Source organism: Hippopotamus amphibius, chromosome 2 (assembly GCF_030028045.1).
Source record: "Hippopotamus amphibius kiboko isolate mHipAmp2 chromosome 2, mHipAmp2.hap2, whole genome shotgun sequence".
NCBI lineage: Eukaryota > Metazoa > Chordata > Mammalia > Artiodactyla > Hippopotamidae > Hippopotamus > Hippopotamus amphibius.
This window is the reverse complement of record NC_080187.1, coordinates 82097186-82241364: the sequence shown is the minus strand read 5'-3', so window position 1 is coordinate 82241364 and position 144179 is coordinate 82097186. Positions and strand designations below refer to the sequence as shown.

General features: G+C 38.1%; 1 protein-coding gene and 1 long non-coding RNA gene across 2 annotated transcripts; one reads left to right on the top strand and one right to left on the bottom strand.

The window, feature by feature from the left end:
• Positions 1–25865: 25865 nt before the first annotated feature.
• IFNE (interferon epsilon) lies at positions 25866–85124 on the bottom strand. The gene is made up of 2 exons (XM_057720216.1): positions 84703–85124; positions 25866–27027 (listed from the first exon to the last, which is right to left on the bottom strand). Exon 2 carries the CDS (start codon positions 26803–26805, stop codon positions 26224–26226), a length of 582 nt encoding a protein of 193 aa, XP_057576199.1. The 5' UTR covers positions 26806–27027; positions 84703–85124; the 3' UTR covers positions 25866–26223.
• Positions 85125–85238: 114 nt separating this feature from the next.
• On the top strand, positions 85239–127807 carry LOC130844118 (uncharacterized). The gene is made up of 5 exons (XR_009051183.1): positions 85239–85744; positions 89458–89589; positions 90509–90681; positions 91457–91569; positions 126471–127807. It is a non-coding gene; the product is annotated as an uncharacterized LOC130844118 (long non-coding RNA).
• Positions 127808–144179: the final 16372 nt, after the last annotated feature.

Here is a 144179-nt window from a genome sequence, read left to right as displayed (position 1 = left end):
CAATAAAACTCCTAGAAGAAAACATAAGCAGCATGCTTTTTGACATAGCAATATTTTGGGGGGATCTGTGGTCTCCTCAGGGAAGGGAAACAAAAGCAAAAATAAACAAATGGGACTACATCAACCTAAAGGCTTTTGTACAGTGAAGGAAACTATCAACAAAATGAAAAGGCAGTCTACTGAATGGGTTGCAAACAATACTTGCAAACAATATATTCAACAGGGGTAAATATCCAAAATATACAAAGGACATATACAACTCAACATCAATAAAATAAACAACCTGATTAAAAATGGGCAAAGGACCTGAACAGAAATTTTTCCAAAGAAGATATACAGATGGCCAACAGGCACATGAAAAGATGTTCATCACCACTAATCATTAGGGAAATGCAGATCAAAGACACAATTAGATACCACCTCACACCTGTCAGAATGGCTATTATTAAAAAGACAACACATAACAAGTGTTGGCGAGGATACAGAGAAAAGGGAACCCTTGTGTACTGTTGATGGGATTGTAAATTGGTGCAGCCACTATGGAACACAGTATGGAGGTTTTTCAAAAAATTAAAAATATAACTGCCATATGATGCAGCAATTTCACTCCTGCGTATTTACCAGAAGTTTTCTTTTGAAAAACCCTAATTTGGAAAGATATATGCACTTCAATGTTCACTGCAGTATTATTTACAATAGTCAAGATATGGAAGCAACCTAAGTGTCCACTCATATTTGAAAAAAAGAAAATGTGGCATACATACATGATGGAATATTAAAAAGTCATAAAAAGAAAAACAAATCTTGCCATTTGCAATAACATGGATGGTTCCAGAGCAGGGGTCCCCAACCCCAGGCTGTGAACTGGTTCCTAACAGGTCAATCCATGGTCTGTTAGGAATGGGGCTGTGCAGCAGGAGGTGAGTGGCGGGTGAGGGAGTGAAGCTTCATCTGCTGCTCCCCATTGCTCCCCACTGTTGGCATTACCACCTGAACCATTCCCCACTCCATCTGTGGAAAAATTGTCTTCCACGAAACCAGTGCCAAAAAGGTTGGGGAATGCTGATCTAGAGGGTATTATGCTCAGTGAAATAAGTCACAGAGAAAGACAAATGTTGCATGATCTCACTTACATGTGGAATAGGAAAAACAAAATAAAACAAAACAAATGAATGAAACAACCAAAACAAGACTCAGAGATGCAGAGAACAAATGAATGGTTGCAAGAAGGTGGGGGGTGGGGAGGTGGGGAAAATAGGTGAAGAGGATTAAGAGATATAAACTTTGTTATATAATAAGTAAGTGATGGGGACGTAAACTTTCAGCACCAGGAGCGTGGTCAACAATACCGTAACCACTTTATACGGGGACAGGTGCTTATTAAAGTCATGATTATCATTTCATTATGCTGCAAATGTCAAATCATGTAGTACATCTGAAACGATCACAGTGTTTTACACAGACTACATTTCAATAAACATTTTAAAAGTAAAATAAGAAAAAAAGAATTTGAAATGTTAGAAGCTTGGCAAATTAAATAGGTGTCACGTTTGTTACACTTACGTTACAAATGTGTTGGCTGGCCAAATTGGAGATCTTCTGGCACCTCCTGCGGAAAAGCATGGTGTGCTGCCACATTTCTGGTTTTCCGTCTCCAGCTGTGTTTTGGGACAAGTGCAGAACCACTGGCTGTGGAGGAGGCAATCAGAGCCCGGAAATCAGAGCCTGACTGGAGATTCAATAAAGGCAGAAAATAAACACTTCATATAATGTAACGTACACATCACCCCAATTCAGTTTTTAGATAACACTGCTGGTCAAACATAGAAATATTCTCAGGATGACAAGGTTGATTTGTAACAGATAAAGAAAGTGATGACCAAGTTAATGGTGCCATAAAAAGTCTGTCAGAAGGGAATGGTGCCTATTATGACTGGGACAAATGGGAACTGAGGAGAAGGAACTTATCATTATTTACTTATTTAAGATCGTCCTGGAGAAAGAATGCTCAGATTCCTGGCAGTCTCTCTCATCCCTGTGGACTTTGATATTCCCAAAATTGGTAAAGAGCTCAGGCTGTGCATTCAAAGGACACGGGTTTCAAAATGAGGCCAGGACCTTGGGAAAGTTATTTAATCTCTCCGTGGCTCTGTTTTCTCCTCTATAAAAATGAGAATAATGAAAGAAACTACATCAGCTTGTTTTGTTAACAGATGCAAAGGTCTGAGAAACTTGAGATACAATGGCGATAAAGGAATAGAGCAACACATTTTAACACATTAATTTTTAAAAACTCTGTTTAGCAAAGCATCATAAAATTTTTAAATACGTGATATTGAAGAACCTTATAATAGAGTATTAACATTTTTAATAATAGAAAGAGCTCAAGAAAGTCTAAGAATCCAATAAAAATCTGGGCAAAAGAATATTAAAAGGTGATTTACAGAAGCAGAAATAACTGAGTGGGTAACATACATATGCCAAATAATCAGCCTCCTAGTGATCACAGATTTTGCAAACAAATGAAATTTCAAGCGAAAAATTTGATGAACAGCAATAACAAAGATTACTTGGTGATAGTTGGGGTAAAAGTGCACAGTTACACAGAGTTGGTAGAAACATAAAAATTTCAAAGATTATTGGTGATTAGTTTAGTAACAGCTATCAAAAATTCTAAACCATCAGACCCAGCAAATATAGCAGTAGGTGTCTATCTTACAGAAATACTAAGTGAATACTCAAATTTGCTCATTGTCTAGCATTATTTATAAGAACAGAAATTGAAATCAGCTTCATGTGTGACAGTACAGGAATGGTTAGGTAAACCATGATTCCTTCACAGAATATTGTGCAGTCACATTAACTTAAATAATGTGAACCAATACTCACCAGTATCCAAGGATGTTCATATTATGAGTGTTTTCTCGAGAGAAAAAGCAAGTTAAGGGATAAGAGTACACATTGGTGAAAACTGATATCTAGCTATTCCTAACGATTAGGATTTTAGGAAATAGAAGGTAGAGATAAGATCATTTGACTTCCTTTTGTTTTCTGAAACCTACAGATTGTTTTTTGTTTACTTAAAAAAAATAAGCTATATACTTAGAATTGATTTTTTAAATACTGTTTCCAACATTTCTATTAGATTGAAGCAAGGGATGTCCATCTTAGCTCAGTATCCCACATGTTAGATACTGAAAAAAGAGCACCGTCTTTGCATCATCCGGAGAAAACATGGGGGAAAATGGCTGACTGGACTCTTTAAAAGGCAGAGGGAGAGCTGACAGCACTGACCACTTAAAACTTTAGATAGCAGTCAGAGCTGTCTACCAATTCAGAAAGAAGAGAATGCTAGTCATATTTCTCATTTCATAAATAAAATCTTTAAGATAACTTTATTTTTTTATTTTTTATTTCTTTCTTTTTGGGGGGGTACACCAAGTTCAATCATCTGTTTTTCTATACACATATCCCCGTATTCCCTCCCTCCCTCAACTCCCCCCCTACCCTCCCTTGAGTACCCCCCACCCTCCCCATCCCAGTCTTCTAAGGCATCATCCATTCTCGAGTTGAACTCTCTTTGTTATACAACAACTTCCAACAGGCTATCTATTTTACAGTTGGTAGTATATATATGTCTGTGCTACTCTCTTGCTTCGTCTCAGCTTCCCCTTCACCCCCCGCCCCCCCCAAACCTCGAGTTCTCCAGTCCATTCTTTGCATCTGCATCCTTGTTCTTATCACTGAGTTCATCAGTACCATTTTTAGATTCCGTATATGTGAGTTAGCATACAATATTTGTCTTTCTCTTTCTGACTTACTTCACTCTGTATGACAGTCTCTAGGTCTATCCATCTCATTACATATAGCTCCATTTCATCCCTTTTTATAGCTGAGTAATATTCCATTGTAGATATATGCCACATCTTCTGTATCCATTCCTCTGTTGATGGGCATTTAGGTTGCTTCCATGTCCTGGCTATTGTAAATAGTGCTGCAATAAACATTATGGTACATGTTTCTTTTGGGATTATGGTTTTCTTTGGGTATATGCCCGGCAGTGGGATTACTGGGTCATATGGTAGTTCTATGTGTAGTTTTTTAAGGAACCTCCAAATTGTTTTCCATAGTGGCTGTACCAACTTACATTCCCACCAACAGTGCAGGAGAGTTCCCTTTTCTCCACACCCTCTCCAACATTTGTTGTTTCCAGATTTTGTGATGATGGCCATTCTGATCGGTGTGAGATGATACCTCATTGTGGCTTTGACTTGCATTTCTCTGATGATGAGTGATGTTGAGCATCTTTTCATGTGTGTGTTGGCCATCTGTATGTCTTCTTTGGAGAAATGTCTATTTAGGTGTTCTGCCCATTTGTGGATTGGGTTATTTGCTTTTTTGGTATTAAGCTGCATGAGCTGCTTGTGTATTTTGGAGGTTAATCCTTTGTCTGTTGTTTCATAGGCAACTATTTTTTCCCATTCTGAGGGTTGCCTTCTAGTCTTGTTTATGGTTTCTTTCGCTGTGCAAAAGCTTTTAAGTTTCATTAGGTCCCATTTGTTTATTCTTGATTTTATTTCCATGATTCTAGGAGGTGGGTCAAAAAGGATCTTGCTTTGATGGATGTCCTAGAGTGTTCTGCCTATGTTTTCCTCTAGGAGTTTGATAGTGTCTGGCCTTACATGTAGGTCTTTAATCCATTTGGAGTTTATTTTTGTGTATGGTGTTAGGAAGTGTTCTAATTTCATTCTTTTACATGTTGCTGTCCAATTTTCCCAGCACCACTTATTGAAGGGGCTGTCTTTTTTCCATTGTATACTCGTGCCTCCTTTGTCAAAGATAAGGTGCCCATATGTGTTTGGGCTTACTTCTGAGTTCTCTATTCTATTCCATTGATCTTCCTATTTTTGTGCCAGTACCATACTGTCTTGATCACTATGGCCTTGTAGTATAGTTTGAAGTCAGGAAGCCTGATTCTACCAACTCCATTTTCCCTTCTCAAGATTGCTTTGGCTATTCGGGGTCTTTTGCGTTTCCATACAAATCGTAAGATGTCTTGCTCTAGTTCTGTGAAAAATGCCATTGGTAATTTGATCGGGATTGCATTGAATCTGTAAATTGCTTTGGGTAGTACAGTCATTTTCACTATGTTGATTCTTCCAATCCAGGAACATGGTATGTCCCTCCATCTGTTTGTGTCGTCTTTGATTTCTTTCATCAATGTCTTAAAGTTTTCTGCATACAGATCTTTTGCCTCCTTAGGCAGGTTTATTCCTAGGTATTTTATTCTTTTGGTTGCAATGGTGAATGGGAGAGTTTCCTTAACTTCTCTTTCTGCTCTTCCATTGTTAGTATATAGGAATGCAAGAGATTTATGTGCATTAATTTTGTATCCTGCTACTTTACTAAACTCATCAATTAGTGCTAGCAGTTTTCTGGTAGAGTCTTTAGGGTTTTCTATATATAATATCATGTCATCTGCAAAGAGTGACAATTTTACTTCTTCTTTTCCAATTTGGATTCCTTTTATTTCATTTTCCTCTCTGATTGCTGTGGCTAAAACTTCCAAAATTATGTTGAATAATAATGGTGAGAGTGGACACCCTTGTCTTGTTCCTGTTCTTAGAGGGAATTCTTTCAGTTTTTCCCCACTGAGAACGATGTTGGCTTTTGGTTTCTCATATATAGCTTTGATTATGTTGAGGTAATTTCCTTCTATGCCCATTTTCTGGAGAGCTTTTATCATAAATGAATGTTGAACTTTGTCAAAAGCTTTTTCTGCATCTATTGAGATGATCATATGTGTTTTATCCTTCAATTTGTTGATATGATGTATCACGTTGATTGATTTGAGTATATTGAAGAATCCTTGCATCCCAGGGATAAATCCCACTTGATCATGGTGTATGATTTTTTTAATGTGCTGTTGGAGTCTGTTAGCTAGTATTTTGTTGAGGATTTTTGCATCTATATTCATCAGTGATATTGGTCTGTAATTTTCTTTTTTTGTGACATCTTTGCCTGGTTTTGGTATCAGGGTGATGGTGGCCTCGTAGAATGAGTTTGGGAGTGTTCCGCCTTCTGCAATATTTTGGAAGAGTTTGAGAAGGATAGGTGTTAGGTCTTCTCTAAATGTTTGATAGAATTCGCCCGTGAATCCATCTGGTCCTGGGCTTTTGTGTGTTGGGAGATTTTTAATCACTGCCTCAATTTCCGTACTTGTGATTGGTCTGTTCATAGTTTCTATTTCTTCCTGGTTCAGTCTTGGAAGATTGTATTTCTCTAAGAATTTATCCATTTCTTCCAGGTTATCCAATTTATTGGCATATAATTGCTTGTAGTAGTCTCTCATGATGTTTTGTATTTCTGTGGTGTCCGTTGTTACTTCTCCTTTTTCATTTCTAATTCTGTTGATTTGCATCTTCTCCCTTTTTTTCTTGATGAGTCTGGCTAATGGTTTATCAATTTTGTTAATCTTCTCAAAGAACCAGCTTTTAGTTTTATTAATTTTTGCTATTGCTTCCTTCCTTTCTTTTCATTTATTTCCACTCTGATCTTTATGATTTCTTTCCTTCTGCTCACTTTGGGGTTTCTTTGTTCTTCTTTTTCTAATTGTTTTAGGTGTAAGGTTAGGTTGTTTATTCGATAATTTTCTTGTCTCTTAAGGTAGGACTGTATTGCTATAAATGTCCCTCTTAGAACTGCTTTTGCTGCGTCCCATTGGTTTTGGGTTGTTGTGTTTTCATTGTCGTTTGTTTCTAGATATTTTTTGATTTCCTCCTTGATTTCTTTAGTGATTTCTTGGTTGTTTAATAGTGAATTGTTTAGCCTCCATGTGTTTGTATTTTTTGCAGTTTTTTTCCTGTAATTGATACCTAGTCTCATGGCGTTGTGGTCTGAGAAGATGCTTGATATGATTTCCATTTTCTTGAATTTGCCGAGGTTTGATTTGTGACCCAAGATGTGATCTATTGAGATAACTTTATATAAAAGTAATGGTTTTAGCCTTGGATGTTTATTTCTTCCATATGAGTTTTCTTAGTATGAATGAATAAAAAGCACCTCTTGGCTTTTTCTTTCCAGATTCTTCTAAGTCTTGGAACTATATTTCTCCTCCTCTTGTTAGTGATCTGTTTCCTTTATAGAGCTGGAGCTTGCACCAAAAGGATTCTTGATTCAATATTCAGCTCCAAATTTACCTTTAGCTATTCCAACAGCTTGAGAAAACCTTCATGAGTCTCTATTCCAATCCTTAGGTACACTTTTGGCAGAAAATAGCATGGAGGGTCTGCTGGGATGTGGCTTATGGAAGAAAAAACATTGAACAAGATTGTCTGGTACAGACATAGCAAGATCTCCTAACTGCAGAGAATATAAATCTAAATGATAAGTTTTGATATTTATATATATATATATTCATAAACCATCACAACAATTAAGATAATGAAGATGCTTGTCACCCTCCAAAGGTTTCTTCATGCACCTTTGTAATCCCTTCCTCTTTCCCTTTCCAACCTCACCTCTCACCCCGCCAGACCTTTCTGTTCCTAAAGACAAGTTTGCATTTCCTACAATTTTATGTAATTGGAATAATACAATATGTGCTCTTTCTTTTCATTCAGCTTCAGCATTTTAAGATTTACCCATATGTTACCATGTTTCAATAGGTGATTGTTTTTATTGCTGAAAAATATTCCATTTTGTGGATCTATGATAATTCATTATTTGACTTGTTGATGGACATTTTTTACCCCAGAGTTTTTAAATAGGAATAAAGCTGCTCAGAACATTCATGTATAAGTCTTTATGAGGACATGTACTTTCATTTCTCTCAAGTAAATATCTAAGAGTAGAACATATCTATATCATATGGAAGGTATATGTTTTACATTTTAGGAAACTGCCAAACCATTTTCCAAAGTGGCTGTATGTACCATTTGACATTTCTATCAGCAATGGAGGAGAATTCCAGTGATGTCACATCCTCTCTAGTACTACTTATGGACAATCTTTTTAACTTTAGCCACTTCCATAAACAGGAAGTGGTATTTAATTGTGCTTTTTTATTTTTTAATATTGGTAACTAAATGACAGTCTTTATTTGGATCTCAACAGTTTTTCCACAAATGCCCTTCTTTTCCCATTCAAGGATCCAATTCAGGATATCATGTTGCATTTAGTAGGGTTTACCAGTGTTGATACCTCCAGTATTTAACAGTTTCTCAGTATTTCCTTGTTTTTTGTGAACTCGCCATACTTTTGAAGAGTATTACTTCCCCATAGTTTTTTTTTTAATTGTGCTTTTAATTTGTATCTCCTTGGTGACTAATAATGTTGAGCAACTTTTCACATCTCTATTTCACATTTATACATGCACATCTTCCTTGAGAAACTGCTTGTAAAAATCTATGAAATCAGTGCAAAATACTTTACAGAAAAAAATTTAAAGAATTTAAAGAACTTCCATTCTTCTGTCCCAAATTTTGCCTGAGTTGTGAGGTGACTTGGGTCTGGACAAGAGACACATCTTAATGTTTCTCCAACAAAAAACAAGTGCTTCCCGAGGCGAGAGAATCAAGATGGCAGAGTAGGAGGACGTGTGCTCACTCCCTCTTGCAAGAGCACTGGAATTACAACTAACTGCTGAACAACCATCAACAGAAAGACACTGGAACTCACCAAAAAGATACCCACATCCAGAGACAAAGGAGAAGCCGCAATGAGATGGTAGGAGGGGCTCACTCGCGTTAAATCAAATCCCATAAATGCTGGGTGGGTGACTCACAAGCTGGAGAACAGTTATACTGCAGAAGTCCTGAGGGTTCTGAGCCCCACATCAGGCTTCCCAACCTGGGGGTCCAGCAACGGGAGGAGGAATCCCCAGAGAATCAGACTTTGAAGGCCAGTGGGATATGATTGCAGGACCTCCCCAGGACTGGGGAAAACAGAGACTCCACTCTTGGAGGGCACACAAAAAAAGTGTGCTCACCAGGACCCAGGGAGAAGGAGCAGTGACCCCATAGGAGACTGAACCAGACCTACCTGCTGGTGTTGGAGGGTTGCCTGCAGAGGTGGCGGGCAGCTGTGGCTCACCGAGGAGACAGGGACACTGGCGGCAGGGGTTTTGGGAAGTGCTCATTGGCGTGAGCCCTTCCAGAGTCCACCATTAGCTCCACCAAAGAGCCTGTAAGCTCCAGTGCTGGGTCTCCTCAGGCCAAATGACCACCAGGGTGGGAACACAGCACCATGCATTGGCAGAGAAGCAGAGTAAAGTGTCACTGAGCTCCACACACCAAATCAGATTAAAGTTTTACTGAGCTCCATCCACCCAGCCCAACCCACCATCAGTCCTCCCATCAGGAAGCACACATGAGCCTCCTAGACAGCTTCCTCCACAAGAGAGCAGACAGCAGAATCAAGCAGTATCAGCAGTATTTCATCTTGTGGAACTGAAAATCACAGCCACAGAAAGAAAGAGAAAATGAAAAGGCAAAAGACTTTGTACCAGATGAAGGGACAAGATAAAACACCAGAAAAACAACTAAATGAAGAGGAGATAGGCACTCTTTCAGAAAAAGAATTCAGAATAATGATGGTGAAGATGATCCAGGACTCTGAAAAAAGATTGGATGCAAAGATCGAAAAGTTGCAAGAAAAGTTTACTAAAGACCTAGAAGAATTAAAGAACAAACAGAGATATGCAACACAAGAACTGAAATGAAAAATGCACTAGAAGGAACCAACAGCAGATTAACTGAGGCAGAAGGGCGAATAAGTGACCTGGAAGACAGAATGGTGATCATCACTGATGCAGAAAAGAATAAGGAAAAAAGAATGAAAAGAACTGAAGACAGCCTAAGAGACCTCTGGGACAATGTTAAACGCATCAACATTCGCATTCTAGGGGTCCCAGAAGGAGAAGAGAGAGAGAAAGGACCTGAGAAAATATTGGAAGAGATTCTAGTTGAAAACTTCCCTAACATGGGAAAGGAAATAGCGACCCAAGTTCAGGAAGTGCAGAGAGTCCCAGGCAGGATAAACCCAAGGAGAAACAAGCCAAGACATATAGTAGTCAAACTGACAAAAATGAAAGACAGAGAAATGTTATTAAAAGCAACAAGGGAAAAACAGCAAATAACATACAAGGGAACTCCCATAAGCTTAACAGCTGATTTCTCAGCAGAAACTCTGCAAGCCAGAAGGGAGTGGCATGATATATTTCAAGTGATGAAAGGGAAGAAACTACAACCAAGAATACTCTACCCAGCAAGGATCTCATTCAGATTCAATGGAGAAATCAAAAGCTTTACAGACAAGCAGCAGCTAAGAGAATTCAGCACCACCAAATCAGCCTTACAACAAATGTTAAAGGAACTTCTCTAAGCGGGAAACAGAAGAGAAGAAAAGGACCTACAGAAACAAAAACAAAACAGTTAAGAAAATGGTAATAGGAACATACATATCGATAATTACCTTGAATGTAAATGGACTAAATGCACCAACCAAAAGACACAGACTGGCTGAATGGATACAAAAACAGGACCCATGTATATGCTGTCTACAAGAGACCCACTTCAGACCTAGGGACACATACAGACAGAAAGTGAGGGGATGGAAAAAGATAGTCCATGCAAATGGAAATCAAAAGAAAGCTGGAGTAGCAATACTCATGTCAGATAAAATAGACTTTAAAATAAAAAATGTTACAAGAGACAAGAAAGGACACCACATAAAGATCAAGCGATCAATCCAAGAAGAGATAACAATTATAAATATATATGCACCCAACGTAGGAGCACCTCAATACATAAGGCAAATGCTAACAACTAAGCAAGAGGAAATTGACAGTAACACAATAAGAGTGAGGGATTTTAACACCCCACTTACACCAATGGACAGATCATCCAGACAGAAAATTAATAAGGAAACACACGCTTTAAATGACACAACAAATCAGCTTGATTTAATAGAAATCTACAGGACATTACATCCAAAAAGAGAAGATTACATGTTCTTCTCAAGTGCACATGAACATTCTCCAGGATAGATCACATTTTGGGTCATAAATCAAGCCTTGGTAAATTCAAGAAAATTGAAATCGTATCAAGCATCTTTTCTGACCACAACGCTATGAGATTAGAAATCAATTACAGGAAAAAAACTGTAAAAAACACAAACACATGGAGGCTAGACAATACGCTACTAAATAACCAAGAGATCACTGAAGAAATCAAAGAGGAAATCAAAAAATACCTAGAGACAAATGACAATGAAAACACAACGATCCAAACCCTATGGGATGCAGCAAAGGCAGTTCTAAGAGGGAAGTTTATAGCGATACAATCCTACCTCAAGAAACAAGAAAAATCCCAAATAAACAATCTAACCTTACACCTAAAGAAACTAGAAAAAGAGGAGCAAACAAAACCCAAAGTGAGTAGACGGAGAGAAATGATAAAGATCAGAGCAGAAATAAATGAAATAGAGACAAAGAAAACAATAGCAAAAAGCAATAAAACTAAAAGCTGGTTCTTTGAGAAGATAAATAAAATTGATAAACCTCTAGCAAGACTCACCAAGAAAAAGAGGGAGAGGACTCAAATCAATAAAATTAGAAATGAAACAGGAGAAGTTACAATGGACACCGCAGAAATAAAAAACAAGTGCTTCCCATCTGTTATTTCTGGGAAACAGATCTGACTGGTCCAGGGGTTGCTGGGCAGTTTCAAGGAGCCCACATCATGCTGTCTTCCCTGAGGTGTGTCTGTAGCACCTTCAGTACAAAGGGCCCAGGATGTTTGGGATGAGACCCTCTTGGAGAAATTCTGCATTGGACATCATCAGTAGCTGAAACAGCTGGAGATGTGTTTCGGACAAAAGAGAGATTTAGAAGAGAACTTGCTAGAAGTGAGAATTCAAGACTGGTTGTGAAGAGTTACTTTCAAGAAATGAAACTTTCCCTAAAGGGGGAAGGATACAGACCCCGTGTTTAAGAAATTGTTGCAGTGGAAATCAACAGGTGCTTTCTCTTCATTAACAAACTTGTAAAAGAAATTAAAGAAAAAAAAGGAAGAGAACTTAGCTTTCACTGAACAGTAACAAAATGATTCTTACAAAGTTCAGTTTTTTGTGCATTTTAGAAGTTGCTTTACCAACTGAAAACTGAAGCCTAGAATCAACCAACAATGGTGACCTTAAAAGCAGAGAAATATGAATTGTATTCAGTAATCATAAGCCTGACAGGTTTAAGTTTGTTATCACATAATTATTTTGTATATGGTATGTATATCTTATAGGTCAAAATGTTCTCATTACAATGTATAAAAATAAAATTTTATTTTGTAAACACATATACAATTTCTCAAAAGTTATGTGCTCATGTGTTCAATTTTTGTAGCTAAATCAATGCACATACAAACTGCAATGGAGCTGATGTTTTTCCATGTGAGACCTACACTGGAAACAAGGAATACCTATATTTCCCCAGGCTGATTTTTGGGCTGAATCTCAGTGAAGCATCTTTGTTCAGGACCAATGGACACATTAAGTTCTTGGGAAGAGGGAGAATCTCCAGGCACCTGACAAAAGTCAAAGAATGATAGGCCCACACTTTTATGGTAACATATTTGAGGATATGGACCAATAAAGAGCTGGACATGCTTTTATAGACAAGAACTTTCCTAGGAGACTGCAACAATAAACCAGCAGTGCTTGAGTCACAGACTTGGGGCGCTCTCATCCACTGTATATTGATTCTATTCTGATATTGCCTCTTATCTAAACTTATGCCTTTGGTTATATCTATAAAAGAAAGATGGAAATACATGCAGACAAGCTGCAGTTTAGAAAGCACTATTAAAAAGCACATGTGTTTATAGCCACATCCATCCCAAGTGGAAAATGCTTAGTATAGGACAAAATCCTGCAGAGATAATGGCTGGAGAGTGGGAATGCAGTCAGTGCCACCTGACTATTCATATGGGCAACAAACATCCTGGGCAAAAACAGGTGTGAGTATGGGTCGAATTTGAGTTAGCTGGTCTATAATGCAATCTGTATCATTCATACATGGGTACCTTGTATATGTGTGTGGGAGGGGGGAGTTCATGTGTGTGCCTTTGTTCTTGCGTGTGTGTTGAAAGCTACTGGGATACAGCAGCAAAAAGAACCAGTGTCTACAAGGAAATAGTGTATAAAAAGCACTTAGAATATTAAGATTTTGTCAGCTTTTTTTAAATGTCTGAAAGTGTTGTATGTTTCTTTTTTTTTTTTTTTTCTGGCTTTGAGGAATGTTACTCTCTTAAGGCCTGAAGATAAGTTACTCTGCCCAGAAAATGGGATGGGGAAGCTATTGTTGAACTCTACTGCTGAAGCAACTGCTGAGTTGCGAAAGCTTACAACAGTTGAAATGTTGCAGTTTTGAAAGCTTCTGAATGACATAATGTGCTAAACAACGTAAATCTGAAATCTTACATGGATCAAAATATTTCTGCTCTGATTATCTGATGATGTATATACGTCAAGTTTTCCATACTGTATTATTTTTTTGCTTGTTTTCTTTTTAAGGGAAAAATTTCATAAAAACTCTACTTTAAATTTGAATTTAAGAGGATTTCAATTTGAAGCAGTAGAGGGCAGAGTAACATTAGTCATAGAAGGCACTTGCTCACTTTGTCAACAGTAAGCAAATAAATTAACTCCAGGTATTCATGTGTCTTAGTGCATTTGGTTAGTTAACATAACACCATGTTATGTTCATCCTTAATGAACACAATTAAGATTTTTTTTTTTTAACCAGCACTCAGCCATTCAAAAATGCTTCTTAGCAAAGAGACACTAGAGGACAAAGATAAGTTATTAAAATCAAAATGGAAAAAATTCCAGAACTTCCCTTAAAAAACAATTATATTGGATATCTGATACGGTCAGATTAGGTAGTAAATAATGACACAGGCTGACACTGCCACTTTAAAGCTCACCTTTTCCTCTTCATTTTACATTATTTACTTATTCTAGATTTTTGTAAATCTATTTTATTTTTTAAATAGAATGGCACTTGGAAGATTTTTGTACATTTTTTTTCTAAGTTAGCATAATTGATAAGGCAATCAGTAACATGGAATTTTTTATTTTATTTTATTTATTTATTTATTATTTTTTGGGGGGTACACCAAGTTCAATCATCTGTTTTTATACACATATCCCCATATTCCCTCCCTCCCTTGACTCCCCCCCACCCTCCAACTACTGCAAACAATTCAAAGCAATCTATTCATCAGTACTTAACATGATAAAAACTTTCATCTTAAATATTTTGATGTGATATTTATAAAAAAAGAAATCATATGCATCATCTTTTAAAATTCCAAATTAATGGGAAATAAACAGAAACACGAGAACAATATCAAGCAGGTTTCTTAATAAACAGGAGAAATGATATACTGGAATCCAGGCATACCTCAGAGATCTTGCAGGTTCAGTTTCAGACCACTGCAATAAAACCAATATTGCAATAAAGTGAGTCACAGGAATTTTTTGGTTTCCCAGTGCATCTAAGTTATGTTTACATTATACTGTAATCTATTAAGTGTGCAATAATATTATGTCTAAAAAATAATGCAAATACCTGAATTAAAAAATACTTTATTGCTAAAAAATGCTAATCATCATCAAGAGCCTTCAGTGAGCCATAATCTTTTTGCAACAGTAACACTGCAGATCACTGATCATGGATCACCATAAAAAATATAACAATAATGGAAAAGTCTGAAATATTGTGAGAATTACCAAAATGTGACATAGAGACACAAAGTTTGAAAAATGGTGCTTATAGACTTGCTCAATGCAGGGCTGTCACAAACCTTTTGTAAAAAATGTAGTATCTGCGAAGCACAATAAAAGAAGATACGCCTGTATTCTCCCTAAAAATTAGGTCAAAGACAACAATGCCTATTTTCCCTTCTGCTATTTAATATTGTGGTGGAATAATAACAAATTAAGACTATATGGAGCAAACAAAAGCAAAATTATTATAATAAATAGAAAATACAGTTCCTTCGGGTAAAAGTAAGACTACCTTTGAGCCCTGTTAATGAACACTCCAGCATAATCTAACCACTCTTGAGTCCTCTATCACCATGGATTGGTTTTGCCCGTTTCTGAACTTCTTATAAATGAAAATACACTTCAGATACTTTATTTATATCTAGTTTTTTCACTCAATGCTATGTCTGTGAAATCATCCATATTGTTTTGTGTGTTAATAATTTATTATTTTCATCATTATGTTTTTTGAATAGCTCCAAATATATGTGTCAATTCTAGTATTAATGTACTTTTGCTTTCTTTCTTTGGCATGTGTGGCGGCTACTATGATTAATGCTTCTGTGAGCATACTTGGATGTCTCTTGTGGTGGATCTAAGCAATACTTTCCGTTGGATATATGCCCAGAGGTGGAGTGGCTTTGTCACAGGGTACGTGTATACATGTTTATCTTTATAGAAACTACTAAGCACTTTCCAAAAGTCTTTAATAGTTTATATTCCCATCATCAACTATGGTTGTCAGTATTTTGAATTTTTTAATTTAATATGTTTAGCTTTAGCTATTCTGGAGTGTGTTGTGGTATGACCTTTTGGCTTTAATTTGCATCCCATGAGCAGTCACGATGTTGATCGTTTTTTTCAAGTTTACTGATCGTTTGGATATCCTCTTTTGTGAAGGGTGGTTTCACAAAGTGTGAAGATACTTTCTCATTTTTTTGTTGATACTGAAACACATATTTTTAAAATATGCAAGAAAGCTACAGATGTAAGTAAGCTAGAGATGCAAGTAAGTTCATAATCTTCTGAGTTTCTAAACTGGTTGGTCTGACAACATCACAATGGTCTTCGGGACTGCCGTGGGATCCTTCTGATGTTCTTTGTAGAGTCTGTTGTAGGTTCATACTCCCTGCAGGTAAGAGATCTTGGGTAATTCTGTACCAGAAGTCCTTTGCTCAATGTCTTTCTTTCCTAAGTTGCATCCCAGAAGTTCTTCCTTCATGTTAATTTCATCCAAGAGCATCCCTTCTGATTGGAATACACATGTAGAGAAATTTCTGCTGTAACTTGTTCAGCAATTGCTGGAAGTGCTAAAGGTAAGTTTGAAGCAAGATGTTGAGTTAAAGGAGTCCTTTTTATTGAAAATATTTGCTCTAAAGAGAAAATAAGTTAATACCAAGAGGTGCAGAAACATAGATCAAAGATCTAGAATAGTGCTGGAGAAAACAGCACTATGAAAAACCATGAAGAAGACATCAGCATCCGGGCAACAATTACTTACTCTTATTTAAAGTTGTATCAGTGTTTTTATTCATTAAATGAGAAACATATATTAAAATTTTCTTATTTATATATTATGAGGAAAATATGATTTCCATCCAAAATTCTGTCAGTCCCACCTTCGCCTTTTAACAGATTCCAGTGAAGTGGTTCCTCCACACTGTCCCTGGTGATACAAAGGCAGGAGTCATCTTCTAGTACCAACTTTGGGAGACTGAAGATAAGCTTCCTTTTCTTCAGAAAAACAGAAATACTGGACACAATGTAGAAGAGTCTATTTTAAACACATTGCTAAGAAGAAAAGAAAAAAAAAAGGGAAAGGTACCTAGGTTCCAAAAATTAAAATGGAGTTTAAACATCTCATTTCTACCCTCCATTCCCTCAAATCCTAATCTCTAGGAATAATGAAACGTCAGTTTTCCCCAGTGTGATCATTCTTATTCCTTAATTTGCTTTTTCATTCAACGTCATTCAACATGTTATGAACAAGCTTGGAATTAGGTGAATATTCTTTACCTAAATGAATTTAACTGTTGTGTAGTGTGTAGTATTCCGTAATATGAACGGATCAGTGTTTACTTAACCAATCCTCTATAATAGCACATTAATTTGACCACAATTATCCTTTATATAAACAGGGCTGCAGTAAGTAAGTTTGTATTCACATTTGGGCATGGGTATGGACAGAATATTTCTATAATATAAGTACCTAGAACTGCATTTGGTGAGTCTGGTGGTTCAAAAATTTTGGTAATTTTTACCAAATTAATTACTGATATTTGAAAAATTTTGTTTTCTACTGTGTATAGGTGTGGGTTCTCACCCCAACCATCACTAAGCTGTCTTGTTCTTTATCAGATTTTTTATTTTTATGAAAAATCCATGATCACGAGGAAGGCTGATTACTTGGTCCATGTATATTATCTACTTGTAGCTATTTCTGCTTTTGAAAATTACCTCACTATTTCTTACTCATGTTGATAATGGGTTAAACTTTTTTGAGCTCTTTTTATATTAAGAATATTATTCTATTGCATGTTTTAAGATTTTTTTTCATGTCTTTAAATTTTCTTGATAGTTCTTTACTGGAGAGACTTTTGTTTTTAATTCATGTATTAAAATGTGTTGCTCATTTCCTTTTAGCTTTGGGTTTCACATCACTCAGGAAGGGCTTTCTCATCTGAAAACTTAAAAATACACATTTTTTCTAGTATTTAATAGGTTTGTTTTTGTTTCATATATTAATAACCATAACCATTCAGTGATTTTACACTCACTTAACAGCTGGATGACCTGAGACACAGAGAGGCAAAGTAACATTCTCATGGCCATAAAGCAGCGTATGGCAGAGCTGGTATTGAAACCCAGGTGGTCTGCCTTCATACAGCAAATTTCATTTTGTGTATTATGGGAAATTTGGAATCTAATTTTTTCCTAGATATCCTATTTTCCCAACAACATTTAATGCATCAGTCAAGCTTTCCCCATTTAGTTTAAAAACAACCATTATTCAATTATCAGTTCTCATATATACATCAGCATATGCCAAGAATCTTAAAGCAGTTTTGTTTATTTTTTGTGCCAGGACCAACTTTTAAAATTCCAATTAAAAACATTTTCTTTCTCTTTAATGAAAAGTTATATATATGTCTCAACAAAAGATATGTTTTTGCAAAGGCATGTGAAAATGCAATTCAGATCGTGTGGGAATCAAACCCCAGAACAAAACTTAAAATCCATCTTTCCCAGGCTCTTCCATCTGGTTTCTGCTCACCCTGTCCTGCATCCTATTCCTCCAGCCCCTGAATTGCAGAACCCCTCAAGATATTTTCCCTTTACCTCTCTTTCTAAATCCCTGGAGACCCTCTCTTCAAATCTTCTCTGACTACATGAAGAGTTTGCCCATTTTTTGATTCCTGCCCCTGCTTTGCTGTTTTCTTCCTTTGTGTTATGAAAACTGCTCTATATTTTTTTCTGGGGCAATTTCTGCATCCCTTTCTATGCTTTATAAACATGCATAATGCAGCACAGCAAAAGACCAAAAACTAAGCAGGGAGATGTACAATCTTTCTTAGGGGGTACCTGAGAGGGAGAGGCTGTTAATACTCATTCATTTGACTTTTACTTTGGTCTTGTTAATATTTCAATGTATATGAATTTGTATATTGCTTGTATCATATATTTAAATAAATAAATAAAATGAAGACTTGGAGCTGATGAGGGAGAAAGGCGAGGAGGTCTACAGATGATTCTGACTTACAGCTACCATTGAATGGCACTGCTCAGGGTGCCTAAGGTAATTCTGGCAGTCATTGTGGAAGGTGGGATCCTGGTCCCCTTCACTTCAGAGGACACGGCATGGAGTTTCTATGGCCTGATCTCTACTCTTGAGAACAGATTTCTGAGTGTTATTCTCAATAGCACTGCAATAGTAAGTTCCCCTTCTTAACCCTGGGATATCAAATCATATTGCTTGTGTGGGTACCAGAGAGAGTCAACATTCACTCCCACATGTAGAGACCCAGGGTCTCCTTCTTTATTCTTTCATTTTCCTTATTTCCTTAAATTTTTAGCAAGTTTTTTTAATGGATAGGAAGCCCCTCCTGATTTCCTCCCTGATATCCTCCTTCCAAGGCTTATTCCTTGGAAGGTCCTCTAAACTTCCAATTTTGGTTCCTCACTGCTTAGGAGGGGGTCCTCTCCTTTCTTCCTCTCCTACCCCTAACACATCTTCAGCTGTCCACCTGCTGATGAGGTCCAATGAGGAATTTTTCCATCCAGGTCTTATCCCAAATGGCATGATGATCCTCTGTGCTGCAAGGCTGAAAATCTGCTGGTGCTACTCACAAAGGATACAGTGGCCTGGTCTTTTGTCCATGGCTGACTATCTTCCATCAGCCTCTGAGGGAATCTTAAGTCTTTGCTATTCTCCAGGCATAAGAGAAGCAAAATTCGCATTTGGTACAGAAGCTGTAAGGTCTCCTTCTTGTGTAGATTATACCCCTGAGTCTGAGCCCAGCTCAGGGATAACTGAGGCTTGAGTAGAGATAGTACCCTGGTAGGGGTATATCTACTTCTTCAAAAATATGTTATTCGGTATGGGTTTTGTGGTAAATTCAGGATAGTATATCATCATCTGAATTGCCTAAGTATATTTATATAATAAATGTATTATAATTTATATTCTTCCCTTGTGTACAAAAGATGCCTAGCTTGTGCCTAAATAGGGTTGCCCTTGGATGCATACCAGTGTGACCTGTGTTAGGGGTCTTAGAGTGGGCTCACAGGGATCCATTTGCATGAGACAACAAGGGGCCTCCTAAGAAGAACCCATGCTGAGGAGCACAACCTGATCTAATCAAAATAATTCCACTTGGGAGTAGCGGGTCAAATCTGACAAAAAGCCATGGGGTTCGACATTAGTATCTCCTGTGGCCCAACCCTTACATCATGTCCCTGAATGCTGTGAAAGAGCAGGACAGTTAGTGTTTTTTGTTTTCATTTGATTTTTTGTTTACTTTCAATATGTCAGGGATTAATTAGTTGCAAAAGACAGCACATGACAATCTGAAAGAAACACTTTGAGGAAGAAATCTCTCCTCTGGAATCTTACACTCTACCCCTCGTGTATATAACACCGCATGTGATTTTTGATGTTCAAGGCCTCAGATATGAACCCAAGTGCTCCAGGAAACTTTGTGATGGAACCTACTGATGGAAATTCTAACATCCTCTTTCCACGGGACCTTTGATCTTGTATCTTCTGAGACATTTCCCTGTAGAATGCTACAACTGAATCCTGAAATGTCCAAATTCATTTCTTTGCCCTTCTAATTTCAATCCATAGCAGAAATCCACTTAGCTAGAGGCATTTGGGGGACATTTCTGTTATTTTATTCATTTTAGCCCCTGAATGCTATCCCACCCGCAGAGAGTGTGTCCTCTTTCCCCTCCCCCTCTAATAGACAAAAAATGGGTCCTTCAAGGTATTTTTCCTATAATAGAACAATTTGCTCTGGAAATACACTTATTTCCTTCCCAGTTCCTTTTTCTCCTCCACTTGTCCCTCCCTCCCAAGGAGTGAGAGTAGATTAGGAGATGTTACTTTAAAAATGTCTGCAATAGTGAGTAATACACCAACTGAGAATTCAGTTCTTAACGCTCTCAAACTAATTCTGTTTTGATCAGATTGACAACCACATTGTTCATCTGACATGAACCCAAATGAATCTCTGTTATTTAGAATAATTAAATTTCTCCAAGGGATCTATGCCTTATTTAGTAAAAGGCTTATACTGAAATTTAACTTGGAATAAATTTCACTTAAGCAATGTGCACTTAGCTGTCTAACATAGAAAAAGTTACATGATTTATGGGTCAGGGGAACCCTCCTTTTGTTCTACTGAAACCTCGCTCCACCCTTGCGAAGAGGTACATGTCTCCACCTTCAGTGACGAAAACTTAGCTGAATGGGTTTCCACACTTCTAAGAAGCTGGATTCCTCTTGCATTTAAGGTAAACCCATGGGACTGTTTTTGTGCTATGATCCCTTCCCTGCATACTTGTAATGTGACTCTGGCTATTTATCTCTAAATACTCATTACATGCTGGCTATGTCCTGCCTTTCCATAATATTTCAGAAATACAATCCAAAGAAATGAGTAAAATTGTCATCAAGTCTTTACTAATAGTTGGTAGAAAAACTGATCCAGTGGCCACTGGTTTTGGACAATAACAAGTTGCCTTTTGAATAGAACAATGGCAAGAGAGTTACACCTGATACAACTATAAAATTAAGCCATTTATACCATTTGCATGTATTGTTTTCATAATTCTCCAACATACTAAGCTTTCTATAAACTAAAAAAAATTTCAAGTTGGTACCAGTGGTTTCTATCAATATGTTACTTAGCAGTTGAAAGCACGACTAACCATCACCAAGCTGACAGGGATCAAAGGACTACGAACGGTGAAATCAGAAAAGGATTGTCTAAGAAACCAGAACAATGAGAAAAGAGGCTCCTGCCTGGACTTCTGCCCTACATATCATGCCATTATTTTATTGTGCCTTTAATATACAAGGATAAAAACTACCCTTTCATCAGAGAAAGACAGATACTTTACTTTTTACTCCAAGAAGTAGCTTATCCAAAAATCCCATCCAGGAAATGTAGAGAAACTAAAAAACCAAAATAAAAACTTTACCCCTTAGCAGACACATGTAAACAAGACTTTCTCACCTCCAGACAGTCTCCTCACATGTACAACTGCCCACGACACTATGGTACTGATATATCCCTTCTTTCTTTTAATACCACATTTTTAATTTCTTTATTCATTCAATATTTAGATTGTTCCTGTTATGTGCTCAGGTAAAGAGTTAAGTCATTTGCCTACTGTGAAGTAGCTTACTCTAGTTGGAAGAAAGAGAAGTAATTGATCATAGTACAGTGTAGTTTGTGACATGGTAAGAGTTGTGATCTGGAGGGGGAGAAAAAGATTCAGAGAAATCAGACGGTAAGGGCTTTCAATAAAGGGAAAATTTTTAAGTGAGTCATTAATAGCAAGAATGAGATATTAACACATATTAGGAAAAGAATATGTATCAGGCCAAGGAAACAGAATGTGAATTTGGGTTTTCTACGGTCCTAAAGGTAAGTTCTGTTTACTATGCTACTGGAGGTCAGGTGCTGAGAACACAGACTTTGAGACAAAAATTACCATACAAGGAGTTTATTAAGGAGTACTATGGGGTCAACCCTTAAGGGAAGAGAAGCAGGAAGATTGGGACAGGGAATGTGAGTTGCAGTGCAGTTACAAAGTGACCTTGGCCAATTACAGTGAGGGGCTCTGAAGCTGGGTGGAGTAAGGGGTCTGAGCCTTTATATCTCTACATTGACCAGTCATTAAATACAGGCAGACCTCAGGAAAGGGGAGAAAACTTGGGCTAAACGCCACAAGCAATTCCAGGAATGAACCGCAAATCTCTTTATTTACCAAACAGCTATTCATCTCAATAGAGATTATGGAATCACTTGCCATCTTTCACCTTGCAATCCTCTATCTTTCAGAAGTTTGGTTTCCTTTGTGTCCACAACATATTTTTTGTCCAATCAGTTACTGCTACAGTTGTAGTTTTGATTTCACTCAACCACAGGCATGAGAATCAGAAACTCTTACAGAAAGAAACTTGGTTTGGACCATTTTCCTTAAAAGGCAGTTATTGTTATGGGGTGTAACTGGGATATTACAGTCTCTACATACAGCTTCTTTAAGAGCGGAAAAGACCATCTAATCTGCTGCTGTGAAAAGGCAGTGACAGAAAAAGACTACCCTTACCAACTACCTCCTATCTATAGGATGCTCATTTCTCTCCAGGTACTGTGGGAAAACATGAGATCAGTAACCTCAAGGAGACCATGCCTTCATCTGCTAAAGTCTACCATGGCTATGAAGAAATAGGGATGTGGATAATAATGTGCAGTCACAGGACCAACAGCATTAGTGTCATTTAGAAATTGTTAGAAATGCCAATACTCAGTCCCCATCACAGATCTACTGGATCAGAGACAGTGGGGGTTGGAGCCATGTGATCTGTGTTTTAACAAGCCCTCCAGATGATTCGATGTGCTGTAGGTGGGGCTTAATTTACTGCACATGATAAGCATCCTAAGCCAAACCTCTACAAGAGGCCATAGTTGTTCTTTTTTTAATTAATTAATTAATTATATTCTGGCCACGCCACGTGCCATGAGGGTTCTTAGTTCCCTGACCAGGGATTGAACCTATGCCCCCTGCAGTGGGAAGCGAGGAATCCTAACCACTAGACCGCCAGGGAATTCCCTATTTATTCTTTTTTTAAATTTCAAAAATAAAATCATTTTACTTTTGCTGGTTCCAAAGCGAATCCCTATTCATAAGCAAAATATTTAATTCAAAACGTGCAAGAGAATGGAAATCCTATCACCCAGATGGCACCATTGGGAGCATTTTAGTGCGTTTCTTTTCAGACATCTTTCATGCCTGTTTTATTTGCAAAAAATATGATGATGCTGTACTTGTTATTTTGTAACCTGTTTTTTTGATTTCATAATCTATTTAGCTCAGGAGATGTAGATGTAACAATGATAATTCAGATGACTCGGCCTGTGAGTACAAATGAATCTACCTTTACTCTGAACTCACCCATGCATTGCTAGCAGGGCATCTAGTCCTTTAAATTTCTTTTCCTCAGTATCTCCAAGCTTAGAACTCTGGTTTTAAAGTTTTAAAAGGGTACATATATTTAAAACCCAGCAATTTTTAGCTTGTATTAGGCAGTTAAGACAGTTATACAAGCAGGATGTCAACTTAAGGTAAATGTTTGGGGAAACATTAGCGTGTAAAGTATTGGTTTTAGCTTCTAAATATGAGTATCAGCTGCTGTAAGTTTCCACCTGGCAGCTTCTCCAGTTTGTTCACCTTAGTTTGGAGGAAAGAAATGTTGGGGGGAGAAAATATCCTTTCTGTAATTCAACACTGTGAGAGTATGTGAACGTGAATAAGGAAAGCCAGGAGCAAATTATCAGCATTATTGTCATCGTTCTATTTCGTAGTGACATTGCACAATGCCGTTCAGGTTGGTAGTGACGAGAATACAGCGCAGGCTTTCAAGTCAGGATGACCTGGGAGGGAATCTTTGCTCTGGCATTTGCTAGCTCTGTGGCTTGCTGGGTTACTCTGAGCAAGTTACGTCCTTGACTTTTAAAGTTTTGTTCTCCTCACCTGAGGAAAGAAGAGAATCACAGAAACTACCTTGCAAGATTAATTGGAGAACTGAATAACATGCTAAATGACAGATCTGGTTCTGAAATGTTCCTGATTTAAAGAAAACAACAAAAATTCTACAGACACCGAGACGCAAATAACCTGTAAACACAGCTGAATTGAGTGTGATAAATACTTCTCCCTTCTCCACTCCCCTTGCTCTGCATGAACTTGAAGGTAAGTAGGTCAACCCCTGGGTTGAAGTGTGAAGCCGGCAAAGACCTCCTCTTGACTGCCCAGCCTCCGCTTCCTCACCCTCTTCCACTACCGTAGCTGACCCTGTCTCCGTCTCAGGATCCTGTTCAGTTCATCCTCGTTCCTTTCAAGCCAAATCTGGAAGCGTTGGCCAATAGTTAATACACTTACATTAATTAAACTGAAGTGAAATATGTTCCTCAGCAAGCTTTTATAGCCAGTGATAACTTTTAACTAGAGTTATACAACGAATCTGAAGCAGAACATGACATAAAGTAGTAGAATCAGCACCAGAGTTTGGGGCCATGACTATGCTTCTCATATTGGGCAAAAGTTGCTGTGACTGTGGGAAAGTTACTAAGCTTTAGTGACCTTCAGTTTCTCTGGCCTCACATTTGTTCCATGATGATTTTGGGGAGCTCCTGGGTGGAAGAGCTGGAATCCCTTCATCACCAGCAGCGCCTCTCCTTTGGCATAGGTGCCCTTCTGTCCAGCTCCCCTCCCATCGAGCCCTCCTCAGGGCCACCCCAAGGGCAAGCTGGCTCAGTCCTGTTTCTTCTAACCTTCACCTAACACTTCCTTTCACCAACAAGACTCCTCCATGTATACTTCTGATTATTGTGACTTGTTAGATTCATTTTTATCACTCTTATTTGTAACATTCAAATGACTAAAAATGAAAATATAAAAATATGCTGTAAAGCCTCTTCCACCCTGTCCTCCTCCCTTAGTTTCTCTCCCCACCCCACTCCACCAAACACAGGTTATTGTCATTGTAATTTATTCCTTGTATGTTCTTTATTTAGTCATACATAAGTAAGGTCAAATGTAAAATTAGTTTTATATTTTAATCTCAATTGCAGCATTTTATATATATAATCTGCATCTTGCCTATTTTTTACTTTTTTTTTTTCAGTATAGGAAGAGACGCCTCATTCTTTCCTCCAGCTGAATAGTTTTTCTTTGTGTGAATATGCCTTTGTCTCTAATTGGAAGGATTTGGGTGATTTTCTGTCTTTTGACATTATACATAATGTTGCAATGAATAATATTGTATGTAAGTCATTTCACATGGATTCAAGTATTTTTATAGGACAAATTTCAGACCTGCACTTGATGGATAAAAGACTATATGCATCTGTAATTTTAAAAGATTTCACCAAATTGCCTCCACAGTGATCGTGCCAATTTCCAGTGCTCTGGCAATTTATAAGAGCATCCCTCCCCCAAATCTCCAAAGAGTGTTTTTAAAATCAAACTTTGGAGTTTCATCTATTTGACAGATTATAAATGGCATGTTATTCACTTTTAATTTCTATTTTTTATTGCTATGCATGAGGTTGAACCTCTTTTCATGCATTTATGTTTTCCTCTGCAAACTGCTTGTTCATGTCCTTTGGCCTTACTTCTACTGTGTCACCTGTAACAAATATTCAGCATGTGAGAATATTCTCAGATCTTGTAATACAAATTATTCCTAACATTTCTCATTGTTCCTACCAATTTCCAGCAAATAAAGAACTCACTGGGATGGACAGTCTATGATAAAGAAAGTATTACAGTGGCAACATATTTCGTTATATCTACCTGGCCAACTTTTATGAAAATATACCCATTTGAAGAGCAATTATGAAATATTAATGATCATTTCAACTCATAAAAATTTCAGATGGATAGAAAACACAAAGTGACATTAGAAAATAAAAACAATTATAGTCAATGTGCATCATTTTAAAGCACAGATCAATATAAATATATTTTATATCTACACACACACACACAACCAAGCAATACTACCATTTTAAAACAAAAAGAAATAATAGTGTCTGGAGAAATCCTACCACCCCTCCACCTACCCTATGCTTTTAAAGCCTGCAGTTGGCTCTTTCTCCACATGGTTCAAGTTTCCATTCCTTGTTTGCTCAGCTTTCCTGTGAGTCGGAACATAAAGAACAGACACCGGTTGATTTCTACTTGGACAATGGTCCAGGCACAGCTGCTATAGTCCTGGTTTTCCAGATAATCACGGATCCTTTGGAAATACATTTTAACCTGTAACCTAAGGTTCTCACTGCCCAAGGTGTCATTGTTTTGCTCTGCGTGCAGTCTCATGAGTGCTTCTAGGTATTCCAGCTGTTGATGAAGTTCAATGAGGAACTTCTCCATGTGGCTTTCCTGCCAACCATTCAGAGAAATAATTGCCCTGAAGAGGTTGAAGATCTGCTGAAGCATCTCATGAAGAATGGCCAGTGCTTGTCCTTTCTGATACAGGTGAGGACTCATATACTTCTGGGGAATCAGGAAGTTTTTCCTGTGTGGTAGACACTGCTGAATTGACGAGGTCTGCAATTTATTCAAGAGTTTTAAACTCTCTCTGTTCACTCTCTTTTGTTGGAAAAGAACCAGTTTCAGCTCTCGGGAGTAGAGAGTGGAAGAAGCCAACAGCACCAACACAATTTCAAAGAAAGGCTTGTTACTCATGGTGAAGGTCAAATATTCCACTTATCTCTGTGCAGACTTGATAAAACTCCAACTCTAGTGACTATTTGTCGTTCGTGCATCTCAGACTATTCTGGAAGGTGTTCTTTTATGTAGTTTTGTTTTCTAAAGCTGTCATTTCCCCAAGTTTACATGTTAGGCTGGTTCTGGTTCCCTTTTCATAGTGTTCATGGGCTATTTCCTTCACTTTCCCCATTGTGTTGGCTGTTTGAGGAAGTAATCAAAAGGATTTGTTTTCTTTGTATGTGTTCTTGAGACAATTACAGACCAGTCATCCAAAATGATCCCATTACTCTCATTATTTATTACACAATATGCTTTCAAAATATTTAGTCAAGCTTATTAAAGTTCTATTGAGAGTAAGTTTTCCTCCTTAAAGTAGTCATCTTTCATGGATTATATTTATCAGAGTCTTAGTAGCACCTATAAGGCACTCGGGGGCAAGAATTAAACAACAAAAATTTAACTGAGTAAATTCAGAGATCAAATTGGCTCCCCCAAGCTGTAGAAAAGGAAAGGTTTTTAAAGGTAGAAAGGGGGCAGAAAAAAAATTATTAGCAAAAAAATGTATTGTTTCATGCAAGCTTGCCTTCCTAAGGGGAATGTAGGGGCCTGTATGGCAGACTACCACACTAATACTAAACAGGTAACTCTAGGTTCACTGGTTAAAGGTTACATTCCTAGGGTGTTGAAACTGCAATTAAGTTAAATATTAAGTCTTGGTTTATTGAAATGGAGTTTAGCACAAGTAACTCCATCTAGGGTCTGCTGTCTCCTTTTTTAACACTACTAAGTTTAAAACCTCAAGTAGAACTGTAAATGTGCACAAATGCTCGAGCAAGTTAATCTTTAAGATATGTATCAGCAATCTTAAGTTGTTTTGTGTCTTATCCAAACAGTTTAGTATCTAAGATTCTAGCCCATGGAAGTAATATAAAAGGGAAAATATTAGCAAAAAGAGGTTGTTATAAAATTATTGCAATTGCAGAATATTGGAGACAGCCTATAAGGTCCAACAATAGGGGAATGGTTAAATACATGTTGGTAAATCCACACAATGAAATACTACGTAACCATTATAAATGATAAAATTATATGTGAAAAGAGTTTGGGGGCAGTTGGTTAGTCTATATTCCCTAAGGCACCAGTAACTATGGTAAATCAATGTCACTAGTTTATATCAGTAATGCTTCTTGAATTACAGATTACCAATTAAGTCCTCCAGAATAAACCTCCAATCAACCTTTCCAATCTTATCTCTCACTGTTGCTCCAAATGTAGTACCAGGGAACCTGAATTCCAAATAAAGTTAATGATGCACTATTTCCTTAACACAACTAGACTTGTGTATGTGTTTGTATGTGTGTTTATTAATGATATTTTCTCTCTCTGAAACATCACTTGTTGCCTCCTTCACTCCCAGGTACTCGTCTGTCCAAGGACTAAGGACTACTCCTTTAGGGCCTAGATTTCTCCCCAATGAGCTATAATCTCTTCTCTGGATCCTCACAGCACTTTGCACCTTTTAAGACACTTTTCTTGGTCTGTCTTATATATGGTTATTTATTTACCTGTCTTACAACCTTCCAACATTAAAACTTCTTAAGAATGTGGAATAAACACTTATCTTTTTAACTATCTATTCAACTATAGTAGGAGCTTAATAAACCTGTGTTGACTTGGAGGGACAATGTGCTCTACCACAAAGTAATACAAGATGTTACATCTTATATTTGATCATTTCTCTGCAGGCGGTTGAGTTAAATCATAGTGTTGAAAGGAAACTGTAAACATGTGTGGTCTCATTATTTACCAGCTCAGCTATATGTTGGTATCACTTAGTCAGTCTGGTATTAAGCTGAAGTAAACTGAGTCAACATGCTCCATGGAGGAATCTTTTCCTGATAGAAGTTCAACTACATCGATCAAAGGGTTTCTAACATTTTGGGTGCTGTAGAATTTGAACTTTCAGATCCAGCTTCATGACAGTCAAATTACAGAAATCTCTTACCTGAGCTAACAAGGTAAATAGGCTTTAACCTGATATCAGGGAGTGGGAGTTGGGAGGAAAAGAAAACTTCACACCAAATTGGACAGAGTATTAACTGTTCAAAGGTAAGTTATGTCATGTTAAATCTTGGGCCCATGACTACAAACTTAACATCAAAGCTATGCATAGTTTGTACTGGATATTGTTCTGTAAAGTATGTCCTCTTTGAAAAGTTTTTAAATTTTTCACAGGATCAAAAATTACCTAGTAATTCCATTAGAGTTACTGGTTATTTGATATTTGTACATAGTTTTTCTCTGCTTGGGACCATGATGTCCATCAGGGTGACAAATGTCTGAATACTTCATTCATGTTTTCACATCTCCTAGGGCAACCAGTAACTTTACAAAGTGATTCAGCAACCAAGGGGCTCTGTTCTTTCCCATTGGCTGCTAGAGAAGCCAACTGCTTAAGGAAAGGATAGAGAAAAAGAAGGAAATCTGTTATATATTATCATCTGAATTATGGAATTTGGATTTTGAAGTCACAAAGACCTGGAATAGAATATTCTCTCTACCATCTGATGGCAGTGTGACTTTGTGCAAATTACTTAATTTTTTTCTGACTCAGTTTTTTCATCTCTAATTTATAAAACACTTTTGAGGATTAGCAGATAAAAAGATTATAAATAAAAATCTAGTACAGTGCCTAAACTATGATAAATAACTAATGCATATTAGTTCACTTCCACTTAACAAATGACTAAATCAGCCACATTCTTCCTGAGGATTCATAGATAATTATGGTAAAATATTTTTACAGATAGAACAGAAGACAGGAATTAAATTGAACATTTTTATCTTCTTGAGGCTATTTTGAGGGTAAGCTGAGTTCCTCTGGGTTTCTGGAAGGGTCTGATCTCACTATATCTGAATAATTTTTATTGTGGCAGCAACTCCACCAGTGTTTTTGACATTTCTTCTTCTCTCTCTTCTTCTCCACTTTCTCCTCCTTCTGCTCTTCCCCTTCTCCCTTCTTTTTTCGTCTCTGTCTCTCTGTCTCTGAACAAAGACCTATGGTAATTTATAATATACGAAAAGAATAATACCTGTTTTGATAACATTCTAATTACTCTATCTAGAAAACAGATTTTTGACCTGATCACAACATAAGTCCATAAATCATTAATGTAGAGCTTCAGGAAAACACTGTAAGAATAATCTCTAATCTGCAATCAAGACTTTATCATTTTCATCCAATTGACTATATAATGTAAAATTGTATTGTTTAATTTCCAAATGCTGGAGGATTTTCCAGATATTCTGTTATTGATTTCTAATTTGAATCTGTTGTGGTCAAAGAAATTTAAATTAATTGAGACTTATTTTGTAGCTCAGAATATGTTCTCTCTTGGTGACTGTCCCATGTGAACTCAAAAAATTACTTTCTGCTTTTGTTGGCTGAACTGTTCTATAAATGGTAATTAGGTCAACTTGGTTGACAGTGTTGTTGAAATTTTCTATGCTCTTTCTATCATTTGTTCTATCAGCTATCAAGAGAGATGCCTTGAAATCTCCAACTATACTTTCGGATCTGTCTACCTCCTTTTTTTAGTTCCATCAGTTTTTGCTTCATATATCTTTTTTTTTAAAGCTCTTTATTGGCATATAATTGCTTTATGCTTTTTAACCAGCTTTTGAAGTGAATCAGCTGTATTTATACATATATCTTTATATCCCCTCCCTCCTGCAACTCCCTCCCACCCTCCCTGTCCTGGCCCTCTAAGGCATCACCCATCATCGAGTTGATCTCCCTTTGTTATACAGCAACTTCCCACTAGCTACCTATTTTACAGTTGGTAGTGTATATATGTCTATGCTACTCTCTCACTTTGTCCCAGCTTCCCCTTCACCCCCATCCCCAACCCCGTGTCCTCCAGTCCATTCTCTGCATCTGCATCCTTATTGCTTCATATATCTTTAAACTCTGCTATTAGGTACATCACATTTAGAATTATCATGTACACTTGATGAATTGACTCCTTTATTCTGAAATGTCCCTCTTTACTCCTGGTAATATTCCATATTCTGAAATCAACTTGGTCCCATATTATATACTCATGCTTTCTTTTGATTATAGTGTTTGCATAGCATATCTTGTATCTTTTTACTTTTAACCTATATGTGTTTTTTCATATTGAAAGTGTCTTATAAAAGGCACATAGTTGGACCATGCTTTTTATCCAATCTGACAATCTTTGCTTTTTATTGGGCCATTTCTATTTAATGTGATTATCAATATGTCTGGGTTTACATCTACCATTTTGCTATTTGTTTTCTAATTAGAAATTGCCCATATGTTCTTTCCCCTTTTTTCCTTCTTTTAGATTGATTTTATTTATTTTTTGATAGGTGAGAATCAGATTTACTTAGAGAGAAACACAGTCCACAGACAGCAGACCATATTTCAAAGGCAAGAGACTTTGAAATATGGCGTGGTTAGTTTTTATGGGCTGGTAATTTCATAGGCTAATGAGTGAGAGGATTATTCCAACTCTTTGGGGGTAGTGGCAGGGATTTCCAGGAATTGGGCCACTGCCCACTTTTTGACCTTTTATTCTTGGCCTCAAAACTGTCATGGCGCTGGTGGGTGTGTCATTCAGCATGTAGATGTACTACAATGAGCACATAATGAGGCTCAAGGTCTACTGGAAGTTGAACCTTCCACCATCTTGGACCCAGTTGGTTCTAACCAGTCTTTGTCACACACTATGGCTATATCATTCTTTTAAAGGTTATGCCATGCCCCCTTCCCTCCTGTTTCATTCCCTCCTCAGAGATTTCACTCCCATATTCTTATGGGAAGCAGAGGAGTGATGGTCTGTCTTCTGTAACTGCTTCAAGGGTAAGTAGGGGTGTTGTCCCTGCCTGTCAGGGAGTAAAACTCTCTGGATGCCTGATCTAGGGGCACCAGGGGCAGAACAGCTCCTTGTTTTAAGTCAGGTATGGACTGGAATCCCCCCATAGCCATCATCTTGATGTCGAACTGTTGTAACTGCTTCCAGAGGCTTTCTATGAATCTCCTTGATGATGAAGCACTTTGACGATGAAGCACTTTTTGTAATAGCATCAGAGCACAAAAATTATCTATAAATGACAAAAAGACTGCCACGTCAATGGTCACCCACGGCTCCTCCTGTGTGATGATGCCTGTCTTCTCAGGAGCCTTGGGAGGTCTCAGGTCCTGTCAATTAGCTACTGCCATGACTGACATGGGGGAATTTCTTCACTCCCTTTGGACCAGGGGGTATTCCCTCTTCCAGTGACCCACCTTCTTGCAGAGTGGGCATGGCGTTTTGGGTTTAGGCTGCGACCTGTTTCCTGAGCACTCCTTGCTCCAGTGTTCAGGACCCCTACAGCTGAAACCGGCTCCCTTCCCTGGCGGAGGTCTTCTGGGAGTACTTTTGGGGTGATCAGGAGTGGGTTAGGTCTTGTCACGACAGCTGCCAAAAGCCTGGCTTGCCATCATTCCTTCCTTAAGTCACACTGTTCCTTCTTTTCCTCCTCAGCCTGGTCTCTATTGTTAAAAACACGGAAAGCTGTGTCAATAAGGTTCAGAGGGATTGGGGGCCCCACAGCAAGCTTCTGCAGCTTCCGACGGATGTCAGGGGCTGAATGGCTAGCGAAGTGGGTTGCAAATACAATGTGTCCCTCGAAAGTATCTGGGTCTTCTGTCTAGGGTTCCTGTTCTCCCAGGGGTGCCAGCCTGTTCTTTGGGCTTTTGTGTAGCCCAAATGGGTCCTAGCTGGCAAGGTTCCCTAACATAGGACTTGCATAGTTCTGGGTTTTCTCTTAGGGCTATAAAAACCTGTACAGAAGCCTGGAACTTCTGTCCATTTCCCTTGCCTGACTTTTGCAAAAGATGTCTATCTAGCATGGCATTATAGTTGAGGCTCCCATTTTCTGGCCAGGCCTCATCGTCCTTAAGTTCATGTTACAAAGAAAATGAGCTTTTCCGTTTTAAAATCTAGAGAAAACTTGTCCCAATGACTCAAAATGCACCCGAGCGGTGAGTCTTTGGGGTTGGAGCAGGTGTTTGGCATCATTCCTTCGAGAAGAGAATGCTCCTGTACCTGAGAAGAGCACTAGCTGAGAGAGTAGGAGAGAGTGGGAAAGTGATGGGAGAACTAAGGTAGCCTCTCAAGGACAAAGGAGGCAAGAGGCTGAGGTTTACCGAATTCTCCTGGCTTGCTTCGCCAGTGTGTTCCCAGTGAATTTAAGGTTCTTTCTTCACGGCGAAAGAATTCAGAGACGAAATGATAGGCAAGAATCAGATTTATTTAGAGAGAAACACACTGCACACCCACAGACAGACCATGGGCCATCTTGGAAGGCAAGAGCTAGACTGATTTTTAAAAAGTGATTCCACTTTATCTCAACCATTGGTTTATTAGCTATACCATTTTTATTTTTATAATAGCTTCTCTAGGGTTTAAACTATATATTTTTATTTAGCATACACAGTTTACTTTCAAATAATACTATATACCACTTAAAGTATACTATAAGGATATTACATATATTTCTCTCTCCTCCCTTTCATCCTTTGTGCTACTGTTGTCAGACATTTTAACAGGTTTTAAACCTCAAATGCACTGATATTATATTTGTCTTTTAGTCAGTTACATTGTAAAGAGGTTTTGGGAATCTGTCTTCTATATTTACTCACATATTTACCATTTAACCAGCCATACCTACCATCATCAAATATTTACCCACACAGCTACCATTTCTGGTGGTCTTCGTTTGCTTTGTTTTGTTGATCTGAATTTCTGTCTGGTATTATTTTCCTTCTCCTTGAATAGCTTCCTTTAATATTTCTTGTATCTTAGTTCTGCTGGCAATAAATTCTCTTGGTTTTTGTCTGAAAAAGTATTTTTTCTTCATGTTTTAAATACATTTTTACTGGGTATAGAATTTTAATTTGATGTATTTTTTTCTTTCAGCACTGTAAAAGTGTTGCTCCACTGTCTTTTGGCTTACATGATTTCTGAAGAGAAGACTGTAATTTTATTCCCTTGTGCATAATGTGTCTCCTTTTCCTCTGACACCTTTTAAGATTTTCTATCATCATATTTAAGCTATTTGATTATGATGTGCCTTGGTGTGATTTTCTTCTTGTGTCTTCTACTAGGAGCTTCTTGAGCTTCTTGAATCTGTGTTTTTATAGTTTTCATCAGAATCAGAAAAGTTTTAGACCTTATTTTTTCCAACATTTTTCATCTTTTTCTGGGACTCTATTGTAGATATGTCAGATCATTCAATATTATAACACAGGCCACTGATGTTTTGTTCATTTATTTTTTAGTCTTTTTCTCTTTTATTTTTGATAGTTCTATGGCTATATCTTAAAGTTTATTGATACTTTCTTCCCTAATATTTAATATTAATCCCATCCAGTATATTTATCATTCTAGGTATTCTATTTTTTATCTCTAGAAGCTCAATTTGTTCCTTTCTGACATCCTTCATTTCTTCCTTCATTACGTTCATCTTTTCTTCTACCTTCTAGAGCTTGTGGGGTATTTTTATAATAGGCATTTTAATCTCCTTGTCTACTAATTCTATCTGTGTCATTTCTGGGTCTGGCTTATTGATTATTTTTTCTACTGCTTCTTGGTCCTATTTTCTTGCTTCTTTGCATGCCTGGTAGCTTTTGATTGGATTCTGAACATTCTAAGTTTTACCTCACTGGGTAATGGATTTGTTAAGTCCTATATTTATGGTTGGCCTTTGTTTAAGACATAGTTAATATACTCGGAATCTGTTTGATTTCTTGGGGTCTTGCTTTTAAGCTTTACTAGAGTGGATGAATTAGACTTTATAGTCTAGGGCAACGTTATTCCACTACCAAGGGAAAATCCTCGTGAGGACTCTCCTCAGTGTTCCTTGTATTAGGAAGTCTTTGCAATTTGGTCAATAGAAAATGAAATATTCCCAGTCCTGTGTCAGCCCTGGGGAGAGCCAGCCTGTTGCTTTCTGGGTCTTTTTCCCCAGTCTTGGGTAATTCACAGATCACAGAGTAGCTAACAGACTCCAGCAGTCCCTTCTACAGATCTCTGTATCTTTATACCTCAGTCCTTGTCTCTATCTCTTTTCTCTCTAATATTTTGCCCTCCAATAACTAGCTACCTCTCTGAACTCCAAACTCTGACTCTCAACCCAGTGAGATCACTGATCCTTCTGGGCTTCCTCCTCCTCCTTGTCCTGCAGCATGGGAACTTTCTTCACATAGTAGGCAGGAACAGTAATAGGGCTAACTATATTTTCTTTTTCTCAAGGACCATTATCCTATGCTTTCTGTTATTCAATGTCCGAAAGCTATTGTTTCATATGTTTTATTTCGTGTTCTAGTTGTTTAAAATGGGAGGGTAAATCTAGTCACCCATCACGTCTGGAAGAAGTTCTCTCAACATTAATGATCTACGTCAGAAGTTAGCAAACTACCACCCGTGAGTCAAATCCAGTTCACCACCTGTTTTCATAAATAAAGTTTTACTGGAACACAACTATGCCCATTTGATTATGTATTATACATATGACACTTTCATGCTATAACTGGAGAGTTGAGTAGTTGTCACAAATATGGGCTCTGTCAGTGACTTCTGAGTTTATTACCTGAATGTATATTTCTATTTATTCACTTTTCCCACAAATTATTTATTTACTATTACTGTTAATCTAAAAAAATTTATGCTGCAGTTAGAATCCTGATTACCTCTGTGTGTTAAAAATATGCCAAAATAGTTCATTAGTAAGGAAGGCATTTAAAATTCAACCAAAGGATGGCAGTATAAGATCAATTACTTAGAGCCTGGTATCAACTTGCACTGGTGGCAAAAGAAATCAAAAAGTTCATGGCATCTAGTAGTCTAAGAATGTGCGCTCAACAACACATGATTACTTTGACCATTCCTATAACACATAAGCTTACTAGTCACTCTAACTCATATTAAGATACTTACTGGTTAGTGTTAAATATTTCCCTTTTTTTGGCCTTGATTACTCTAATGGACAGTTATTGCTTTCTGGATATCCACTGTTATCACCACTCTCTTTTGGGGGGGCCATGAGTAAACATATCCTGACTTCTCTGCCTACTCCTGGATCTTGTGCTTCTGGCCAGACTCCTCAGTGTGATACGTACAACTCTAGCCCAAACTACTCAGTGCCTCACTTTGCTCTGACCTCAGCAATTATTTCAGGCATGTCCATTTGTCCCAATGATTTCAACAAACCTCTACCCCCATTTTCTGAGCATAAACTTGCAAATTAAATTAACCATACTAATTTATCTATCATAGAATGATGGAGTTGGAAGTGATCTTAAATAGGATGTAACCTCTGCTTCCCTTTCCCTTCCTTGAGAAACTAGTCCTAAAGCCTAAAGTTGGGTAGAAAAAAGTAAGCATTGTACTGGAAGGGGCAGGGACCCATGGTGGTCCAGATCCCATGGTGGGATGCCAGAGTTCAAAGAGGATGGGGCAAGCAACCAGATGAAGAGATAATCTGGCATGAGATGCTGGAGCCTGAGAAGAATGAGTAGAGTATCTGCAGCGGGTGGGGTGGGCAGCTGCTGTGAAGAGTCACAGCCTGAGCTGGGTGAGGAGAGCAAAGTTTCCTATGGACAAAGTTTCAAAGTACTGTACTACAAAATATTCAAAAATTTTATTATTCATTGACACTTGTAAAAGTTGTATATATTTAAGGTATACAACATGATGTTTTGGTAAACATGTGCATCATGAAATGATTACCATAGTCAAGTTAATTAATATATCCATTACCTCACATAATTACCTAAATACTTATTAGTTTTAAAAGGTGAAAGAGTAACTTTACAATAGAAAAGGCCAGCAGCCACAACCTCATTCAGGGGATCAAAGCGAACCTCAAATGGGACAAACTGAAATCATGGATGACCAGATAAGATGCAACTCAAAAAAAACAACATCTCTTTTGGGCTTTTTCTGCCAAGTGTAAATAACTTTAATCAGGAAGCACCATTACTTAAACCTAAATTGAGAAACATTCTGCAAAACAACTGCCCTGAATATTTCAAGGTTATGAAAGTCAATAAAGGACCAAAGAACTGTTCCAGAATGAGAGAGACTAAAAGGACTCCCAGTTTCCAGTTCTGCATGTAAGGAGCACGGGAAGAGTCACTCTGTCTTAACAATAAGTAAAAAGATGAACAGTCCAAGAAATCAACAACTCTTTTAGGATCCATAAAAGAGGGGAAGGCACAGGGCAAACTGCTGTCCTGCAAATCAGAGAGAGAGACAGGAGAATACAGAGACTCACAAGAGGAAACGACTGTGGGAAACAGTGCCAGGTGGGAAAACCTGAACTGTAATTGGTGAGTTGCTGGACGCTCAGTGAGACTAAAGGATATGCCAGCTGAATACACAGCATGATCCTGAACAGTGTCCGTTTGCAATTATCAATATTAATGGTACAACTGAACAAATTTAAAGGCTGAGTATTATATGGTACTAATGTAACAATGTTGATTTCTCAGTTTTGATGATGGTATTGTGGTTACATGGGAGAAATGTTCTTGTTTGTAGGAAATACACATTAAAGTATTCTAGAGTATTAGAGCATCAGATTGGCAACGTATTCTGAAATAATTCCAAAACTAAGGTTCTCTCTTCTGTATTGGCAACTTTTGAGATTATTCCAAAAGGGGAAAAAAGTTTGTGTTTGTGTGTATTTTTTAAAATTAAATAGCCCAGTTTTGAGATGTGGTAACTGAGGCCTCATAGGGCAGAGTATCCTTCTTTTTATCTACTATCATCACCTATACTGTTCTTTCTTCCCCTTTTTCATAGTTTAATTTAGGCCAAGAATGGCAAAAAATGCAGGGGAAAAAAGGCTACCACTCCCCATTATGAATATATCAATATAGCATGATGCTTAAGCCCATGGAATCTAAAGTGTGACATATTTGATTTAAATCCCAACTCTATCATTTGTTTGCTGGTTGGTCTTGGGCAAGCTATTAACATTTCTGTGTCTCAGTTACATTAATGTAAACACAAGGGTAGTGATGGTATCCCATGGAGCTGTTGTGAGATCTCATTGAGATAACCCAATTAATGTGCCTATCACAATGTTTGTCACATGGTCTGTGCTCAATTAATATTAGTCGGTTATTTGTATTCAATAGATTACAGCACTCTTTCCCACTGATTCCTAGGTAACTGCTCTCAACATAGCTCTCCAAGCAGAGCCCTAGTAGTCAAGCACAGCTGGAAATAAGATGAAGCCTATCTTCCATCAATGGTTTTTCATTAAATGTTGATTAATCCAAAGAAAGAAGGACCGAGTGGGTGCATGCTCTAGAAGCACTTACACAACATGTACTGGTCCTCATGATACTAATTCATTCAACACATTTTTACTGATTGCTTATATCTTCCTATCATTGCCTCAGACCTGTTCAGTGAGCCAGAGATACAGACCACTAGAGTGTGGTTTAATTGGATTAGGAAGGGTGAGAAGGGAGACACAGTAAAATATAACCAAAATACATAGCATAATATAAAGTAGAAGTAGATCAGAATAAGATCAGCTGGGAGCATCTTTTCTTTCCTTTTACTGACCTCTTGGTTATAGAACTTCTGTATATAGAGTGAGAAGAACAAGCAGCTTAAGTCCAACCCCTGAGGATCATCAGTATTTAAGGAATGAGTAGAAGAGGATACAAGGGAAATAAAGAGGGACTAGATCAGTAGAAGGAAAACTACTTTTCAGGAAAGAAGGATAGTATAACAGTCCAATGCTGCTGACTGGATAAGCAAAATAAAGTACTTGAAAGCATATGTTGGAGTTAATGCCACAAAAGTCATTAGTGACTTTGATAAACAGAATTTTTAGTAGGGTAGTCTGGGTAGGAGCCAGATTTCAATCAAAATTTTAAGAAGAAATGGAAAAACAATGTAGGCAATGCCAACAAAAATTTGATCACTCAAGGGAGAAGAAAAATAGAGTGGAAGCAGGAGTAGGATATTCAATCTTGAAAGGTTTTGTCAGTTTATAAATTTTGATTTGTTTTTAAGGTGAGAAGGACTACCTGTTGGCTGGAAGAAGCCAGTAGAGAGAGAGAGAGAGATGAAGAGAGGGAACTCATAGCAGGCATGGTCTTCGGCAGGAAGGAAAGAATAGGCATTGAGGCAGGTTGGTGTGCAGGTGTGGAAAAGGAAGTTGAGAGTTTCATTCTGAGGGTTTCTATTTATTTTCTTGGTGAAGCAGGAGGTTAGATCACTTGAAGGGCCATCTTTGAGATCAGCATGTGCCTTGGCACATGCTGTCTCCTCTGCCTTCAAAGCCCCTCTAGTCTCCAACCCCTCTTTACCTGGCCGACATGCCTCTCTGTATGCTGTTATAGCCCCATTCATTGTTCTCATCACAATCTATAAGATCTGCTACTATTTTATTAATTTCTCTCTCTCCTAAGAAGACACTAACCAAGTCTTCGTTTTGCTCATATAGCCTAGCACATTATATTCCTAGCTTGGAATATAATATGTAGTAGGGAGTCAATAAAAATTGGATGAATAAGTGTTTTTAATTCAATAGGAGAGGGAGAAATGTTCTAAGTTTGAAGAGAAGGGACTAGATTTAGGGTTCTGAGAGCAAAGAATGTGAGGAAGAGATGGCTGATAGGTTAGGAGACTAATACTGACCTAGTGTGATGAAAAATTTTGTATGTCAACTTGGCTAGGCCACAGTATTCAGATATTTGGTCAAACATTATCCTGGATGTTTCTGTGAGGGTGTTTCTGGATGAGATTTACATTTAAATCAATGGACTCGTCCTCCATATTGTGGATGGGACTCACCCAAACAGTTAGAGGTCTGAATAAAACAAAAGATTGACCTCCTCCAAGCAAGAAGGAATTCCACAGTGACTCGATTTGTATCATCAGCTTGTCCCCGGGGGCTCATGCCCGCCAGCCCACCCTGCAAATTTTGGATCTGCCAGCCTCCATATATATATGTTTCTGTGTACATACACACATCCTATGGGTTGACTATTATACCTCATTAGGTAGATTGGTGAGCCTAAGTCTTTTTGTTTGTTTTGCTTTTTAAATTTTTATGTTTATTTTTGGCTGTGTTGGGTCTTTGTTGCTGCGCGTGGGCCTTCTCTAGTTGTGGTGAGTGGGGGCTACTCTTCGTTGCAATGTGCAGGCTGCTCAGTGCAGTGGCTTCTCTTGCTGCAGAGCATGGGCTCTAGGCACGCAGGCTTCAGTAGTTGCAGCACGTGGGCTCAGTAGTTGTGGCACGTGGACCCTAGAGTGCGTGGGCTTTGGTAGTTGCAGTAGTTGTGGCTTGCAGGCTCTAGAGCACGGGCATAGTTGCTCTGCGGCATGTGGGATCTTCCTGGCCAGGGATCAAACTCGTGTTCCCTGCATTGGCAGGCAGATTCTTAACCACTGCGCCACCAGGGAAGTCCCTGGTGAACCTAAGTTAATAATGGCATCAATCTGCCTTGCTTTGAGCAGAAGCAGAGAAGGTCTACAGTCACCCCAGGGTTAGGACTTTTCCAGGTGGAATTCAATTGAATGACAATGCAATAATTCCAAGATATTAGTAAGAGAATAATAGAAGTACTGGACCCTGGAATTTATAACAGGTGAGTCTGGATTATAGCTAAGTGATCAAGTTCAGGAGCAGTATAGTCCTCCTAAATCTCCCGATCATATTTCACAACTGACTTCCTATTTTCTCTAATCTGTATATTTGGTTAGATAACAATGTTACTTGTATATCCATTCATATGGCAATATCCAAATAATAGCCACCACTTACTGAATATATATTATCTATGAAACACTTCTCAAAAAGCTTTACCTCCTTCCTTTCTCTCCCTCTCAGCGGGATTCTTTGGTAAAATAGTGTAAAGTAACAGAGATTCTCATAGCATTACAACACATCAAAGTTATGAGAAGCGGTCCAGATAACAAGAGAAAAATTTGTCATATGTTATGACCAATTAAAAGACCTAAGCTTTTCTAAGATGAACAGTAAAAGGTACCCAAAGCTCTTCAAAGATGAAACCTTTAAAAAGGCAAGTATGAGGCGTGATCTTGAGGACATTTCATCATGTGGCCAGGAGTGAACCAGGAAATTAGGCAGGGTAGGGAAAAGAGGTTTAGACAGAGGGAAAATGTAGGGGGCCAATGAAAGAGATGCGACCCTGGACAACCGACCAAGATGGTCTCTATGGACTGAAAAGTATCTCAATGGAAAAAGTTAAGAAATGGTTTGTATTTTCTCTGAATGCCAAGTGTGTTCACTGTTGATTAATAAGATTATTTTCTTTCTGGTAGTAGACAACACCCTGACAACTGCCCAAAATTATTTACTTAACACTTATACATCTTACTTTGTGCAAGGCATTGTTCTAGGCATACTACAAATATAATATTAATTCATTTAATCCACACAACTATCCTATGAAGCTTGGATAGAGACATATTAAATATAAATGTTGTACCTCACTAAGAGAATACACGAATATTATTTCTAATCTTTTTTTAGGAGCTTGGGATTAATATATACACACTACTATATATAAAATAGGTAAACAACAAGGACCTACTGTACAGCACAGGGAACTCTATACTCAATATCTTGTAATAACATATAATACAAAAAAATCTGAAAAAGAATATATATATATTTTTAAAAAGAAAAAATTCTTATAATATGCTTGAGAGGTAGGTCTTATCTTCACTTCAAAAATGAAAAAAACACCTTTGATTTAGGGAATTAAATAACATTTCCAACCGCATGGATTTATACTTCTGGTTATGAGGGAGTTATTAACAGGGTCAAGAATTACCCTCCTACTGTAAACAACTATAAAACTACACAAAATACAGGCAACAAGGATTTTTAGTCATTGGATAATAGGCAGTGGAAGACTGTGATCCCTGAGAGATGGGAAACAAATGAGGTTTTTCACTTGGAGGCAATTTCTAGGCTAGGCTGCAAGGAGAAGAAACCTCCCTGGAAAATCTGAGTTGAAGAAAGAGAGATCAGAGTTTGCAGAGCCCAACACAGCTAGAATTTGCAAGGCAGAGTACCCAAAAGGGCGGGGGAGGGGAGACTATCTAGAATTTCAGAGGTGTACTCTTGAGTTTTTGGTGGATACTAACGTGTGTATATGTTAGGTGAAATCCTACAAGGCACAAGTACAATCTTCGGAAGAAGAAAATAAAAATAATTATCATAGGGGCTTCCCTGGTGGCACAGTGGTTTAGAATCTGCCTGCCAATGCAGGGGACACAGGTTTGAGCCCTGGTCCGGGAAGAACCCACATGTGATGGAGCAACTAAGCCCGTGCACCACAACTAGTGAACCTGCGCTCTAGAGCCTGCAAGCCATAACTATTGAGCCCACATGCCACAACTACTGAAGCTCGCGTGCCTAGAGCCCGTGCTCTGCAACAAGAGAAGCCACTGCAATGAAGAGTAGCCCCCACTCGCCGAGACTAGAGAAAGCCTGTGCACAGCAACGAAGACCCAATACAGACAATAAATAAATAAATGAATTAATAACTGAATAAATAAATTTATTAAAGGAAATAATTATCACAGACTCTTTTTTTAAAGCTCTTTATTGGAATATAATTGCTTTACACTGTTGTGACAATTTTTGAGGCATGGGTTGGAATGCAGGGTTGGAAATCATTCAAGTTCCCACCAGCCACATGGGAGAATACACAAGGCATTCCATAAAGACCCCTTAAAAAGCCACTCTTAAATGTAGAACTAAGTCCTAAAGTATAGACTACTCTAGAGCTGTCAAAAAGCTTAAGAACAAGACTGGAAAAAACCAAACTAATCCACAATCAATATGACTGCCTGCCAGAGCAAAATCCAAAACTCTTATAAGAAATACATTGAAATCCAGCACACCAAAACATAAAATCATGTCTGGTATTCAATTAAAAACTACTGCACATATGAGGAAATAGGAAAACATGACCCATGCTTAGGAGAACAATGAGTTAATGAATCAGGTCAAGAAATAATGGAATTAGAAAAAATATCCATAGAGTAAAACAAACATAAACACAATGAAAAGATAAATGGAAAACAAAACAAAACAAATGAACCAAAGAGAAAGTCAAGGTTTGAAAAATACAATATCTGAATATGTCAGTAATGGTATTAACAATCAAACTACAAAGACACAACAAAGATGGTCAGGTCATAAAAAAAGAATTAAAACTCAGTTCCATGTGACTCTAAGGTATTACTATTTTCCCATGGTGCTTCTCATTTTATAGTGCCCTATAAAAAGTCACAGCTAACAACAAAGACAGAAATACCATCCATGCAGAGGGACTGTGATTAGAGGGACAAATGTAAACATGTCATAACGAAGAGAAGACTTTTAGAAACAAGATAGACATAGGCTCAAATTCTAGCTTTGTTACTGAGCTAGGCGAACTCATACAAATCCCTGAAAACTGAATTCATCGACTCATTTGTTAAGTTTGGGAAAGAAAGCCCCAATATATAGCACTAATTAAGATAAAGTGAAAGATGCTTATCACTCCACTTGGCACACAGGTATATAATTTTTTAAACAGCTCGTAGGGGAGAACCCTGAAATTCTTACCTGGGCTCAAAAAACTAAATAAATATCAATGACGAGAAGGCCTGCATCAGGCTCGGGAAAAGCTATAGGATGTGCGTGCATGTGTGTGTGCGTGCATGTGTGTGTATGTGTGTGTGTGTGGAAGGGGGTGGTCCCAGATGCCAAGAAGAATCTTGCACCAAGCTTCTAGCTGCTTTTAAAGCTAATGGACCAGATGATGTGAGTAAACAGATTTCTCTCAGAATAGCATACAAGGCCTTAATGGATATTACTCTTTTGACCTAAAAAAAGTTTACAGGAATTCTAGATGGAAATCATCATTAAAAAGGATCTGCCAAAATATATATTTTAGGAAATGTGCCAGTCAACTTCATGTTGTAATGTTCTCATTTTCCCTTGGAACAAAATGATGTATTTGAAAGAGTCTCTTTTACCCTGAGATAGTGCTGGCTCTGAAACCCAGCATACTAGATATACAGTACTTGGATAGTTAGTTAACCTTCGTAAGTTTCTATTTTTGTAAAACTGGCATGCTAATAATAACTTTGTAGTTATAATGGTTAAATAAGATAATGTATATAAATTGCTTAGTATTAGTAGTTTAATATTTACTTGTTTCTTGCCCTTCTGGAGTCCTTTTTTTCTCCTTAATTTCATATTTATTTTATCTGATATTATGAAATCCCTCCTCAGATGGAAACTGAACTAAGATTCCATACCACTGGCCTCTGATGTCAACTCTCTCAGTTTAGGCTTATCACTTCTTCCTTTCCTAAAGCAACATTTAAGGGATTAAAAGAGATAAACACCAGAGAAGTCACTGTAACCTCACGGAGCTTTGTCACATTTGAGGTTCATTAATCTCTGAGTTTTGAGAAGAACTTGGTTGGCTTCATTCCTTGGGAGAGCAAAGAGAAACATAAACCAGGAGACTATAAAATATTAAAGAGCTGGAACCTTTGCCCTTTGCCTTCTTAATCTAGCCTACATTTTTCAAGGCTCTAAGCAACTATCAAGAGACAGAGTTGTCTAAAATCAATAGTCCTACCTTGTATAACCACCAGAAAGCAGATATGAAGCCTGGTGCCTGACCTGGCCCAGAGATTAATGAGTTTGCTGAGTAATGTAGTTTGACTACCTAGTCACACATTTCTCTTGGCACAGGACTGGAAGAATGAATACTGCAGAGGCTATGGCCTAACGTGGTTCCAGGAAATTCTCAGATTGGTGAGAGTATTATCAAAAGACCAGTGAGCTGGGAGGGTATCCAAGTGATCTATAGGCCGCCATGTCAGGAACCCAAGTTCACCTGAATTCCAGGTAAAAATACTCTTTGTGGGCTAAGATGTATTGTCTCAAGTAAACAATGTACTCTTCTAAATAAATAAACTAACAACTAAGACAAGATACTGCTGCTTAAAAATCCTATTAAAGGTGTAGTAGTAGTAGATTTGCAAAGTTCTTTATGAAGGCCGAAAACCTGTGCCTGGAACACAGACGGAGAAGCATTGCACAGATTTACTTAAATTCAATTTCAATTTTTCTGGGCTTAAATACTTATTAACATTGGGTCAATTTATCTTCATGATCAGCTTCCTGCAGGTACCTAAGTTTGACCCCATCTATCAGTGTCAAACTTCACTCTGACTAACCAAGGAGGTCAGGAAACCTAACCTGTGCTGCCTTGGGTCACGTGTGAATGCAAGATGAGGAAGGTCATTCTAAAGATATAAAATGGGGAGACTGCTGCCCAGAGTGGCCCCTCTGGAAATTTAAGAGAAGATGGCTTAGAAATGGTAGCACACACCCAACACCAGGTAGCAACTGGGGCATGGGTGGAGCAAACTGGAACAATGACAGTGTCTTTGATAAGCATCCTGTGTGGTGATAGTTCTTCTCTTTGGGGCAGAAATAAAGGTTTTATAAAAAGTCTTTAGACACAGAAACAAACGTCCTCTTTGTCACTGTGACTGGGTAGCAAATACAGTCAGGTCATATAATGAAACCATTCATTAGCCTTGAGAATATAAATGGAGCCTCTTCCTACTCATCTCACCCATCCTGAAGGTCAGAACAAGATTACCATCACCCTGAAATGAACTGACTCCCCTGCTGGTGGTGTATTGATACTTTCAAGATGGTTTAGTTACATCAGTTTCTGAGGTCCTCAGAATTGTTTTTCTTTATCCATCAGTATGCATAATATTTATGTACAAGGCAGAAAATATCATTTTAAAAGAAAACATCTTATACCATAGAAGGGGGAAAATGGACACTATGAAATGTTGCCAGTCAGCTGTTACTGGGATTTAGTGTTGAATACAAAGTATTATACTATTACAAGACTTTGAAGTTATTTGTGAGAATTTCAGAGACCAAGGAAACACATCATCTAATTATTCATCACATATACTTTTTTAAAATGTGTAATTTTGAATCATAGCTCATGGCCACATTCTTTGTACTTTCACTTTACTATCCAAGACAGTTTAAGAAGGATAGTGCTTTTTTTTTTTTTTTAAAAAGGAATATAAGCCTAAACGCTATAGTGCTTTATTTTAGATTTTAGTAAAATTGAATTTTTCCATCCCTAATTCATGTCTATTTAGCCATAATTAGAGCATCACACACTGATGTGAAAAGAAAAAGTGCAGATGTGTATGGTGGAGGAGGAGTGAGGTAGGAAACCAAGGACATTAAGATGGGCAGTAGGTACAAAGCAGTTTGTAATTTACTGAGATCAGTACTGGTACAACCACTCTTCAAAACAGGAAAAGCAGTCAATTTTCTGAAAGTATAAAAATTTTAAATTAGACCTTACATTAGGCTGATTTGTTATTTTTTAAATTATCAAGAGGTAAATAACGTCTTAAGACCACTGGTTCTTGAACTCAATAGAACAGAGATTTTGCAAGTTGAAGCTAGATGATCTACTGCTAAAATCAAATAACGACAAGTATTTCCCAATGCTATACAATAAGTTAATGGATAGAGCTTTCTAAATTGTAAGCATTTTCCTCATATATTGGTCTTAAACCATTAGCGTGGGCAATGATTTATCTTGACTTCTCTAGGTGGTTTCTGATTTGTCCATAATATATAATTAAGGTTGTCATAGCAATAATTCATGGTGTTCTTTTAATAACACCATGACTCCTACATGTTCTTTCCTGTAAAGACATTAGAAAACAACAGACTAAGACCAATGATCTATTGGCAGATAAGTAAATTTAAGCTTAAATAAATAAAGAGAAAGAAGCCCAGGCATTCTTCTGTGCCACAAACAAAAATGAGGACACTGGCAGTGGTCTGTGGAAAAGAAGGGCACTGCACATAAGGCAACATCAATATCTCTAGCAGTCTTTTCAAGGGATGAAGTTTCAGCAAGTGCTACACAGTTAATTTTGAGGCTTTCTGGAAGGCAGTGCTGTCATTAATTACTCTTTAAATTCCTCCTAAAGGGAACTTGATTTTTAAGTACTTGTTACTCCTTTAAAATCTACACAGTGAGAGTTTGAAATGACCATAAGCTTTATTTAAACAATGAAAACTGTCAGTCATTTTAACAAATATTTACTGAGTGCCTATCAATGATAGCAGTGAAATCTAGATACTCCTCATCTGATTCCTTAAGAGATTGGTTTTGATTTTTACATCACAGTTTTTCTAAATTATCACTCCTCTTGGCCTTCCTGAGAGAAAGAGTAAGTTGTTAGCTTTTAGATTTTCTTGTAATTTTGCCATCTTTTAAGAGGAACTGGAGAATAAACCCTCATACTAAAATAGATTAACAAGGAATTACAAATATTAGCTAAAGGCAAGAGAAATACCATAGAAGACTTTGCATATCAGCACACTGTTTGATTACTATTTTAAAAAACTCAGTCCATTCATATTTAAAAAAATTAAAAGAATGCTTAACTCTGATTCTGGCTACAGCCATAAAAGGATGTTTTCAGCACATGAAGAAATGTATAAGATGAGATTAAAGTAGAAACTGGGGCTATTTATGCTATGGGCATGTCACTGATATACAGTATTACATACCTTTAGAATTAAATCAAGGTTGAAAGGTCTCAGAAATTTCACAAGATATTAGACTTGATTTCTTTAATCTAGAAAGGCCTTTTTTCTCATGATTTCTGTAACTCATTCACTGGTCTAAAGTAGAACATGAAGAGATCCAGTCTCACATATACTCCAGTGTTTATCCAAAATTCTTGAAAGCAATGCTAAAGGATGAGAAAAGGGAGGGCAAACACCAGAAACTGGGAATTTATACAGGTTATATTATGAAAAGATGAGGAAGAGGAGAGACAAGGAATCTCTAAGGTTTAAGACTGTCTGGCGTATCACCATACTTAAACCTTGCAAGTGTGTGAGGAAGTCCTATAAATGGTTTGAAGGACAACGTTCATTATGATTAGAGGAGAAACAGAAGAAGGGAAAATGAAGAATTGGGGTTATGATGTTTTTTAATCAATAAAATTATTTTAGTGTTTCTGGAATTGTGCTTAGGATATATAATAGTAGGAAAATAATTTTAAACTTGTAAGCATATGTGGATATATTAATGATATTCAGTGATGGCATTTCGGGAGTATAAGCAGATACTCTCTACAGCCCTTATGAAGAGCACCCTGGCCATAATTTCTATGACCTAGGTAGCCATGTTTGTTTGTTTAGAGGTGATTGGGCCAGAGGTGGTACTTGACCCAAGGACTGCCTCTGCCAGAACCCTATAACATGGTCTTGTACAAAAGGAGAGCTGAGCCCATCAGCTTTGCACTCTTGGGAATTAGAACTGGGATACATGGAGAGTTTGCTACAATTAACAGTGGCAGGTGAAGCGGAAAGGCTGTGATGCAGAAAGTCCATAAATGCAGGTGGTGGCACTCATATAAGAGTCCCTTCTAAGCCAAAGCTATGAGAAAGAGAAAAATGAGTAAGAACAGAAAAGTGTACTGAAGAAGAAAATGGAGTAGACGCTCAGAGAGAGCAGGGATGCAGTGAGCAACAGACACATAGGCAATGATGGGTGGAGAAGAGTATTCTCTTATAGTTGCTTTCATTCTTGACATCTTCTAGTTCCAGTCATGAATTCTTACACTGGACCCCTTCTCCTTGAGGTAACCTGAGCGAAACTCTGATCCCTGAAATCAACAGAGCTTAACTGCAGCAGTAGCTTAGTAATAAAGCACTCCCGGAATGCCAGAGCAAGGAAATGAGCTCTCACTGAGCAAAGGGACCACAGCAACTGCAGCGTTCTGTGTACGCGTGCGTGTGTGTTTTATGACTTAATAAAAGCTGATCCCTTGGAAGTACTTCACACATTACACAACACGTGGTAACCATCATGACAGAGATTCATCACATGTATTACATGTGTGAAGTTTTGCGCTACATACCGTGAAGACATACCAAGAAGTAAGACATGCACTCTCCCCTCACAGAGCGCTCTTAGGAGGATCTGACTAAACTTAAAACACCTCTTCCTTGGAATCTCATTGTCAGAAAACTGACAGAGCTTTTAAATTCAGCGAAGGTAGTGATGTAGAGTCATTAAATTCAGGGAAAGTATCGATTAATTTTAAAATGTGGGTTTTCCAGAAATAGACTCACAGACATAGAAAACAAATCTGTTTACCAAAGGGGATAGTTGGGGGTGGGTAGGGGGATAAATTAGGAGTTTGGGATTATCAGATACAGACTACTATATATAAAATAGATTAACAACAGGAACCTACTGTACAGCACAGGAAACTACATTCAATATTTTGTAATAACCTATAATGAAAAAGAATCTGAAACATATACGTACACACACACAACTGAATCACTTTGCTGTACACCTGAAAGTAACACAACATTGTAAATTAACTATACTTCAATTAAAAAAATGGTTAAAAAAATAGGTGGGTTTTCTCTTAATTTTTCATTTTATGGCCTTGTCACCAGTTACATTTTTACCTGTGTTTTTACCTCTTTTTCATTTTCAAGTGTTGATTCTTCTAAGATTAGGCCTTGATCTTCCTCAAATACCCTCCTCTCTCTCTCTCACCAACCCCACCGCCCTCACCCCTCTCTCTCTCCCCACAGTGCAGCAATAGAGTCAACCTATTTTTTTTATGACCAGTCTCCAAAATCTAGCATATGGGTCCCTTACACAGTTTTAGGAATCAGTAAAGATTTGCAAGTGAAAAGGCAGGTGAGAAAACATGGGCAGATACATTTTTGGTCACAGAAATTCCGAGTGCTCTTCTAGAAATTCTTTTAACAGCCAGGTAATTAATTTGGAATCAGCAAGTAAAGTCACTCATTTTTCAGCAAAGTTAAGCAATTAGATAGAACATATTTCCAAAATATGCAAACTATGAAGGTGGCCTGCTTCCCAGTAACTACATCATCTTCCTGTAATGCCATCCCAGTTTTGTTTCCTCATACATGCTTGATGATCTCCTCAGTACACATCTTTTTGGACCTCTAGATTTTTAACTCCAAATTTAGCAAATTATCTTTGCTGACATTTTCCAATTTGCAGTTCTCATGGCATTACATAGGCAATGTGAGGCAAATGTCTCAGTGTTATTTTCTGATTTAAGTTGAGATTGTGAAAGCTCTCTAGACCATTTACGAAAGGGTATCTGCGTTTGTTGCATATACACAGATGATGTGCCTGTCCATGGAAACTGCCACTTTTTGGCACTGAGGACCTTTTTATCTCCAAAAAAAGAACACACACAGCCTCAAATATTTGCTCGATTGGCTAATCAACTTATACATGGACTTTCTTATCATCTACCAACGGGGCTTTGCTTTCAAAGACATAAGATGTATTACTGTTACATCAGGGAAATATGAGTAGTTCCTGACAGCAACTAAGTATATGACCATATATGCAACATGCACAGACAAAGTCTATTAACACTCAAAATGAAAATTTTTTTCATCCATGAATAATATACGAACTTCTCAGTTTGGACCATGCACCGAAGAGACTTTAGGAAACATCTCACCTGATCCATAAGCTCTCGCCTGCTTGTCCAGAGTAAGCTCTTGCTCACCCAAACTCCCATTTCCCAAAGTTCGGATACCTGGGCAGCACTTCCACAATCTTTGTCATATACACTTACCATAAACGTAACATTTTATTTAATTAACTTTTAAAACAGTAAAACACATTTACTTTCAAAAGGAAACTCTAATGTGTATTTTTCGAATATAAACAAACACATAAAATATTTATGTGGGAATAAAAACATCATCTAAGGTTCAGTGAAATTAAAAGCAGTACTTTGGCTTCTTGTTTCGAGACATGTGGATGGAACAGGAAACCCACTGTAGTGGATGCTCTAGGCTTCCCACTTTTTTTGCCTCTGCATTCTTAGATGAGCAGAACTGAAAGAAGATGGGTCCAACATACGATCTCCTGTCAGTTTAGCTGCTACAGATATACTGATAAATGATGAGAAGCCTACGAATTAAAACTTTATAGGCAGCTTTAGAATAAAATGCTTCATTTTTATTAAAATTTCAGTCACTTCAAAGGCAAACCTTCGTAGTGGTAAAGGGAGAAAGGAAGGGTTGGAAAGAGTTTAAAAACAATATCTTAGGACTTCATATAACTTCTTACCATTTTTGAAGCAGTTTCATAATTTGAACCACATAATAAGCCAATGAGATAGAGAAAGGTATATGAGTCATAGAATTATTATCATTTATTTGAAGGCCTATAAGCTATTTCTAGGCTTAAAACAGGATAAGAGAAGCTGGACCTTTCTTCAAGATAAAACTAACTAAAATATCACCTTTCTTTTCTTTTGACTGTAATTAGTTAGCAAATAAGTGATTCAGGCTAAATGATAAAAAAAAATTCTGCCTTTTACCTAAGAGTCATAATTTTTAAATAAGTTTAAAACTAGACAGTAACAATACAAAGCAATAAAACATTGAAAAAAATTTAAATTACTACTGAAAATCTCTATTTCCTTTTTGTAGATTGCCTTCCAGTTTGCCTACATGCTTAGTTTTCACAGCTGTATTTTTCTTTCTAATATATCGTATAGCCTCTCCTACTATTACCTCCAATTTAAAAACAAGGTAAGAGATTAAATAATCTGCCCAAATTCATGTACACAGAAAATGACAGGACTGGGACTAGAACTTAGATCTTTTTGCATTTCATTCTGAAGTTCTATTACCCCATGCTGTCTCAGAGAGGAAAATATGTCCCAATTAAAAAAAAAATCCACAAAACTCTAAACCTAAGAAATAGATCAATTAAGATGTAATCCTTTAGTTTACAGAAAGATTTACCACAGGAGTCCTATAAATGTTGAAAATTCCCCTTCTGCATAATCAAACTTAGTCTCTAGCCTTGAGGAGCTCATACAGCATTTGTAATTTAACAGAAATCTTACACAAGAATGTGTATTTAGAGGTAAAGGATTTTGGTCAATATTAAGTCAATCAGAAAAGAAAATTTGGAAACTGTAATGTGAACCAGTGGAGAAATGGTCATTGAAGATAAAAACAATTCCGCAGAAGCACATCGGCAGCCCATGACGCTCCTGTGTGTAGCGTGTAGTTATATGGCCTGTTTATATGAGAAACCTCAGAGCATGAAGCACAATTACAAAACACGGTTCCAGTTTTTCATAAGCACAGACGTAGTGGGAAAGCAGGCTGCTTTCAAAACCATGCCCACATTCCATACTGGGAATTGTATACGATTTTTAAAAATCCGCCCTGTGACTTAGGATTTAAGACAAGTGTCCTCAAAGTATGGTACATTGTCACACTGCATCAAAATAAGGGGCTTGTTAACAATGAAGGTTCCTGAGTCTCAATCAAGACTTATTAAATCAGCCCGTCTAGGGGATGGTTTGGGATCTGTATTTTTTAACAAGTTCTCCAGGTGATTGATAATGCAACACTAAAGTTTAAAAACCACTGACTTAGATGAGTTACTGGATACTTTAAAATATTGATTTCTTAGCCTCTCATTTTGACGTTTTTGTATCCCAAGTTTTGTTTTTGCCCCCCATGATCACTTAAAATAAAAAAAGAAGGTTCGGGTGTTCAGCAAATTACAGTAAAACACATTAAGATGTGGAGGATTGACTAAAGTGAGCTCAGGGTTCATTTCCATTGCAGATCCAGTTCATCGTGGATCCATACTGAGGTCAAGGGGTGGGAGATATCTCTCTCTGTCAAAGGATGTAGATGAGGGTAAAGTGGAAGTCTGACAAAGGCAGAAGAAGTCAAAACCAGCTCACAAAACAAGTTTTTAGAACAAGGTTATAGGTTAAAAAAAAAAAGTATTAAATAGCAGTTCCTAGAATAGACTGAATGTCCCAGCCTATTGATTCTGCACCAATTTTCTTTACTAGCAAGATAAAGAATGAATAAGGTGACGCAGATCTCTGTTTTTAGCTACAGCTATTGTGTTGGTTCTTGAAAGTCTTCACGGGCAATATTAGCTAACATAATGACCCTCCAGGGCTGGTGTTCCATGCATTTATTTCCAGCTGATTAACTTCAAGAATTCAAAGAGCAAAACAAGGTGATGAATACACAAATCATCAAGACTGGGATGATAAATCTGTAGATACTTCAGATTAGGAAAGTAGCATAATACTGCTTAAGGTACTTATACTGAATTTTAAATGATGTCTCTAAACTAATCATGCTCGGGTTAACAATAGAACTTTTATAAAACTTGTAGACTAAAATTGCCATACTTTGTGCTATGTATTTTTGTTAAATTCACAGCTCAAATTAACACACTTTGAGGCAAGACAAAAATGTATAATAAACAGTTTCTGCATGTTATAATACCATGAGTAACAATAAATGAGTCATGAGTAGTGACTTATTTCTTGGAAAAGCACCAAAATTAAAATAAAATTTAGTTTATTAAAAGCAAAATCTTTTACTAAAACTTCAATGCTTAGAAAACATGATCAACAAACAGTATTAAATATTTTGATTCTGTTAAGTGAAGCTGTAAAAGTTGCTTTTAAAAGAGATCTACAGACAATGAGTAACTCTAGAAATAAAAGGTAGAGGAGTGAGAACTAACCCGGAGAGAAGAATTTGATATTGGACAATTAATTCCTTGGCCTTTTAAGATCTCTGTGTCTTAACAAAGAATTCCACACGTGCTATAGTTCTGGCAGTGCACTTCCACACATTCCACGGCTGATTATCTGTTCCTAGCTAAAGAAAAGTTAAATTTTTTTTTTCTTGGTAGTAAAATAAAATTTGTTGGGTGTCTACTACTACTATGTATACCTCAGGAATTTTAGATACTAACTTTTTAGACACGAAGTAAAAATTATCTGGCTAAAATATCTCATTTCTTTGTCTCAAGAATCCTGAGGGGATAGTAATATTATCCTCATTTTACAACTGAGAAAACTGTAGCTCAAAGGTTGACTGAACACAGCATAGACAATATCAGTGGTGAGACTCGAACATAAGTTTTATTCTGAGGCCCATGCTTTTCCCACCATGATCTGCTGACTCTCATGAATCTGTGGACCCAGTGATACATACAGTCATCCCTTGGCATACATGGGGGATTGATTAAAGAGGCCCCACGGATACCAAAATCCATGGATGCTCAAGTCCCTTATATAAAATGGTGTAGTATAGCTGGCCCTCTGTATCTGCATGTTCAACCAACTTCGGATCAAATTTCAATCTGAACATGGAGGACTGGCTGTATGTTGGCACTGTTTTAAGGAGTTACGTTTGCAGGCTCAGAAGGATTTTACCAAAACCATTCATAACAGGAAGAGACTGACATCTCCCCAGTATCATAAAGTCAGGGTGGAGTCTCAAAAATATGTTTTAAGGGCCTACTATGTGTCAGGCTCTGGGGATACTGTGGTTGATCAAGACACATGGTCCCTAACTCTGAAGAATTACATTCTAATAAGGGAGCTAAAGATACTCAACAAGCCAACAAATGTGTTTCAGATGGTGACCAGTGTTTTGAAAACATACAGCAGGATATAGGCATGAAAGATGACTAGGGTATGTGACAGCTGTTTTAAAGACTGTGGTCAAGGAAGTCTTCCCTGAGGAGGTGATGTCCTTGCTAAGACCTGAATGAAGAGAAAGAGGCAGGAATATCCTGGACGTGTTCAAGGATCAGCCGGAAAGGCAGTGTGGCTAAAATGAAGGGACTCAGAGCATGGCAGGAGAGGTCAGGGAGGTGAGCGGTGCCATGTCACGGAAACCCACATCCAGGGAAGGGCACGCATCCGGAGCAGTGCGTGGAGGAGCGGCACGCAGGTGGCCATGGCTGCTGTCAGACAAGAGAGATGGCAATATGTTGGCATAGCAGGTTCTCAGTTCAACAGCTATGCCAGCATCTTGCCTCCTCTCCAGTTCCAAGTTACAGGAGCAATACCATGCCTCTTCGATGTTTTACTTTTCCAAAATCTTCCCTTCCACCTGAGGGAGGGAAAACACACTCATTAATTGAAAATGCAAACTGGTTTCTGAACACTACAACGCAATCTTCTTAGAGCATCCAATTTTGAAGATGTAGTTAAGCACAGGAAGGCTGTGGCTAGTTTCTTTTTTTCATGGCCTTTGATCTAAAAATGAGCCCTGAGAATGTTTACTGACAACTTGTGAAACGATGGAGGGAAAATTTTGACAAAAATTTTAAGTCAGTAAAGTCTAAAGTTGATGACAGTTAATTATAGGTTCTTACCACTATATTTACAGTCCACAGTACAGCCCAGTGACTCTCAGTACAGTTTTATTTTTTTTCTAATAACTTTATTGGTCAATTTCTGCCACTCAGATGTACTCAAACAATAACAAATTATCACCCTACAATGTAGTTCACTGCTTTATGTGCTCTTAAAAATAGTGCTCCCAGCTGGTAACTTAATCCACAAATACATTTGCAAAAGCATCATTATATGTCCAAAGATATTCACTAAAACACTGTTTTTAAAAGCCAAAGAATTAGAAGCAACCTAAATGTCCATCAGTATGACTGATACTGGCTACATTATGACTATAAATTATGATAGTCTCACAATAAAGTATTTCATCATTCTTGCAAAAGATTATGGCATAAGAATAATGACACAGTGTATGAGAACTTCTGTGTAAGTGAAAAAGTGTACATAATCACACATACCCTGGGGTGTACATATAAATTTTTTCTTGAAGGGTACATGAATGATTTACTATTTTAAATAATGGTTTATTATGTTAAAAGTAATTGAATGACACGATAATAAGTTATTTTTGTTTTCCTCTTTATAAATGTTTCCAATAAAAACTAATAAATATTATCTACCAAAAAATGAACCTAAGATATACCAACATAAAGATAAAACATTTAGCTGCATAGTGCTACCATGGTACAGATAAGAAAGGATCACACTCACTTAAACTTGACTAACATCAACTGCATTTGCCAGAAACAAAAGTTCACTGTTCCCTAAGTCTGGAGCTAGGTATATACACACACATTCACTTATACATGTGCACTATGTGGTATACATTTCTAGTGGGAGGACAGGAGGTAATGAGGGTTCTATTGCACAAGACCCTGTAAAAATTGTCCTGGGGCTAGAGAACTGGTGGAAGAGGTACTAATTGACTTCCTAGAATACAATTCAACTTGATCATGATCTATTAACGTAAACGTATTTAGGAATTTTTGGTTCATTTTTGGTTCATCAAGTACAGAACATTAGTTCGAAATTAATGGTAAATACAATACAGATTAGGTTACATAATGCACCACTGAATCAAGAAGATTTAATTAAATCAAATTTCTCCCAAAAGTTTAGTCTTTTAAAATATTCCTAATATTCGTAATTGAGAGACAGATGTAGATTGAATCATTTTAGAAGGAACACACTACATATTTGAAAACAATAATTCATTGTGTCTTTTTCAGGTTCATTTTGCACATGCAAAAGAAAACTGAATGCTAGCAACTATCTGATTTACCCGTCAGATGCAGCAGATACAGCAGATACCTGAGAAGTCATACAGGCTATTTTAAATGAAGATCGCCTAAAGGGAAAAGATAGGATAATACAATAACCTGCCCTAAGTTCCTCTTCCTTATTTACTTGCATTTTTTTTAACAGGAAGAAACTTACTTTTGTAAGTTATCAAATAATTGCTCAATTTATAATTTAAAAGCCTAGAACAAGACTATGCCCTTCCCCTATTAAAGAAGTGTTGCCATTGAAACTTGGGTCCTTTTGCTAATTTCTCTGATGTATCCAGCGAATATGGCTTCCATCAGACACTGGTAAAATGCACCTCCTCACCGCATACACCTCAAACAAATTTCTTGCAAAAATATAGCCTAACCATGAATTATGTTACAACTGGAAAGCAGAAAGATATTATGGGTACCTGATTATAGCCTTTAGCAGTTAAGGTTAAGCTTTGAAAAATACTGTCAATGAAATGCCCTGGAGAGAATGCAGTGCCTAGTTATAATTTTTTTCCTAAAAAGAGAATAAAAATAATTTTTAAAAATATCTCAAACCTACTAAACCTTTTACTAGTAAAATTAACAAAATAAAATTTAAATTATAGAATTTTCAAACTATTTTAATTAACTTTAAATTCATTTTAAATGAATAATGTGATTTCATTTTGTGAATACCTGATTTACAACCATTCTGGCAGCAAGTCCAGCATGTCCTAGACATGAGTGGGACAGGAGGCAGTTAGCTACACCAGCTCCAATCAGTAAACAGTTAAAAAGAATGAGAACAACTCAATCACAGAAAAAAAGAAAAATGGCGTAACTAATACTCAATGTGCTTTTCCAGAGCTGGAATACAATCTACTTAACGCTTCATTAAAAAAAAGTTTTCTAAAAATGGCTGGAGGTGGGGGCTGATTATGTACAAAGAGCTAGAATGTCCTATTTCTCAAGTACAGTATTATGGAAAAATTTGTGGTCCAATCAAGAACATAACTGTGGGGAAAAATAACATTCACTGAATGTGTTGGTATTGCTTTTGGGAACAGACAATTTGACAGGATGTGCTTAAAGCTACTCGCCAACTGATAGAAGCCAGATGTGTGTCTGCCCTGCATGTGGGGGACTGCAAGAAAGAAAGGGGTAAAGTTATACACATATATAATTTCATATATATTTATTTATACAGTTATATATGTTTCATTATATATAATTATATATAACTATATATAAAAACAGAAATGAGTACATATAAATAAATATAAATAAATTAAAATTATATATTTTAATTTATAAATATTAATAAAACACAACTGAATATATGTATCAGGCATCAGAAACAACCCCCAAGCTGCAACCACTAAATTAAAGGAAACTGGCAGAAAGGGCTGAGGTTTTATTCCTTGCCCTCCCCACTAGCCCCGGGCTTTCCTATTGGAAGATCTCATACTTGCCTCTGCCAGTCCAATGTCCACCTCCCCACACACATACACTGTGGCACCTACCAGGCTTGTTCTCCCTCAAAGAGCCCCATACCCCCAAATTTTAGTCCCCTACCCATTCTGAACTGCCTTTCCTCTTTGCATAAGTTCTCTATGGGAATCAGAAATAAGAAATCTATCCCTTCATTATAGGAATTTAAGACAAACTGCAAATGGTTCAAAGGCTTAAGCTTTCAAGGGGATCTAACTTCTTCAGGAGAAGAGCATTATACAAAATTAGTTTTTAATGAGAAGATATGGAAGATGTTTTTAATAGGGAGATCACTATCCTACAACTTCTTGCCTAAAATAGGCCAAGATTAAATAATTTAGTATTTTCCCAAATTCATATAAACCCAGTGAGAAAGGAAGGTGGGGGGAGAAGCAATTCTCTTGAGAAAATGGTATGTACGTTCACATTTTTTCCCCTATTTAACCCTCAGAAAGGTGGCTGCAGTAGGTATTATTATCCTCTGTTTATAAAAGATTGAGCTAAGGCTGAGAAAGTTTAATTATCTCAAGTAATTATCTCAAGAAAGTTTAATTATCTCAATAATTCTGTTACTTAAACATTTGCTGGGCTTCTATTATATGCCAAGCATTGTGCTAAAGACAGGGTCTCTGTCCATAGTGAGTTTCCCAAGTTGGGGGAGGAGTAAACCCTTAACACATTATACATTTCAACTTAATTTAGTAAGTCCTATGATCAAGTTATGTACAAAGCGTACTAAGAGAAAACACGGCATTGATTGTGACGGATTACAATTATGGCCTCAATTCTCCCTGTATTCACATTCTGGCCGTGTAACTTTGCAGCACCCATTCTGACTCTGGAGTTATTAGCTGTGTAATTTGCTTTTTAAAAAATTAATTAATTAGTTAATTGGCTGTGTTGGATCCTCACTGCTGTGTGGGCTTTCTCTAGTTGCTGCAAGCAGGGGCTACTCTTCATTGTGTGTGTGCGCTTCTCATTGCGGTGGCTTCTCTTGCTGCGGAACATAGGCTCTAGGCGCCCAGGCTTCAGTAGTTGTGGCACGTGGGCTCAATAGTTGTGGTTTGAGGGCTCTAGAGCACAGGCTCAGTAGTTGTGGCACACAGGCTTAGTTGCTCTGAAGCACGTGGGATCTTCCCGGACCAGGGATTGAACCCGTGTCCCCTGCACTGGCAGGTGGATTCTTAACCACTGCACCACCAGGGAAGTCCCTGTGTAATTTGCTTTAGTCAACTTATGTTAGCACAATAGGATGCAAACAGAGGTTAAAAAGCACTGTGAGACTGCGCTTGCCTGCTCTCTCTTGAGCCTTAGCCATCACTATGAGAACATACCCCGGCTGAAAAATAAGACACATAGTGCAAAGTCTCCCTGGTCATCACAGCCAAGGCCAGCCTAGATCAGTCAATAGCCTGCCAACCCTGACACGTGAGCATGCTTAACCAAGATGAACAGAGCTACTTAGCTGATTACCCCAGTGTGTAAGCAAACAAACACTTCTGCTGAACTCCTTTGGATTTTTTTTTTTTTTTTTGGTTGTTTGCGGTGCAGTATTTGGTTGTTTGACGATAGGTGACATAAATAATGATTAAGACTATGTGCTCTGGATTTAGGCTGACTGGGTCAAAATTATCCTGAGAGCAGTGTAGGCCATGTTTGTTCAAGCCATCCATTTCACTAAGGGCACAGCAAAGTCAACAGACACCCAAGTTCATTCTGGCACTCTGCTGGTAAATTGTAGGATTTCAGTGAATATTTATTAATAAATGAATAAACTTTGATTAAGCACTGTTTTGCTAGATGGTGGACTCCTTGAGGAAAGGAGGCAAGTCTCATTTATCTCTGCATTCCCAGGACACAAACTGACAAAAGGCCTTGAGCAGAAAGGTCAGTATTTGTTGAATAAGAGAATAGTAAGAATTTGGATTATTTTATCCAGATCAATGGGAAGCGGCCAAAGAGTTGTAAGGAAGCAACATGAGAAGACTTGTGTTTTTAAAAACACAATTTTTTCCCTAAGTTTCAACCCTTTTTATCTCTTTATTTTCAAGACACGTGATTTGGCTAGATGACTCCGGTTGCTCTTTAGTGGTAAATGGACAGAGGGGCCAGAATGGATGCACAGAGACCAGCGGGGAGCCACCAAGGTTGTCCAGTCAGAGATGGTGTCAGCTTGGATAAGAAGAAAAAAGAACACAGATTCTAGATATATTTGGGAGGCAGAACAAAGAAAACTTGCTAGAGGACTTGAGGGACTAAGAAAATAGAGGAACCAAGAGAAAAAGCAGTTTCCTGGTCTGTGCTCCTGAATGGGCAGATGTGACTTTCACTGAGATAGGGAACTCTGAAAGAGGGCAAATATTTTAAAAATGTAGATTCCTGATTAGAGAGATCTTGAGTTAATCCCTGTATAAAGCCATCATCTGGAACTTCAATTTAAGGAATCTGTGGTATCAATTTACTTCAAGACTGATGTTCCTTGAATAGTAAATTGTAACCTATTGCGCTAGAAAAGTTCATCTGCCTTATGTGGCCAAAGTGATCTGAAGGAAGGCCATGCTGGGTCTTTGTTAGAGGATAAAATGCAGCCCTGTTGTGGAAACTTCTTGAACTATGTTAAACCTTTACAGGAAATTAAGCTTAAGGAAGAAAAGAGTGTATGTGACACATTTGAAATTGGTTTTAGAAACTAAGGATGAATCCTTTCCTGCTTAACAAACTTTCCATGGACCTAAAAATTGAACTAGACTTTAGAACACTCCATGTACACAAAGTATGCACTCTTACTTTGCTCCCTTATATTCGCCTTAAACTCCATATTCCTAGAATTTCATTTAATGCAATTATTTTAAAAAACCTAATCGTTTAAGGTCATGATTCAATTACCCTTTTGAACACTGCTATTGCCAGCACACTGTGGTCTATACCAGTGTAAAAGCATTGGCTTGCATTGATAACTGGCATCTTTTCCTAAAGATTTTAGTCCTTAATCAAGCCCTTAAAACATGTTCTTTATTAAATTAAAATGTTTACTTTACAATAGGGTCATTACTTTGAGTATGAGTCATTCTACTTTCTCTTGATTTCATGGCCATGGAACGCCACCCCAATCCTAGCTAGTCACCTAAAATTGTGGACTGTTGGCCTTAAAGGGGCCAGGGTTATGAGAGACCGGGGATAGAACCATGAAAACCTATAACACTTCTAGAAAGAGACCAGATCATTCTGGTGGTGGGTGAGCTATATTTTCATGTGTGAAAACAGAGAATATGGAGCTGTTGTGAGTCACATGGGAGATGAGTGACTTACCAGTAATATATCGTTAACTCCCAAAGCCCAGCCAAGGGGACCCCTTTAACAACTGGATAGCCACCACCCTTAAAGGTCTGGTATAGCGCATACCTTAAAAAATAAAATTTTATAAAAATATTGAATCACTATGCTCTATACCTAAAACTAATATACTATTGTAAATCAACTATACTTTAATAAAAAATCTTTATAATGGTCGCGTTTCCCATTAAATTCACATTCTAGATCCTTCAAAGCCTTAACAAAAGGGAGGATAAGTTTAGAATATATTAAGTGTCAAACACTTTACATCTATTCTGTGATTAAATCCTAACTCCAAACTGAAGAGTTGTTGAGGAAAATTATCTCCATTTTATGTATGAGGAAACTAAACCTCAGAAAGGTGAAGTAACTAGTTTATAATCACATTGCTAGTAAATGTTACAGCCAGAATCAGTATGCCTTCCCCCATGCACTGTATCTGTGCTCCCATACTGAATTTCAACTTCACCACGTTTATTTCCTACTCAGCAACATGGCTCTAGCATGCCAGATCCACCCCCAGATCCACTGTGTTCATACTATTTCTTCTGTCCCTGAAATATTCTTCTAAATGATTATTCTGCTTCATGATTCCAAAAGGATCCAACCATAAGGAAGCATTTTGAACTCAAAGAAATGATCCACCAAGTTGATTCACAGCAAATCTCTGAATGACTCAGTCTACTTCTTTATTAGTAATCTTTGGGATACTGTCTAAACATAATAAAACATGTTAGATAGTTACCTGTGAGCCAACTACCATCAAATTCAGACATAAAAAACACATTACAAGGGAATCTTCCAAGTAATCTTAAAAACCAAGGGCTCTCAAATATCTCCTTCACTTGTAAGCGGTAGAGAATGCTTAACCTTAGAATGCTAAGTTTCCAGCCTTTTGGAAGTGTTGTTCCCTAAAGTCTATTAACACCCTCCTAACACGCTCCTTCGTCTCCCTGGAAAACCATAATTCATCTTCAAGACTGCTCAGGTAACATCCTGCTGCTGTTGCTGCTGCTGCTGCTGCTAAGTGCCCTTCTTCTAACAAAGGAACAGACTAAGGAATGCTAAGTTATATTTACTGGATGTTTGTTTGTTTTTACGTGGTTCCTTGCAGGTAATTTTGGTGCTACTGGAAGGCACATGGACAAACTGGGCCCAATTCATTTATACTTTTGCTCTATTTAAAATCTAATACCCTAAGCCACTAATGATCATGGGGCAGTTCTCAGACCCAGAGATTACCAAGGCTCCAAGAGCTGGATTCCAGAAGGAGGCTTTAGGAAGGAATATGGCCTGACTACATCAAGGAGACTGGAGTGAAGGTCATAGTGCTCAGGCCAGAAGTAACCTGGGGTAGGGGCTGGCGAGGTGATGGTCTGTAGGAGAGAATAGGAGTGATGGCCACAACAATGCTTACCATTTGTTTCTACTCTATGTGGATACCATGCTAGGCTTTTATATATGTTATTAGACTATTTCCAATCCTCCCAAAAGCCCTGCAAGGTAACATCATCATCTCCATTTTATTTTCTTTATAGAGAACGTGCAGAATTGATGCTTTATAACCCAACTCTGATTCATGAAAAGGAGTTCTGCTTTGTTTAAAAACAAAATACCACGCTTTTCCTTTGCACTTTTTCCAGCTGTGCTACCCTTTCACTAAATGTATCTCCAAGCTCTCGTCTAGGGCTAAAATTTTCATTTTAATACCCATCAAGGGAAGATAAATATTAATAGATGTTAAATAAGAATCAGAGTAAATGTGTATATTTTTAGATATTGCCTCTAAACAACTGGAGGTACCCTGAAAAGACCTTAAAGTGTATAAATCATTTTTCCAGTAAATGCTTATAAAAAAAACTCAAGAAAGCTCAAAAAAAAAAAAAAAAAAAAGAGAGAGAGAGAAAACAAGGAGTACAAAAGAAAACCTGGAGAACCAAAGATACAAAACCAGCTTCTGTGAGGGGGAGGCAAGTCCAAACAGTAATGAATTTGGCAGTGTACTGAAGGGGCTGCCCTCTGGGCCACAGAAGCATCATACTTAAATTGTCATCACTAGCTTTTCATGCTACTCTTTCTGCCAGCATTTGGTAATCTGATATAACCACAGGAAAAAGTGCTTAACCCCCCAGATGATGAGGAAGCCCCAGCCCTTGAGATTTGTTTTTTATAGGACTGGGTATATTACTATAAATATGTTTATTTTTTATTACAGTGAAGATCCATTTACATATTCCTAATTATACTGCTGCTTATCTTGACAGGAATTATATTTTACTAAGAGACCTATGTCCTGATTACTGATGTCAGCCTGAGAATGCTCATTCAAAAACGCAAGAAATGCAAAATCAAAATTTCATTTCCTGATGACAGTCATTAATTAGTATGTGGCATTCTAAGGCAAATAAACATATATTACCCTTTTAAGACAAACATCTAAGGAGAGTCTTTGCCATATTAATTTACAATTAGCTTTCTCTCCTAGAGATATAACTTGTGTTGGGATTTTAGCAAGATAAAATACTCAAAAAGGAATGGAGAATGCTTTAACTAGAGAATTTCAACTTTGGTTCTATCACGTTTGATACCCAGAAGAAAATGCAAACTATTCCATTTACTATATTGCAAAGTATCTGCTACTGTAAGGATGATGACTTTCTAAAGACATGAAACAAAGAATTAGGCTGGACTGTTCTGAGAAGAAGCAAATAGGAGACAATGCACTTTTCAAACACAATGGGATGGTTAGAACAGACCCAGGGACACATGGATTTCAAAAGAAAGTTAGTAAAAAGAAAATGTAAGCCAAAAAAATCCAACTCGTTGTGCTCTACTTAAAGTATTAGGTAATGAATAATGAAAACATCTTCACATAATAAATTATAGTTTCACTTTTAAACCTTCATAATATTTATTGAAAGAGAGAAATGTATACTTTTAGAAATACTATTCTATTTAAATTATGCCTTAGAAATCCTACTAAAAATTGACTTTGTAACTTAAGGCAATTCTACTGAGCCATTTCAGAAATATTAAAAACACAAGCACTCCAATTAAAATGTGTATTTTCCCCAATAAATTTAAATGTTAAGAACTACATTTATTTTTCACTTAAAAGTGTATGATGGAATATTAATGGATAAATCTTGGGAAAATACAACTCTGTCTCCAATCACATTTTGTAAGCAGATACTTGCTTCTCAATAGAGTTTTATTACTCGGTTTATTTCTGACTTACAAAATGTCTTAAAAGCAGCATAATTATGAGCAAATTTGTCCCAATTTCCACATCAGAAGGTCAGACTCCAATCTTCTTCCAGATAAGAATCTAACTTTGCATTTTCTCCACATTTCATATCAGTCACCTGGAGGATAAGGTAGAACTGTTGAAGGTACAAACTGCAGCCTGGGGTTGGAGCTAAGCAAACGCTTCTCCTTTCTGGGAACTCTAGAGCTTTCAGAGCTTCCAGCAGAACATGGGTTCTCAAGCCCTTGCAGTTCACTAGAATCCTCTGAACTCGAAAAAACTAGTTACTCCTGGACCTCACAGCACAGTGAATAAATCAGAATCTCTAGAGATAGGGCCTGAGCATTGGTATGTTTATAAAAGCTCCCCACATGATTATCATGTGCAAGCAGGGTAAAGAACCACAGAGAGAAGGCTTTAAGATGGATGGATGGTTACATCATGGTCAGGTTAACAAGCTGGTGAACCAATACTGCTGGGTGGAGGAAAAATGAGGGGAAGCCTCTGTGATGAACTGACCAAGACTGGAGAAAGCTCTATCTGCAGGTGCATGAGGATGGAGCCAAGAGTCAGAGAACGTAAGTCCTGGGCAAGCTGTGTGACTTCAGGCAAATCCTCTAAGTCCCCTGGGGTGCAGAACTGGAGGAGAAGGCAGAGTGGAAGATGATTCACCGCTCTTAACCACAGCAGCTACACTTTTGTCTGTTTTATATGTTTTGCTTCTGCAGGATTCTGTGGCTAAAAACAGTATGAATACAGCTAATCTGCATATCCTCTTAGGTCTCTTCTGAGGTAATTTTACAACATCCAGGGTAACATAAATATCAGGAAGTGGCTTACTGGTCCAGCATAAATTAAGAGTGAAAAAGAATTTAAGATAATCACATGATGCTTCTGTTCTCTGTGGTCCTACACCCACTCTTCCCAACGGATCAATTCTGTGGGCAGGAGGAGTTTATCCAAGATGCTCTCCTATCCTCATTGGCCTCCCTCTCCCAGCATCTCCCAGGTACACAATATCCCTGTGATTTTCCCCTCCCACCACTGCACCAGATTGCACTCCTTTATAAATCAATTCAGATTATCTATAAAGTACATGTTATCAACTCACACCCAGATTACAGCCTGCATTTGAGGCCCTAAAACATCATTTTTTCTAAAGACAAATTTTCATTATGGAATAAAGAGGCTATACATGTTCCAGCTGTCTTCTGGGTTTACCTCTCCACCCTACTCTCTGCCCTGGGAGGCTGACCTGTAACAGACTATATAAACAATTCCCCAGTCCTCTGACTTCCTGTTGGCGACAGCACTGAGGAGCCCTGATAGGAGATTGGAGGGAAGGAAGAGAAGGAAACTGGGATATAAATTCCGTGGGCTTGCTCCCTGTGGGGCTGTGCCCCTCAGCCCAGAGTCACAGGTCCTCTCGAAGTGGCCCTCCTCTTGTATGTTCCAGTTATTCACACCCCTCACCTTCCTGTCTAGGAGTGCAAACCATCTCTGTTCTTAAAAGCCCTTCTTACTCTGCCTCCCCTCTTTTAAACAGTTCCTTTATTGAACCTGACAAGAATTATCCTAATTTGAGTGATCTGTTTCCTGATATGCTCCTGACATATTTGTGGCCAAAGATTTTCACTTCTAGATCTTTCAAGAAATAACAAGAGATGTATGCACAGATTCAGGGGTGTCATTAACTAGTTTGAAGAAATATACCAGAGTCAGGACTAATAAGAATGGATGTCACCTGTGTCCTAGAGGCCTGCTACTGTGCCAGGCCAGGTATTAAATTAGATCATGAGGAGTCCAGGAGCATAGAGAGAGGGGCCTCAGGATGGCTAGGGTAGTGACTACTTTCTAATCAGTATGGAAATACTCCAGTATTTTAACAAGTATAGCCAAACCAGCTGACGGTTAGTAAATCCTGTATATAACGCTGTTCACTGCAGAATGATTTATAATAGGAAACAAACAAAAAAACTGGACAAAATTTACATTGCCAATAACAAATTATAGGTCCACGTCTTAGAAGACTATTTACTAATATTGAAGATAATTACAAACTATTTGGCAAAAAGCAAAGCAGTTACACAATAGCATAGGCTGTAAAATCCCAATTTTGTTTAAATATATATGTACACATATATTTAGAGTACAAAGAGTGAGGATATATATTAAAATGTTAATGTTTATCTGAGTAGAGAAATAATAAATTGTTTTAATTTTCTTCTTTAAAAACGTGTTTTGCAAAATTTTTGCAATGAAATTGATTTATTACAGCAAAAAAAAAAAGTTTTCGAAAAAATGGAGTGCAGTAAAAAAAAGAAGTTGCTACAATACATTTTAAACTGAATCTTAAAGCCCTTTTAGAGATTATGGTGAGCATTTTCACTTCGTTCTATCTCAATTAAGACTTACTGCTTAACCTTTATAGACCAGATTAAAGAACGGACGCTGTTCAGCACTGATAGCTAACAACCAAGTGGAGAAGGTGGACAGACTGAAAAATAATACATCACTCTAATACAGGCAAGAACAGAAACAGCTAAAGATTTTAAAATACAGGGAAAGGAGAGGTGACTTTTGTCTGGAAGGTGGTCATGGAGAGCTTCACAGAGGAACTAATGACTGTGCAGGACTATGAACATTAAACAGCGGTTCAAAAACCAGATAAGGCAGGATGGAGCTTTCCTAGGAGAGAACAGCCCATGCAAATGATCTCAGGCATGAAACAGCCAGCAACTAAATGGAAGTAGCTCTGCTCTCTTTCTCCTAAAATAGAAACTTGCAAGGATCTTGACTCTGAGGGGCAGGGAGTAAGCATTTATGAAAAACATACTATATACCAAGGATTAAGCTAGTTCTGTTTTTTTTATTTTCCCCCAAACTGAGACCATATTACAAATAAGAAAACTGAGGCCCAGAGAAGTAAGGACTATTTTAGACATCTCTGGAATTACACCTTCATGGGTACTTTGTTTACATTATTCTTATGTCTATATGCAATCTTCCCCCCATTTTTTTTTGTATTGTATTCTATCAGTTGTTCTCATTACATGGAAATGATTAAAATGGATTAATGGTGTCCAGGGTTTTGGATTTACCCACCAGAGCACTTCCTCATCATAACAAGAGTTAAATATTAACTCTCTGCTGATACCTGTCCATAGTGTGTGTGTGTGTGTTTGTGTGTGTGTGTGTGTGTGTGTGTGTGTGTAGGGAGCAAGCAGGAATGGGACACTGCATAAACGTAAGCAGACTGAGGAGTAAGTAATCAGAAAATAACGTGTGCCATGCTGGAATAATCACCTTAAAGGTAAAACCTTCAATGAAACGAAATCTTTAAGAAATTCAACATAGGAATTAAATTCTTTTAAAATTATAGGATGTTCTGAACTCTGGAGCTGGCAGAATTTATCATAACTATTGATAAATACTTGTATTTGCTGTTTTGAAAATCTTTTCCAATATTAACTATTTTAGGCCATTTATTTTATTAGAATGGGTTAATTCTGGCATTATTAATTTTTGCTTCTTCATAAGTATGCAAAAAGTAATTATTTAATAATATGCCAATGTGGGCCAAAATCTACAAATGTTTAATGTAGGTATCAGGTCAAGTGTCACTCTACAGCCTCCTGAATAATTCAGAAATCAAGTTAAGCCCAGTCCATCTCTCATTTGGGCATAAATTTATTTGGGTATAAATTTATCTGGCCAAGACAATAAATTTAGGTTTTCTTCAGCACAAACCAAATTACTTTCTTAGATGTTTGTTGCTTTACTCCACTTAGATCTCTGGTCTTTGAAGCCCAGGCATCCTATTAAGAATCTTTTAATTCTATTATAGCTCAATCATATACCACCTGACTTCAATGGGATATTCTCTACGAAAAAGCAAGCTGACCTGAGTTCCTTTAAACTTTTAGAAAGTTAATTAATATTCGCCAAGCACTTGGAAGATAAAATGTAAGTGTCAAGAGTAATAATTATTTTTAAAAATAAAATCACAGGGAGCTACCATTCTATAATTTTTTGGTGCATCTTTATTATTTTTTTAATCCAGGCTTCAATATCCCTCAAAGTGAGGAGGCGGTGGCAGATACAAGCATGTAGTCTGTATTTTCTTTCAAGTAAATGCAAAGTCAGGCCAAAAAAATGCACCTTTCACACCACAATTTACTCTCCACAACTTTTAGGCATGAAGCACATTTAAAAGCACTATTCTGGGTGTCAAGGAAGGAAACTGACCAGTTTTAAGTCCCAGCTCTGACTCTCAAAGCCCTGTGACTGTGGCCATAACTCCCATAGATCTAAACCTGGAAACATGGACTATACCTTCTATGCAGATCCCTCCCCTAGCCTTAGGACTAGATCTGTGTTACCCCAAATAACCATGTGTTAGAATTCAGCCTATTTTCTCTATGTATTATATCAAATTGTCAAGCACCATAATTCTGACTGGCATGGAAATTTGATAAATTATATAATTAAATTTTTAACACTTCAACAGACTTCAAAAGGGATGATCTCTCAAAAGACAAACCCCTAATGGATCCAATAGTGGGAACCTAAGTCTAAGAACCTAGAAGAACCCATTGATTTCCTTGTAGGAAGTTATAAACCGTGGTAAGGCTGAGGTTAGATGCCCTCAATAATAAGCAGCCAGTTCCTCTGCTTATTAAGCCTTTGCACAGTGTGGCCTTTACACAAGTGTGTGTGTGTGTGTGTGTGTGTGTGTGTCTGTAGACATACTACACTTATCAAGTGAGTACATGGTGGTTGTTTATGGAGGTTGGGGCACTTGGCAGAGGAAGTGGCAAGCATTGCTGAGACTGAGCACATCAGAAAACCTGTCAATAGAGAATTACTTAGGAGGCTTGGTTTCTAGAGAAAATGGCTCATTGCATTCAGCTTGTCAAACCCATGACAGCCTTCCAACTTACTAACTTGATTAGCATAAAATGCCCACTGGCAAAAGCAAAAACCGAATTGTTTAAATTTTCAATCACCTTGACGGTGAGTGTCAAAATTTTTTTTAAAAGATTTTAAAGGATGGTCAACAGGTTTCAAGAAATTTAAAACATTTAAAATTCTTAGTTCTATTTAGAAAATAACGTTGTTTTTGCACATTAGTTTTATTTAGCTTTTGTCTGCACCTAGCAGGCATTTCCTAAAATTATAACCAAAATTCAATGAAAAGCACATTGCCTGTAATCATCTGAGAGAAGCTGGCTAACTGAATACAATTTTATAAAGCATTTACTCCTTTAGGACTCATAATTGCAGTATTTTGCCAAGAAATCTGTAAAAATTTCATATCATCTGTATTAAAGTTCATGCTTCTAAATTAGCAACTCTTAAAAAGTAAAATTAAACTAATTCATAAATTTCAATAGTTTAAAACACTGCAGATTTGAAATTAATTAATAAAAATATTCCCAAGTCCAGGAAGACAATAAAATAGCCGTGTTACTGGAATAACATTAGTTTTCTTCCTCCATTGGTAGCTATTAAAATTTTAACTGTGATGATGAAGTGTTCCACAATATGCAGGGTGGTAATTTCAAAACCCTCCCATGTCTTTTAAGCTAGTAACTAACCAAGCAGAACATTTTCATATAAAAAATCCAGCAAAGCTATGAAAGGTCCAACAAGTTAATATTAATCTAAGGAGGAGCCAGCAGAAAATAAAATACACATTGAAATCGTTCATGGATGGAGGGCAGAAAACTCTTGGGATGGTGAGAAAAATCATGGTATAGCATATTTTCCCCTGGCAAACAAGGTAAGCTCTAGCTCACAGGCACGTATGGCTTCCCACTTGGCACCTGGTGGATTACTTCTTGAAAAGGAAGTCCTGCTGTCAGAAATTACTGAGATATAAAAAAAGGGTTTTTAGGAGGTGGGGACTGGAAGAGTCAAGGACAGCATAGCTACTTTTGCTAAAGCCTCGAAGATACAGACTAGAAGAAAAGTCAACAGGAATACTGCAAATTATGATTCAATTAAAGGAAGAATCTTAGAATCTTAGGATGTGAAAGCTTGGATGGAATCTTTATTGAACTAGATTGGATAGTCTAATTGCCTTATTTAACCAATTCAGAGAAGTAAAAGCAAGTCATCTGTGAGATCTCTTAACCTACAAGAAATAACAAATTCACATTAAATGTGCATGATACACAATTTGCTTATCTAGTGTGTGGTATGAGATGCAACAGAGAGAAAGCCAGGCTGTGGAGGGGATGGTCTTGGTGCACTTTTTCCTTTTCCTGGTTCCATGATAAAGAAGGCAGTCGCGGTACAGAAGCAGGGTGTCAAAGGCTTAATTACTTTGCAATTAAAGGTTCTTTGGGAACATTTTGTTTTATGTTCTCAAACACTGTTCTTGTCCGTAATTTCTATGTATCCATATGGAGATTTCTTATGTATAGAATTATACTCCAAATCTGACTTTTTTGGATATGGTTGGAGGTTGGGGAGAACTTTTTTGGCCACTCATCACGTGCTAGGGATTTTACATAGTCACTCTCAGTTCAACTGAATCATTACCCTGTGAAACATGGTATTACACCCATTTCATATGAGCTAGAATTGAGGTTCCAGAGGATGAAGTGATCTGCCGAGGGCCAAAGAGCTGGGAAACGGCAAAACCAGGATTCAAACCTGTCTTGCTCCAAACTCAAGGTGCTTTCAATATTTTAAAAGAGCTTTTAAAATATCTAGTTGTTGTCTAAGGAGTAGTCAGGCAACCCATGCAGCAGGGTTTTCCCTTACTGTAAAAGAATCACTGTGGGACTTCCAAGTGATGACTTTGTGCTTGAAACCAGTATTGGAATCAGGGCAAAGTGTGGTTTTCAGATTAGCCTGCTTTTTACCCTCTTGTTTTTAATCCTTTTTCTTCATGGCTTCCAAATACTCCCCTTCTATGAACTCTTATCCTTATTACAGACTTTCATTTTTCTTCCTGTACTTTTGAAATTAAATAGAACCAACAGATGGTGGTTCAAGTACTAAAATGGTATTGGTAGCTTGTAATCATTCATGGTGGACATGCTTCCAACACACGATATGTATTTTTACTTCTCCTGTTTAACTCTGATGCTATTTCTACAAACTCTTGCTGTGTGATACGATGATGTGGCCATGCAATAGGAGAGAATATATCTATGTTGCCCTAAGGAGTAACCAAAGAATTCTGAAACAAGATCTTCTGCACGGGTGTAAAAAATAAATATGATGTGCGACAGTCACAGAATTCAAGTTTTAAGTAGCTTCTCCAGGTCACACAGCTCTCAAGTGGCATGATCTACATTATAAAGCAAGCTTTACTTCAGTGCCTATGCTTCTAACTACTTGGCTACTTTGCTTCCCACCAGAACTGACTATAAATAAAATTATTAACCACCTCAGACAAAACAGGAAGAGTCTAATGAGTACACTCAAAGGAAAAACATACCAGGTATTGAAGAATGACTCCTAGAATGCATGAGTTGTTCTGTTTGTGATTAATTGGGCATAAATTATCAAGCAGATTATGTAATTTCAGAAAAATAAAACCAGTATGAACATAGAGAAAAAGGAGTGGGTGTTTATGAAACCACTAGAATCACATTTTTATGTGACCCATTGTAGGAAAAGCATTTTACGTCATGACCTATTACAAGATATATATATTACGAAAGTTTTACAAAGCAATACTTAAAATCACTGTGTGCAATGCATTTTGTTATTGCACTATTTCCTTTCTTAAATAATAGTTATGGTGATGCACATAATTGATTTCATGATACACTAATGGGTCACAACCATATTTTAAAAACCCCTCTGCCAGAGGACTGTCAAATTCTGTGCTGCCACTGCCTTTATCTTGTCCCCAAGGCAGACAATATTAATGGGTTACAGCATTCTTTCCAATGAGTTCAGTGAAGCCTCAGAACTCTTTCCAAACTGGTGTTCTAGGCAGCAAATATCAACTGGAGTTGGGACAAAGACATGACACAGTTACTAAGTTCTAAGGGGAGAGGGTGCAGAGGTAAAACAGCTCTTTTTTGTCATCGGTTCTCTTTATATCCCTAGTGCTTGCTTTGTGTCTGGCGCACAGTAGGCACTCAAATATCCATTAAAAAGATGAATTATTAAAAGGTCACCAGGATTATAGGGTAAGCTTTGGCTCCCAAAGTTCCTCTGTGAATCCTTTCTCTCCCTCTCTTGGCTACCTTGTTATATCTTTAAATGTAAAGTTTTCATGATTCAATTGCTTGGACTTTAGAGTACTGTATGTACCCCTCCCTTCTTTCCAAACCCCATCTTGTAATGAAAGTTATCTGAACTTGGCCACTTGATATTCTCTCTACTACTTTCAAAAACAATTGGTTTACACTGAAAGAATTACTAAAAAGGATTATGAAGTTGAAAACTATGGTAGAGTTCCTTGATAAACTGGTCCTGGAGGAAGGAGAAAAACTGACAGGTCAGGACCTGGGCTGGATATCGGTAAATCTATGCTCCCACTTCAACCTTTCAATAATATGATCAGTTTCATAGCATTACCCCATCTAACTGGTGGGGAACCAAACCCTTAGAAAAAGAGGTGAAGTCACACAGTAAGTGTTTGGCAGAGTCAGTACTGAAACCTAGGTATTTCACTGCTCTTTTTATTATACCTCAGCTGCTCCTGAAAATGGCATATTGAGTTACAAAGAAACAATGACCAGAAGCCTTGAATCCACTTGAAGTGTGTGAATTTAACAGGTTATCACACTGCAAAAATAAAACCTAATACCTTAGTAATATACTTCACGATATAACATTATTTTTTCTTCGCCAAATCTTTGTGAGTTTTTCATTGCTGGGTATGTTTTTCTTGGCAGCTGTTAATCTTGGCTCAGACAAAAATTCTTACTGCAGAGTAATTCAAATGTGTTAAGTCCTCTATTACACAGAGAAAAATCAAGACTCTGTGTGTGTGTGTGTGTGTGTGTGTGTGTGTGTGTGTGTTTATGTGGGTCAAGTCCAAAGGGAAGTATAAAATGGAAACAATATATGATTTGGGGGTGTGTAGGGCAATTAAAAGAAGTTACAGGCAGAATCACAATTTTAGCCTTTGGGCTCTCACCAGAAGCAGTGTAAGGAAATGGAGTAGAAGAGAGCAGCATGGGTCAAGTTTAACTCACGTCCATGTCCACCACCACACAAGCATACACCACTTGATACAGTCACAAACTCAACAATGTGTAATTTGCCCAATCATGATCATGAGTCACAGTAAAAGTTACTAAGAAGGTCATTTGAAAAAGTAAGTTCTGATATAAGTTTACAACAGTGGTTCCAAACCAGAAGCAATTTAGGGGACATTTGGCAATGTCTGGAGACATTTTTGGCTGACATAACTGGGTAAAGGCCAAGGATGCTGCTTAACGTTCTACAATGCAGAGGACAGGCTCCCACAAAACAAATTACAAACTCAAAATGTCAATAGTGCCAAGGTTGAGAAACGCTGGTTTACAGGTGATGCTGTTATCTGAGCAACACAACCACTGATACTATACTCCAGCTGCCTCTCTGGCCTCAGTCTGTCTCCTCACCTATAAAATGGAGATGATAACAGTACCAGTTTCATGGGGTTGTTGTGAGGATTGGAGTCTTATTGTGTGAAGCATTTAGAACAGTGTCTGTGGCATGTAAGTGTTCAGTAAGCGTTGTTATCACCACCACTACCACTGCCGCCATCTTCACTCTCACCCAAATCATCACAGTGCAGGGCAGTATTCCCCAGTGCACGACAGCTTATTAGGTGGATTGCGGGGAGGGGGCAAAAAGGGATTATATGATCAAAGAAACCTGGAAAATGGTGGCTTAAAATCAGACAAGTCTCTATATTACAGAACTTCTGGGAATCTTTAATAAACCAAAATATATGGCATGCAGAATTTTCACAACTGACCTGAAATCAAGAACCCTATGCAGAATCTTGCAAGATTGAACACATTTTAAGGAAAGTCTTGTGTGGTGAAAGGGTGGTAGATTGAGAATCTACAGACAGATTCAGCTCTTGAGTCTACCACTTATCCACTCTAAAGCCTGGATAAGTCCCCTGACATTTCTTGGCCTCAGGGATCACCAAAAGAGAATTTGGGTCCTTCCAGTTCTGAAAGGCTCTGATTCTCCTGCACACTGACTGTCACTAGCAGACCTCAAAGTCATGCATTATCAGATAACAAGGACAGCAGGGTCAAGCAAAATCAAGAGCTGTGACAAAACTCAGGACAATCGTGTTCACCAAATTCCTGTTATTAAAGAAGCTCAAATGTTCAATGTTGGGAAATCAAGGTGAATATGATGTCACAAAAAATGCTACTTTATTTGTTGCTGCTGTTGCTGCAAATGCAGCCTACTTTTTAAGCAGAAAGTGGGGCTAGTAGAGAAGAATATGGAGACCAAAAAAAAAGAGTCTCAACTACTCAAAATGCATACCAGTATAGTCTACTCAATTACTTCTTGTTCCGCACTAAATAAAATCAGCAGAGAACATGACAAGACAGGATTGCTACTTCAAGGAACTAAAACTCTGGGGAGAAAGATGCACATATATCAGGCATCCAAAGAGGGCTCTGACAGAGGTTTAAACAAAGACCCACAAATAACAGTAATCTTAGTTATCGCCATTTTTTGGTAAGTCAAATGCACAATGGCAAAAACACAAAATGTGTTGTTTGAGCTTCCAGATGAACATTCTTATCGCCTGCTGTTTGGGTATCATCTACAGGTGTTAGGAAGGTACCTAAGCTGGAGGGTATGGATGCAGCTTCTCATTCCCTGTGATCTTCGCCCCTCTGAGTACATTTATATGGTCTGGCCTGAATCCACCATGCATGACAGAGATGGCACTGGGTGAAGAGATCTGTGCTTTGAATTGTCCAGGGAACTGTGTCATTATATTACAACCTTAAGCTACTTTAATTTGCATAACTAGAATTTCTCGCTATCAGCCACGGCTCTCTAAGCAGCCAGTGTACAGGTAATCCTTCTTTTAATACCAGCATCTGGTGAAAACCACAGGCCCTCTAGCAGAATAATAACCTCAAAAATGCCTACCTTTTTTTGCATATATGGATCCTTTCTCAGATGAAATGCATAAAAATAAACCAGATTACAAAGGAAACCAAGTATACTGAAATAGCTAAATATTAAAACAGGCATTTTAATACAGTAATATGTGGTTCTTTATTAAAACATATTAAATAACAAGACCTAGCAGTGTATCTAATAACTACCGTTATGTTAAAGTTGTGTCATACACAAACAATATTTCTAGATATTGGCTACAACTGTAATATGATACGAAAGCATCTGTGATTTCTACTGGTGATAAAGTCACAGGTCCTGATAAAATACTACTGTAACTTTTTGCCTCCATTCATAACTGAGGGAAGTGCTAAGTTTCAATTAGAGGTTAGCGCAAATAAAATGCAAACAAAAACATTTTTGCATCCAAGCTCACAATCCTCTGAATTCTGGCCCTGTTGTGATCTATGGACTCCAGGTTAAGAAGCCCTACATTTGGGTGATGTCCTGAAGTCTCAAGAACTTCAATGATAGAAAAGAACAAAAAAGTAACTCATCACATTAATTTCTTCTTCTCATTGGAAATAATTTCAAAAAGATCTCTCTCTGTTACAGTAAATCATCCACCCAAATACACGAGCTCATCTGATTCTCACCACAGCCCTGTGAGGAAGTTATTAGATTAGCATTAACCCCATTTAACAAATGTGGAAAGTGAGGCAGAGAGTTTTTAAAAGACCTGTCCCAATCACACAGCCAGAAGTTAGGTGCCGAGCTGGGACATTCACTCCTTTCTTCGCAGTTCACTCTCAAACACGATTATGCACAAACTAGTGTCATTTCCTAGAATGCCACAGCTTCCAGCAACTATTTTGGTTCCCTCTGACCCAAACAGAATTCAGCATTTGCTATTATTTCTGTAAGTTTCTTTTGTTTGTCATATTGTTTTGATTATACTAGCTTTGGAATTCCAAAGATTTTTTGAAATATTTCTGATGACAAACGTGTCTGTTTTGGCTTTTTCTTTAAATACTTTAAATTTCAGGTGACTTTCAACCTGTGCAGTCCCTGTTTTCCATTTCAGACACAAAAAGAGAAAATGACCCCCTACTTTCAAACTGCTTTAGAATTTCTTTTGCCAAAAATCTCTTTCAAAATGCTTGGATTTGGATTTGGTGATGCCTGAGAATGTTGTTTTATGTTATCCTCCCCTTAACCTCTCTTTCCCCATGCACACGAAAGGTCTACTTTTCTGGAACATAAACACTCTGCTCCAATGGGTCTCAAAAGAGGAATTCCGATGAAGAAAAAACATAGAGCTTTAATTGCTTTCACTATTTAAGTCATTTTTCCAGTATGAAATTTGTATTTTACATTTTTACTTTCTTCTCACGTAAATTTAATTTGTCTAATTTTGTCCTTAACATTTTTGCTTTGACCTCTGAACTCATTTTGACAAATTTTTTGTTGCTGTTGTTATTAAAGTCCCCTTTGTTTCTCTGCATTTTAATCCCTGTTTTGTTCAGCCTGCAAACTGGCTCAGCCGACTCTTTAGCCCTCTCCTTTTGCTCTTTTCCTGTGCGCCTACGCTGAATTTCAGACACTGGAAGTGTGAGTGTGAAAGGGGCTTTTCAATTATCCTGTTCAGGAGTGCAGGATCTTCAACCGCTAGAAAATAAAAACCAGCAAGTCCCTGCCTCCTTCGCCATCACAGAGAACAGTGGAAGAGGCCGAGGGGAATGGAGAACAGTGCTAAAGGAAAAGCTTAGGTCCAAGTAGTGCTAACTTGGATACAGAAGGTGGGGGGGGGGGGGGCGGAGAGGAGGGTGTCTATTGGAATGGTAGTGTCCTCCCCTGCGGAGGCAGCCCTGAAGTGTGCCCTTCGTTACACATCGACAGCCCAGGTGACCTACCTAAAGCCACACATCAACACTAAAGATTCAGTACTGGAATACAGGTCCCTTCCTCTACTGCTCTCTGCCTGGGCTCAGACTTCTACTCCAGAACCAGCAAAGTCCCATTTTCACCTCATTCCTTTCCTTTTCCTCTGGTGGGTTCAGTTAAACGAACTCTCGTCTCAACTCATGCCTTAATTATGGCTGGCTCTGACAGATTTTCTTCAATCCTCACAATCCCAACAGGCTTTGTACCCACACAAAAGGTCAGGTGTGATAACAAAGAAAAGGGAATGATCACTTACTTCACTTTCACAACAATTAACTGAGGAAGATGTAATTATTCCCATTTCACAACTTGCAACTCAGCTTGCAACTGAGTTGCAAGAAGGTACCAGCTGCCTTGCACAATTAATGGTAAATTACCCACACCTGCCTACTACACTGCATACACAAGTGCATATTACAATTTTCATGGGCAAAGAAATGTTATCTTTTTTACTCATTCCCTCACATTCATTGTTTCAAAAAATATTCACTGAACATCTATTATGGGTTAGGTGTCCCAGATGTTTTAACTATATTCCAATTTCAGTGCCATAGAGCTGAGACGAATCGAGAGAGTAGCACAGACATATATATAATACCAACTGTAAAATAGATAGCCAGTGGGAAGTTGTTGTATAACAAAGGGAGTCCAACTCGAGGATGGAAGATGCCTTAGAGGACTGGGACGGGGAGGGTGGGGGGGACTCGAGGGAGGGTGGGGGGGACTCGAGGGAGGGAGGGAATACGGGGATATGTGTATAAAAACAGATGATTGAACTTGGTGTACCCCCCAAAAAATAATAAATAAATTAAACAAAAAACATAGTCCTAGAAAACAACAAAAAATTGTCTATATAATTCTTTTGAAATGATTTTCAGAGAAAATTTACAATCCATCTACAAATCAGGCTTAATACTTTAAAGACATACTTATTTCTTTTGGTCACAAACAGTACTACCTATATCTCATCTACGTCTTTTATCAAACTTGGACATGAAAAGCTCTGAACTAATTCTAGAAGTGAAAGAAAGTGTTTTAACTGAGAACATTCAAACTGCTATACAAATGACTCCCAGTTTTTTACAAGAATTCCACAAATATTCTGCTTAATTACTATGAAGTACAGCAAAGTAATCAAGAGCAGAGAGGTGGGAATAAGAAAGACTTTGGTTTAGGTCCCAGAGCCACACTCTTTATTAGCTGTTTGAGCCATTTATTCTCACCAGGCCATGGTTTCCTTGTCTGTGAGATAGGAACAATCACGGTGCTGAGACTGTAAGGTCGCTGTGAAGATTACTGTAGGTAATACAGATAATTAAAGCAGGGGGAACGAAGCACAGCACACAGAAAATGCCCAATAAAGAGAGCTATAGCTGTCATCATTACTGCTCTGGAAATTAGAAGAGTTGGACACATTTTAATATTTGTTCTTGAGAAAAGATCTAGGTGAAGTGGACCACCCCTCAGCAGTTTTGGAAAAGGAGTTTTGTGTTCGTTCTAGATAGTAATTTGGACATATGTTCTGAAATAAAAGCAAACAATAATAAACTATGCTATTCCATTTATAGTTTAATATTCCCAGTATAAATTACATAGGTTAGCTAACAGAGCCATCTAGCATATCTGTGTATTTTTCTGAAATATGTAGCTGTCTTATTTCTACTTTACTAGATTTTACAAAAAAAATTCTACTAACACTTAATGGTTAATATAATGAACACCTTCAGAAGGAAGATTTACTTTTCAAACATGTTTTTAAAATTGTTCTTAACTGATTCATAATTAGCTTTCCACTTTCATTAATCTCTTTGCCACAATGTGTTAACTAAGAAAAGGAAGTATAGAAAGAACATGAGCTTTTATCAATTACTAAATATATTTATTTTAAAAGGAAACTACTTCTGTCAAATGCTTTGTCTTTGTCATTAAATATGATTTACTGCCATTTCTCCAGACTCTCAGAAAAAATCCAGTTGGTTAGCCTTTTATTTTATATTTGTTTTCACTGCCTTTCCTTATAGCCTTCTTTTGTCTATAAAGATATTTTCAGTACTTCTGGTTGAAAAACCACAACACTGAAAGAAAATATCATTCGGCTAATTTAATATTTAATAAGATTAAGATGTCATAATTTTTTCCGCTTTGGTATGAAACTAGAAATTCCAGATGTTAAAAAGTTATGATAAAGTTTTAATTGTTCAATTATTAGAAGCAATTAGAATGCTACATAGCACACATCAGTCCAGGTACCACCTCGTAATTTTTTTACTTCAAATTACAATTCAAACTATTGTGTCATGACTGACAGTTAATATGCATAGATATTCACTTAAAAAGGAAATTAATGCTACTCTTTCCTTTAAAAAAATCCTAATTCCAAAAACAAAAATTAATAATAAATCAAAGTAGAATCTTATCATTATTAGGCTGCTGGCAAACATGCAGCAGCAACAGTGTTACAAAAGTCAGGCTGTAAGCTATAAATTGTTCCTTTTGTTTTTTGATTTAATACAGTTCCACTCACTTATAAAAAGGACATCAGTTTTGAGTCATGGCATAGAATATTTAAAGGAACTGTCAAGTGACAGTATTAAGAGTTAGTTACTTGAAAACCTATTCCAGTTAAAAGCCAGTTAAATCCTAATTTAAAAGGTTTCATTCACTATTTGTAGATTTTACCAAAAAGAGCTCTTACACCTTTACTGTTTTAGTCTATTGTCTCTTGAGACTTTTTTTTGAAGTTAATGAAGTTGAGATGATGGGTAAAAGGTCAGATTTAAAGAAGGAAAAAATTACCAGAACCCCACAGGGTTATTCAATAATGACTTTATGACTTGAATTTCCACTTAAGCATGCACTGTAATTCACAAACCTCAGGCCACTTCATTTTAGAAAGATCTTATCAGTTTGACTTTTGGGGGACCAATTCTTTACTTGCACCAACTTTTAAACTCCAAAATAGTTTCATCTCCAATGTCTAATAATAATTGGTCTTGACTGATCATTGGAAATCACATTAAGATCAAGTAGAAAAGCACACAAACCACAAGCTTCTGACGCAGGCCTTTCTGAGCTGATTTCTTTATCTTATTTTATACATATCCAATTTACTAATGTGGCCAAAGTCCACCTGAAATTTGACGGAGATAACTTAAGACATTGGTTGTCAGATGGTATTGGTTTTTAGACATAGTTCTTTTCCTTTCCTGCTACCCTTCTCAGAATCAGGATTACTTCTAAGCAAAGAACTTATATTTACAATATAAGGAAGAAAGTCCAACAGAGAATTACCATAGCAGTCGTAGAACAGCTTTTACATGACCAATGCTGTATCATCTTGGTTACATTAAAATGTACCATTTTATTGTACTTTTTGCCTCTTTCAAATTGTAGAGGCTGAGGGGACCCTCCCCCCCCAATCAGAGAACTACAATATAAATAAACTATAAGTAATTCAAAATAAGTGAAAAACCTAACTGCATTCTTGAGCAACAGTCTCCTACATACTACTCACCCTGGAATACTTATAATCAAATCATATTCTGTTTTTTTTTTTCCTTTCCAATTAAGGCTGAAAGCAGTTTGAACAAGGCTACTGCCTATTTACAAATGGCACTAATTTTCCCGTTTGAGTATAAGTCTTTTAACTTCAGCTGTTATGCCCTTGGCAAGGAAGTGGAGCTGAACTGGACAAGACTAAAAGATTTCGTGGGTTTGATTTGCTGTGGATGTGAAGCTGGCTTTGCAGATGGCAGAAGATGACTACTCACTTCCTTGCTGCTAGAATCAGTGTAAAAGGGTAGTGGGTAATCCGACTCAGCATCTCTCCTCTGGTTCTGTGAACACAGGCTTACCAGGCAGAACTATGCTCAGCCCACAGAGCTTGTATTATTAATTTTCTCCTCACTGTCTTTCATCTCTCAGTACCCCATCCTCTGTAAGAGGCAGGGCAGACAGAGTAATGGAAACTGGGCCACAAACTACTTAACATGAATGCCCCCAAGGCCAATAAAAATTGCATTTTCCCTTGCTCAAAGTATAATTTGTAATTAATATAACCATTCCTATTTTACTCAAAGGATTGGTGCTATTTGTGATGTTAAAAACAGTCCCTCAAAAAGGGCATTTCTCTCAAAATGGAAATTACTTATTTAATTAACTTTAATAATACATTTAATTTATAAATTGGTCTCAGTGTTGAATAGCTTGCAAAGTGGTATATAGATAATATACAGTAGGTTGTATATTTGATAAAGCCATGATTAAGGATTTTCAAATGAGATTTATTTTTTCTGTTGTGTATTTTAATACACTCAAAAACTACATACTGGCTAAAAAGTCAATTATACAATAAAGAAGAAAGTACTAGGGAATCTGATTAATGTGTATAAATTTTGATCCCAAACTCTTCTTTTCCACCCTTTCCTTGATGCAAACCAACACACATGTATACCATAATCATGCTTGGATTTTCTTCCCCTTTATCTCAAGCCTCATCAAAAATTATTTTGATAATTTCCTGGACTCCTCACATAAGATGTGGAGAAAAAAGTCTCAATACCCATGCATAAAGAAAGCACATTAAGGCACTTATACTGTATCAACGCAATAACTGATTTACTTTCTACACACTTTTTAAAAAAGAGGACAAAGTTAAAAAGTCCTCAATGAAAATACATCTCAGAATACAAAGATCACATTTCACTGTTTTTTAAGACTGACCTACTTAAGATTCAACAAGTTTTTTTTCTAGTCTACAGAAATATGTTTTAACAAAGAAAAACTTTCTTGCTCTCATACAATGGGAGGGTACTCCTAAGAAACACTTGGGAGAGTATCCCTAAGGAAACAATCTGCAAAATACATCAAAAAACTGTTAAAACATAATTATTGATTCTTCTGTTAATTTACTTTAAGATTTCAAAGAATTAGAAAAGAACTATAAAACCATTATTCTCTAAAAATCATACGATTATATGTATTCTAAAATGTCTTCAAAAAGCCATTTGGTCTTAAAGCTAGATTTCATCCCTGAAATATCAGTAATCAGGAATTTAACTCTTTCTTTCTTACAGCTTAAATTTGTTGAGACCCCATGGTGTTTATATGTTAAAACTACCTAGATACACTAAATGAAGAAAAACTGTGCTAATTACGTAAAAAATTTAATATCTACTGTCATTAAGTGTCAGTGTCCTAAGCAAAAGACATCTTACAAATCTATTAACAAAGAAAATGGTCAACATAAATGATTTAAAGTACTTTGAATTATCCCAACTAGCTACCAACAATAATTTAACTATAACTTCAATTTTAAGGCAAACCAAGATAAGTATTTTTTAATCTGAGAAAAAAATCATATGCAAAAAAATTCTTCTATTTCACTGGAGGATTTAAGATTTACAAGTGTGCATTCTCATTAAAATTCTAAAAGTACGATACATAATTTTATGCTACCTTTTAATTTTAATTCCTCATGCATTTTACAGCTTCTAGAATAGTTATTTAGTTATTACATTGTACAAAAGTAATATCCTTAACTTTTCTTCCCACTGCATTTTTAAAAAAACGCTCAATTATAAAGCATTTTATACCTCCCTTCTTAATCATTTATTTAAAATTTCAGTCCACATTATCAGCCAAAGCTTTGTTTCTGATGCAGGCTTTTCAGAGATATAAAATTTCACCCAGTGAATAACTGTACTTTTTAAAAGAGCTTCTTGACGTTTCCCCACATTTACCTATCATGTAAGCAATATCTGCACGTACAATTAAGTTGTAATATGGCATAAATAAAAAATAAACATTACATGCTTATAATTCCATAAAGTCTAATAATTCTATGAATATACACACAAGTAAAAAACTTTCATTTCATTCAACTTAACTCGTTTTTTACATCCTAAGTTTAAAGAAGTTGCCCAACTTTCAAGAGGCTCTATCACAAATTAAGAAAAAGGGGGAGGGTGGCTATAGTTCTTATGCATGGGCTTAAACCACTTATTTTTACATTTGTCCCTTAAAATCAAGATAAAGGCCTTCACTTAAGGATTAATGTGTGGACACAATGAAAAATAACCAGTATTAGACTTGAAAAATAACTTAAAAGTCATTCCCTCCCCCAACCAAACACAAAACTCCACAACAAATAAACCTAAACTTGGCTGTCAATTTTAAATCAAATTTTGCCAATTCAAGCAACATTTATTTAAAACAAAGTATCAAACAGAATATTGTTTATATTTCTGTCCATGAGAAAAACATTTTAATGCAGGAGTAGTAAGCTCCAGAGGAAAAAAAAAATAGGATCATTTTCCTAATTCACTTCAAAGCTGCCTCGATTTCAGGGAAGAAAGCTGAAAGGCCCGACTCCAGAAACTAGAGGTCCCCGGGCGTGAGGGTTGTCCAGCCACAGCCTCAACTCCAACCCAAGTGAAGGTCTTGAGCTGTCATTCTTAGTCCTAATACCACTTATGCAGGGACAAAAACGGTCCCGCAAGAAGCCGATTAAGGGGTCACTTACGCTCAAGTTTTCCTTAACTTCTCCCCTGCCAAAGCGGCGCTAAGTGAACATTTCTGCCGTGTTTTCCACGACAGCCACTGTCTTGCTGTAGGATCGCAGGCTCTTCTAAGTGAAGTACTGTTGGAAATACCAGGATTTTACAGCGCATCATTTTCCCACCTGTATGCGGCGGAGAACAAACTCTAATCCTACCAGGAGAGCACTGAAAACACGCCTAACTTCTCTTCACTCTAAGAGGGGAAAGCACAGTAAGTTGCACAGTGGCAGTAATTTTAAATAGTAACTGGGCTGTCATGAAACATCACTGGTTGAAAGCTCTCTCCCCTCACTCGCTCCTGGACACACAAGGCTCTTTCTTGGAGGTTTAGGGTTAAGAGAGTGGACCCGGGACTTGGGAGATCCTGCCAGGGAGACAGCCTGCTATTTGGGCAAGAGCAGGAGGCGGTTCTACGCAGAGCCAGGGCCGCCGCGCCCCGGGATGCGCCGGACCCGGCCGCAGCATCCTAGCGCGGGTGCCCGCCGGCGCCGGCGGCCCTCGGACCCGGGCGCTGACCGCCGTGTGCCAGGCCCCGAAGCCCCTTCTCACCTCGGAGGAGGATGCGCCCCCACCACGCTTCCCGCGCGTTCCTCGCTTACCTGCGGGTCCCGCTGGAGCGCTGAGGCGCCGCGCGGCCTCGCGGGGGGAGGCGGGGGGCAAGCAGGGGCCCCTCAGCCCCCGCCGCCCTCAGGCCGCCGTCTCTCCTCTCTGGTCCGCGCGGGCGCCGCGACAGGGGCCGCTCGTCTCTCTCCTCCGGGCTCCGGACGTGGACCCTGCGCGTCCCGGGCCGCGCCCCAAGTTGTGCGCAGGTCGAAGCCGCACGCGAAGCACCTCCAGAGGGGCCGTGCGGCCCCAGAGCCAGGGCCTCCGGCTAGCGGGGGCGGGAGTGGACGCCCCGCACCTCCGCCCGGTCCACACCTGCCGCCGCCGGGGCCGCCACCGCCGCGGCTCCTCCCCGGCTCCGCCCCTCGCCCGCCTCCGGCTCCGGCCGCTGCCGCAGCCGCCGCCGCCGCCGCCGCCGCCGCGGGAGGCGCGGGGGAGGGAAGAGGCTCCCGGAGCCGGTGCGTGAGCTGGGCGCTGCGCCTCCTCCCTCGGGCTGGGGCGGGACCCAGGTCTCTACACTGCAGCGCCGCTCCGGAGCGCCGGAATCTGTTGAGGGGAGCGGCAGCCGCTACCGTTCCTGTGGCCGTGGCAGCCTTTTTCGGGTGGGAGCGTCTCTCGGAGAGTCAGAACTAGGGAAGACAGAGGGTGCCCACCTGCGTGCGCCCGAGCTCCCCCTTGCACTCTCCGAATCCAAACTTAGCTGGATGCACAGTGGAAGTGCCTCCTAGCTCGGACCTCTGCATTTGTAGGGGGTCTTCTAAAAACCGGGCTGGCAGCATGGGCCCCCTAGTGTAACTGCCTTTACAACAAGTAGGGGGGCCTGCCATCTGGAGTGGCCTCTCCCGTATTCGCAACCCTGTGGTTGCTTTGAGGCCTATCTCAGATGCCGTCTCCACCGTGCAATTTTTCCAGGTGCCCACCCGCATCCAGATTTGATTTCGCCCTCTTTTGGACTGCAGGGGCTCTCTGAACCTCTCTGCCGGCCCTGCCTTTGGGTGAGAGCGCACTGTGAAATGCAACGGGCCATCTCCAAACACGGTAGTGATTTTTATTATACTCTGTGGATTCATATTCCGTACTATCGTATAAAAGCAGAGGGATTTATGCTTCCCTAATCCTTTTCACTTGGGTTTAAATTCCTTGAAGGTTAAGGCTATAATAAATTGCTCATATCTATAAGTTTTCAAGCAAATACTGAGCGGTACACAGAACGCACCAAATGACCTAGCCAGAAATTCTGGCTGTCCTACTTAGCTATATCCTCTGAAAGCCGAGCATGGAGCCTTGTACCTAGATGTAGGATGGGGGGGGAGGTCGGGGGAGATTTTATTTCTGTGTGAGAATGTAGTTAATTTGGGGCAAAGATCAGTCTGATTCCCACAAAGAAAAATTCCACGGGGTGGAGGTCAGCGAGGCAAGGTTCATAGTGGTATTTTATTTATGGTGGCATGTATCTCCATGTAAAAAGTCATTCAGTCAAATAAAAAATATTCATCAGATGTTTCCTAAAGAGTTGGTACTTCCTAAAGAGTTGGTACTTCCTAAAGGCTTTTTTCCTTAGCCAACTATAGAAGTCAAATGCAGTTGATGTATTACATAAATTAGATTTGCTTGAACTCAAGGACTGTATGAAAGATTAAAATTTAAAAATTTCTTTATAAAATACAGTTGAATAAAATGTTTATATACCATTTGTCATGTCGTTCACTTAAGTGTATATTTTGAGTTGAGAGGTCAGTAGTATTTAATGGTTAATGGTATTAAGTAAACAGATAGGAATCAAAAAAACTCATCTGCACTTCCGCTTAAAGCAGGTTGAATTCATGAGTTCTATTTTAAAGAACACAAATCTCAAGCCGTGTTGACCATCTTGACCAAGAAATAAAGAAAATTTAACAAGGTTATTTGTATTAAAATATTCTTGAGAGCTCTTGAAAACTGGGTTTTCAAAATTTATAGTCACAGTATAAAGGAAAAGTCAGATATTTTGCAAATCATGAAAAATGTGCCTTGAGATATAAAAGATTATGAACCTTATAAAGAGCTAAGTGCTTTCAAATATATATGCATACATGTTATATGCGTATATATATATTTAGTGAAACGTTCATAGAAAACTCAAAATTAAAAGCACTGTTTGAAGTGAAAAAAACCCCCACTAACTTTATCATGGAAAGCATAGTATTAAATAGCTGTTTTAAATATAATATGTAAAAAGAAAAAAAAGATTTCATTATGTGTGTTATACTATGCAAGACTTTATGCAAATTCAATAGGAAAAGATACTGAATAAGCAAGCATAAGCATTTCATTTGTGGAACATATTTTTAAACTTCTATACAGAAGCCCAGAATAATGTTATACAAAAGATTATGCAATTGCTTAACTAAAACTATGTATCATAATACCATGACTAGAAAAGAGCCAAAAAAGGGATAATTCACCTCAACTAGTAAATATCAACCCAAATAAAAACTATCTTAAGCCCACAGAAAAAGAATTATCTTTTAGACTTCAATTTGAGGCAAACAAGCTATTTTCCCTGAGACAAACACATAGCACAATAAACCGAGGAGTAACAGAACACAGCCATAAATGGCCGACACTGCAAACCACATAGGCATCTTTCACTTAAACTACCAAAAGGGCTGTCCCAGGATACTTCACATACAATTGTTTGTTCACATTTTACTCCATCTTAATGAAAACATTGTCTGAAATTTGATAATTTCCTCCTCAATCTTTACCTGCAAGAGAAAGGTGAACTACTTACTTTCTAGCTGTACCTAAAAATGAACAAATAAGCCAAATTTTCTCCCAGCACCTAAATAATTTCTAAATATATTACTTACAAAGATTACTTTATTGTTTCAGTTATTACTAGTTTCTGTACCTTTAAACTGTTCAGTGTTACTTATCCCATGCTTACTTTACACATCCACAGACAACCCAGGATTTTCAGAAGAGAGTGGAATGAAACCTTTAAAGTTTAAATACATACACGTATGTCACATCCATCCACCCCCCCATCTCCCCAATGAAGTACGGGACATATGAGAGTAGAAGAACTAAAATATCTTTCTCAAAAATAAATATTTGCAATAATTATGAAACAAATCATTAACAGAAAGTCTACAAAATGTACTTTCTATTCTGTTTTTAATTAATTTAAATAGAAAAAATTTCCCCCATAAGCAAATTCAAATGTGGGTGATTATCACTGGTATATTTTTGAACACTGGAGTGCTGCAAGAGGCATGGGAAAGAATTTCTTAGTTAGAAGCCTTTCTGTCATCCTTTAAAATTCTGATAAGTTTTTATATGGAAGTTAGCAGATAATTTCAGTTTAAATGATTCACCTTTTTGGTGACAATGACGAAAACTTTTAATGTTTTCTTTTTAGTGAAAAAAAATCTTGCTAAAAAGACAAAAGAACAGATATCTATGCAAAAGTTAATGTCTGTTAAAACTAAATAGTGCGTATATGGATATCTGACATTTTGAAATGTTCCATAATTAAGAATAAAAATTGAAATAAGTAAGAGAATTTAACAATGGTAAGTAAAACATTGAAGTAAATTGAAAATTATTTGTGATCCCCCATTTGTCCTTACACAATTTTTTAACACTTTAGTTATCTTCCATCTGTAGTTTTTTGTGGCTGCAATCTCATGCCTCCTACTTTCTGGATAAGAGTTCTGACTGTACTGAATCATTTTTGGTGCATGTAGAAAGGGGGAAATGAGTACTTCTAAAAGAAGCAATGCCATGCTATTTAGAGTAAATATTGTGTTAAAACAGGAATAAGCCGAAAATGTTATGTGACATATATCTTTTATCCTGTGCTGACTTTGGAATGTCATTTTGCATGGTAGTGTTATTTTCTTTAAACAATTAGTCAAAACACATTTTATTTCACCTAACTTCCATAAAGTAGGAATAGTGAAAAATATATTGCTGAAATAAACTGAATATGAAAAAATACCCTATTTTGTTCCTTATATGTTTTTTTATAAAAATAATTATTGAAAGTCACAGTTTTCATTCCCTTGAGCATGAAATGACATATTTTTGGATTGTGCAATTGCTATTAGGTATAAGTATTATACATTTATTAAATGCTAAATCAGTTTCCATAATTTTTCAATGTTGCCAGCTCAACCCCCATTTTAGGAACTATTACTAAACTTTTCTTAAGAAAATGTAATCAATAACTCCAGCTGTTACAAAAGTTTCACAAGTTGCTAATGTATAGAAAGTTAATCTCTGGCTCAGAAATAAATCTATCTTTCTGATCAGTGGCCTTGTTTATCTTTGACTCGTTCATATTGTGAAGACTCAAAGGATGGCAGTGGCACCTATAAGGGAGAGTGGTGGTTCTCAACCCTGACACACACATTGATGATACAGGTATACATGGGCTTGGCATTAATTATTAAGTTAGATAGTGTAATTCTCAGTACTTGCTAACTCTGATTCCATCTCTTGCTCCTCTCTTGAAAGCAAGCGAAAGCAATGATTTTAAGGGGATAATCTTGAATTTGCTCTAATTTAAAGAGATAAGTCATTCATATACATTACTTGTAATCCACCTCAGATCTTATTGAGACACAGCAAAATGTTAAGTACCACAGAAGTAGATAGAGAACTGTTTAATACAAAACTCAGCTCACTATTTGTTTTATCCTAAGGAAAAAAGTCTGTTTACTCTCTCTTACCTAACACTTGCTGATATCTTCCTCTTTGTATAGGTTTGGGCTCTGGTTGAGTGGTGAGATGGAGCAGCTCAAGGACACATAGGAGGGGAAGATGGGAGGGGCCACTCCAAAGTGCTCTTCAGTAGAGATGACGAATTGGATCTGTTACCAAAGTCTTACTACTCAGTAAGTATGCTCCATAGACTAACAGAATCAGCATCACCTGGGAATTTGTTAGAAATGCAGAATCCTGGACCCCATCCCCAGATCTGCTGAACCAGAATACTCATTTTAAGAAGATCTCCAGATGATGTATGTGCACAATGATATTTGGGAAATGCTGAACTAAAGAAACACCAGAGTTGATATGAAAATTTCCAATCCTGTGGTTTTGGTTCCCTGACTTTTCTTGCTGCAGAAAGGCAGAAGTCTTCAGGTCACTAACACTCCTGAAATTTTTATTAAGGCCTCATATAGGAAACAAGATTCTTGGGGCAAGGATTTTAGAGCAACATTAAAACCTGAGCCATTGGAATCACAGATTAATAAAGACACGAAGTTACCTTGAGAAATCATATCACCTTTGCCCTTCTTCTTTCTGGACAATTTCTTCTTTTTCTTTTTTTTTTTTCCCCAAAATCTCCAGGACCACATCAAAGCCTCTTAGTTGAGTCTGTAAATTTCAGGGGCTGACTTATCCACTGAATATAAAATGTGACTGTATATTTTTATTTTTCTAAAAAGAGAGTTCTTAGTGTTCAAATTCTCAAAGGGTCTGCCCCTAATTGTTTAAGAACGACTGATACATCTTTCTTCCCTCTAAATCTTATTTCATTGTGTCATTCCTCAGATGTCAAGTTTTTTAAAAATGTCCGCTTAAAAACGTTGCTTATTTTAATTTAACTTTCATTCCTTTTGTTTCATTATGGGCAGCATATTATCAGTACCATTAAAAACCTCAGCATCAGTGCTTTGTCTTTCAATCAGCCTTCTGGACAAAATATTTTCAGTGATGAAACTGTTGCTAAAGTGCTAAATATTTAAGGGTCAACTTTAATTAAAGATTCTGGAAAACCTGTCCCTTTGTGTGTGTTTCTCCCAACAGAAACAGGGCAGCCATTGAAGAGTTCCAAGTACCACCCTAAATTCTAGCCATTCTCTCCTTATTCAAAAGGAACTGGATTCATTTACTTCAAGGAACGTATTTATTAGAGAAACGGAGAAAAGTAAAGAAATGATGAACTCTGTTTTGAACCATTCTGAACAATGTGAGAAATGGTAAGCTACTTTCATTAGGAAAAGAAAGTATTAATACATCTTGTCTAAAGTAAAGAACGGTTATCAATTTAGCACACCAAAGTAGAATTATTTTGGAGTGATACAAAATATGTCTTAGTCATCCCATTATTCTAGCATTGTAGTGGGTGCAGTGGAAGATGTATTTAGGCTTTGGAATGAAGCACATCTGTTTTACTCCTCATTCCTCCTCTTACCTGAGATAAACCCCCAACATCTTTGTTCCTCAGCTTGTACACTAGTAAAAATGGCAAAAACACTGTAATGCCTACATCGTATGGTTGTTGTAAAAATTGAACAAAATAGTGTATATGAGTTGACTGGTAGAGTGGAGAGCACACCATCTCTTTTTCTGAGGTTGGGGTGGGGGTGGGGGTGGAGAGAGACACACACACACAGACCACCTATTCCATTTCTCTTCAGCTCCGTAACGGCACTGCTGCACACCTAGTGTAGTAGGTATGTATGGAACACATCAAAGACCTTCAGATATCTTTGGGCTGTTGGTTTTAAGGCTGAGAAAGCCAGCAATGTTCGGAACTACATCAAGGATTCCAGACTATTCCCACTGCCCATCCACTGAATGACTAGTTCATAAAGGCCATGCCAGTGTGCATTTTGGATACAAGAAAAACAAGTTCACAGCCAGGGAAACCTGGCACATTCTTTAAATCCCTGTCCAGCCATGGGAAGACAGCTAGGATCTAAGCAGATGTCCAATTGAGACCCAAATTGTGGGTTTGTATCTGTGTTAAAGGAAAAGAAAATGCAGATTATCTTTATGGCCGCTACTCACCCTCCATGAAACTATCTGAAATGAGAGCTGCCTGTCCTAAGGAAGACATGTCGACACATACCCCACGTCCGAAGGTAGGAGGCATTTATTTTGTGGGACGTATCTTAAATGATTTTAGAAGAGGATATATGAGAGGGTCATCTTTTTCCCCCTTCTGGCTATTTTATAAATCTCCAAAACCTGACATTTGCATGAATATATTCTTACAGCGAGACTTTATCACTGTGGAAGCTTTCCGAGACATGGTCCTTAACCTCCCTTCTTTCTTGCTCAGTTGCTTTGTCTCCTGTTTTCCCACAATTAAAAAACAAGCCAAAACAACTCTGTAATATCATTTGCATTGCATCTCCTCTTCTAGCCTTTCAGGGACAACACTGTGCCTTATTTGTCTTTGTCTTGCCAGGCTGGCCCATTTCCAAATGCATGGCAGGTCCTCTACAAATCCAAGAATGAATACCCTGTTCTAGCATTTGCATTTCTCAAACTTGCTATCCCACATTAGGTGTTCCATGAAAAAACTGAGAGTCAGACAAGTTTGAGAAAACTTGGGTTTAAAAAAGTTAAACAATTTTAAAAAATACGTGACTTCTCAGATCCTTTAATATTTTAGCATGTATGTACTTCCCAAATATTTTTGACCATCGAACCCACTTTCACTTTTCTGCGGCAAGGCAAGGTTTGCAAAACTCAGCTCTAATCCAAAGCAATTCACACATTCAGCAGCGGTTCTTTAAGGCTTTCTAAATTACAGTGTGTAATACCCTTTTAAAAAAACACCAAAAGATTCACGAGTACCAGATTTTCAACAATATTAAATACAATGGAATCCCAGCACGATGAAACAACTTAGATCCCCCCTGCCTTGGGGTGCATTGTAATAGGATTTCACATAGGCTGGATGTGAATCTGACTAATGTTATTTTACCCAAAGTAAGCCAACACAAAGGGCAAAAGAAGGGAAATGTTTGGCACAATATTTTGTCAGACAATGGTGTCAGCTCTGCAAACAGTAATTACAGCTCTGGTTCTAGACATGTACCATATACTTTTCAAAGAGTTTTTACTCGCCATCCTGGGAAGATGGTTTGAATTGATGAGATGCACATGAGAAAGGTATTTGTGTGAAACAAATCCCTGCAGGTGGTGATCTTCTTACACTAGGTTTCCTCCTGCTTCCTTCCCATCTTGCCTGACCCTTCCACCTTCCCCTTGTTTTCAACTTTCCTCCTCTTTTACTCTCTTATCCTCCTCAGAACATGGTAATTTTCCTGCCTGTTGTTGTATCAGGGGTGGTAAGATATTGCTAAATCAACACATAGAATATTGATTTAATTGAAGATAATATTAAAAATATATCACATTTAGTATGGCATGAGCACTGGCCAACCAGAGCTGAGGGTGACCAGAGCTCTGGAGTGAGGTCTAGAAAGCACCCCACTCCCTCATCTGTTAGGACTTAACCCATGAATGCTGAATCCAGGGACGGGGGATGTGCCCAGGTAAGGAGCCAGGGATACAGGAGGGACACTAGAGGGGCCACAGGAGTACAGCTATTTATCGCTAGTTCAGAGCTGTATCAATGTTTAACAAACCTGGTCATACCAGTGCATGTCAGATGCATGTCAGCCCTAAATTCAGTCACTTTTCCTGAGTGACTACTATGTGCCAGGCATTTTGCTGGGCCCTGAAGATAAGGCCAGGAGCAAGATTTTTATTCTATAATAGTATCAAATTCCCTAACTTATTGAACAAAGTGATCAAGAGGCAAATTAAAATGAAGTTATGATTATTTCTATTTATCTAACATAAACAGCCCCAGTCTATAATTAGGTTTTGGGCCAAAAGGGGAAATATGGGAAAAGGAGGTCAAACTTGGGAGTGGGAGTAAAACAAAATCACACTTAAAAGAACAAGTAGCCATCCTGTGACATCAGAGAATACTTTGGTTTCTCTTTGTCATTTGAAGACACTTCACTTTTGGAAACTGCTTCGCTAAAAACCTTTCTTCACAATTTTTCATTGAATATTCAATTTATGTACCCATGAAAATTGTGGGTGAAAATGATTACCGAACATGTCTTTAATTTAAAAGGAAAAGCAGTGATACAGGAGAGTGTCTTTTGTTCCTAATTGGAGTATAAAAAATAATGAATCTGTTGTATCCTGCTTGCTCCGAAGTTATGAAAACATGGTTATTGCTTATATAAAACATAATCCTTTAAAAATCTGTTTTTATCATCTGAAATATACATTGAAACTTTATCCCACTATCTCTTTGGCTTATTTGAAGAGATAAAACTAATCATGGAGTTCCTTCTTCCAAGCAGGGTTCAAGATCCATTCACTTATGACCCTCACGATAATCCTATGAAGTAAAATCACAATCCCCATTTTAATGCAGAAACTGAGGCTCAACCAAGTTAGGCAGCTTGACTAAGATGACGTAGGGGAAGTGGCAAGGAACTAGCGATAGGTTCAACTTTGCTAACAAATTAATCATGTTTCCTTAAAGTCTGTGAAATCAATAGTCAGCATCATCCTACATTGCTGCTAACTGAACAAATCCTCATGAGAAAAAAATTGAGATGCAATATACACACAAACAATTCACTATATCCCTATTATGTTACAAGAAACTGTTCACCTGAATTGATTTGAAAGTTGAAATGGGTCCTAATATGTATGAAACAAATGTCAAAGCTTCTTAAAAAGCCTAGGTATGATTCATTATACACTGTATTTCTAAGATCAGAATAAACTTTTATTGTCTAATGTGAGTTCAAAGCAATCTAGGCCTTTTCATCTAAAACAATACACCCCCAAAGAATGTATGTTTAGTCCCAACACAAGATTCCAGATTGTCTGCTTTTACTTTCTCTTCAGAACTAGTGCTAAGCCTCTAGCTGTGCATATGGGTATTGCTCTTAGGTTAAAAAGCAGACTGTCCTTGCATGGCAGGTTTATCCCCTGCTCTCTCCAACAGGTTGTTTTTTCATGCTTTTCTCTGTACAGTCACTTTAACCACTTTTGACTACTTCCTTAAACAGAATGCGAAACTTGACATGAAACAGAATAGGAAATAAAAGCAGGATATAGAGGAAAAATAGAAAATAAAAACTTTTATGAGAAAAATATAAAGATGGAAATACGTGTGTGTATGCGTGTGTAGGTATGCATGCATACAGTTTGTGTAACAGGCATACAGCTTTCACTCTGGTGTAAAGAGAGAGATCTAAGAAGATAAGGGGAGACAATAGTAGGAGCAGCAAGATGATTGATATTTATAAAACAACAGAGGGTATGGACTTGGTCTCTGAATCCCAGAATCCATGAAACTTGAGAAAGGACAAAAAAAAAGGCCATTTGTAGATAAAGTCAGTATGGTGATAATAATTATAATATACATAAAAGTCACCAGTTTTCAAAGACATAAAATGATTTGTTTATGTAAACCATAATTTATTATCTCTTTTCAAACGTTAAATGCCATGGAGGTGTCATTTTGACAATTGAATATTTTGGTACTGTGCATGGCCATAAACGCTTACTAATGAATTCTTGTTAACAGAATGCTGAATAAACTCACTTTTACTGAATACTAGGGCAAACCAGCTTTTATTTTAGTTTTTAAGACAGGTAGAAAGGTGTCTTTCTTTAATAAGGTTGTAAACTTCCAAAAGTTTAAAACCTTCACTAGGTGTGGCCTGAAAAATGAGACAGATTCAAAGGAAAAGTATAGCTTGCTAACTGATATGACATCATTCTTTTCCTCTACTGGTATACAATTTCTGATTTTATAAACTAAATGCCACTTCAGAAATATGTTCTCACACTTTGTCTTGTCATCTTATTTTAAATATAATCCTTTAAGATACATTTATAGTACAAGTTCAATGTTAAAGAACTCTAATCTTATAATCTTATAATGGAAAACTGGAGAAGGGATGGGCCCAAACTATCTAACACCAAACCCTTAACAAAGTGGGATTTCTGTGTATGGAAAAATATTTGCTTCTATTTCTTCATATGTTTAAATCTTTTAGAATTATCCTGGATTCTAAGAGTTCTCATAATTGGGATATTTTTCCATTTTCATTTCTGTTGTTCAGGGATAATTTTTATCATATATGACCAAAATATCATTCCATATTTGTATCAAATGCATACTTTTGTCACCTGCTGTTATTTTTGAAGAAATAAACCTTTTGTTGATATGAAATGAAGGAACGAGAGGATTGCCTAGCTTTTCAATGACAAAATAAGAGAATGGAAGAAAACCCAAGTAGTGGACTGGGAAATGGGACTTAAATCTGTTTAAATAGTATTGCTTTTCACATTCTGTTGTTCAGTATTTATCTCTTTACCACCACCAAAACTCAAGCCTTCTCTCCCCCCAAAATCTTGAAGATAAATGTTTTCCTTCAGAAAATCAGAATTTAAAATAGTGTTGCCATCAACAGAGGATCCTGAGAAACATGAGAGGGGGTCCCTTGTCCCACAAGAGAAGTGAATTTGCTTAGTGCCGCACATAAGGTAAAGGGCAAAGCAGAAGGAAAGAGAATAAAATATCATGGAAGGTAAAATGACGGAGACTGGGAACGGGCACAAATGTAAATCAAATGAAATTCTGGAGATGAAAACAATCCATTAGTCCTTAGTTACTCACTGGTATCTAATGCAAATCTTGCCCTATGCTAGAAACTGGCTAAGAATACAAAAATGTAAGCTGGGATTCCTAACTAACTTCACTTCTAGGTGGTGGACACACTTAACCTAGGTAAACAATGGTTGACATTGTTTTCTTTTATGTTAAAGATGTTAAGAGTTAGAATTGTTTAATGGAGAAAGCAAAGAAGACTGGTGAAATTTGGGAGCAGTTGGATTTCCACTTGGCTTTGTCCCCAGACACTTCTCTCTGTCAACAGTGACAATATTTATTTGCAATTTGGGCCTTCTCATCACAGCCAAACACACACAAAAATGATTTCTCTGGAATAACTTAGATTTTAGAGGGCGATTTCAGAGAGAAAAATCAATGTAGCTTACAGCACAAGTAGATTGCTAGCTGTTATAAAATTCTCTTTGTAATTTCTTTTATAACTTTCCTTTTATTCACTGTAGAAGGGAAAAAATACAGAGAGAAATGCTTTGAATACAAAATATACCATGGTACAAAAACTATTTGCTAATAAATTTGGTTCACTTAATTCTTGGGAATAGAATCAGAGGAAAATTGAACGGAGGAAATGATAGAAATAATTTTATTTAATCTTCTCATTTTACAGATGAGGAAATAAAGTGCAATGAGATGCAATGAGTTACCTATGATCACAAAGCTAATAACTAGTAAGACCCCATGTCCCCAGGCTCTGCATTCTTATTTTTACACCACACTGTTTCTTGTTGTAGTATTTTCATACTTAAAATGATACACTTTACACATTAATAACCTACAGATTTGGAAATTTCAGGTTATATTATAGTGGAACTTGCTTGACTTGGAGCCAGACAGCCCTGAACTGAAATCCTGTTCAGCTTGGCTGCTAATTAGCTATAAGACTTTGACAAGTTCATTTATTCATTCTTCAGATGGTTATTGGGCACTTACTATATATCTCAGCTACTTTTCTTTTTTCTATTTTATTAGTAGCATTTTTTTAAAAAACTTTTATTGAGATACAGTCAACAGACAATAAACAGCATATATTTAGAGTGTACAATTTGGTATCCCAATCTCTCAATTCATTCCCCCCTCAACGCTCCCCACTTTCCCCACTTGGTGTCCATATGTTTGTTCTCAACATCTGTGCCTCTATTTCTGCCTTGCAAACCAGGTGATTTGTACCATTTTTCTATAGTCCACATATATGTGTTAATATACAATATTTGTTTTTCTCTTTCTGACTCATTTCACTCTATATGACAGTCTCTAGGTCCATTCATGTCTCTACAAATGTCCCAGTTTGTCTACTAACTGGGTTTTGTTAGCTCTTCTTTCTCTAGTTTCTTTAGCTGTAAGGTTAGATTGTTTATTTGGGATTTTTCTTGTTTCTTGAGGTAGGATTGCATTGCTATAAATTTCCCTCTTAGAACTGCCTTTGCTGCATCCCATAGGTTTTGGATGGTTGTGTTTTCATTGTCATTTGTCTCTAGGTATTTTTTTATTTCCTCTTTGATTTCTTCAGTGATCCCTTGGTTATTTAGTAGCATATTGTTTAGCCTCCATGTGTTTGTGTTTTTTACAGTTTTTTTCCAGTAATTGGTTTCTAATCTCATAGCGTTGTGGTCAGAAAAGATGCTTGATATGATTTCAATTTTCTTGAATTTACCAATGCTTGATTTATGACTCAAAATGTGATCTATCCTGGAGAATGTTCCATGTGCACTTGAGAAGAACATGTAATCTGCTGTTTTTGGATGTAATGTCCTATAGATATCTATTAAATCCAGCTGATTTATTGTTTCATTTAAAGCATGTGTTTCCTTATTAATTTTCTGTCTGGATGATCTGTCCATTGGTGTAAGTGGGATGTTAAAGTCCCCCACTATTATTGAATTACTGTCAATTTCCTCTTTCATAGTTGTTAGCATTTGCCTTATGTATTGAGGTGCTTCTATATTAGGTGCATATATATTTATAATTGTTATCTCTTCTTCTTAGATTGATCCCTTGATTTTTATGTAATGTCCTTTCTTGTCTCTTGTAATATTTTTTATTTTAAAGTCTCTTTTATCTGATATGAGTATCGCTACTCCAGCTTTCTTTTGATTTCCATTTGCATGGAATAACTTTTTCCATCCCCTCACTTTCAGTCTATATGTGTCCCTAGGTCTGAAGTGGGTCTCTTGTAGACAGCATATACATGGGTCTTGTTTTTGTATCCATTCAGCCAGTCTGTGTCTTCTGGTTGGTGCATTTAGTCCATTTACATTCAAGGTAATTATTGATATGTATGTTCCTATTACCATTTTCTTAATTGTTTTGTTGTTGTTTCTGTAGGTCCTTTTCTTCTCTTCTGTTTCCCGCTTAGAGAAGTTCCTTTAGCATTTGTTGTAGGGCTGGTTTGGTGGTGCTGAATTCTCTTAGCTGTTGCTTGTCTGTAAAGCTTTTGATTTCTCCATCAAATCTGAATGAGATCCTTGCTGGGTAGAGTACTCTTTGTTGTAGTTTCTTCCCTTTCATCACTTGAAATATATGGTGCCACTCCCTTCTGGCTTGCAGAGTTTCTGCTGAGAAATCAACTGTTAACCTTATGCAAGTTCCCTTGTATGTTATTTGTCGTTTTTCCCTTGTTGCTTTTAATAACATTTCTCTGTCTTTCATTTTTGTCAACTTGACTACTATATGTCTTGGCATGTTTCTCCTTGGGTTTATCCTGCCTGGGACTCTCTGCACTTCCTGGACTTGGGTAGCGATTTCCTTTCCCATGTTAGGGAAGTTTTCAACTAGAATCTCTTCCAGTATTTTCTCAGGTCCTTTCTCTCTCTCTTCTTCTGGGACCCCTATAATGTGAATGTTGATGCATTTAACATTGTCCCAGAGGTCTCTTAGGCTGTCTTCAGTTCTTTTCATTCTTTTTTCTTTATTCTTTTCCACATCAGTGATTTTCACCATTCTGTCTTCCAGGTCACTTATTCGCCCTTCTGCCTCAGTTAATCTGCTATTGGTTCCTTCTAGTGTATTTTTCATTTCAGTGATTGTGTTGCATATCTCTGTTTGTTTGCTCTTTAATTCTTCTAGGTCTTTGGTAAACTTTTTGATCTTTGCATCTAGTCTTTTTTCAAAGTCCTGGATCATCTTCACTATCATTATTCTGAATTCTTTTTCTGAAAAAGTGCCTATCTCCTCTTCATTTAGCTGTTTTTCTGGGGCTTTATCCTGTCCCTTCATGTGGTACAAAGTCCTCTGCTTTTTCATTTTCTCTCTCTTTCTGTGGCTGTGGTTTTTAGTTCCACAAGATGAAATACTGCTGATACTGCTTGATTCTGCTGTCTACCCACTTGTGGAGGAAGCTATCTAGAAGGCTCATGCATGCTTCCTGATGGGAGGTACTGATGGTGGGTAGGGCTGGGTGGGCGGAGCTCAGTAAAACTTTAATCTGCTTGTTTGCCAATGGGTGGGGCTATGTTCCCACCCTGTTGGTTGTTTGGCCTGAGGCCACATAGCACTGGACCCCACAGGCTCTTTGGTGGGGCTAATGGCAGACTCTGGGAGGGCTCACGCCAATGATCACTTCCCAGAACCCCTGCCGCTAGTGCCCCAGTCTCCTCAGTGAGCCACAGCAACTCCCCACCTCTGCAGGCAACCCCCCAACACCAGCAGGTAGGTCTGGTTCAGTCTCCTATGGGGTCACTGCTCCTTCCCTCTGGGTCCTGGTGAGCACACTTTTTTGTGTGCGCCCTCCAAGAGTGGAGTCTCTGTTTCCACAAGTCCTGTGGAGGTCCTGCAATCAAATCCCGCTGGCTTTCAAAGTCTGATTCTCTGGGGATTCCTCCTGCCATTGCTGGACTCCCAGGTTGGGAAGCCTGACGTGGGGCTCAGAACCCTCACTTTAGTGGGTGGACTTCTGTGGTATAACTGTTCTCCAGCTTGTGAGTCACCCGCCCAGCATTTATGGGATTTGATTTTAACGGGATTGTGCCCCTCCTACTGTCTCATTGTGGCTTCTCCTTTGTCTCTGGATGTGGGGTGTCTCTTTTGGTGCTTTCCCGTGTCTTTCTGTCTATGATTGTTCAGCAGTTAGTTGTAATTCCAGTGCTCTTGCAAGAGGGAGTCTCAGCTACCTTTTAAGTTACGTTTTTAGGTGCTGAGGTTAAGTAGCAAACAAAAGCTTATATTTCAGTTAAGGATTAATAACAAAACTGGTAAATAAAAAATTATGATGTCAAGTGTGATGAAATCTATGATGAAATCTATGAAATCTATGATAAAATCTAAGAAGAAAAATAAAGCTGGATGAGACGGTCATAGAATGACAGGAAGTTTTATAAAGGGCAGTAGGAAAGGCCTTTCTGATAACAATAGCTAATATTTACAGAGTTCTCAGTATGTGCTAAGTGCTTTACATATAATGGTAATTAAGTCCTTACATTACGTTATGAAGTTGGTCTTATTAATACGTCTCCTTTTCAGGTGAGGAAACGAAGACCCAGGGAGGTTAAATAACTAGCCCAAAGTTGTTCAGCTAGTAAGTAATAAAGCTGGAGTTTTTACCCAGTTGTTCTGTCTCCAGAGTATCCTCTAACTACCACTCTTTATGTTTTTTGATCAAAAGTGATTTCAGCATGGTTCTATATAGACGGTCTGCAATTTACGACGGCTCAGCTTACAATTTTTTGACTTTACAATGATGCAAAAGCGATATTCTTTCAGTGAAAACCATACTTTAAATTTTGAGTTTTGACTTTTTCCTTGGTGAAAGTGTTATGTGGCACATACTCTCTAGTGATGCTAGGCAGAGGCATCCAACCACAGCTCCTAGTCAGCCACTCAATCATGAGCGTAAACAACTGACACACCTACACCATTATATACCCATACAATAGCCACCACTCTCTGATGCCTTTTTAATAGGGTAACAATACAGCAGAGAGCTGTCTGAGTTGCAATTTCCTTGTCTAGAATGGACTCATTTGAGAACTATAAGATATAATATTTATTTATTCAAATTTTAGCCTTGTGTCTGTCACAAAGTCAGTTCTATAAGTTAGAATTCTTTGGCTGCAATATACAGAACCTAACTAAAGGTACCTTAAGAAAAATGAAGAATGTACTGTTTCATATAAGCAAATTGTGTGGGCAGGTGGAGGGGACCTCAGGGATAACTGAGGTCAAGGACTCAAATGCTCAAATGGAAACTTTCTTTCCTTCTCTATCTCTGTCCATGTGTCAAATTTAATCTGTCCTACCATAGAAGGACTTTCTCCTTGTGATGGAAAGTATGGCTGCAGATTGCAAGCTCACATTCCTTTAGATTTTAAGAACTAATTAATAGGCCCTTGTCATAGTTAAGAACTGTACCTGTACTCACACAAAACAAGCAAGCCTCACAACAACTCTTTGCAGTAGATGTGACTGTTACACCCATTTTCAGATAAGGAAATTGAGGCATGGTATTTAAACAACTTATTCAAAGCCATCAGCTAGAAAGGACACAAACTTAGGCAGTCTGTTTCAGTGCCAGTGCTGACATATAAGTCAACATATTCTGCCTGGGCTGAGTTTTAAAATTAAATTAACAAAGTTGGGGCGGGGGAAGGTGTGTATTTGCTGGGGACAGAATTTGTACAACCAGCTCCAACCTATCCAATTCGCAAGACCAAAAACCTTTGATTGACAGGATGTAGGCTGTTGCCATATAGTTGGTCTGCCTCCCGTTCCCTGCAACCCCATGCTGCCCCCCTGTTGACTCTTCAGACTCTGCACCTGTCTCTTCTCTTCATTATTGGTTCTTCTGCTGAAACCCTGATTGATGACTGAATCATCCTTTCTACCACTGAGGTTTAGTGCCTAAATCAGGAATTGGATGAGGCTCTTTATGTACAATATCAATAGATGTGTTTCATATTTTACTCTCAAATATGAAAGAAATATGAAGTAAAGGTTAAGTGGAGCCAACTTCCTGAGCTGGAAGGAGAGGAACACGGACTGTGACAGTTCTAAACCTCCAGTGAAAGTATCTGGGGTTGGACAGGAACAGTTACATTGGAGGAGCTGGGTCGTTAATTTCCAGGGTGCTTCTTTGATGCTCACACAACAGGTTTCCTTTATCTGTTCCTCTCTTTATGGAGCTTCATCTTGATCCAATTTGGCAAGGTGCTTTCAAAACAGCAACAACTTTTGCAACCAGCAAAAGTTCAGAAATAGGTGTTGGGAAGGAAGAGAATTAATTCTTACAGAAAATTTGTAGAATTGAAGGCTATACTTATAGTTGGAAAGCTTCCATTGCTTTGTTACTGCTAAGCATGGAACACTTCTAATTTAGTATTCTTTTTTTAGAAGAGCAAGACTTTAATTTTTTTTTTTTTTTTTTGGCCGGGTTGTGTGGGATGCAGGATCTTAGTTCCCTGACCAGGGATCGAACTCCATTGCAATGGGAGTGCAGAGTTTTAACCATTGAACCACCAGTGGAGTCCCTAATTTAGTATTCTTTATTCTACCATTTCTGCCTAATAGTCTACAACACTGAGTTTGGTTTTTCTCATAACATAAACTGTCAAAATTTATTTTCATGGCAGTCATAAATATGAATGGACTAACTGGAAATATTTTTTAAATAGGTGACTGAATATACAATTCAATACAATGTAACTCCTCTAATGGTGATAAATAATATAGACTCTCATGTCTCATTATCTGTGACACACTTTTAAAGCAGGAACAGACAGGGTAAGTGGCCATCCAGAGGTAGCATACAGGTAGTATATTATGGGAAGCTGGCAGATCATGGAGGTCTTCTCTGGGAGCCATTAGATCCTGAGCTCCTTGGAGTAGAGATATTGTGTTATTCGTTTCTGTATTCCCAGTGCTAAGCACAGTGCCTAGCACATAGTAGGTTGTTCTATACAGCTTGTTAAGTGACTTTCTTCTGCTGACACACAGTAAGGAAATAAGACAGTAAAAGGAGGGTGATCCAAGTTCCAAGTATGAGAATATGAATTGATGGGTGAATGAAAAGGCAAGACTAGAAAATGATAGGAAATGGCACTTGAGGTTCATGGTCTAGACAAGTTAGGAAAGCTGAGGGGAGGGGGTGGGGTTATGGAGTGCACAAAGACCTTGGCTTAGAAAGGGCCAAAAGAGTCCTCCTTTGCAAGAGGGTGATGCTATGTTGGAGAGGGGTCCACACCAAGGGGCTAGACACTAGCTCAAGATCGTAGGTTGTTTGCTTTTACTGGCCCTAAGCAGGTGGATTTAAAATTACTTTTTATGGAAAAGATCATGTGACCAAATAAAAAGGGAATTTGGAAAAAGAACTGTATGAAGTCACTGATATCCACCCATTCTCTTAACTCTCAATTCCTATCACTCCCGTATCCTGATCAGCTGCAGGATCAGTCTTTAACCTGGAAGCATTAAGATTAATATAATGATGGTGGTAGTGGTGGATTACAGTGGCTCACATTTGCTGAGCGCTTATTACACGCCTGACCCTGTTCAGTGTCACTGAATTCTCATATTATTTCATTTCATTATTTCAACAATTCTATAAGGTAGATGCTATTGATATTCTTATTTTATATATAAAATGAAACTAAGGCAAAAAGAGATGAACTTGTCCAAGGTGGCCCAGCTAACAAGTAATAAATTTGGAGAGTCTGATACCAGAGTCCATGCTTTTAATCCTGATGCTATGATTTTTCATTCAAGCTCAGATCCAGGTGAGGTCTGAGAGTAGTATGGGTGACTTAGGCTGAGCTGCCAGAGTGCCTGGGGTAAACCCTGGGCAACCAGGTACTGATCCTACATCACTCTGCTTCCAAATCCCTCACACATTTGCTTTGTCTGTAGAGACAATTTTCTTAAATTGCTTTCATCGTTATTATGATGAATTTAACTTAGCAGTTATATAAAAAGACAATAGTAAAATTGGGGACAATGTGGGAAATCTGAATATAGACTACAGACGAGATAAGAAACTATTGTTAATTTTCTTAGGCATAATCTCCAAAATCTATAAACAGGTCATGCAGCTCAATATCAAAAAGAAAAAACAACCCAATCAAAACATGGGCAGAAGACCTAAATAGACGTTTTTCCAAAGAAGACATACAGATGGCCAAGAGGCACATGAAAAGATGCTCAACATCTCTAATTATTAGAGAAATGCAAGTCAAAACTACAATGAGATACCACCTCACACCAGTCAGAATGGCCATCATCAAAAAAATCTACAAACAAGGCCCAAGGAGACCGCAGGAACCCCGCAGCAACCATGTAGGACCTGGGGGAAGTCGGGGCGGGGGGGGGGGGGGGGGGGGGCGGGGGGGGCGGGGAAGGGGAAGCCGAATGGGACCAGCACCCCTGGGGGGTGGCTGGCTGATGGAGGAAGTTTCTGCCTGGAGGGACCGTTGGGGGCTAGGGAGATCGGGGAAACTGCAACTGGGTTTCTCCCACCCAAGAGGCCAGGAGGCCTGCTGAGCTCCCTGGCATGGGGCCTGCTGGGCTCCCCAGCAGGGTCCTCCACCCTCCAGGGCCCCCTCTGGGCTGCCTGGGTCCTGGGGGTGTGGGAAGGAGGGAGGAGGGGTGAGGAGGTGGAGAGGTGGACAGGAAAGGGTGGGGGCTTTGAGATTGGGGGACTGGGAGGTGAGAGGGCGTTTCGCCTGCTGTCTTGGCCAGGGAGGCTGACTGGGCTCCCGGGCCTGATCCTTCACTCTCTGGGCCCCCTCCAGCTGCTTGCAACCTAGGAGAGTGGGGGGTGGGGGAGAGGAAGAGAGGCAGACAGGGACCGTACCAGACTGGGAGATCTAGAGAAGTGCCACAGGTGTTACCCTAGCCCAGTTGGCCCTGGGAAGCTTGTTGGGCATCAGAGTCTGGTCTCAGTGCCCCCTGCAGCTGTGAGGGTCCTAGGGGAATAGGAGAGAGGGAGTGGAAAAGAAGAGAACCCAAGGGGGAGGGACCCTCTGAGACTGGAGGACTAGGGGAGGTGCTTAGCATTTCTCCCACCAACTCAGGCCCAGGAACCCCACTGGGTACCTTGACCTGGTCCTTTGCTCCCAGGACCAGAGGCATTCCTGGGCCCCTCTGCCTCACTGGGCCTAAGCCCCATTCCCCACCCCCCCCCAGGGCCTTTTCTAAGCGTAGGCCCTGCCCATTGCCTAACTTCCCACCCCCCCACCCCCGCCCTTGTCTAAGCCCTGTCCCCACCACCAAGGCCTTTTCTGGATTTTTTTTTTTCCTTTTTTCTTTTTCTTTTTCTTTTTTTTTTCTACCCACCTCCTCACTTAGGCTATTGCAGTTGTTTTACCTTCCAGTTGTTGCTCCATTTTTTATTTATTTATTTTTATTTTTATTTATTGGCTGCCTTGGGTCTTCGTTACCACAGGCGGGCTATCTCTAGTTGTGGCAAGCGGGGGCTACTCTTCATTGTGTTCCATGGGTCTCTCATTGCGGTGTCTTCTCTTGTTGTGGAGCACGGGCTCTAGGCATGCAGGCTTCAGGAGTTGTGGCTCATGGGCTCTAGAGCACAGGCTCAGTAGTTGTGGTGCATGGGCTTAGTTGCTCCGCAGCATGTGGGATCTTCCCAGAACAGGGGTCAAACCCATGCCCCCTCCGTTGGCAGGCAGATTCTTTTTTTTTTTTTTTTTCTTTTTTTAATTTTTTTTTTTTTTAAGAACTTTTATTGAGATACAGTTAACAGACAATAAACAGCATATATTTAGAGTGTACAATTTGGTGTCCCAATCTCCCAATTCATTCCCCCCCAACCCTCCCCGCTTTCCCCACTTGGTGTCCATGTGTTTGTTCTCTACACCTGTGTCTCTATTTCTGCCTTGCATTTCCTCTTTCATAGTTGTTAGCATTTGCCTTAGGTATTGAGGGGCTCCTATATTGGGTGCATATATATTTATAATTGTTATCTCCTCTTCTTGGATGGATCCCTTGATCTTTATGTAATGTCCTTTCTTGTCTCTTGTAACATTTTTTATTTTAAAATCTATTTGATCTGATATGAGTATTGCTACTCCAGCTTTCTTTTGATTTTCATTTGCATGGAATATCTTTTTCCATCCCCTCACTTTCAGTCCGTATGTGTGCATAGGTCTGAAGTGGATCTCTTGTAGACAGCATATATATGGGTCTTGTTTTTGTATCCATTCAGCCAGTCTGTGTCTTCTGGTTGGTGCATTTAGTCCATTTACATTCAAGGTAATTGTTGATATGTATGTTCCTATTACCATTTTCTTAATTGTTTTGTTGTTGTTTTTGTAGGTCCTTTTCTTCTCTTCTGTTTCCCACTTAGAGAAGTTCCTTTAGCATTTGTTGTAGGGCTGGTTTGGTGGTGCTGAATTCTCTTAGCTGCTGCTTGTCTGTAAAGCTTTTGATTTCTCCATCAAATCTGAATGAGATCCTTGCTGGGTAGAGTACTCTTTGTTGTAGTTTCTTCCCTTTCATCACTTGAAATATATCATGCCACTCCCTTCTGGCTTGCAGAGTTTCTGCTGAGAAATCAACTGTTAACCTTATGCAAGTTCCCTTGTATGTTATTTGTCGTTTTTCCCTTGTTGCTTTTAATAACATTTCTGTCTTTCATTTTTGCCAACTTGACTACTATATGTCTTGGCGTGTTTCTCCTTGGGTTTATCCTGCCTGGGACTCTCTGTGCTTCCTGGACTTGGGTAGCTATTTCCTTTCCCATGTTAGGGAAGTTTTCAACTAGAATCTCTTCCAATATTTTCTCAGGTCCTTTCTCTCTCTCGTCTCCTTCTGGGACCCCTATAATGCGAATGTTGGTGTGTTTAACATTGTCCCAGAGGTCTCTTAGGCTGTCTTCAGTTCTTTTCATTCTTTTTTCTTTATTCTTTTCTGCATCAGTGATGATCACCATTCTGTCTTCCAGGTCACTTATTCGTCCTTCTGCCTCAGTTAATCTGCTATTGGTTCCTTCTAGTGTATTTTTCATTTCAGTGATTGTGTTGCATATCTCTGTTTGTTTGCTCTTTAATTCTTCTAGGTCTTTGGTAAACTTTTTGATCTTTGCATCCAGTCTTTTTTCAAAGTCCTAGATCATCTTCACTATCCCTATTCTGAGTTCTTTTTCTGAAAGGGTGCCTATCTCCTCTTCATTTAGCTGTTTTTCTGGGGCTTTATCCTGTCCCTTCATGTGGTACAAAGTCCTCTGCTTTTTCATTTTCCCTATCTTTCTGTGGCTGTAGTTTTCAGTTCCACAAGACGAAATACTGCTGATACTGCTTGATACTGCTGTCTGCCCTCTTGTGGAGGAAGCTATCTAGGAGCCTCCCATGTGCTTCCTGATGGGAGGGACTGATGCTGGGTAGGGCTGGGTGGGTGGCGCTCAGTAAAGCTTGAATCTGATTTGGTGGGCGGAGCTCAGTAAAACTTTAATCTGCTTGTCTGCTAATGGGTGGGGCTGTGTTCACACCTTGTTGGTTGTTTGGCCTGAGGCCACCTAGTGCTGGAGCCCACAGGCTCTTTGGTGGGGCTAATGGTGGACTCTGGGAGGGCTCACACCAATAAACACTTCCCAAAACCCCTACTGCCAGTGCCCCTGCCTCCTCGGTGAGCCACAGCTGCCCCCCACCTCTGCAGGCAACCCTCCAACACCAGCAGGTAGGTCTGGTTCAGTCTCCTATGGGGTCCCTGCTCCTTCCCCCTGGGTCCGGTGAGCACATTTTTTTGTGCTCCACTCCAAGAGTGGAGTCTCTGTTTCCACAAGTCCTGTGGAGGTCCTGCAATCAAATCCCTCTGGCTTTCAGAGTCTGATTCTCTGGGGATTCCTCCTCCCATTGCTGGACTCCCAGGTTGGGAAGCCTGATGTGGGGCTCAGAACCCTCACTTTAGCGGGTGGACTTCTGCAGTATAACTGTTCTCCAGTTTGTGAGTCACCCACCCAGCATTTATGGGATTTGATTTTAACACGATTGTGCCCCTTCTACCATCTCATTGCGGCTTCTCCTTTGTCTCTGGATGTGGGGTTTCTTTTTTGGTGAGTTCCAGTGTCTTTCTGTTGATGATTGTTCAGTAGTTAGTTGTAATTCTGGTGCTCTTGCAAGAGGGAGTGAGCGCACGTCCTCCTACTCTGCCATCTTAATCCTCAGGGTTGGCAGGCGGATTCTTAATCATTGCACTACCAGGGAAGCCCAAGGCCTGTGGGATCTTGATATACAAGCCCAGTGTCAGGCCTGAGCTCCTGAGATGGGAGCTCTGAGTCCAAAACATTGGACTAACAGGGAAACCCAGTTCCCAGGGAATATTCTTTAGAGTGAGGTCTCCCAGAGGTTCTCAACTCAACATCAAGACCCAGCTATACTCAACAGCCTACAAACTCCAGTGCTTGAAACATCAGGGCAAACACCCAGTGGGACAGGAACACAATCCCGCCCATCCAAAGTGGGGGGAAAATAAGATGACAAAAAAATATGTCACAGATGAAGGAACAAGGTAAAAATACACATGACCAAATAAAGAAGAGGAAATAGGAAAATTGCCTGAAAAAGAATTCGGAGTAATGATAGTAAAGATGATCCAAAATCTTGATAACAAAACACAGAAAATGCAAGAAACAGTTAACAAGGACTCAGAAGAACTAAAGAGCAAACAAACAGTAATGGACAATAAAATAACTCATATTAAAAATACTCTAGATGGTATAAACAGAAGAATAACTGAGGCAGAAGAACGAATAAGGGAGTTGGAAGATAGAATGGGGGAAATAACTGCCACAGAGCAGGAAAAAGAAAAAAGAATAAAAAGAATGGAAGAAAGTCTCAGAGACATTGGTGACAACATTAAGCACACCAACATTTGAATCATAGGCATCCCAGAAGAAGAAGAAAAAAAGAAATGGTCTGAGAAAATATTTGAAGAGGTTATAGTGGAAAACTTCCCCAACATGGGAAAGGAAATAATTCATCAAGTCCAAGAAGCACAGAGTCCCATACAAAATAAACCCAAGGAGAAATACACCAAGGCACATATTAATCAAACTAACAAAAATTAAACAGAAAGAAAAAATATTAAAAGTAGCAAGAGAAAAGCAACAAATAACATATAAGGGAAAACCCATAAGGATAACAGCTGACCTTTCTGCAGAAACTCTGCAGGCCAGAAGGGAATGGCAGGATATACTGAAAGTCCTGAGAGAGAAACACCTACAGCAAAGGATACTCTACCCAGCAAGAATCTCATTCAGATTTGACAGAGAAATCAAAAGCTTTCCAGACAAGCAACAGCTAAGAGAATTCAGCACCACCAAACCAGCCTTACAACAATTGCTAAAGGAACTTTTCTAAGCAGGAAACACAAGAGAAGGAAAAGACCTACAAAAACAAACCCAAAACAATTAAGAAAATGGTAATAGGAATATACATGTCAAGAATCACCTTAAATGTCAATGGATTAAATGCTCCAACCAAAAGACACAGACTGGTTGAATGGATACAAAAACAAGACCCTTCTATATGCTGCCTACAAGAAACCCACTTCAGACCAAGGGACACATATAGACTGAAAGTAAGGGGATGGAAAAAGATATTCCATGCAAATGGAAGTCAAAAGAAAGCTGGAGTAGCAATACTCATATCAGACACATTAGACTTTAAAGACTATTACAAGAGACAGGGAAGGACACTACATAACAATCAAGGGATCCATCCAAGGAGAACATATAACAATTGTAAATATCTTTGCACCCAACATAGGGGCACCTCAATACATAAGGCAAATGCTAACAGCCATGAAAGGGGAAATAGGAACACAATAATAGGGGGAGACTTGAACACCCCTCTTACATCAATGGACAGATCATCCAAACAGAAAATAAATAAGGACACACAAGCTGTAAATGACACATTAGACCATCTCGACTTAATTGATATTTATAGGACATTCCACCCCAAAACTACAGAATACACTTTATTCTGAAGTGCACATGGAACATTCTCCAGGATCACATCTTGGGTCACAAATCAAGCCTCAGTAAATTCAAAAAAAATGAAATCGTATCAAGCTTTTTCTCTGACCACAACGCCATGAGACTAGGTATCAATTACAGGAAAAAAACTGTAAAAAATACAACCACATGGGGACTAAACAATACGCTATTAAACAACCAAGAAATCGCTAAAGAAATCAAAGAGGAAATAAAAAAATACCTAGAAACAAATGACAATGAAAACACAATGACCCAAAACCTATGGGACACAGCAAAAGCAGTTCTAGAGGGAAGTTTATAGCAATACAGTCCTACCTCAAGAAACAAGAAAAATATTGAATAAACAACCTAACCTTACACCTAAAACAATGAGAGAAAGAACAAAAAAAACCCAAAGTGAGCAGAAGGAAAGAAATCATAAAGATCAGATCATAAATAAATGAAAAAGAAATGAAGGAAACAATAGCAAAAATTAATAAAACTAAAAGCTGGTTCTTTGAGAAGATAAACAAAATTGATAAACCATTAGCCAAACTTATCAGGAAAAAAAGGGAGAAGATGCAAATCAACAGAATTAGAAATGAAAAAGGAGAAGTAACAACTGACACCATAGAAATACAAAAGTTCATGAGAGACTACTACAAGCAACTATATGCCAATAAATTGGATAACCTGGAAGAAATGCATAAATTCTTAGAAAAGTACAATTCTCCAGGACTGAACCAGGAAGAAATAGAACATGTGAACAGACCAATCACAAGAATGGAAATTGAGGCTGTGATTAAAAATCTCCCAACAAACAAAAGCCCAGGGCCAGATGGCTTCACAGGCGAATTCTATCAAACATTTAGAGAAGACCTAATACCTATCCTTCTCAAACTCTTCCAAATTATAGCAGAAGGAGGAACACTCTCAAACTCATTCTACGAGGCCTCCATCACCCTGATACCAAAACCAGGCAACAATGTCACAAAAAAAGAAAATTATAGGCCAATATCACTGATGAATACAGATGCAAAGCTCCTCAACAAAATACTAGCTAACAGAATCCAACAGCATATTAAAAAGATCATACACCATGATCAAGTGGGGTTTATCCTTGGAATGAAATATACTCAAATCAATCAATGTGATACACCATATTAACAAATTGAAGGATTAAAACCATATGATCATCTCAATAGAAGCAGAAAAAGCTTCTGACAAAATTCAATGTCCATTTATGATAAAAATTCTCCAGAAAATGGGCGTAGAAGGAAATTACCTCAACATAATAAAAGCCATATATGACAAACCAACAGCCAACATCCTTCTAAATGGTGAAAAACTGAAAGCATTGCCTCTAAGGACAAGAACAAGACAGGGGTGTCCACTCTCACCATTATTATTCAACATAGTTTTGGAAGTGTTAGCCACAGCCATCAGAGAAGAAAATGAAATAAAACGAATCCAAATTGGAAAAGAAGAAGTAAAATTGTCGCTCTTTGCAGATGACATGATATTATACATAGGAAACCCTAAAGACTCTACCAGAAAACTGCTAGCACTAACTGATGAATTCATTAAAGTAGCAGGATACAAAATTAATGCACAGAAGTCTCTTGCATTCCTATACACTAACAACGAAAAAGCAGAAAGAGAAATTAAGGAAACTCTCCCATTCACCATTGCAACCAAAAGAATAAAATACCTAGGAATAAACCTGCCTAAGGAGGCAAAAGACCTGTACACAGAAAACTATAAGACACTGATGAAAGAAATCAAAGACAATACAAACAGATGGAGGGACATACCATGTTCTTGGATTGGAAGAATCAATATTGTGAAAATGGCTACCTTACCCAAAGCAATTTACAGATTTAATGCAATCCCGATCAAATTACCAATGGCATTTTTCACAGAACTAGAACAAGAAATCTTACGATTTGTATGGTAACGCAAAAGACCCTGAATAGCCAAAGCAATCTTGAGAAGGAAAGATGGAGTTGGTGGAATCAGGCTTCCTGACTTCAAACTATACTACAAGGCCACAGTGATCAAGACAGTATGGTACTGGCACAAAAACAGAAAGGTAGATCAGAATAGAGAACTCAGAGATAAACCCAAGCACATATGGGCACCTTATCTTTGACAAAGGAGGCACGAGTATACAATGGAAAAAAGACAGCCCCTTCAATAAGTGGTGCTGGGAAAATTGGACAGCAACATGTAAAAGAATGAAATTAGAACACTTCCTAACACCATACACAAAAATAAACTCAAAATGGATTAAAGACCTAAGTGTAAGCCCAGACACTATAAAACTCTTAGAGGAAAACATAGGCAGAACACTCTATGACATACATCAAAGCAAGATCCTTTTTGACCCACCTCCTAGAATCATGGAAATAAAATCAAGAATAAACAAATGGAGCCTCATGAAACTTAAAAGCTTTTGCACAGTGAAAGAAACCATAAACAAGACTAGAAGGTAACCCTCAGAATGGGAAAAAATAGTTAGCCAACGAAGCAACGGACAAAGGATTAATCTCCAAAATATATAAGCAGCTCATGCAGCTTAATACCAAAAAAGCAAATAACCCAATCCACAAGTGGGCAGAAGACCTAAATAGACATTTCTCCAAAGAAGACATGTAGATGGCTAACAAACACATGAAAAGATGCTCAACATCACTAATCATTAGAGAAATGCAAGTCAAAGCCACAATGAGGTATCACCTCATACTAGTCAGAATGGCCATCATCAAAACATCTAGAAACTATAAATGTTGGAGAGGGTGTGGAGAAAAGGGAACTCTTCTTCACTGTTCGTGGGAATGTAAGCTAGTACAGCCACTATGGAAAACAGTTTGGAGATTCCTTAAAAAACTAAAAATGGAACTACCATATGACCCAGTAATCCCACTACTGGGCATATATCCAGAGAAAACCATAATCCAAAAAGAAACATGTACTATCATAATGTTTATTGCAGCACTATTTACCATAGCCAGGACATGGAAGCAACCTAAATGCCCATCAACAGATGAATGGATAAAGAAGATGTGGCACATATATACAATGGAATATTACTCAGCCATAAAAAGCAATGAAATTGAACTATATGTCATGAGGTGGATAGACCTAGAGAATGTCATACATAGTGAAGTAAGCCAGAAAGAGAAAAACAATACTGTATGCTAACTCATATATATGGAATCTGAAGAAATGGTACTGATGAACCCAGTGACAGGGCAAGAGTGGAGATACAGATGTAGAGAATGGACTTGAGGACACAGGGCTGGGGTGGGGGGCGAAGGGGAAGCTAGAACGAAGTGAGAGAGTAGCATAGACGTATATACACTACCAAATGTAAAATAGATAACTAGTGGGAAGTTGCTGTATAACAATGGGAGATCAACTCAATGATGGGTGATGCCTTAGAGGGCCAGGACGGGGCAGGGGGGATCATGGGAGGGAGGGGATATGGGGATATATGTATAAATACAGCTGATTCACTTTGGTGTACCTCAAAAACTGGTACAAGAGTGTAAAGCAAATATATTCCAATAAAGAGCTTAAAAAAAAAGTCTACAAACAATAAATGTTGGAGAGGGTGTGGAGAAAAGGGAATCTTCCTACAGCATTGGTTCAAATGTAAATCGGTACAGCCACCAAGGAGAACAATATGGAGGTTTCTTAAGAAACTAAAAATAGAGCTACCGTATGATCCAGCAATCCCACTCCTGGGCATATATCCAGAGAAAAACATGGTTTGAAAGTATACATGCACCCCAATATTCATTGCAGCACTGTTCACAGTAGCCAAGACATGGAAGCAACCTAAATGTCCATCATCAGATGAATGGATAAAGAAGACGTGGTACATATATACAATGGAATATTACCCAGACATTAAAAAGAATGAAATAATGTCATGGATGGACCTGCAGATTATCATACTATGTGAGATAAGTCAGACAAAGACAAATATATGATGTGGAATCTAAAAGAAATGATACAAATGCACTTATTTACAAAACAGAAACAGACTAACAGGCTTAGAGAATGAATTTATAGCTGTGGGGTGGAGCGTAGGGGGAGGGATAGATTGGGAGTTTGGGATTGACATGTACACACTGCTATGTTTAAAATAGATAACCAAAAAGGACGTACTGTATAGCACAGGGAACTCTGCTCAGTACTCTGTAATGACATAAATGGGAAAAGAATTTCAAAAAGAATAGATACATGTATATGTATAACTGAATCACTCTGCTATACACCTGAAACTAACACAACATTGTTAATCAACTCTACTCCAATATAAAATAAAAATTAAAAAACTTTCCTTAGGAGTGATACTAGTAATAGTGAAAATAGATAATAGTGAAAATATCTTTAATTTTTAGGGGTGTACTAAAACATTTAGAGGCTAAAAGTCATGACATCTGGTGCTTTAAAATAATTGAGCAAAGAGTAAATAAATGAAGGAAATATGGTAAAATGATAACAGTTATTAAGATGAGATGATTGGTATTTGAGACTTTATTTTAATATTCTCTCTACTTTGTAAACTATTTGAATTCTTACGATAAAGTTAAGATAAATGTAATTTATTTTACATTTACATTTATTTACATTTCCTATTACCTAAATAAATTACTATGTATTTACATTTCCTAATGTCAATACTATCACTGTTCCCAATTCTTACGAGAGGGAGCACACAGTTTCCAAATGTGAACCGTCTCTGAACCTAATTTTCTTTGCTGGACCCACTTCTGTCTACTACCAGCAAGGAGTGTGAGTGTGATTTATCTGTTACAGCAGCAGATCAGAAAATTTTTCTGCTGAACTTCACCCAATAGTGATGTTCAAATGTGTGACACTTTCTTCAGGTTTTGCCTCATAAGCTTGCAGACTTGAGGTAAGCCACCTACCACTCTAGGCCTTTTCTGGAAAAGGCACTATAATTGCATCTACTTCCAGACTGTTGTTAGGATCCAGAAGATAATGTGTTAAAATCATGCAGCACCTTGCCTGCAACATCGTGAGCACCCAGTAAGCATTAAGTATTTTCAGCACCAGTCAAAACTGAAAAAAAAAAAAAAAATGTGTTCTGCATCATCAGGAATCTACACGCAGAAGTTAGGGGAAAAAATCACCACTTAGTATAGCTAGTCTTTTCAACTTTCTCACCTCAAATAGACACATTGTGTGGGTCTTTCTCTTGAACCAAGTGGAAGTTGTTTTTCTTTCCATAACAACATTAATTCCTTTGATTAGAGAGTAAGAAGGCCATTGGACGATTTCTGAACTGTGAATAAGCAGATACAAAGGAGATGATAAAAGCTGGGTTTGTTGAGCAGGCCTTGCTCATTCCAGGATGATGACACAAGTTTGGGTTAAGGATAATGAAGATACAGAAGGCAGTTGCACTGACATTTCAACCCAATTCCTTTAGCCATGTTTATTAATGCCTTGATTTCTGGATTTGCAAAGCTACCCTCTCTCTATGGAGTATGTTCATTTCAGAGGTGTGCCTTTAAGTGAATTAAAAGGACCCTGAAGAGAAAGCCTGCCTTTCCTGCCCCCACCCTCTCTGTCCTCAGTGAATCTAAATGCAGGGCTTTCATCTTCTCATCTCTCAGCTTAGGTCCCCTTTTGTTTTGTGATGCCCTGTTAGGTTGCTTTGTTTTGGTTTCTCTGGGAGGTCTGCCAACCCGGGACTCAGAAAAGGTTGGAAATGATTGAGATCAAACGTTTTGAGACAGTGTTACATTTCCTTTTCTTCTCCAAGCTTGTCTTTGTTTAGTCCATGTTTTGTCTTAAGTCTTCTCTCCCTCATGTAGCGCCTCTGCAACCAAAGAGATTGCTAGGTCATAGAATCATACTCTTTGATCCTAAGAGTCATCAAATCTGATTGCCCAATATAGGAATCTCCTTCACAACTCTAACCCAAGCTTATGGTCAAATATGACTTGCACATACATCATAAAAGGGAATTTATTACCATAAAGGTTGCTAATTTTGTTCTTAATTTTTAGAAATTTCTCCATTTCTTTTTATAAATAGATTTGCACAGAATGTCTATGTGATAAGTGGCTATCATATTCCCTCCTCTCTTCTTTGTCTTTTCTTTTTCAGATTAATCCCAGTTTCTAAGCATTAAGGAGAAATTAGGTGTGAAAGTGAAGGGTAGCCATAAAAACAGACAGAGAGATGCACTTCATGTAATTCCTTCCTTTCCTTCCTTCCTTCCTTCCTTCCTTCCTTCCTTCCTTCCTTCCTTCCTTCCTTCCTTCCTTCCTTCCAACAAATGGCCCAAAGTATGGGCCAGGCACTGTATTACATCCTGGAGATATATACTGAATGCTTGCATTCTGCCAAAATTCGTATGTTGAAATCCTAACCCCTCAATGTGAGGACACAGCAAGAAGACAAGCCATCTATGAACCAGGAAAGGGGTCCTCAGCAGACACTGAATCTGCCAGTGCCTTGATCTTGGACTTCTCAGCCTCCATAGCCATAAGAAATGTATCTCTGTTATTTAAAAGCTTTTGGTCTATGGTATTTTGTTATAGCAGTTTGAATGGACTAAGACACATAGTAAGACTCATAGTATTGTCCTCACAGAGTTTACCAACTAGCAAGAAATACAGACATGAGAAAGATAATTAACCAAAGACAACTATAGGGTAAAAATGAAAGTGTATAACAGGGGCACTTTTCCTAGGTGGGTGGTCAGAGAAGTATTTCTGAGGAAAGAATATTTGATCTCACATCTGAAAATATGTAGGAATTGGCCAGGCCAGAAAGTATGTGTGTGGAGGAGACAGAGGAGGGAGGGGTGAAACACAGCATTCTAGGCTGGTGGAGCAATACTTGGGCAGCTCTGAAGTGAGGAGGAACTGAATATATTAAAGGGAACGTGTGATCAGAACTTTGTGAGCAAAGAGGAGAGTCTTACAAGATAGGCCGGATATTATAGGGTTTTGACTTTATTGTGAGAGTAATAAGAAACAAGGGGGATAGGCAGAACACTCTATGACATACATCAAAGCAAGATCCTTTTTGACCCACCTCCTAGAATCATGGAAATAAAATCAAGAATAAACAAATGGGACCTCATGAAACTTAAAAGCTTTTGCACAGTGAAAGAAACCATAAACAAGATTAGAAGGCAACCCTCAGAATGGGAAAAAATAGTTAGCCAACGAAGCAATGGACAAAGGATTAATCTCCAAAATGTACAAGCAGCATGTGCAGCTTAATAACAAAAAAGCAAATAACCCAATCCACAAATGGGTGGACGACCTAAATAGACATTTCTCCAAAGAAGACATACAGATGGCCAACAAACACATGAAAAGATGTTCAACATCACTCATCATCAGAGAAATGCAAGTCAAAGCCACAATGAGGTATCACCTCACACCAGTCAGAATGGCCATCATCACAAAATCTGGAAACAACAAATGTTGGAGAGGGTGTGGAGAAAAGGGAAGTCTCCTGCACTGTTGGTGGGAATGTAAGTTGGTACAGCCACTATGGAAAACAGTTTGGAGGTTCCTTACCAAACTAAAAATGGAACTACCATATGACCCAGTAATCCCACTACTGGGCATATACCCAGAGAAAACCATAATCCCAAAAGAAACATGTACCATAATGTTTATTGCAGCACTATTTACAATAGCCAGGACATGGAAGCAAACTAAATGCCCATCAACAAATGAATGGATAAAGATGTTACATATATATATATAATGGAATATTACTCAGCTATAAAAAGGAATGAGATGGAGCTATATGTCATGAGGTGGATAGACCTAGAGTCTGTTATACAGAGTGAAGTAAGTCAGAAAGAGAAAAACAAATATTGTATGCTAACTCATATATACGGAATCTAAAAATGGTACTGATGAACTCAGTGACAAGACAAGAACAAGGATGCAGATGCAGAGAATGGACTGGAGAACTCGAGGTTTGGGGGGGTGGGGGGTGAAGGAGAAGCTGAGACGAAGTGAGAGAGTAGCATAGACATATATATACTACCAACTGTAAAACAGTCAGTGGGAAGTTGCTGTATAACAAAGGGAGTTCAACTCGAGGATGGATGATGCCTTAGAGGACTGGGATGGGGAGGGTGGGGGGGAGTGGAGGGAGGGAGGGAATACGGGGATATGTGTATAAATACAGATGATTGAACTTGGTGTACCTTAAATAAATAAATAAATAAATAAATAAATAAATAAATAAATAAAAATAAAATTAAATTAAAAAAAAAGAAAGAAACAAGGGGGGAATTTTAAGTTGAGAAGTCATAAGATTTCCAGGCATTTTACCACTTCAGCCCCCGTTTCCTGGACAGACTTTAGTTATTCACCACTCTGCTTCAGATGTGGTGCAAAGCACTAACCACATGCTCCAGACAGGGTCTGGTGAGTGCAGAGTGGGCTGGGCCACAGCCTCCTTTGCTCTGGACATTGGACTAATGTGTCCTAGTAGTGTATTTGCTCAGACGGTCACTGTGTCACAGCATATTACATAAACCCTGTGGTCTAGTAAACCAGTACCTGGTTTGAATTGGATTTTTGACCCTAGATGGACTACAAAGGAACCTCAGGTCAAACTGAGATGTCAGAGATTAAATTGCTCCTCTCTTTCTGCATCTAATTTAGCCTATATAATTAGAGAGTTTTGCTTTCATTTTTATTTTTCTTCTCTCTTCCATAATTTTTTTCTAATTATAAAAGTAAACTTGTAAAATACAGAAAAACATAGCAAAAGATAGAAATAATAATTCAAACAGAGATTACTGTTATCACTGCTTTTTTACATTTTTCTATAAATATCATTTTGTACTATTATAGCCAGTTTTTTTTCTCATTATTATTAGGTCATAAGAATTTATCTTCCACTATAATTAAATGGTCTTCATATGTGCTTCTTGTTTAAGGACATTTAAGGTTCCTGGTATTTTACTTTACAAAAGAATATTTTTATATTTAAATATTTGTCTGCATTTCAGAATATTTCCTCAGAGTAGAACCCTACAAACATATTTAAAACTTCCTTGATACATAATTACAAATTACAAAAGTGGCTGACTAATGTAAATTTATACTTCTACCTGCATTGTATATTATAAGCAAACAAACCATGCTAATTAATAGGAGAAAATGAAACTGTATTATTATTTTAATTTTCAATTTTAATTATTAATGACATTAATGATTTAAAATTTTTTATTAAGCCACTTGTATATCCTTTTGTATAAACTGTAAGTATCTTTTTCCTGGGTATACATAGTGGTCTTAGTGATTTCCTTATAAATTTGTATAATCCTTTTTAATATGAGGATTTTAATCCTTAGTTTTCCATAGCTCTTACAAGTATTCATCTCAATCTATTTGGAAGTTTTAATTTTGTGATTTAAAAAAAATACAGATAAATCTTTAAAATGCCAGTGAGTGTTATTGTAGTTAAAAAAAAAAAAAAAACCCACAGAGGTTTCCTCACCTGAATTACTTTCTCTTTCAGTTTGACATTAGCTTGAAAAAAAAAAACAAAGTAAAAACAAGCTTTCATGGGCTTCACCCTAAATAAATCTTACATAAATCCTTTCAAATGCAGTGCGAAATAAGTCAGGAAGAGTCTTATTTCTCTAATAAAACTAAGGACTTAAAACTGTAATTGAGGGTATGAGTTGGGGCCTGCAAACAGTGAATTCCAAGACTTGCCTTAATACTTTATAGTGTGCATGTGTTTCATTAAAGAGAGAAAAAATTAATAAGATATACATAATTCTTTTCTGGTACATGGTAACTTCTCAACCACCACCAAATGGTATTAACTTATTATTTGTTGTAATTTTTATTTAAATTCTAACCTTAACCCAGTTCTCCTTAGGAAGGACTTTGAAATCATACAGTTCTGAACCTATTTTCTCATCTGTAAAATACAAATAATTTGGATTAAACACCACAGTGTATGTAAACTACTGAGCCTAGAGCCAGCACCCAATAGATGCTTGGTTAATGCCACTGGTCTCTACTCAGCCTCTCACTCCTGCATCAGGGTAGAAAAGACTCTATAGTTCTTGAGAAAGAGCATGTGTGTATCTGAGTGCAGGCAGCCTACATTGGCATAACCCCAGTAGCATATCAGGCTATCTGAGTGGAAAAATAAACAATAGCTGAATTTTGCATATTGAGAATCAAATGTGTGGCTAGTATTGTGTAAGGCACTGGTCATATAGAGAATAACAGAATTCACTGCCTATATTCATACAGGAGTATGGGAACCTTTTGAGTAAATACTGAGAAATGCTTGTCAAACTAATTTACCACTGGGTCTAGCTTTGCCTATTCTGCTGTTCCAATCCTAAATTTCTCTGGAAACAAGGAATAATCACACTGACCACTTGGCACTGAGGATAGGGGAGGTCAACTCTGCAAATGTGCCATGTGATGATCCAGAAGAATCAGAGAAAGTAGTGTATTTATTGAGTCAACTAAGTACAGAGGCAGGGGTTGTTATAGCACCCCATGGCACCATTTAATGTCTGAAGAAATGGTTTATGTATGATACTGATGAAATATTCCAAAAAAGAAAATTCAAATAACAAGAGTTAGCCATTTGCTCCCAGAGGAATTGCTGACTCATCTTTCTTATGCAGAGCAGATTACCGACCACATAACTCTCTGTGGAATTTTCAAGTTTCTTACTGCTTTTAATAGTAAATAAAATGAATTTTTATGAATTTGTTTTTATGTTCTTATGATTCACATTTTTCTTGTACAATTACTTTTTATTTTCAAGATATGTGTTCTTAAAGCTTTGCAAAACTGAGACATTTAAGTTTAGAGAAGAATGGCAAAAGAGATTATCTGTTACCTACCTGGTTTGTTTTACTTAGTAGAATAGGAAAATATGTATTATGACCTACAAAATACCAATTGCCAACATGGAAGTCACTGAATCTTTTTTTTTAAAGGCATTTTTTTCTTAAACTAGGAGATATCCTAATTTAAAGAGTACTTGTAAGAGAAAAAGAGAGCTGGTTCAGGTTTCTTTCAATTCATGTGTTACTAATCTTTCTCCAGAATTTCTAAGTGAAACAAATTTTAGATTCTTTTTGTTTATTATTTCCAAAAGTATATCTGATTCAGACACATTAAATTATTTCAATTGGAGGCTCTTTATTCCTGAAGAAACCATCCACTTAAACATCAGGTGAGTCTTTGAGCTTTCAAATGATATTACCACTATTGAATTAAAAATGTCCTAAGTGGACTGTAGGATATCACTTTTGTTACCATCATGGTAACGCTCTCAGATCCTCCTCTCTTCTCACCCAGTTGTTTACATGACTTTTTGGGAGCTATTTGCACAGTATGATGGGTTGACCATCATTGGTAAAAGTCACCTGTCTGGTTCACAAGCGTTGAATTTTTGGGAGGTCAGGCAGAATAGAAAAATTAAAAAGAAAGGAAAGGAAAGGAAAGGAAAAGGGAAAAGAGAAAGGAAGAGAGAAAAAGAAAAACAAAGAAAAGAAAAAGGAAAAAAATCTTAGGGTAATATAGATGTGTTTTAATTAATTTGGATATTTTCTGAATCTTCTGCAATGTAGCCCATCACTGCCCTAGCAGATATTTTCTCTCAAGCCTGGGTGGTAGGAAGTTTGAAAAAGAAACCTGGAAAGTGACAGAAGTCTTCTATTCTGGCATCTTTTGTGTAGAGGCAGCCCATGCCCATTGTGAAGCATTTGCTGGATCACTGTTGTGTTATAAGTAAGAGCCAAAGTAAACACTTGCACAAAGAATATCACCAACACCTTTTAAGGCAATAACCTCTCTGGAGACTGTGTGCTGAGACAAGAATCATTATCATTTTCCACCCCCGCCCCTTCTGATCACTGATATGCCTTCCAACATACACATAGGCCCAAAGGAACATATACATGATTTAAGCTTATAATGTGTAAATAGAATTGCTTGATATACACAGAATTCAGCTCAGGTGCCATGTCTGGGGGAAAAACTATTCTAAATGATTTAGAAAGAGTGCTATGAAATCTGAAACTGATTTTAACATGTTCTGGAGTGTAGCTATAATTTGATTCACATATATATATTTGCTTGCTATAATTTATTAAATATTTTATTTTGACCTTTATCCCTTTGTTTCCTTAGTTTTCAGCTATTCTGAAAAAGTATAAAAAGGAGTGCCAAGTATTGCTCCCTTTAATTCACATTTTCTCTCACTGACAATTTGGGATTCATGATATTTACAGATGTTTTTAAGAATAAAGAGTAAAAAAATGAAGTGAATACTAGGAAAAATTGAAAAACTGTTGGAGGAAGTAAATTAAAAAAAATTATACCAATCCACATTATTTACCTGATATCATTATGAGGAGAGTTCCTATAGAATTCAGAGCATTGCTTTTAGTTTTGTTTTGTTTCTCAAATGGTTATAGGAAGAGATATCTAAGAACATCTTTGATTTAATGAATTATATCTTGGTTTTTTCTTACCACGGTCTTTCTACAACTTTGTTTTTTATTAAACTTCCCATAATTCACCAAAGAAGCCATGGATTTATTTTATTAATTTATTTGGAATATGTGTGTGTGTATTTGGGGGGGGGGGGGATTGTCAGAAAAGGCTGCCTTTGTAATGTTGTAATAAGTAGACAGTAAAAATTGCACTTGAACACAATTGTGCTGTTAAGCTGCTGAAACAGCTTTTGGGGCATGGGGGTTCATAACAACTTATTAGTAGAAAAACAAAAAGTGAAAGAAAAATAGGGTCTCTGAATGAGAGAATTATATCAGAACACATGGGGTTTGTACATTTATCTTTGCTACCATAATTTAGTTTATATTGGATTTTTATATTTATTAATTTATATTGTATTTGCCATGCACTGGCTACATTTCCAACTGGATACATACTGAGAACTTCTAAACCGATAATCTGCAGCTTCTTAGAGGAAAGTGTGAAATTAAATATGTTCACATAAACTTAAAAACATACTGGCTTGGTCTTTATTCTCTAGACCTGGAGGAAAATGTTAAATTCACATTTTTTTTCTCTACAACTTTGTCTCTGTCCCTGTTTCTGTTACTCTGACTCCTGATGTGGGGTAGTGTGTTTGTGTGTGCCGTTTCAGTGGCTGGCTATGTTAAAGGGGGTTTCAACTATGCATGAGGAATGAGAGAATAGCTTTTAGTTAAGGGTAACTATAGACCAGTCACCAACAGTTGTCAGCATTTTGAAAGGTATAGACTTTACCAGGGACATCCTTGAATGCTGGACATTGAAAAGAAAAAGCGGTCTATAAACGTACATAAAACTATAACTGTTATAAAATAATGTTCTGTTTCATTTATTTTTCATTCAATTTGAGGGTGGCTCTGTTTTGTTTTGTAATCATAATTCTTTCTAGATCAACCTGGGCTTGCTTTCTTTATGTTTCCCCCTTCCCCTCTGGCTATGGTGTGCCTTAGAGTCTAAAGCAGGAAGACAAACTCTAAGGATGTGAGATAAAAGGAATAGCTTCTGTGTACATGCTCAAGTACATTAAAAAAGTGTTTGAACAGGTCCACAAAATCTTAGCCAAAAATGAATGAAGAAAAGAAAAGCAATACAGAACAAAAGAGCACAAGTTTGTTACACACATACACAATTACACACACACACACACACACACACACACAGATACACACACTTGGGTCTCTGGAGGTTCTTGGTTCTTTGGATACTTTCTTACCCTGAAAATGATGTTGGCATTGTCTTGTGAAAACCATATCACATCACAGAGCTGATATTTGTAACGTCATATGTTAGCCTTTATACATAGGACATTGTATGCATTTTAAACATAAACAGTATGTCATGCTGTATAAGAGAACTTCTAATTTCCCTTCCTAACTTTACAGACATTGTAACAGAAACAATAAAGATTGCATCAATACAGTTCACTGCCACTGAGAGTTGATTTCTGTGTAAAATCCTTAGACATATCTGCTTTGCATCTGACAGCATAAAACAGTGGTTAGGAGCTCAGACTCTGGATCTAGACTGCCTGGTTTCAAATCCTGGCTCTGTCCTTGGAGGCTACATGGCCTTGGGCAAATTGCTTAACCTCTCTACCTCAGTTTTCTCATCTGTAGAATGGCCATACTAACAGTACCTATTTCATAGGGTTGTCTTGAGCAATAAATGAGTTAATACATGCAAGATGTTTAAAACTGTGCCTGGTACGTAGAAGTATTCAATAAACATTAACTATTATCATCAGTCAAGCACTTCTGCAGCACTTGGGAACTCAAACTGGACTTTTTTTCTCAGGAGCAAATTAATGACTGCATATTACTGGATATTCTACTGGTTCCTCTTTTTTGGAGAAAACATTTAAAGTCTGTTGACTGAGGAAGAAGTTAGCCTGTGTAGTTGGATCCTGCATGTTGTAGCCGTCCCAGATCTGGTCTTCCAATTCCCTGACTGGCTTGGCCTTCCTTCATTTTTGAGATCTGCTTCCTCATTTTTAACCTGGAGTTTTAATCACTTACATTGATTAGCCATTTGGCAACTGCATCCTTCTCTTTTGGCCTGCTTTGTCTGTCTGCCAAAACAATGATTTCCAGCTTGTTCTGGTACCTATATTTAGCTCCTAAAACGACCCCAACACCTCTGCATGCATCAACCTTCAATGCCTATTTTGTCTCACTCAGCCTTGCCTCCTCTTCCTCCAGCTCTCTGCTGCAAGGCTGAGAGCAGAAAGAGGCCTTAGAAAGCATTGATTTAGTAGCTTAATCTTCAAACACAAGGAAAGGTATTCATTGGTTCATAGAGGCTGTGGAATGTAGCAGTAATTCGCACATTTTATTGAATACCAGAATCATTTAGGGTATGTGTTTAAAATGCAGATTTCTGAACCTTTTCCCCAGAGATTCTGATTGATTAAGTCTTAGATAGGGCTGATGAATCGACTTTTTAATCCACATGCTGGGTGATTCTGAAGCGGGCTGGTCTAAGAAGCTTAATTTGAGAGAGATTTAACTTGACTAAATTTCTGCCCTTGACTATATAGTCTGCTGTACTGGTCTCTTCTACAAACTCCTTTCTTGTATCCTGGAAAGCACTGTGCATTGGACCAACAATTATGCCTAAAAGTAAATTAATAGTGAAAAGGAGGAGTGTGTGGAGAGAGCATTTTCCCCAGGGTTAGAAATTTTTCATGACTCTCAGTTCTTACAGCAACAAGTTAGGTGGCCAGTAATGTATTTTTGTCCATATCTTACATTTCAGAAGACAGAGGAGAACCCAGACTTTCCCCCAAATTATCCTTCTATATTATTCTTAAAGAATTATCTATCTACCCCTTTAGAATTTCATATATTTTCAGAATTATCACTTACCTCTTTAGAAGATATGCAGTCAGAAGATTGGGGAGAAAAATGAAACAAATTCTCTAACCTGTAATTCTTGAGTCAATTCTTCACTCCAACTTTTTTCCCCCATTTAGGCATCTTCACACCCCAAATGCCTGAATCTGAGCCTCATGTCACTACCACTAACCTCAAGCCAGAGGCTAAGAGAGAAGAATAGAGCTTTCTTCACTGAACAAGGCTGAGTAATCCCATAGTATCACCTTCCCCAGGGCTAAGTGTGCCACTGTAGCCCAGCCAACCCTGGCTTCTTCTGGAAGTGGTCCAGCCCCAGCCTCCTGCCTACATGACCTGAGTGCACTATTCTTGCCAGACCCTGAAACTTCAGTCTATGAGGCTTTTAAACTATACATGCAACACTGAAATCCATTCTTCCTTCCTGGCTTCTCTGGTTTGGTAGGTCCTCCTTTCCATAACACAGTCATGTGTTGAGTGTAATTTGCTAGAGCCCGACTCTCTACTGGAAAAGGAAGACATGTTCTTTGTACTCCAGGAGTTCATCAGCTAGTCAGGAAGTCAGAAAAATAAATGGCTAGAATGCATTGTGACTTGAGCCATAACTGAGGACGGACCATATACACCGAGGTACTCTCCCATACCGACCTATGATTGCCAGTGTCCTTGGAGCCTATGAGGCTCCCGGAATCCAAGTACCACAGTCACCTAAGCTCTCTTTCCTCATGATTGAGATTCTAGAACACTAATGCATTCCCAAAGTCTCATCTAATGGCAGCATCTTCTAAACTCTTCTTTTACCGTTAACAAAACATTAAAAGCGCTTCTATCTCCCCTCAATAGGAAATGATTTTTCCATCCTTTGAAATCCCATAATACTTTACCTCAACATTCCTGTGGTACTTACCAAAGTTCATCTTGCAGTATGGCTATTTAAATATATGCTTTCTCTTCCTTCCAGATTAGAGATTCCCTGAGGGCACGGACTGCTCGCCTCAGTGCCTTGCACGGAGCACCATACATAATTGATGCTTAATACATATTTGAACAAATGAATCAACAGCAACAGCAATAAATCTTCTGATAAAAGACCCTGAACCTGAGGTATCAGAGATTGCCCTGATACGAATCATTTCCTTTTGGTTTTAGATAATGCAATCCTCCATCTCTGGTCCCAGGTGGGGGAGGGAAACCAATCAATGCAAAACCCTCTAAATTCTGGAAAGATTTTAGCAGATCCAGGAGTTTTTATCTACACATAATAGGTTGCAAAGCAAATACCAAAAATTCCAATTATTCCACGTTTATATTTTAGTAAATACTTTGCTCACAAAAATCTGATGTGTAAATCTGAAGGCTAAGTTGTGTAGTTTATTGAGAAAAAGACACAAAGAAAACAATGGCAGTAGAAACTTCTTCAAAACTGCCAATTAAAGCACTTTACCTTGACCTCAAAGACAAAGTAAAAATATTGGTGAAAAATACCAAATATAGAATATTTACTTAACTGTTAAGACAGCAGATAAAATAATGAAAGGGAAGAAAGTTGTGCACTTACTTAGAACGTCTCCATTAGGCTGTGTACAAACTGCTTTCATGTAGATTATCTATTTAATATCTAGAGCCGCTGGGTGACATTGGTGTTATTAACTCTATTTTACAGATCAGTAACTGGGGCTGAGGGAATCTGAGAAACTTGGACAAGATCACTTGTTTAATGTGTGGAGGAGCCAGGCTACAAATCTAGTTCTATCTAACTCCAAGTCCCATCTTCTTTAATTATGCTGGTTAAGTATCAAAGATGTAGCTGAGCCACGAAAATGAGGTATCAAAGATATCTCATTTTAATACATTTTTAATGTATTATAAGTAAAATTAATAATTTATTCACTCTGCAGATGTCTTTTAGTGGTTATATTATTGTTCAAAGCTCATATATTATAATATGCAGGATGGGAATAGAGGCACATAATTGTACTAAATGGCCTTGGAAGTGCAGTATAAAACAGATTAGATTTGGGACATGTGAAAATCCCCAAATAAGTTATCACCCAATTAAAAAACACTGAGGTTATGATTTGGTAACCTTCTGGAAGTGGTACATCAAGCTACTGATACCTGTCTTCCTCATAAGAGGTTGGAGTTGACAGGATAGGAAGGGGAGGTATTTAAATTCTTTACTTAGTAACTCACTTTTTCTCTGTAACGTTTGCTTCTTCTATTTATAAAATGGGAAAAAATAGTACCCACTTGGTGCATATGTAAAACAAGATGATGTATATAAATTGCTTATCAGAATGCCTGAATAAATAATCTATTTTAACTGTCGTTCTTAAAGTACAAATATTCATTCACTCAACATTCATGCAGCAAATACTTCTTGAGTATGTGAAAGTGCCAGGCATCATTATAGGCAGGATAAATACAACTGTGAATAAGACATCAAGATTGATGACCAATGAAAATGTAAAAACATTTAATGAAAGAGTAGTTGTATTGCCATTAATAGTAGCATCTACTGAGTGCACATTGTTGCTAAGTGCCTTGCCTATCAATCACACAAGTATTATCTCCATATTTAGCTGGAGAAACTGAGGCTCAGAAATAATAAATGACATGGCCAAGGTTAAAGAGCTCCTGACTGAGGGACCTGAGATTTACTCCAGGACTATTGGTTCAAAGTCTATGTTCTTTTCACTATATCCCAGACTTTCTTCTAACCAGGTCCTTAGCTCAAACATTTCCTGCTATTTTTCCTTGTATTGCAGAATGAGTTTTTTGGAGCGTGGTGATAGTTTCAGAGAGTAAAGGCTTAAATAGCTTGCTACAATTAGTTGGGGTAAAGGTAAAAATATAGTAGGCAGGCCATCTCTCTTTCTCTCATTTATTCATTAGTTTACCTATTCAATGAATATTTAATTACCATATTTCATCTTCCAGGCTCTGTTCTAGGCTTTAGGAACATAATGTTGAACACGTCAGACATAGCCCCTACCCCTATGAAACTGTCATTCTAGTGGGAACAGTAGACAAAAGAGTAAACAAAGACATAAAATAATTAAAATTTTATAAGTCTTATAAAGGACACAAACAGTGAGCTGATATCTAGAATAACAAGACCGAGTTACCTACCTGAGATAGCATGGTCAGAAGAGCCTCAGTGAGTAGGTGATATCAAAGTCCAGGCCTCCTATTGAGAAGGCAATAGCCAGGGGAATGGTGTAAGACAATGCGCTTTGTAATAGGATCTGGAAATCCCATGTTCCAAGGACTCAATAAGACTTTGGATTCTAGGAACCAGAAGAAGATGACCAATATGGCCAGAACTGCCAGTATAATATCCCAAGGGACATTTCTTGGTCTTAGCAGATTTATATGCCCAAGTTCATCACTTTCTTCTTTTAAGCTCATCTCCTTGTCCTAGGAATTGACGATCCCACTTTTTCCAGATGCTGGCTCTCATACTTCCACCTGAGGATCTCTTGTCTCAATTCTCCCATGGAATAGAGTGTAGAATTTCAGCTTTCAGTTGTCTTTCACTCCCAGATATGTCAGTCGAGATCCCAGTAGAAAATAGAATTCCTCTTAGGTGTTTTAATTAAAGTGATTTTAATGAAAGGATTATTTACAGAGTAGACATAGTCAAGAAATTCAACAAGCAATACTGGGAAATCATTCCATCCCTAGATCTATAGAAAGGGTAATAGTGCTACAGGAGCCTAAGAGAACTGGAGCCGTGGAAGAGAGGCTGTCTGACTGGAGGTGTACTCAAAAGAGGAGGGAAGCTGTAACCATAGCACCAAAGGGAGGTAATAAGAAATATCGTCTTCTTGATCTCCTCCCGGTACCTCCTATTAATTGAACCCAGCTGGAAGACAAAAGGCAAATGCATTCAGGTGATATATTCCACAGAGGTCAGTCTTTCTAGAGCTCATAGCAGGGCAGAGAAGAGTAGAAATAGTTCTGAAAAGATTTAATCTAAACTCAAAAGATAACCAAACTACGTAAGTGAAGAATATCCAGCACAGCACACCCATGGCAGTAGCTCCAAAACTGCAGAACCAAACAGAGAAGGAGTGGGGAAAAAACGTCCTGGTCTCTCTCCTTCCAATCTGCTGCCAACACCTCCAATTGGCTAAAGTCAATTTTTTTAAATTGCTACTAACTACCTGATCAATTAGGAGGTCAGCATAGTTAATGGAGGGGAAATTCCAAAATTCTAAGAAGATGCAACCATCTTTTCAGGATTTGGGGGCTGACCACGTGCCCTTTCTTGAAACCCTTTTCTGCCAGGCTCCTCTGATATCTGACTTTCCTGATTTAACTTCTATGGTAGTAGGTATAAGTTTTACACACCATATGGTTTAAGCAAGTAAAGAAGATATTTTACTTCATTCCAAATGAACCAAGTGACTTTCACGTCCATTAATGTTGAAAAACTTAAATTTATCAATTGAATATCACTGAGGCTTTCTTTATATTAAAGCACACATATCTGATTCTTGCCTCCTGCGTTCTCTTTTCCTTCTCTAAACTCTGAGGGGCCTACCTTTGCTTCTCCCATGGGAGGGACTGTCTCTGCTGGAATTGGCTCCTGTTCTCTTGCTCTGCAAGTGCATGGTAGCTGCTCCTGGAAACTCTGTGGTCTGCCTCTGCTGACTCCTATCTCATGAAGGTTGGCACTGTGACCCTTTCAGTCTTAGTCACATCCTCTGTTCATTCACAGCTTTCAGTGGCCACCCTGCAGCTTCTGCTGAAGGCTCCCATAGCCTCATTCTATTTTTTAATAACTGGCCATTTTGACTTGTTATCTTTTTTTAAAAAATAAATTTATTTATTTATTGGCTGTGTTGGGTCTTCATTGCTGCGCAGGAGCTTTCTCTAGTTGCAGTGAGCAGGGGCTACTCATTGTGGTGCGTGGGCTTCTCATTGTGGTGGCTCCTCTTGTTGCAGAGCACAGACTCTAGGTGCATGGGCTTCAGTAGTTGTGGCACATGGGCTCAATAGGTGTGGCTCGCGGGCTCTAGAGTGCAGGCTCAGTAGTTGTGGCGCAGGGGCTTAGTTGCTCCGAGGCATGTGGGATCTTTCCGGCTCAGGAATTGAACCTGTGTCCCCTGCATTGGCGAGCGGATTCTTAACCACTGCACCACCAGGGAAGGCCCTTGACCTGTTATCTTTTATGAGAACTGCTTGTGAGAAGACAATTTCTTAATTAGCTTCATTGGACATACAAAACGTTTTGGGATTTCTTATGTATCTCAAGGAAATCTAAAAAGGTTGGGAAATGGGCAGAGAGAGCCGGGGTGGGGGGAGGTTATCTCAATCCCAGCTCTGACTACACCTGTGAATAAGCATTTCCACTTTCCTGTACCTACTTCAGATGACAAAAGACACTTTGGAAATCTATCTCCTTCCAGAGCTTGAAAAAGGAGCACAGAGCCCCTTGTTTTTCAATCCCCAAACCCATCTGGGCATCTCTATCTTCCACTCACACTTGGACCCTGAGATGACAACTCTCCCTAGCATCCAAACTCCCTTGATCCTTTTTCCTGCTCCTCTCCTGGCTTCTCCTTTCCTCAGTACAGAAAGGATTCCTACTTTTCTCTCTATGGTACACAACCTGCTCTTGAATGATCATAAATTCTTACAGATTCTATAGTCTAAAGAAGAGTCTGAGTCCACCAGACTCTTGGGTGTATGTGGGGGGTGGGTAGGGGAGGGGGTTTTACCACCCCCTCCCCACCCCACCCCAAAAAAAGCTTTCTCTTTCAAAGTTAGTGTCTCTCTCACTAACTTTCAAGGGCCTCTTTTGGAACTCAAAAGAATAATCTTTTTTTCTTGCTGAGATTCCTCCCTCCTCACATTATTCTTTGTTTCCTTAACACATTAAGCCTCAGCCTCAGGTTTATGCATAAAAAGGAATTGGCAAGAAGGAAGAATACAATACATTGGGTAATGTTTCAAAATCTTATTGTTAGATTGTCTTGTCTGCTTCTTTTTTGGTTTCTCTTCATTTTCCCACACTGTCAACAATGGTATTAATCGAGACATTGTTAATGAATAGCTTCTGTTCTTTGTATATATTTTCTTTCAATGCCTAAACATACTTCTGTGCCTGTAGTGCTTTGCTTCTTTGAGATCATGTACCCTTTTGAGATTCGTTGAAGCCAGGGACTTTTTTCCTCAGAAAAATACACTTAAGCATATATACATTGTCTTAGTCATTCAAGCTGCTATAATTAAAATAAAACAAAAAACAAACAAACAAAAAAACATAGACTAGGTGACTTGAACAACAAACATTTGTTTCTCACAGCTCTGGAGACTAGGAAGTCCGAGATCAAGGTGTCGGCACATTCTGTCTGATGGGAACCTGCTTTGTGGTTCATAGACTACTATCTTCTCACTGTGTCCCCACATGGCAGAAGGGGCAAGGCAGCTTTCTAGGGGCTCTCTCAAAAGGGCATTAATGACACCTATGAGAGCTCCACTCTCAAAACCGAATCACCTCCAGAGGCCCCACCTCTTAATGCAAGCACAGGGAGGGGCGGGTGGGGGTGGGGCTGGGGGTGGGGGGTGTTAGCATTTCAACACATGACGTTTGGGAGGCTACAAACGTTCAGTCCATAGCATACATGATTTTTAAAATTATTTTGAGGTTCGTGGAGTTTCTTAAGCCTATTAATGCAACCATGTGGAATACAATTACCTGAGTTAAGACAATTTGTCTACCTTGTTCATTGCTGTAATCCCAAGGCCTGAAAGAGTTCCTGCCACATAAAAGGTATTCAGAATTGATTATTCGGTTAAACAAATGAAAAAATTAGTATCTCCAACTCTTACCTCTCTCCTGAATTCTAGCTCACTTTACCAACTGCCATTCACATATCATATTAGAACCTTAAATTCAATATATCCAAACAGAACCATTATCCTTCACTTTTGTTTCCTATTTAAATCAACAAGTTTATTCCTCGGAGTCCCACTGATTCTACCTTCAGCATCTTTGACTCCTTTTTTTCTCCTTTTACATTCAATTGGCTTCCAAGGCCTGTTGATTCCATCGACACAGTATTTCTCAATTTCCCACAATCTAGTGCCATTATATGAAGAAGGTATTTTTGGGGTATCTATCCAGCTCCAAATGACCTTCACTCCCTCAGTCACAGGATGGGTTTCAGGAAGTTATGTTTATCTTCTACCCCCATGTCCATAGTAGGATGGATACCTGATCAAAGCTGGGCCATTCACATTCTGTCCTTTAATAATTTGGAATTAGGACTGAAAAACTCTAATTCACTTTAGATTAATTCCTCAAATAGAGGATATGTAAAAACCAGAGAGTTCTGAGACAAGACATCTACCTTCAACCAAGTGGAGTGAATAGCAGAAGAAGATATGCTGAGAGAAAAGAATTCTTTCATTCTGAGCCAGCAACTCAGAATCCAGAGGCATATCTATGGTTCCTGACTTCCCAGCACCAGGTTCCTTTCTATTCCTGGAGTCTGGCTGTGTTCCTTACCCTGGGCTCTGTAATGCACACTTTTGTATTCTTATACCCTTTTAAGAAAATTTTCTTGATTTCTATGTTTGCTTTCTGTAGCTTGTGGTTTTCTGTTATTTGAGGGGTTGTGTGTTAAAGTGGAATTTGTCCTGTCCCAGCTTCCCCTAAGGCAAGATAATAGATACTATATCTCATTGTTAGTTGAGAGGTGGAACCATCTGTAAATATTGACTGTAAATACTGACCTAAGTTTTGGACTACTAAGAGCTGAAAGAGTGGAGAGCAAGAGAGAATTTGCAAGAGGATTCCTTTGCAGGGACTCCAACCTCCTAGCATTGGGGCTCTTAATTTCTAACAAACCTCAATGGGACCTGGCTGTGTGATCCTTTAAGAAGGGATCCTGTCCATGAGAGAATGCCTGCAGGGTGTTGTAATACACTGAAGGAATATCAAGAGAATCCAGAAAGAGAAAAGGCACTCATGTGTCAAGAGCATGCAGTTTAGTTGCAGCTCAAGTACAAAGTTTGTGCTTAAAGATTCTGTCAATTACTGGTTTCTGTGTTCTGCTTATTCTACCCTATCTTTCTCAACTTAACACAATAGGCTTGAATATGAAGGCAGCTTACCCTGCCAATGTGTTGGCTCTCACCATCTGGCTAAGATGTCTTAATGGGCAGTACATGAGAATGATAGGTGTGGCACCCCTGTCTTATCTCCTATTTAAAGCAACCCCTGGCCAGAAATTAGTTACATGGTCATGCCTATCTCAATGGAGCCTGGGAAATATTGACTTTAGCTGTGTTCCTGTTTGATCAGCTAATACTCCAGAATTCTCTTGCTAATAAGAAAAGGTGAGGGGACTTCCTAGGTGGCGCAGTAGTTAAGAATCCGCCTGCCAATGCAGGGCACACGAGTTCGATCCCTGCTCCAGGAAGATCCCACATGCCATGGAGCAACTAAGCCCATGTTCCACAAGTATTGAGCTTGCTTTCTAGAGCCTGTGAGCCACAATTATTGAGCCCATGTGCTGCAAATACTGAAGCCCATGAGCCTAGATCCAGTGCTCCTCAACAAGAGAAGCCACCTCAATGAGGAGCCCGTGCACTACAATGAAGAGTAGCACCTGCTCACCGCAACTAGAGAACGCCTGTGTGCAGCAACGAAGACCCAATACAGCTAATAAACAAATAAAATAAATAATAATACATAAATTTGAAAATAAAAAGAGAAGGTGAGAACAAATACTGAGGGCAACTGATCATCTCATCCACAATTCTCTTACTAATTCAATTGACCCTATATACTACTGGCTGATTATTCTTGCTAAAGTATAATTTGATCATTTCACTTATCTTCTCAAAAAGTTTCAATGATCTTGAATTCCTTACTGAATAAAGTTCAAACTCAGTTTCCCTTAAAAATAATCTTAATGTTTTCTTAGACAAACATACTGTAGACTCAATTATCCATTTTTGTATTCTTTAACATTTATATATTTTCCTTTCTTTTGCTATTATGAGCAATGTTGCCTTAATATGCTTATAGTTAACATCATTGTGTGTCACTTCCATGAGTAAAAAGATATTTTTAAAAATTTTACTCATAGTCCCATATGTCATTTAACATATAGGACAGGATACATGGTTATTAAATACTTGCTTAGTGAGTAACAAATAGACTAAATCTGCCATGAAAATGTGAGCCATGAGCTGCAGAGTCTCAGGTTCACAAATTAAGTTCAAACAATTAAGCAAGTTCTAACATAAAGCATCAAAACAGAAATAAGAAAGAAACGGAGGAGACAATATTAAGGAGTCTGGAAATTTTAATTAATTGTATTACTTCAGGTAATGCCGGCTGCTATAACAAATAAAACCCCAAATATCAATGATTTAACACAAGATAAAACTTTATTGTTTACTCGAGTAGTAGTTTAATACTAATCCTCATGTTTAGGGAGAGGGAGAGGTAAGAAATGGTGGTAATTTTTCAGGAACCAGGCTGACAGAAGCTCAATTGTCTTTAACAAGGTAGCTTCCAAGGTCATCCCCAGGTGCTAACATCTAGTAGGAATAGAGCGAAAGAGGAATCTCGAGGAAGGCATACCTGCTTCTTCACAACCTTGGCCTGGAATTAACAAGTTACACGGTTCTATTTAATAGATAAAGGGGGGCCTAGAACTAGTAGTCCCTGGTTGAACAGCCTCATTCCAGCAACAACCCTAGGAAAGGAGCCTAAATCTTTGGGGGATAGCCATCTCTCTCTCCTACATCATTAGTTGAATAATCAAAAAAAAAAAAAAAGTCTTAAACTCTGAATAGACAACATACATGTGGAGGGAAAGGGAATTGCAAGGGGTGGTCACTCTCATCTTACCTCTCTTCATTTCCTTGAAAATTTACTAAGAATCTCATGGTAGCCTCTCTCTTCTACTTGATGCTAAGATGGGAAATGAATGCAAGAACAGATAACTTCTGAACTTAAATTTTCTGAATGTAAGAGTCATCATTGTAAAGGGAAAAAAGCCTGGGCTTCAGATTTGTGCTTAAGTTCTGGCTAGCCCACTACTAAATATGGGTTTTTGGTGCAAATAATTTAACTTCTCTCAGCCTCAATTTGCTCATCTGTAAAATGGGGAGGAGCATTTGGCTGGTGTGAGGCAATAAATATAAAATGCCTGGTTTCAGCCTCTTTTGCCTTTTAAGAACTTGATCCCACCCAGACTGGATATGCTAAGTGATCTTACACAACACTGGGGAATTTATTTTCCTATTCACCCTCCCATATTTATTCTATAACTGGCTCCCTGTTCTAGTCTTTCTCCTCCCTTGGTGATGGACCTAGTCATTCATTCTGCTCTTTTCATCATATCCCTTTAGTTCAATGCCAAGTCTAACTTTTCTCTGCTAACAAAACCTTGGCTCAGTGTTTGTGTTTGTTTTTATCTCTATTTTAGCCAAGTCACTCATGATCTCCTCTGAGTAATTCTCCTCTCAACTTAATCTGGACCCTGGAATTCCCTTTCTTATAGACTCCCTTCTTGGATTTCCCTGTTGGTTTTATAAAGAAAATCAATATATACTTATTCCCTTCCTCTGATTAAATCCCAAAGCCGTGGAAACTATTGCCCTGCTCTGCCCTTATCCCATTCTGAGCCTTCTCTTATAGTCTACAGAGAATCACTTGCTAGACTGCACACATCAGACTCATACTCTGCTAAGGATGTCATGTGGGGAATTCATTAAAAACCCTTCTTACATGTCAGTCTGAAAAATGCAATTCTTACTCAGACCATCCTGTTGTAATCTTGGCCTCAAAGAAGGCTGATGTAATAACTTTCACATCATCATCTTTTCTGATTGCTTTAGACTGATAGGCAGGTAGACACAGGCGTTGCTGACATGGGCACAGCGACAAGTCCCAGCTTTCAGCCAGTGTTTCCTCCCTCTTTTTCCCTTTCTTTACCAGCTGCAAAGGGTAGAGAATAGGCCTCAGGATGTGAACTGCACTAACTAATATCCTGGACCTGGCTGAGCATTCCTTACTTTCATCTCCTGGCATCCTTGTCATAAACCACTACATGTTTCCAATGAGAATGGCATGTTTCACCTGGAACTTCAAATAGGATAGGAAAATTAGGTCACTACAGGTAAAAATGAGTACAGTACACACTTGCTCTTATTTCTGGCTAGCCAACAGTCAAAACCTAATTTCATTTTGGAACCCTCTGACCTCCAATGTACACGCTTTGGTGAGAAGGAGGCCTAGATGTTTCTTTTCTAAAAAATCATCTGGCGGCTTGAGCACGTGACCGAGGCTTGACTGATCAGATGCTCCCACCTGGGACTTGAGGAATGACACAAAGCCTTTAAGATATTCACTAAGATTGTGATCAGTAACATTAATAAAACAGCAGTGGCAACAGCTACTGCTGCTACAAGGGTGCAGAGGCCACGAGTGTCAAGGCCAGCACCCTGATAGGTCTCTTTGTTTGGCTCAACTGTGACTATTTCAGTCAATATTTTCTGAAACAGATTCTTCAGCTTTCCCATCCATTCAGTAAGCTACGTGATAGCATTCCAATAACTCGCTTTATTGTATGCACTAACCAAAGCAAGTTTTTGTATTTACAACCAAGAACTGTATTTTACAAACACAGTATATGATGTTTGGCTTAGGAGATCGCATAATGCAGCAAAAAAGGGCACTGATTTCTAGTTATATAACATGAGCTTTCATCCTGGTTCTGCCACTTAACTAACTATGTATTTTAGGGCAAGTCAATTAATGTGCCTCTATTTTTCACTGATAAATTGGAAATAATCAAGCCTTTTCTAATGTCCTCCCCCCGGCCCAGTAGACTTTCTTTAATGTCCTTTCTCCTTGCCTCATGTATGAATTCTATGAAAAAGATCCTACTATAAGCAGTATTCATAGATTCAGCTTCAAAATGCACCACTTCTTGAGGATGTGGAGAAAGGGGAACCCTCATACACTGTTGATGGAAATGTAAATTGGTGCAGCTACTGTGGAAAACAGTATGGCGGTTACTCAAAAAACTAAAAATAGAACTACTATATGACCCAATAGTTCCACCCCTGGGTGTATATCCAAAAAACAAAAACAAAAACACTAATTTGAAAGGATACATGAACCCCAATATTCATAGCAGCATTATTTACAATTGCCAAGATTTGGAAGCAACTTAAGTGTCCATCAACACATGAATGGATAAAGAAGATGTGGTATATATATACTGGAATATACTCAGCTATAAGAAAGAATGAAATTTTGCCATTTGCAGCAACATGGATGGACTTGGAGGGCATTATGCTAGGAGAAATATCAGAGAGAGAAGATAAACACTGCATATTACTTATATGTGGAATCTAAACAATACAACAAACTAGTGAATATAACAAAAAAGAAGCAGATTCACAGATATAGAGAACAAACTAGTGGTTACCAGTGGGGCGGGGGGAAGCGGTGGGGGCACATGGGGGTGTGGGAGTGGGAGGTACAAACTACTGGGTGTAAGACAGGATACAAGTATGTATTGTACAACACCACGAATATAGCCAATAGCTTGTAATAACTTGGGAAAAAATAAAAATTAAAAAACAATGCAAAGCAAAAGTACCAAATCTCCCTCTCAAAACTGCTATTTTTTCATACAATATTTGGTAAGTAATTGCACTCTCTCTTCCCTGAGCTTTCTTTCCAATACCGCCCATTCCTAATGCCCAGTTGTTTGCTTCTGCTTCTTATCCTATGACTTGGACTTCCAAAGAACCAAGGAATCCAGATTACAGCATAAACCAAGGCTCTGGACATACTAGCCCCAGGGGAGACATTCCAGCCTCTCCAGCTGAGGCCCCAGATGTCAGACCAGAGGTGAGCTGTTCACTCTGTGCCCTGCCTGAGTGTTTGACCACAGAACCATGAGCGTAATAAAACTGGTGTTGTTTTACACTATTAAGATTTGAGGTGATTTATGTAGCAATAGATAACCAAAAGCCTCTATCTTAGTGTGTCTATTATTGGATGAATGAATAAAGTCTTCCCTTGAGCAGAGTTCTAGTCATAGTCAATGAAAGAGACTCCACTTTCAAAGATCCAGTGACATGCCTAGAGAATGGCCAGCAGCCACATGGCTCATGTGCCACCACCCACACTGAAGACTTTGCTAATAGATGCCAGCACTTTGTCCCACGGACAGCACCCTCGATGTCCTGTCGTTGCTGGGGTCTGTGCAGCCAATGCTGTGGGCACACGTGATGGCGCCTACTTACCATCCTCGTCTCAGACATCTCCCTTTTCTCCTTGTTCTTTGAAGGACCTCTGAATCAAAAGTGAATAAAAATCATTACCACTATATATTCAAGATTAGGCTTGAGGGGTTTTTTGGTGGACATAATTTTACATCAGTGTTTTATTTAAAAAGATGCAATAAATAGGGACTATTTCAAAAAATTCAAACAAATGTGTTGATTGAATAAAAAGGCATCTTCTAAAAATATGTGGAATAGGAAGCCTATACAATATATATACATGTAATGATAAAATATAAACTAGTATGGTGGAATTACAAAGAATTAAAACTTTCTGTTTTATGCTTTTCCTTTTTTCCCCAATTTTCTACACAGTGCACATTCATCTTTTGTAATTAAGAAATAAAATGAAATTTAATCATAAATTCTTAACCTACCTAAAATATCTAACAATAGGTACAAAATGGGCACTGATCAACCTGGTGCATACCTGGTGGGTATTATAGCCTTGATCATATCAATTACTACTACTAAGATGGCCAAAGACAAGTTATTTTCTACGTAATGTCTTTGCTGGTTCCTCTAAGAAATCAGGAACTTAAGGAATTTATGAATTAAGCCATACATTTACACTAAGGGAACATCAACTCCTCAATTTATGGGATTTGGAGGGTCCTCTGAGTCATCTTTATTTACCAGTATCAGTCAGGGTCCCCAAAATAGAAACCAGACCAGTAAAATATTATTAATCAGATTTTGAGAACTGAAATGACCAAAAAGGAACTTTGGGATATTTCAAAGGTAGTGACTGCAGGAAGCAGCTTCCACCACTAAGGCTAGGGGACAGGTTGGGATTATTAGAAGTTAGCAGCTTAGAGAAAGGGCCCTTTAAGACCCTCTGAGGAGAAAGTATTGAGTGTTTCTGGTGTTGGTACCTCTGAGGGAGTGAAAGCTGGGTCTGACAAGATGAGGAAGTTGCAAACTGGAACCAAGGTCTATGGAACCAGTGCTGCTGCTAGGCAAAGAATCAGTTCTGACAGGCAGGAGCAAGTTCTCCTCCTTCCTCCTCCAGGTTTCCACCTCCCTCTTGGGCTCCCTGTTGACAGACCTGGGGGAGAATTGTGGTTTGCAAGGACAAACCCAGAGTCATAAACAGATTATAGGATGAGAGATGCTAACCTCAATATCTACCCTGTCTCTAACAATGCAGCTAAGAATGCCCATTTCCAATACATTATATTTAACCAATATTAAGTTTAACAATGTGCTATGAATATCCAATGATGGACCATTTTAATCTGTATTAAAAACCATCCTTCTAATGATCACGTCAACCAACAGGTAATTGTAAACAAACTTTTATATGGTGCCTGAAAGCTTTTGGACTTGAGCTCAACTAAAAGTTGGAGTGAGTCTTCATTACCAAAGAAGGATCAGAATGGTCCAGCCTTAATTTTCTGGCCTTTTATTTTCTTCTGCTTAAGAAAATTGTAACTAGTTTGAAGATCTCTGAGGTAATCTTTTCAGTAAGCTGACCTTCAATAGGATTACATCAGTTTATATGGTGGGCTCTTTATAAGAAAAAGCTTCTGATTCCAAAGTTGTCAGGGGACTTCCCTGGTGGTGCAGTGGTTAAGAGTCCACCTGCCAATGCACAGGACATGGGTTTGATCCCTGGTCCAGGAAGATCCCACATACCACGAAGCAACTAAGCCCACGAGTCAAAACTACTGAAACTGCCTGCCACAACTACTGACGCCCACGTGCCTAGAGCCCGTGCTCCACAAGAGACGCCAACTCACGAGAAGCCTGCACACTGCAACGAAGACTAGCCCCCACTCGCTGCAACTAGAGAAAGCCCGCACAACAACGAAGACCCCATGCAGCAAAAAAAAGAAAATTTCTTTTAAATAAATAATAAATAAATCTTTAAAAAATACAAATAAAGTTATAGAAATGTATTTCCACGTCACACATTATCCCCTTTACGAGAACTCCTGGGAGAAATTCCCGCCGGATCTCATTACCAAGAACAGATATAATTCTTCTGAGCAGTCAGTCTGTTTTTATCTTATGGACTCTGAACTACATAACTGATCACATTCTCTTCACTTAGCTGCTGACAGATTTTCTCCCTACTCTATCCCCTACTCCAGTGTACATGTGGAACACCATGATATGCACTTTTTATTCTATTTCTGTCTAATCTTTGTCCCTGATTTTATTTTCTTTATTCTAATTTTAACTTATGGCACTTGATCACATTTTATATATACCAATTGTAAACCTCCTAAAATGCATTACAGAAAAGGCAGAATATATTTAAATATGTATATGAGAAAACAAACAAAAAGAGTTTATAGGTATTCTTGGGAAAAGACATCAAATGAGATCGACTGATACAATTTCAAGCCATAGGCTAAGTAAAATAATAAAAAAAAATATAAATTTTAAAACATTGGAATGTTTGAGACTGGTGAAATGTTTACATCTTTATCATTGCCACTGCAAAAAATGTAATATAAAATAAGAACTTCTGATATAACATTCATAGTTTAAAATACATCAATTTTACTTTGTGGCTATCTTTGTACATCCCTCTGGGTTCTTACCAAGTATTGTATTTTACTTGAAACAAGAAAAAATTTTAAGAAGGCTCTTCAAATGTGTGCTAGAACCTGAAATAACATTTGGTTATGTCCAGAATCCAAACTTTTCCCCCCTCTACCAGAATGCATTTCCATTTTAACACAGAGGGCAATGGGAAAATGTACTAGACAGCCACTTTTGCTAGAATATTGGCTCATAGTTGCAGATATACCCTGGGGACATGATTCACGGGTAGATATGAACTGGGAAAAACACAGGTAAGATTAACAAAATACATGACAAATGTACAAGGATTTTTCTGCCTCGCCAAAATATCAATCTTATGTGACTTACCTCTCTCCGGGGTAACTGGATCGCAGAAGACTCCTCTGCAGAGGAGAGGGAGGGTCTTCGGCTGATGAACTTGAATTCCCTGTCCCCATTTTCATGGATATCACTTTAAGAAACCAAAACACCCCATCAGCACTTAGGATGAATCCTGGCTAGATATATATTTTAATGTTTAACTACCATATTCTTGTCATTGGGTCATTTAACATTTTTGAGCCTCAGGCTCCCAGGAAAACAGTACCTGCCACTGCAGATAAGCAAGAAGATTTAGCTAGCTAATGTCTGTGACAGAGCCTGTTTCAGAATAGGACTCAGAAAGTGGTAGTTACTGTTATCATTGCTGACCGTCTCCTACTTGGGAGGAGACAGATTATAATATATCCTCCTGGTGTTCCAATTTTCTGTCAGGATAGGGGAAACAACTGTTGAAAGGAAAATCTATCTTTTAAACAATCTGTTGTTTTTAATTACTTGAGACCAAACCAATGGCCAGAGTTGAGGTTGAAGACGCTGGCTGCTGTCAGAGGGGGTTTAGCTTTCTGGTGCGCAAGAAACATCACCCCTAGAAATTTTAAATGACATTGGCATAGTTCTTGAAGCAATTTTGGCTGTTTACAGAATAACACATAAGAATTGTTTGCTGTCCTGACTGTTTTCCTTTGAAATCTATGCTCTGGCTTGCCTGGTAACTCATCTAAGAGGTGCCGCTGGCTGAAAATAGCTTTCAGTCAGTGCTATTCCTGCCTGGTGGAAGAGGAACAAACCGAGTCCTCTACAGGCAAGGCTATGGTGACAGTGGGAGATTCGTCCTGCTGTTTACAAAATGATATAAATAGGTCCTGGAAGAATTGCCTGGAGAGAGCTCCAAACTGCTTATTGAGAAGCAACAATACTTAAATGTCCAATACCTACCCAAACGATTGCCTTTTTTCCAAAGGGGCCACTTCACAAAATCAGATGAGACCATCAACTGAGAGAGACAACTAGGTAGTTCATTTACTTGTGAATTTTATTGATTGTAGATGGTCCCAATGCTCAATAGTTGTCCTTAAAACTCCACTCAGGGCACGACCCAGAATGGTCTCTGACCCTGATTGCATCTAACTCCATGGCTAGCAAGATCTTTTGCTGTGTTTACTACCACAGTGTTGTAGATTATTTGCACTACTCTCTCTTCTATTAGAATGGGAGCTTCTGGAGAGAACAAATTTCTCCTTGCATTTTATGTCTATATTGACTTTGGATCTATATCTTTGCATTTCTTATCCATATAGCACATAGTAGGTGTTTAATAAATGTGAGATAATTGAATTAAACCATCTGTTTATCATGAAGCCCAGTGCAAGCAGTGTTAGAAATGTTTTAAACCTCCTACCTTTGCTTACTCGAAGCTTAAATTTAGAGGAGCTTAAAATGGAGATTAAAAAACACCAGGTCCAACCAACAAATATTACACATAATGGTTCTGAGAGGTGGAGAGGTTAAACATATTACCAGGCCACAGCTCTGACCTATGGCAGAAGCAGGACTGGCATTAACTATCTGATTCTCCATTCAGTATTTTCAGGTGATATGTAATAAAACACCATTTTAGAACCAGAAAACCCTTTCTCTTAGGGTCAGTGTTTCTGTTGGTTGCCCATGGCAACTAAGGTTTCAGTGGGATTTCATATTGTTTGTGGGAATCCACAGGATGAGCTCCCTAATCTGCCCATCCCACTCCTTAAAAGCCTTCCTTCGATGTTCCAAAAGGAAAATAAAAATTCTCCCTGAGGATCCCATTCTGATTTTCCATTTAAAGATTCATTTTCTTTTTGTCAAAATCAATTAAAGACAAATTTAAGCTAATGTTTTCTTTTCCTCTCTTTTTTTGGATAATTTTCTCTCGGAATGAGAGTCCACTCACCATTGCCTCAAAGTATTAAAATTTTTAAATGTGTTTGTGACAGATCTGATGAATGAGATGTTTTGGTTGGCTTTTCCTAAGCTGAAAATGGTTTATATCAACTTTAAAAACTGAAGGTATAAAAATCATTTAAACTACTATATCAGCTATATTATGATTTAAATATTTATACAAAGGGGGTAAAAAATGTCTATTTCTATAGCATTTTTCCAGACTTTCAGCCTAGAAAGAATTTTTTAAGAGAAAAAAGTCTAAAATGGAAGGCCTAGCCTCAAAAAATACACCACATAAATTACAAACTTTTAAATAGAATTGGCTTATAACAAAATAATAATAACCAGCATTTATATTTTGAGCTTATTATGTGTCAGTCATGTTTCTGATAACTTTGCTTTTATTAACTGATTCAGTGCTTATAACCACCCTGTAAAGTGGAACTACTACTGTACCTGTTTTCCATAATAACAATAATGTCTAGTACATTCACATCTTCTGGGCAACAGCTATGTGCCAAACACTAAATTAAGCATGTTACGTACTTTTATTGTT

What these genes read in the sequence shown, in the direction of transcription:
- IFNE (XM_057720216.1), bottom strand. Translation starts at nt 26,805, where the DNA reads ATGAGTAACAAGCCTTTCTTTGAAATTGTGTTGGTGCTGTTGGCTTCT.